This window comes from Mobula hypostoma, chromosome 6, assembly GCF_963921235.1.
Source record: "Mobula hypostoma chromosome 6, sMobHyp1.1, whole genome shotgun sequence".
Lineage (NCBI taxonomy): Eukaryota > Metazoa > Chordata > Chondrichthyes > Myliobatiformes > Myliobatidae > Mobula > Mobula hypostoma.
In genome coordinates, this window is record NC_086102.1 from 70,522,185 (window position 1) to 70,644,080 (window position 121,896).

General features: G+C 42.8%; 3 protein-coding genes across 6 annotated transcripts; 2 read left to right on the plus strand and 1 right to left on the minus strand.

Moving 5' to 3' along the window:
• The first annotated feature begins 6,001 nt into the window (after window positions 1-6,001).
• cct8 (chaperonin containing TCP1, subunit 8 (theta)) lies at window positions 6,002-26,325 on the plus strand. Its single transcript, XM_063050963.1, has 15 exons — window positions 6,002-6,177; window positions 10,175-10,265; window positions 10,356-10,435; window positions 11,869-12,018; window positions 12,692-12,872; window positions 15,248-15,309; window positions 16,677-16,814; window positions 17,591-17,769; window positions 20,106-20,172; window positions 20,248-20,335; window positions 22,766-22,881; window positions 23,264-23,335; window positions 23,415-23,579; window positions 24,820-24,939; window positions 26,173-26,325. The coding sequence occupies exons 1-15, from the start codon at window positions 6,118-6,120 to the stop codon at window positions 26,248-26,250; spliced, it is 1,647 nt and encodes a 548-aa protein (XP_062907033.1). The 5' UTR covers window positions 6,002-6,117; the 3' UTR covers window positions 26,251-26,325.
• Window positions 26,326-26,463: 138 nt separating this feature from the next.
• On the minus strand, window positions 26,464-112,402 carry usp16 (ubiquitin specific peptidase 16). 4 transcript variants are annotated; one of them, XM_063050961.1, is made up of 19 exons: window positions 112,316-112,402; window positions 111,343-111,463; window positions 86,670-86,759; window positions 71,621-71,796; window positions 61,421-61,524; window positions 55,344-55,447; window positions 54,900-55,060; window positions 53,355-53,450; window positions 50,703-50,833; window positions 47,029-47,116; window positions 41,408-41,489; window positions 40,314-40,405; window positions 38,263-38,319; window positions 37,016-37,192; window positions 35,802-36,543; window positions 34,824-34,915; window positions 32,046-32,132; window positions 31,274-31,427; window positions 26,464-30,447 (listed from the first exon to the last, which is right to left on the minus strand). In XM_063050961.1, the coding sequence occupies exons 3-19, from the start codon at window positions 86,728-86,730 to the stop codon at window positions 30,323-30,325; spliced, it is 2,529 nt and encodes an 842-aa protein (XP_062907031.1). In that variant the 5' UTR covers window positions 86,731-86,759; window positions 111,343-111,463; window positions 112,316-112,402; the 3' UTR covers window positions 26,464-30,322. The 4 variants fall into 4 exon arrangements, with proteins under 4 accessions (XP_062907031.1, XP_062907032.1, XP_062907029.1 ...); XM_063050962.1 differs by having other exon boundaries at window positions 112,243-112,349; XM_063050959.1 differs by lacking the exon at window positions 111,343-111,463 and having other exon boundaries at window positions 112,316-112,392.
• Window positions 112,403-121,690, plus strand: rwdd2b (RWD domain containing 2B). Its single transcript, XM_063050964.1, has 5 exons — window positions 112,403-112,501; window positions 114,686-114,909; window positions 115,016-115,083; window positions 116,919-117,281; window positions 120,975-121,690. The coding sequence occupies exons 2-5, from the start codon at window positions 114,718-114,720 to the stop codon at window positions 121,225-121,227; spliced, it is 876 nt and encodes a 291-aa protein (XP_062907034.1). The 5' UTR covers window positions 112,403-112,501; window positions 114,686-114,717; the 3' UTR covers window positions 121,228-121,690.
• The last annotated feature ends 206 nt before the right edge of the window (window positions 121,691-121,896 follow it).

The following is a 121,896-nucleotide window of genomic DNA, read 5'->3' on the forward strand; positions in this document are numbered from 1 at the left end:
TTGATGAAAGGGTTTCTTTTTGCCAGTTTCTTGAGATTCGTAGATGCAGTTTTTCTGTACCCAGTACCCAATCTCCCCATTTATCCCAAGCCAGCAGATATTTTCTCTTACTCTGTAGATGTACTCATTTCTAGATGTGAGAAGTGAATATTTTTTATCACGTTGTTTAGTTGTATCTGGGATTAATTAACTCTGAGAACAGTTGAGTGTCACAGACTTTTATTTAAAAAAAGTCATAGATGAGTGTGTCCCAACAGAATCATTCAGAGTTTTCTCCGGTCAGAAGCCATGGGTGAACCATGAGATCCACAATCTGCTGAGGGCCAGATCAGAGGCATTCAAGTCTGGTGACCAAGAAGGTTACAAGAGGTCCAGGTACGATCTCCGGAAAGCCATCTTATGGGTAAAATAGCAATTCCGGACTAAAGTTGAATCAACAAAGGATGCTCGACAGTTGTGGCAGGGCTCAAATACTATCACCTCTTATATAGTAAAATCAAGGGACATAGACGACAACAGGGCTTCGCTTTCAGATGAGCTCAATGCCTTCTATGGTTGCTTTGACTGTCAAAGTTTGGAGGAACCATCACAAACTCCCACAGCCCCCGATGATGCTGTGATTTCAGTCTCTGAGGCCAACATGTGAGCACCCTTCAGGAGGCTGAACCTACAAAAAGCATCCAGCCCAGAGGTGGTACTTGGCCAAGTACTAAAAACCTGTGCTGATCAACTGGATGTAGTGTTCACTGAGATCTTTAACCTCTCACTTCAGCAGTCTGAGGTATCCAACTGCTTCAAATAGGTTTCAATTACACCAATGGTATTCTGCCTCAGTGACTGTCGTCCAGCAGCACTTACATCCACAGTGATGAAGTGTTTTAAGAGGTCGGTGATGAAACGTATCAACTCCCATCTGAGAAACGACTTGGACCGCTCCAATTTGCCTACCAACGCAACAGGTCCACAGCAGATGCCATCTCATTGGCTCTTCACACAACCCTGGAACATCTGGACAGCATACATCAGGATGCTCTTTATCAATTACAGTTCGGTGTACAATACCATCTTCCCCTCTAAACTAATCAATAAGCTTCAAGACCTTGGCCTCGATATCTCCTTCTTCAATTGTATCCTCGATTTTTCACTGGCAGACAGACCCCAGTCAGTTCGTATTGGCAGCATCTCCTCCACAATCTCCATCAGCACAGGTGCACCACAAAGCTGTATGATTAGTCCCCTGCTCTACTCACTTTACACGTACGACTGTGTGACTAAGCACAGCTCCAATGCCATATTCAAGTTTGCTGTGTGAGGGGATCCAGGAGTGCCCCTATTAACTGTTTGGAGAGAGACATTTATCATTGATGGTTTGTTTGGAAAGCAGAGAGAGATGAAGATTAACGGTTGGACTGTCACTTTAAGGCATTGGAAGTAACTTTGGGTTTCTACTGAGTTTGGAGTTGGAGACAGCACCGAGCAGCTGGAAGGTTGCTATGGTGACCAAAGGCAGGTTGTTGATGTTACTTCCAAGGACTTGTTGCCTGCTTGTACTCCTTTACAGACAAAGGAGGGAGGGACTCTTTGAATGACAGGTGATGCTCAGCCTGGGGAAATAAATAGGAGGTCAGATGATACAGACCTCAGGACACATGATCTGGGCACCGAAGGAGCGTTGTTGTGCCCGCAGAAAAAGTGGGTTTTGGAGGATCGATCAGGTGGATCGATCCAAATTGCTATTCCATTGGTGAAGAAGGGGTTGACTGGTGGGGAGTTGTCTCTGTGTCCACCCTCGCCTGGGTGATAGCTCCACCACAGAAGACCGGTCCCCCTGGTTAAAGTCACAGTCGGTGACTTGTAAAGGATTTCGGAGGATGACGAGAAGATCGACAGTATCAACTCACCTGAAGACTCAACTCACTCTCTCTCTCTCTCTCTCTCTCTCTCTCTCCATCACTACTCAACTAAATACCACGAACTGAACTGAACTGAACTTTACTCAACATCGTAAGACTGTATCTTTACCCCTAGACTTAAAGAAGCTTGGTTTTCATACATATATATTCCACACTTACTTTTATATATAATTATTGCTAACCTGTGTGATTTATTTACTTTGATATTACTGTATTGCATAGTTACTAATAAATATTATTAGTTGTTAGCAATACGAGACTCCAAAGTGGTTTCTATTTCTTCTGGTTCTTTATCCCCGTCACAGGGTACGTGACAGCTGATGACACCATTGTTGTTGGCCAAATCAAAGGTAGTGTATGTAGGAGGGAGATTGAAAATCTGGCTGAATTGTGCTACAACAATCTCTTACTCAACATCAGCAAGACCGAGGAGCTGATTATTGATTGCACGGAAACCTGGGGTCCGTGAGCTGATCCTCATCAGAGGATCAGAGGTGGAGAGGGTCAGCAACTTTAAATTCCTCAGTGTTATCATTTCGCAGAACCTGTCCTGGAGCCTCTCCACCTCTGCAACGATGAAGAAGGCACATTCCTTAGACATGACATCTAAAACTTTGACAAACTTCCAGTGATGTGTGGGGAGAGTCTGTTGACTGGCCTGCATGACAGCCTGGTATGGAAGCACCAATGCCCTTGAGCAGAATACCCTACAAAAAGTAGTGGATGTGGCCGAGTCCATTATGGGTGACGCTCTCCCCACCATTAAGCACATCTGCATGGAGCGTTGTTGCTGGAAAGCAGCATCCGTCATCAGAGAACCCCACCACCCAGGTCACGCTCTCTTCCCGCTGCTGCCATCAGGAAGAAGGTACAGGAGCCTCAGGACTCACACTGCCAGGTTCAGGAACAGTTATTATCCCTCAACCATCAGGCTCTTGAATCAAAAGTGATAATTTCATTCAACTTCACTTGCCCCATCACTGAAATGCTTCCACAATCTATGGACTCACTTTCAAGGATTCTTTATCTCAAGTTCACACTATTCATTGCTTAGTTATTTGTTATTATCATTTCTTTCTTTTTGTACTTGAAGAGCTTGTTGTTTTTTTTAAATTTTATTTTTATTTGGATAAGGAGTTCACAATTATCATGTACTTTTTTCACACATATAACCTTTTCCATTTTTTTATATGTATAAAACTACAATTATTTATACATTCTTAAGTACACATTGAGATGATATAAAAGGAAAATAAACATTTAAATAGATAATTATGTACTGTGGTAAATCTAACCTATTAGGCTAAGTAATGAAATTAGTTGTTAAGAAAAATGGTAATAATAGTTTCCATACAACCCTTCTGGACCATTTCCACTGGTCCAAAATGTTGCATACAAGCCTATATACCAACCATTGTAGGTGTTTATATCCCAATTTGTTCGTGCTTGTTCCTGCCCGCAGACATAATTATCCAATCCCTATGTACTTATTTACTTAATTTTTTCTTTTTTTTTAAGTCTATTTTGTCTATTTTGGGAAGGTATTCATAGAACATTAGTTAAGGTACTTAGGTCCCAGATACCTCTGAACTTTGAGACGCTCTATTTGGGGCATGTATTGTTCCTTGAACAGAAGGAAGATATAAAGTTGCTGCAGGCCCTCTTAGCGGCAAGTAAGAAATCAATCACTAGAAAATGGCTAAATCCAATCCCACCTACATTAGAAGATTGGTACGAAATTATCTTGGAAATATTTAAAATGGAAAAGTTGACCTACTCCCTGAGAACTCAAAAAGAAACATTTTATCAAATCTGGAATAAATGGATTGAATATATAACCCCAATGCGAGCAGACTTTAGATGACTCTCCTAATGATTTATATTGCTCTTCTCATCAACACAGTAATATTGCTAATGTAAGCACCCCTAGTCTAAATGTTTGTTGTTTTTTTTTGGAAAATAGAGAATTAACACAAGTAAAGGGAAAGATTTGGGAAAGGCAGAGCTTGTTGTACTTTGCACACTGGTTCAATGCCTGAGATGGTGCGGACTTTCATATTATGGTGGTTATTCTATTATGGATTTATTGAGTATGCCCGCAAACAGTGAATCTCAGCATTGTACATGGTGACGTATATGTACTTTGATAATAAATTTACTTTGAACTTAGAGCACTGGTACATTTCCTCAGTATTGTCCAAGAATATGCCCAGACTCATTCCATCTTGTCTGAATCACTTGCTCAGATGTTGTATCTTACCTTGTCTGATCAGCTCTGCTTCAAAGGTTGATTGAATGGACTGAGTCTCATCATGTTGAATGCCCAAACTTAGGATTCCAAGTATTTCTTGTTTCCCTGGGATACGCTCAGTTAAGCATGTCTTTGGCTGGACAACAGCTAATGTCTGTGTTGTGTGCCTGCATCATTACCGCTTCTTAAACACAAGAAATTCTGCAGGAGCTGGAAATCCACAGCAGCACACACAAATTGCTGGAGGAACTCAGCAGATCAGGCAGCATGTATGGAGAGAAATAAACAGTCAGTGCTTTGAACCGAGACCCTTCTTCATCAGGACTGGAAAGGAAGGGAGCAGAAGCCAGAATAAGAATGAAAGGGGGAGGGGAAGGAATACAAACTAGCACGTGACAGGCGAGACCAGGTGTGGGGGAAGGTAGGTGGGTGGGTGGAATGAAGTAGGAAGCTGGGAGGATATAGGTGGAGGAGGTAAATGGCTGAACAAGGAGGAGTCTAATAGGGGAGGTAAGTGGACCATGGAAAGGGAAGGAAGAGGGAACCAGAGTGAGCTGATTGGCAAGTACTGGTCGCTGTTGTTCATCACTCACTAGTGCACTGCATTGCATAGAAAGCACACATTGTACATCTTGCCTGCTTATGACCAATAGTCTGAAAATAAACAAGAAGCAATTAAAGTGTGATTAAGAAAAGGATTTCTGGAGGCAAGACAGCTGTTAACCCCTTATTAGCTTTTCCTTGTTGTACACAAATGTTAAAATGAATCTAATTAAAATCAAATTTGTTGCAGGAAGATGTACCATCTTCAAAGTGTGTATTAAAAATATTTGTGGCTATTTCTTTCTCTAGAATGACTTGAAACAACTCTGTAAATTCCACTGATTGTTTGGATGGTTTCGTTCAGAAGGTCTGCCATTTATTTCCAGCTTTTGTGATAGAAATAGCATCCACATATGCATGATATCACTGCTCTGCATTCACAGAGCAATCACTACTGGGAAAAGTTGGTACTTAATGAGAGTTTCACATTAGTGTGAATGTTATCCTTCCTCCGATGTCACCCCACAAAACAATTTAATGTTTATTTTTAGAACCAAAGATGTTCGATTATTTTCTACACTTTGTACAAATTAATGGCAATGACGAAGTCGAGTATAAATGCTTACGTACAAATTGGAAAAAAAATCTGCACTTGGAAACGAATTTCAAAAAATATTTTTAGTATTCGGCCAATAAGATAGTTGCCGCAATTCTATCTTGCACCCAACGCGTAACCATGGCTTTTATTTTGAACTGATAATATTCCAATATTCCTAAACTATTGAGATAGAAATTCTGCAAATATCGTAAGAGGACCGAACCTGAATTTAACAGTGGTAACTTCTGTTAACAGCCTCATGATATACTGGACCCACAAGAAGGAAACTCAATTGTTTGGGATATCCTTTTGCTCCCAATAACATTTCCACGTAAACAACAATTTCGGAAAATAATACCAAAAAGCTAACAGGATGCTAACGTTTAGATATATTCTTCAGTTCTTGTGACACAGAGCACAAGAGGGCACAAATTGCACAAACTTCAGATTATTGAGACTTCTGGGAAGAAGGGTAACATAGAGCCGCGGTGGTTGCTGGGAAGAAGGATAGCATAGGACCGCAGTGTTTGCTGGGAGGAAGGGTAGTATTGGGCCCGATTATTGTTAGGAAGAAGGGGAGCATAGGGCCGCGGTGTTTGCTGGGAGGAAGGGTAGTATTGGGCCCGATTATTGTTGGGAAGAAGGGTAGTACAGTATAGGGCCGCGGTGGTTGCTGGGAGGAAGGGTAATAGGGCCGTGGTGCTTGCTGGGAAGAAGGTATTGTGTGTGTGTGCCGGGTGTAACTGTCGCACGCGATCTTTTCTCGTGTGGCGTGAACTGGCTTGGGTGAGAGCGGCGTTGTGTCACGGAAAATGGCCCTGCACGTCCCCAAAGCTCCGGGCTTTGCCCAGATGCTAAAAGATGGAGCGAAGGTGAGTACCGTGACGATGCGGTGAGAGGGAAGGAGGCGGTTCTCATTTAAGTGCCTTTGCAACGGCGCACGCTGCGAGAAGGTTCTAGAAATGCAGAGTAATGGGGGCCGGGGCGCGGGCTCCTCCGGCCGAAAATGGACTGGAGAAAGGATGGGGAAGCGGTTTGCGCCACACAGGCCTGCGGGCGGATGAATGGGGTAGGGTCGGGGAACGGTACCATGTGCGTAGGCCGACGGGTAGCCGGAGTCTCGGCATTTTTCAGAGCCGGTGAGATGATGCCGAGATCCAGCATCCTCGGGCGGAGGATAGCCCCCGGCACGTCGCCCGGACAGCTAGCCCAGCGGCTGTTGGAGAATTCTCCCTCGAACCCTAACCCAATCCTTTTCACGGTTCTCTTTTTGAATTTTCGCCTTTTATTCACTTTGCAGCTGAATCGCAACGTTTGACTTCAGGAACTCTGTATTTCTATGAGAAAACAACCCCGGCCGGATTCTGATTATGACCTTTTGTTTTAAATCATAATTCACTTTAATTTGGCTGATTGGAGGAACCGCTGACAGCTACCATCCACCCAGCCTACCAAGGGTTGGTAGGCTTTACTGGATTACTATCAAGCTGTGTACGATACATAAATTGTAATTCCGACCACTCTTAAGTAAGATTTCCCCTGGTCGTCAATGAAGTGAGTTAGGTTTAGAATGAATTCAATATGCCAAAGTCATAATTTATTAAAACAGCTGAGGTGTAACATCACCCTAACCCAGACATTCTTCAAACTGAAGTTCAGTGCCTCTTCCAATTTAGTATACATTCAGAGTCATCGAAAGAGGTACAGCTTGGAAACAAGCCCTTCATTTGATGCTTATTGTATAATTTCATGTATATTGGAGAGATGAAATACCATTTGGGTGTTTTTAATAACAGGCTCACTGGGTAATTCGAGTTTCCTGTCACCTTCATTTGCCATCCATTTATTACCATAAACTGGAACAATATCCTATTTTCTCACTTGACTGTTTGGATTGAATTCAATGACTTAAGGAAACAACCTTTCCTATTTGTACTAGGACTGGCCAATTCTGAAGAAAGGTCATAATTCTTAAAATTTAGTCTCCCTGGATGCTGTCAAATCTGCTGAGAAGCATTCTTTTTCTTCAATGAATACCTACACGTTTTCCTTCTCCTTCTCCTTCTGTTCTCATTCCCCCAGTTTTAAGGGCGGCACGGTTAGCATAACACTATTCCAGCACCATTGTAAGATTGGGATTCGAGTCCTGCTGTCTGTAAGGACTTTGCATGTTCTCCCTGAGACTCGGTGGGTTTCCTTCCATATTCAGAACAACATATGGGTTAGGGTTAGTAAGTTGCGGGCATGCTGTGTTGGGACCGGGAGTGTGGCAACACTTGGAGGCTGCCTAGCACGATGCTGGATGTTTTGATTTGATGCAGAACAGTACATTTCATTGTATGTTTTGTATATTTTTATTTGATTATTGTTTTTTTGTGATATAACATGAATAAGCACCTTTGGCAATATATATCTGTAATATTCTTGTATTTATAACAAAGTTAAATATTTCATGCTGGAAATCCTGAACAAGAAGATAGTAAAGAAACTCAACGGGCAAGATCTTTGGAAAGAGAATTGATCAATTTAAGAGTGGTTCTTATCATTGATTCTTTTGAAAGGTCAAGGATTGTACTTCCCATAGAAGTATGTGTGTGTGCACATGCACACCCCCACCCCCATGAAAACTGGGACCAGTACATTTTGGCCCAATGAGCCAACTTTCACAGATAGAAAGGTATAATAAAGACAAACTACTTGGTAACTGAGTAGCAAATGAAATGCACAATGAATTAAAACATTACCAGTTATCAATGGACGAATTTGTCCAGCTTGCCACGTTCTTTCAATTTCTGTAAATGAAGAAAATCACTGCACACACCTAGTGCAGATAATGAAATGCTTTCATATAATGCTTTTGTGACTGCATCCTCCAAATATTCATTTTCATTGTAACATTCAGGAGGATTGTCAATACTTTCAAATTCCTGATGTAGTTCCTAACTAGTTGAAGTAGTGCAATCCTTTCATTTTCACACTGGCAGTTTCTGGTATCTCCAAGCCTGAATGCTTGAAACTGCATTGAGCCAAACGGTTCTGAATTGTCTTGCTGCTTATTTCTTGCCATCTATCACAAACACACGAAACAAGTCCTATTTGGAAACCGTTGACACTAAGCACAGTGTAGTGTCCATAACGGCCACACAAGTACACGCAACAAACACTAGTTATAAACTGTTTGACAACAGTCTCCTGTCCCAATTGAGTGACTGCCCTGATTAACTGCTGGCCCAATTAGCTGAAATCCACTATGTATGTAGAATATATACAGTGTGCAGGAGTCTTTGACATGTGAAAAAAATTCTAGAAAGCGGTGCTTTCAAAAATAATGAAGAGAAGTTTCTAAATGAAGAGTTTCTAAATATCAATATCTAAATACTGTAAGGAGCAGTAACCTAAACTAAATCAAATCAATATTTGCCTTTCAAACTGCATCAATTCTCTTAGGCACGCTGTGATGTTTTGTAAGAAAATTGGCTGGTAGATTGTTCCAAGCATTTTGGAGAACTTGCAACAGTTCTTCTGCAGACTTTGGCTGTTTGCTTCTGTCTCTCCAGGTAATCCTAGATGGCCTCAATGATGTTGAGATCAGGGCTCTGTTGAGCCAAAAATTTCATTTCAAATTCTGACAGGTCAGTCCAGAGCACTTGCTGCCATTGTTCAGCACCCCAGTCCTTGTTTTTGTGCATAGGTGAGTCTCTTGACTTCATTTCCACTTTGGAGGAATAGCTTTTGGCAGCAACTCTTCCATGAAGACCACTTCTGACGAGACTTCTCGACTATAAAGGGGTGTACTTGGGTTCCAGTGGTTTGGGTCAGTTCAGAGCTGATAGCAGTGCTGGGCGACTTTTGATTCAGAAGAGACATTGGTTTGATGCATCTCTTGTCTGCTGTGGCTGACCACTATCTATCTTGTCCTCAACCATAAACAACAGGAATTCTGCAGATGCTGGAAATTCAAGCAACACACATCAAAGTTGCTGGTGAACGCAGCAGGCCAGGCAGCATCTGTAGGAAGAGGTGCTGACGAAGGGTCTCGGCCTGAAACGTCGACTACACCTCTTCCTACAGATGCTGCCTGGCCTGCTGTGTTCACCAGCAACTTTGATGTGTGTTGCTTGAATTTCCAGCATCTGCAGAATGTGTGTTGCTCGTCCTCAACCATGCCCATTTCTGTGTGCTTCTTCAGAAGAGCTTGGACAGCATGTCTTGAAACTCCTATCTCCAAAAAAAAGTCTGCTTGAAAGAGACCTTGCTGATGCAGGATGGCCACCTTGTGACTTGTTACTATGCTCATTCATGCTGTGGCGTAAGGATTGATTATTTCAAGGTTAAACTCTCACATCTGCCATACCCTCACCTTCGCCCAGTTTGATAACTTTTATGGGTAATATTAAAGGCATAATACATTTAAATATGCCATCATATTAAACTCTGTGTCCATTCGTTTTCTCAGTCAAGTGACAAGTCATTTGAGATGTCACTTGCTTCAGATGAGAAGCAAGGTAAGCTAGTGCTTTGAATGTTGAATATTGCTTCAATACACGTTCGATGAGGGAAAATAGCAAAGATTCATGGTGAAAATTATTGAACTCTGAGAAGTGAAAGAGCTACTTTGGAAAACTGACACAATTTTCTTGAGGAAAACACATTGCGTTACATGTTGAACTTTGTTCTCATTGTGAATTTGTTCCAGTGGTATTCTCAGACATGTATAGTGGAGGTACACTTTCTACTTAATTTCATACAGTTTTACAAACATTGCTTCACCATTTGTGCACTTTTAACACTTGAACTTCAACCTAGCAATTATTTCATCAGAATGCTCGACAATCTTTCTTTATAATGATATACTTGTGTACTTTTCAGCATTACTCTGGCTTGGAAGAGGCAGTTTATAGGAACATTCAAGCTTGTAAGGAGCTGGCTCAAACTACTCGAACAGCTTATGGTCCAAATGGTATGATTATGTATCTTAAAGTAGTTCATAAATAAAATCATTATCATCTTGTTGTTTTGTTGGGTAATTAATAATATAATGCTTTTATAGGGATGAATAAAATGGTCATTAATCATCTGGAGAAGCTTTTTGTTACCAATGATGCAGCGACTATTTTGCAACAGTTAGAGGTAGGTGGTTTTTTTAATATATAAAGGAGTGGGTGGCTGTTAAGATTCAGATTTCCACTGTCTATTCCAGTATTGGCTTGGCTCGGTTATGCATAGTTTTCAGCAATGAAGGTTAAGACACTAGAAATGGTGGCAGTTCTTCAGTAGGCTAATTTTGAACCAATTTTGTAAGTCAGCTTACTTAAGTAATGTGTTATTTAGTACTTAATAAGCACTTCTTGTTTTGCAGTATGTTTGAGAGAATTAGGAGTTGGGGAAGTCAAAATTATTAGTCAAAAGTTACTCTACCATAAAATATTCTAAAGTCTTCAATTCAGATGTAACAGGATATTAATTATTTTTTTGCTTGCCTGTTACGTCATACTTAAATACTAACAACCGCTTATCTGTGAAAACTAATTTTGTGCATCATAACTTGTATGAATGTTTCAAAATTTAAGGGCTTTAAAAGAAAAACAAATTTATTTTGGATATAATCGCCTTTGTTGCAGTTGTAATGCAGTATTCTGCATAATGTTTTATAAGATTTTTGAACATTGCCTCTGTACATTAATCTAAATTTTTCTGAATTGAGTATATAGTATTTGAAGAATGGCAGAAGTTCCTTGGCAACAAAACCTGATAGTATGTTATGTAAAAAAAAAGAATCAAAGCTAATTAAATTTTGGGCCATGCATTATCTTCTGCAATAAGCAGATATTTTAATCTGGAGTTGTATTTATTACTCCTATAGGTCCTTGGATTGTAGATTCATCACCTGTAACAAATTTGTTTAAAATTATCATAATTTGTTAACAAATCCTTCCATTCCTTTGCATCTCATTTTCCCTACAACATCGTGCACCCCACAATCACTTTCACAATTTTTGAGGTGTTTGTTTTCTCAAATTATGTACCTTTGCACATCTTTGAATTTTCAGTTGATCTACAGCTATGTAGACAAGCTAACTGTCTTCCCTGAAGTTTTGTTTCTTTCTATTTCCTTATAAAATGCTGCTGAAGCCAAATTGACTAAGCTGCAATGTTCCTTGTTACGTTTGCAGAATTAATTAGCATTGGCTCTGGCTGTGCATTTAAGTCTTTTCAGATATATGACATTATATTTGCTAGATGCTAGGAGTTCCTTGGGAACCTTGTGGCCTAATATCAGATTTTCTTTGATTATTGTATTTGGTATAGTCATAAAGCATAGAAGTGAGCCATTGGTCTTAAAGTGAAGTGCTTTTTACAGTTTAAGTATGTTATGTGCATTGTTAACAGACGGATTTTAAGAATTGCACAACCTGCCTTATTTTTCTTCTAGAGATGATATCTGTAATCAGTTTGAACCAGTTTTCATAATTTAGAAGATGTGAAGACTGCTAAACAGTTTTGAATATAAGCAAGTAGCATTTTCTCCTGGTGGCTTAATGTTTTACATTTCTTTAATACAGGTTCAGCACCCTGCAGCTAAGATGTTGGTTTTAGCTTCGCAAATGCAGGAACAAGAGGTTGGAGATGGAACAAATTTTGTGCTAGTTTTTGCAGGTGCTCTGCTGGAATTAGCTGAGGAGCTTCTACGAATGGGTCTTTCAGTCTCAGAGGTGTGCATTTTTTAAAAAAATGAATATATATTTTCTTGGTGTAACTGAAACGTGATTAATGTATATGCATGCAGGCAATTGAATGGATTTCTGATGTCTTTGGAAATCAGGGCTGTTAAAGTAAATTCATGTAAATCTCAGTTACTTCAGCTAGCTTATATATTATGTTTAAAATTTCTCGACAGTGAGATGGTTGGTTTGGTAGGGAGCAGTCGGGTCATCTGGTTGCTGCTTGATTTGTGTCACATTTCAACTAAACGTCAGATGTTAAATGTCAGGACTTGGTATGAAGTCCAGCATTGAGTACTGATAAGCTGTAGAAAGGAGCTGAATGATCATTACATCTGGCCCTCCATGCCAAGGTTAGCCAATGATAAGCACAGTTTGGTTTCTGAATGTGATATTCTGAATTAGTGGCTAATGACTGAGGAATTGTATGAGTTATACTTAATCTTTTATATTTTATATAATACATTTATTTGTTTTTTAAAAAAAAGTGAGAAAAATTCCAAAAATTTTGACTGGTGAGCAATGAAAGTTGTGCTCTCAGGTATACTCACTGAGATCTATTTGCAGCTTTCAGCACACTCTACCCCACTGGAAGATTCGTGGGTGCAATGATCAGCATCTGATGAGTCTGACCAAATATTTTGTGCTTCTTATTTACTTACAGGTGATAGAAGGCTATGAGGCAGCCTCTAAAAAGGCTCTAGAAATTCTTCCGGATCTGGTATGCTGCTCTGTTAAAAGCCTACAGGATTCAGCAGACGTATTGCCTGTCATTCGAACTTCAGTTATGAGCAAACAGTATGGCAACGAGGATTTCCTGTCCAAGCTGATTACGCAAGCATGTTGTATGTATAAAAATATAATGAATTGAGTTCTAAATTTGCATCTTTTATTATATTAAGTTAGTCTTCAGAACGATGTGCAGATAAATATTTGGAAATAATCTTAACCAAACCATGACATTCAGGGAAATTGAAGCTTTGGAGTTGAAAACTTAGCTGCTAAACTGGATTATGCAGTGGACTACAAGGGTGTTTGAAGGGGAACACTAATCCCCTATGTTCCTGTTGCAGTGTTGATTTTGGTTACTTGGATTATATTTTTAGTACATATTTGTGTCCTGGGCAGAATGGAAGAGTAGATAGTGATTTCAATCTGAACTGATATTTGGAAGTTGTCACGTGCAAGATTAGTTAATGGTTATAGTGATGCATTGTAAAACACTGAAATGGGCCCTTCTACCTACCATATTCATAATGACTTTTTGTTCATTTGCCCTTACTGTGGGGAAAATGATGCTTTTATGTCTTGCGCTTACAAGCTGCTTGTTATGATGGGAATAAATACTTCAAGGCCTAGATTAAGATATTGGAATACATGTGATAAGATTTGGTTATCATGTCTATAATCAGGAATGAAGTTGTAAGAACTATCCAGAGCACTTAATTCCATTGGACAAGAACAAAAAAAATGGAGGTGGACAGGTCCTGGAAACAAGATTTAATTACTCACCAAACCCTGGAATAGTAGGGAAACCTAGGGCCAATACTAGGAAGGAGGAGCCCTGCATCTTCAACTGAAAATGAAGCCAGAACTCCCCACTAGAAGACTGATTTGTGTTCATTTTATTGGTCTTGTACATTTTCTTGTATGGTGAGGATTGATTATAGTGGGCCAAAAGTAGTGAATTTTGTACAGTTTATTGAATGGTCATTGGCAGAATTATCGGCCATATTTGGCACTTAAGAGTGAGTATTGGAAGTTCTAAATTAACTTGAAACCCATGGTGGTTATGAGCCATTTAACTAAACACATTATAAGATATTCATTGTATCTTTGAGCCTTTTTCCTAATGTTTCTTATGACTGTTTTGAGCTTGAAAAATTTAGATACATTATTTTAAAAAATGGATTCACTGTAAATTGTTATTTTGGAAGGCAGTTGAAGCTTCTTTGCATATCATTATTGTTTTGTGTGCATTGCCTAGCGGTTTTGGAGTGTTTGAAATCAACATTAGGTATCGAAAGGAGAAGAGCTTGAGAAATAAAATGCTTGATGGGGTGAATGCTGTTCTGAGAGGAAGCTAAAGTTATGAACAGGAATGCGAAATCGACTCATTTGAAGACTTTAGCTTTTCTGGTGGTATAGAATTCTGAGTTGAGGAAAAGGGCAACAAATGGGAAACAATTAGAAAATTTACAGAACAGATGCAACAGACAAGATTGAAAGTGCATTTATTATCAAAGAATGTGTAAATTATAGAACCTTAAGATTTGTTTGCTTACAAGCGGTCACAAAGCAAGGAAACTGAAAGAGCCCAATTAAAAAAAAAGATTATGACCAACTCCCAGTGCCCACAGAGAAACTGGGTGGTGGGGGGGAGAGACACAAAACAAATTCTGCGAACAACAGTATTCCAAACCAAATTGAGTCCTTAGATCCAAATCCCTGGAGCAGCCTCAAAGCCTCAGTATTCAGTTCATATGAGCAGGGCAAATGGCCGCAAAGTTTCGCAGACACAGAGCACAGCAACTGGGGGGAGTCTCGCAGCCACAGTGTCGCAGAAAGGAGTCCCAAGACTATCTGGGACTGCTTTTAAATTGTCGGGGCCTAGATTTCACTGCCAGATAAGCCATCCTCGACCTCTCCAATATTGGCTTGGTGACCAAAGTGATCCAACCTCACCTGATACCCAGTCTATCTGGGCCAGCATTTAGATTGTACAAACAGCGCATTGTACCTCACGTCAGTCCAGGACCTTGGCACGGGGAATCACTCCAGGCCTAGAAATGCCGCTCAACGATTCACTGTGGACCTAGATTTCACTGCTGAAGAAGCCATTCTTGACCTCTCCAAATTGGCCGGGGCCTTAGAATAATCCACCCTCGCACCCAGGACAGCTAGATGGGCATCAGAACTCTGTCTCATCTTCCTCCAAGTCGTTCACTCCAGCTGGCAGGTCTCCAACTTCCAAGTGTGTGGATTTTGCAGCACACCGGCAGGGCACGAATCTTGAGTTTGCTTTGCCCCCTCTCTCATCTGCATTGTTGCAGAGATAGTTTACCACAGTTTACTTCAAAAAGAGTTCGTAATAATGTTTTTAATCAAATTCCTTTGCTTTCAGGCTACCAGTAGGCTGTTGCACGTCTTTGGTAGCACCATCTTAAACCGAAAGACAAATATCTTTTGTGCTAGTAATTGCTTTATTTACTTTTTCTAGTGTCCATTTATTCTGAAACTGGTCATTTTAATGTGGACAATATTCAAGTCTGCAAAATTCTGGTGAGTTTTGGGGGAAGCAATTTTTGTTTTGTGAATTAGGTTACTAACATTAGGTTGCGCTGATCAGCATATCATTAATGTTATCAGTATTGAGATATGTTACAAAAGAATCCATACAAATACAAAAATCTATTTTGTATTTGTATGGATTTTGCAGTATATTACTAATTTTAAATTTGGGTTAGAATTTCTAAATGTCTTTGTGGTTGTTTGCAGAAATATTAGGTTAATTCAAAGCATCATACTGCATGAGGGAAAATAGCCTTGGCAAGTAGATTAAGGAAGATCCCAAAGCATTTTACCTGTGCATTTAAAAACGGGGTAGCTAGGTAAGAGAGAGGACCACTGGAGGACAAATGGAGGAAGTATTTCCATCGGTATTCACCGAGGAGGAGAATATTGAGGCTACTGAGATCATTCTGATATTCTAAGGCATACTGATACCAGGAAGAATGAGGACATGTTGGGTTTTTTAAAGAACATTAAACTGGATAAGTTCCCAGGTCCTGATGGAATATACCTCCAAGTTATTGGGAGAGACAAGAAAGGAGCTTGCTGAGGTCTTGAGAGAGGTATATGGTGGACGTGGACATCGAGGAAGATTTTCAAAGGATTCAACAGTATATGGATCACTTGTAAAAATGGGCAGAGAAATGGCATATGAAATTTAATCTGGTCAGATTTGAAGTGTTGCACTTTGGGAGGCCAAATGTAAGAGGAAACTACACAGTACATGGCAAGGCCTTTATGAGCATTGAAGGGCAGAGTGATTTGTGGTGTAAATCTATAGCTTTGTGAAATGGCACCACTAGTAGGTAGAGTAGCCAAAAAAAAAAGTCCAGCATATTTGCGTTGTGTATAAAACTTACAAAATCTTGTTGTAGCTACATAAAACTTTTGAACTTTATTTGAAGTATGGTTAGCAGCTCTGATTGCCATTTTATGGGAGCTTTTGGAGAGGGCACAAAGAAGATCCACCAGGTTGTTGCTGTATTTGAGAGTATCAGCTATAAAGAGAGTTTGGAAACTTGGACTGTTTTCTCTGGAGTGTTGGAGGTTGAAGGATGACCTGATAGAATAATACATAATCTGAGAGGAGGAGATAATAGTCTTTTTCCAAGGATGAGGTAAGATTAAAGGAGATTTGAGAGGCAAATGTCATATATGGCTAGAATGTGGTCTGAGGGAGGATAGTTGAAGCTGATAAGATAGTAACATTTAAGGATTTAGACAGACCCCAGGAACAAGCAGGAAATACATTGTATGCCGCCAAATGATATTAGTTAATTGTCATTGTGGGCTCATAAGTCTGATCCTATACTGTTTTAAATTCTGTGTGATATTGATACCTGGATTTTGTGTTTCAGGGATCTGGTGTGACTTCTTCATCAGTCCTGCATGGCATGGTTTTCAAACGAGAGACTGAAGGGGATGTTTCCTCTGTGAAAGATGCCAAAATTGCAGTATATTCTTGTCCTTTTGACTGTATGGTAACAGAGACAAAGGTACCTTACTGCAATCAAATTATGTTTATAACCATTTTCACAAACTATTTTTCAAAATTATTGGAAATTTTTTTGAAAGATGGTTCCTGTGATATATTAATCTATGGATTAAGGTTTTTAATACCTAATTTATAATATGTTCTCTGGAGGTTGAGGTATGTTTATTCTGACCTGTTCAATAACAGCCTGTTCTGACCTGATCAATAATTGTAAATAAATCTGAAGTCAATTAATTATCATTGAAGTATTTTTAGTTTTTGGCTAAAAGTAAATTCATCTTGAAATTATTGTTGTAACTGCCTTCAAAAGATGACGTCTGGCTCTCAAAATTTTGCATCGCAGACTATTAAATCTGATCTGTATTTGTATAAGAACCTTCCACGTTCAAAGCTATCCCCAGGCGTTGTACTTTCTTCATTCCCTTTTTCTCCAATAGCCAGCTCCTCATTGTGCATGTCATCGAGCTATATAAATGTATTCAGTTCCTCTTGATTTTGCCATGATTCATCTTTTATTTTCTGCAACTGAGTTTAGTGTTACATACATACTTTCTAAAGTTTTTTCATAATTGCATCTGCTGAGTCAGCTAGATTTCTGATCATTTAGATAGTGCATTATCAGAATTTTACTGTAATTTTGTAAATTTATGAGGAATTTTATAAATATTTTATAACATTATTTTAAACCTTCCTCTTCCCATCTGAAACATCTTTAGCAATAAACTTGAATTTAGTTTTTGAGAGGTGAATAATTTTTTAATATTGTGTTTTTTTAAGGGAACGGTTTTGTTGAAGAATGCAGCTGAATTGATGACTTTCAGCAAAGGAGAGGAGGATCTCATGGAGGTTCAAGTAAAGGCTATAGCAGATGCTGGTGCTAATGTAATTGTAACTGGAGGAAAAGTGGCAGACATGGCCCTGCATTATGCTAATAAGTACCAGCTGTTGGTAGTTAGGTAAATTATTCTATAAATTATTTTCTAGGACTAGATTTAGATTGCCTGATGTGCAAAGTGTTTGATCACAAGTTTACACTTTATTACTTTAAAATAGAGTTTGGCTCCATGTATATTGATGCTTATTTAAGACCATAAGATATAGGAGCAGAAGTAGGCCATTTGGCCCATCGAGTCTGCTCCGCCATTCAACCATGGGCTGATCCAATTCTTCCAGTCATCCCCACTCCCCTGCCTTCACCCCATACCGTTTGATGTCCTGGCTAATCAAGAACCTATCTATCTCTGCCTTAAATACACCCAATGACTTGGCCTCCACAGCTGCACGTGGCAACATATTTGTGTATGTTAAAAACAATTGCAGTTGATTTAAAAACATTAGAGATCTAGTAAGCTGTATGCGTTATAAGATTATATTAGAAGATATTGGGCAAGCAGTGCTCAATCAAACACTATAAAGGCAATAAGTACATTGTCAAATGAATAGTCATTTGGCATAGATTCCAGAGGATGCAGACTCATGTGGAACGTTCAAGTGCTAAGCCTCTGGCTTTATAGGATAAAGCAGAAATGTACTTTGAGGTTTAAATTTTTGATAAGCAAACCGTTTTAAGATAAGTTTGCACAAGGATCACCTATTTAATGAAAACTTGGAAGGGGTTAGGACTGTATGAATTTGGTATTAATTTGCGATCTCCATTGGTTGTTTTTGATTGCAATTTACACATTCTATTTACCTTTGCTACTAAAATTAAAATTTCTATTTATACAGTACTGTGCAAAAGTCTAAGGCTCCCTAGATTTTTTATATAAATTTTATTTCAGATGTTTGTTTTTAGTTCTCTGTGTTAGTGTGTCAGTAGGAAGAACAAATTTTAGATTTTCAAATATTCAAAAAATGTAATGCTGAGTATTTTGTATTTTATATTAAGTAATAGACCACTTTTCAATTAAAAACTTGATTACTTTGTAGGAATCTAGCCCAGTGCGTGATTTTTTTTAAAAAAGTGCTAATGATCAGTGACATAATGAGTTGAATGAACTAAACTAATTAAATGAAACAGAAATGAGTGTAGAAGGAATCAAAGTAGGCAAAGGACAGCCAAACTAAAAGGTGAGGATGTGACAGTTTAACCTTCAAATTGTTACTTCTTACACTGTGGCAAGAATGAGCATAGCACACGAGGTGGTCATCCTGCATCAGCAAGGACTCTCCCAAGCAAAAATTTTATGGCAGACATGAGTTTCAAGATGTGTTGTCCAAGTTCTTCTGAAGAAGCACAATGAAACGGGCAAGGATTAAGGACCAGAAACACAGTGGGCAGCCATGGAAACAGCGCAGTAAACGAGAGATATAACAAACTGGCATCACTTCTGCTATCAGCGCTGAACTCAAAACCACTGGGATCCAAGTACACCCTTCTATAGTCCAGAGAAGTCTTGTCAGAAATGCTCTTCATGGAAGAGTTGTTGTGAAAAGCCATTCCTCCAAAGTTAAAACAAAACTAAGAGACAGACTCGCCTACACACAAAAGCACAAGGGTGCTGAACAATGCCAGCAAGTGCTTTGGACTGACGAGCCAAAATTTAAAATTTTTTTGTCAAGCAGGAGGCAGTTTGTCAGCAGAAAAGCTGAAGAACGCTACACAAGTGAGTGTCTTCAGCCAACAGTGAAGAACTGCAGAGGCTTCCTGCAGGCTTGGGGCTGCATTTCTGCAAGTTGAGTTGGTGATCTGGTCAGAATAATGGACTCCTCAATGATAAGAAGTACAAACAGATTCTCATCTGCTACGCAGTACCATCAGGGAGGTGTCTGATTGGTCCCAACTTAATTCTTCAGCAGGGTAACGACCCCAAACACACAGCCAAGGTCATAAAGAACTATCTTCAGCGAAAAGAAGAACAAGGCGTTCTGTAACATAAGGTATGGTCTCCACAGAGTCCTGATCCCAACATCATTGAGGCAGTCTGGGATTACCTGGAGAGACAGAAGCAAGCAAGACAGCATTATTCTGCAGAAGAACTGCAGCAAGTTCTCCAAGGCACTTGGAACAACCTTCCAGTTTATTTTCTTAGGAAACTGCCCGACAATGTGCCTGAGAGAATTGATGCAATTTTAAAGGCAAAGGATGGTTGCACCAAATGTTGATTCAGTTTAGTTTTTTTAAAACTTAATTGGTCTTTATAGTTTTTTTTATATTTAGAAACTTCATTGTTTTTGAAAATGTCTTCACTTTCTAGAATTTTTTCACATATGCCTAAGATCTTTGTTCAATACTGCATGTTTGACCTAAAATATAAAGTGCATAGCTTCATACAATGTTTTTATTTTCCAGGTTAAATTCAAAGTGGGACTTAAGAAGATTATGCAAAACAATTGGAGCTACAGCACTTCCACGATTGGTAGGTAGCACTGTAAATTAAATCTTACAATAAAGTTTAACGGCTTAATTTTTAAATATAGTCTAAATTTTACAGGCACCGCCAACACCAGAGGAAATGGGATCTTGTAGTAATGTTTACTTGTCAGAGGTTGGAGACACACAGGTGATAATATTTAAGCATGGTGAGTTTATTTTAATATGCATTGAATTTTGTAGATAATAAATTGGAGGAACAGGAGGAAAACATTGGAATACAACAAGATCATTTGGGCAGTAAGGTGGAAAATTGTATTTAGTATAGAGGAAGTTGCTGCATTTGGGGATCTGTGACAAAACAAAGCAATGTAAAATGCGTGTAAGGGTGACGAATGCTGCGGAGGACCAAAGGGACTTTGGAATGCTTGTCCACAGTTGTATAAATTTAGCAAGACAGAGCAAAAAGATGGTTGACTTAACAGACATGGACTGAGAGTGTAGAACCAAAGAGGGAGCTAACTATAATCCAATTTAGACTGTAGCTTTGAGTTTTCTAAACTGTTTTTATTGAGTTTAGGGGTCAGGAAAATATTTGTCAAAGCAGGTGTTTATGTTCTTGAGCTGGATGTGAAGAGCCGCCTTTTTGAATCACTGCACTTCTCTTGGTGAAGCAACCCCACAACATTGTTGGGTAGCAAATTTGAGGAATTTGACCCATTTTAAAATTGTAATGTATGGTGTTGGGAGGTACTGCAGGCAGTGATGTTTTCGTGTACTTGTTCCCGTTGTCTTTATAAAGGCAGGTTAAATGTTTGCAATAGGTTGTGTGAGCATCTGCAGTGATGGTGAACAGTGAAGCCAGAGTGTACCATTGATGAAGAGACTGTAAGGATGGATTAAGATCAAGTGGATTGTTTTCTCCTGGATGGTGTCAAGCTGCTTGAGTTATTGACATTATAAATCCCTGAAGAGTATTCTAACATTTGTGACTGTGCCTTAGGTCTTGGAATGAGGTGCTCACTGTAGTATACTCAGTCTCTGATTTGCTTTTAGAACCATATTATTTATTTGGAAAGTACTGTTGACTTCTTGTTCACTGATGACACATAATTTTGTTGTGACATTTGTTGATAGTAATGCTTTGTGGTATAGTGTCCATGGTTGGAATCACTCTTGTTGGATGTGGCTATTGTCTGGCACTTTTGTGATGCAAATGTTGCTAGCCACTCAGCAGCCAATAACTTAGTACTATAATTGTCTTTCTACACTCAGGCATGGGAAGTTGCAAGTAGTTTTGAACTTTTTTTTGATATCTTACTTCTGACCTTCATTACGAAAGCTATTATTTAAAGTGTTTCATATATCATATCAAATTACAAATGACAAATGATATGCTGTACACCCCAGGGTTCTGAAAGAGGTGCTGAAGAGATTGTGGAGGCATTAGTAATTATCGATCAAAAATCACTAGATTTTGGAATGGTTCCAGAAGATTGAAAAATTGCAAATGTCACTCCAAGAAGGGGAGAGGCCAAAGAGAGGAAGTTTATAGGCCAGTTAGCCTGAACCTCAGTGCTTGGGAAGATGTTGGAGTCAGTTGTTAAGGATGTGGTTTCACATCCTTAGAGGCACATGATAAAAAAGGCTATGGTCAGCATGGTTTCCTGGAGGGTAAAATCTTGTCTGATAAATCTGTTGGAAGTCTGTGAAGAAATAACAAGCAGTACAGACAAAGGAGAATCAGTTGATGTTGTGTTCTTGGAACATCAGAAGGCCTTTGACAAAGTGCCACACATGAGGCTGCTTAACAAGCTACAAGCCCATGGAATTACAGGAAAGATTCTAGCTTGGATAAGGCAGTGGCTGATTGACAGGAGGCAAAGAGTGGAAATAAAAGGATCCTTTTCTGGTTGGCTGCTGCTGACTAGTACTGTTATACAGGGGTCTGTGTTGAGACCGATTCCTTTTATATGTCAGTGATTTGGATGATGGAATTGATAGCTTTGTTGCAATTTTTTACAGACGATACAAAGATAGTTGGAGGGGCAAGTAATTTTGAGGAAATAGGGAGGCTTCAGAGGGACGGATGAGAAATTGGCAAATAAGTGTCAGATGGAATGTAGTGTTTGGAAGTGTATGGTCATCTGCTTTGGTAGAAGAAATTAAAGGATTGACTATTTTCGAAAAGGAGAGAAAATACAAAATTCTGATGCACAAAGCGATTTGGGAGTCCTTGTGCAGGATTCACTGAAGGTTAATTTGCAGGTTGAATCTGTGGTGATATAGTTCAGGAATTGAGGTTTTTCATCAATAGTAATACTTCAGGGTTTAAGTTGGAATCTTAGCTTGTTACTTTCATAATTCTGATGAAGTGGAACTTGTTCAATTCTATATAACTGCAGTCTTAGAATATCTGAACTGTTTTGTGTTCAGTGATATAGAGCTGGCTCAATACAAGGTTTTTTTTGCTGAAACTTTGCAATTCATTTGAAAAATGTCAGGACTTTCAATTGTAAGCATACAATTTCTTAGGACTGGTGTAAACAATGACAAAGTTTCTGTAACCTTAAATAGATAGGGATGAATCCTTTCTATACTATTACATGAACCCTCATTACTGAATTGTCATTTTGCAGAGAAAGAAGATGGTACCATTTCCACAGTTGTAATCCGTGGTTCAACGGACAACATAATGGATGACATTGAGAGGGCAGTTGATGATGGTGTCAACACCTTCAAAGTTCTCACAAGGGTATAGTATTGAATGTCTTCAGAATTACTGATTAAATTTGTTTCTAATAGTCCATGAATTTCTGGTTTTAGAACTGATACTTTATTTTAAGCATTATCCAAAATCACATAGAGTGTCAAAACTTAAAAATATTAATCTCTGGAATGATATTTGACATGAACATGCAAACAATTTATTTTATTTTGATATTCACATGTCTAGCATGAATTTTTGTTAAGCCAAATCAGTTTTTATGATCTGATACAGAAATGGTGCGGCAAATCAAGTCTACCTTGGGTACCGCTTTTAGTATTAATTGCAATAATTGATACATAGTGGCTACATTTTGAAAAGCTACTTCTGACTTGTTCAGATGTATTGTAACAAAATGTATTATTGGCAGGATAAGCGCTGTTTGCCAGGTGCAGGAGCCACTGAGATTGAACTGGCTAAACGAATCACTACTTACGGAGAGGTATGGAAGAAAACTATTTCTTTATTCACATTTAAAATTCCAGTGATGAATGAGTAACATAATCTTGGTTTCTTTTCAGTCGTGTCCTGGTCTTGAGCAATATGGAATCAAGAAATTTGCAGAAGCTTTTGAAAGTATTCCACGTGCATTGGCTGAGAATTCTGGCATTCGGGCTAATGAAATAATTTCAAAATTGTATGCAGTGCATCAGGAAGGAAACAAAAACATTGGTTTTGACATTGAGGTACTTAAGTAATTCTTAATGTGTTTAAGCAAGAGTATTAGTGTTTTTACTTTGATTAAGTAGCCCTAGTGTTGAGTTTTTACTCATCCTGACCAGGGAACAGACATTTTGTAGCCTTAACTTTGTCCAAAATATGCCATGTCCCCAGACAGTCCTTCCAGGTGAGGCGACACTTCACTGTGAGTCGGCTGGGGTGATATACTGTGTCCGGTGCTCCCGATGTGGCCTTCTATATATTGGCGAGATCCGACGCAGACTGGGAGACCGTTTTGCTGAACACCTACCCTCTGTCCGCCACAGAAAGCAGGATCTCCCAGTGGCCACACATTTTAATTCCACATCCCATTCCCATTCTGACATGTCTATCCACGGCCTCCTCTACTGTAAAGATGAAGCCACACTCAGGTTGGAGGAACAACACCTTATATTCCGTCTGGGTAGCCTCCAACCTGATGGCACGAACATTGACTTCTCTAACTTCCGCTAATGCCCCACCTCCCCCTCGTACCCCATCCGTTATTTATTTTTATACACACATTCTTTCTCTCACTCTCCTTTTCCTCCCTCTGTCCCTCTGACTATACCCCTTGCCCATCCTCTGGGTCCCCCCCCCCCCGCCTTGTCTTTCTCCCCGGACCTCCTGTCCTATGATCCTCTCATATCCCTTTTGCCAATCACCTGTCCAGCTCTTGGCTCCATCTTTCCCCCTCCCACTTTCAGATCTCTTACTAACTCTTCCTTCAGTTAGTCCTGACGAAGGGTCTCGGCCTGAAACATCGACTGTACCTCTCCCTAGAGATGCTGCCTGGCCTGCTGCGTTCACCAGCAACTTTGATGTGTGTATGCCATGTCTTGATAGCTTTGAAGTTTTGCCCATCTTTTGATGTAAAAACTTTGAACTTATTTTAAATCCAATTTAGCTAATGTTTTGCTAGGTGGGAATTTGCAACTCAAAGTTGACCATGATTTTGAGGACAAGCTGTAGTTTCTTGGGTGATACAGATACAGTGCTTGATTGTAAGGAAGTTCCTATTGATGCGTCAGTGCATGTTTAGTATGAGTTTGTTTTTCAGGTGGCTACCATCTAAGATTACAGAAATATATAATAATATTTCTTACATTTAAAATGTTCTGTACTTTTTAATTCCCCTTTCACTTTACACTCCAATGAGCCAGTCCACTATTTTCTTTAATCGTTTTTAAATTGATTTTCTGTATCCCAATATTTTCATGTTTTTAGGGTGAAGGTTTGGGTCTAAAGGACATGCTTGAGGCTGGAATACTTGATCCATACTTGGTTAAATACTGGGGAATTAAGCTTGCCACAAATACTGCTGTCACTGTTTTAAGGGTAGACCAGGTAAGTAGTGAACAAGAATGGCTCTGAGATCTGATGTAATGATTTTGTTGTATGAAAAATTATTTCAGGTTTTACTTTGCATGGTAGGGTTGGCATTGTTAGAAAATCTGGACAATGAAATCTAGGTACCAGGCATTTGTTCTGTAAGTCTTGTAATCTCTAATTGGATAAGCTAATTCTAGCCATAGAATTGTATTTCTGGCAAGAGACAATAGCTTTTGCTTCGAATGTTATTAGATTTTTTGTTTCAACCATGGGTCCCAGAGTCATTACACCCTCCTATTACAGATCATAAAATTCTGGTCATTTCTTCATTACACTTTGGTTTTACAAAACTGAATTATTGGGATTGCCTCCCATTATTGAAATAAGGCAGAAATACCAATTATTCTCTTTTTCAGCTGTGCATGGGAATGCCTGTGGTAGTGGAATTCAGTTCCCTAACTGTAATTTGTGTTCATATCTTTAAGCATTTCCACAGCCATAATGGCACAAAGGGCAATGTATATATTACTGATTGGTAATTGTTATTGCACATCATTGAGTACACCTGCATGAAATCAGGCTTATTCATGCACAAATCTTCATTATTAATTTAAGATTACACTGAGTGGAGTCTGTACCAGAGGGAAGAACATATGGAATCGTTATTTCAATAGAACACCTGAGGCAAATTTTCTGTAATCTGCGGGGGGTACATGAAGATGAAGGATGACTAGTCTTGGTTGGATAAGGAACTTGGCATGTTGAGAATTGTGGTACAATCTTTTTTTCCATTGCAACATGCTGTTCTTAGCTTTTTGGTCACATGAAACGTATTTCCACATAGCTTAGGAACACCTACTTTGTATTTAGAAAATTTAGAATGGTGCAAGTAGCTGAATAATTAGATACCAAATTTATTAGATGATGCAATGCAAATCAAAATGCATTCTGACTTTCTAGGCTAAAACTGATAGAGCAGACCCAATGGGCCAAATGGCCTAATTCTGCTCCTCTATCTTGTGGTCTTAAATTGCAAATGCTGATTTTTTTTTTTTGCCTTTAAAATTGTACACTGACAAACAGGAGTGCTAAAACAGGATGTCGGTTGGTACATTAGGGTTGAAGTTTATTGGATTGCTTTTTTACTGTATAATACTGAAATAATGCCTGTAGTTTTTTTTAAATTCTAAAAATGTTTTAGATCTTGGAGGATAACTCCCTAACTAGCTTTTGTGGTATGTTTTTCAGATAATCATGGCAAAACCAGCAGGTGGACCTAAACCACCACCACAGAAAAAGGATTGGGATGATGATCAAAATGAGTGAAGTTCCATCACTTTAAAGTACTAGGCAATGCCCATTAGAAATTAAGTTCTATTGTGCACTGATCACATTCTAATATTCTAGTAAAGAAACTGAACAAAACGTGCAAGTCTTTGGTCTACTGATTTTGTACTTGTAAATACTGTAACTCGCTTTCCCTAGCATGTGTATAGCCGTATCTGGGTTAATCTCAATGCCTTTGACCTTGATTCCACTCAGACCCCTAACAATGGAGTAAGATGTAGTACACTCAGGCCCCACATAGTGCTGATTCATTACAATGCAGTTATTCAATTCTTCATTGAATTTTTTTAATTACAAAAAATATTTTCTAAACATCACTAAACTTCAATAGTGGCCATTACAGCAAACAATCAGCCAATGAGAGTGCTTTACATAACTCTTGCTCCCCTGCTAATTTAGTCCTTTATTTTAAAACTCATCATGGCTGGAGAATGGCCTGCAGCTTCCAGTGGGGGTAGTACTGTTCATCTAAGATATCTAGGAAAAGCATTAGCCTGGTTATGAAGCTGCAAGTGATGCAGTGTTTGGAAGCTGGTGAGTGACAGGTTGATGTTGGCGCTTTAAAATTGGCTATATCAACGATCAGAACAATTAATAAAATGCAGACACGATAAAAGCTTATGAAACAACCTCAAAGTTATCATCAACGAAGCTGACTTGTTTGGGGAGCCATTTGCTTGAAAAAAAAGGAAGATAGACTAAATATATTGGTGGATGACCAAACACAATGAAACATGCCCCAAAACTGGCTGATAATAATGGAAAAGGCGCAAGGCTGCAAAGAACCGGTTAACACTATGCTAACTAAAGGTGACTTTTAAGTTAAGCCTTTGATTGTGTATCACTCTGAACCACCATGAGCATTTTAAAATCAAGTCTACCAGTGATTTGGAAATCAAACAAGAATTCGTCGGTGACTATTAGTATTTTCCAAAATAGGTTTGTTACGCTTTTTTTGTCCAGAAGCCTGACCTTGATCCGAAAGCATTGTTAGTGCTTGATGTCCCAGGCCATCCTGAGAATCTTGACAACTCTAGGCCTGCGCTCCTGTAGAAGTGGTTTACCTTCCACCCACCACCACTTCATTCCAAACGATGGATCAAGGCAATATTGAATTTTAAAGCCTACTAGCTTTAAAAAGCACATTCAAGCAACTGTAGAGGAAACAAAATGTCAAGAGAAACAATCCATCAGGCAATTTTGGAAAACTACGAATGTCATGAAAGCTGTAGACAACCGTTTCAGAGCAACCTACACTGAAATAACTTCAAACTGCATGAATGGAATGTAATAGAAGCTATGGCCAGAAGCATTGAATGGCATTCTAGGATTTCAGGCAGAACCAGTCATCCACACTTGGTTAAACTGACCAGTGAAGTGGGATTAGAGAATGTTAATGATGGCAAAGTTGAAGAGTTACTGCATTCTTGTTGTGAGATACTTAATAACGAGGAGCTTTGAGAATCAGCAGAGCTATTCTTCATGAGAGGAAACTTAAAAGGCAGTCAAATCTTGACACCTACTTGAAGAAGCCAAAGTTAGAGGAGGATCAACAGCCTGGTCCCTTCCTCTAAGATGTAACCCACCACCCATTTCCCTGCGCTGCTGCTCCACTGATATACAGGTTAGGCCTATTTGCATGGTTGTTACTTCACAAATTACTGTGTACACATAAAATATCATTATCTTCAGTTTGATTTTTTTTTAAATCGGGCACGTGTCCATTTATGTATTATAATGACCGCATAGTGCTGATTTACATAGAAACAGAAAACTGACAGCACAATACAGGCCCTTCAGCCCATGAAGTTGTGCCGAACATGTCCCTACCTTAGAAATTATTAGGGTTACCCATAGCACTCTGTTTTTCTAAGCTCCATGTACCTATCCAAAAGTCTCTTAAAAGACCCTATCGCATCCACCTTCACCACCATTGCCAGCAGCCCATTCCATGCACTCACCACCCTCTGCATAAAAAACCGACCCGACATCTCCTCTGTACCTACTCCCAAGCACCTTAAACCTGTGCCCTCTTGTGGCAGCCATTTCAGCCCTGGGAAAAGCCTCTGACTATCCACACGATCAATGCCTCTCATCATCTTATACGCCTCTTATCAGGTCACCTCTCATCCTCTGTCACTCCAAGGAGAAAAGGCTGACTTCACTCAACCTATTCTCATAAGGCATGCTCCCCAATCCAGGCAACATCCTTGTAAATCTCCTCTGCATCCTTTCTATGGTTTTCACATCCTTCCTGTAGTGAGGCAACCAGAACTGAGCACAGTACTCCAAGTGGGGGTCTGACCAGGGTCCAAAATAGCTGCAACATTACCTCTCTGCTCCTAAATTCAATTCCATGATTGAAGGCGGCCAATACACTGTATGCCACCTCAACCACAAAGTCAACCTGCGCAGCAGCTTTGAGTGTCCTATGGATTTGTACCCCAAGATCCCTCTGATCCTCCACACTGCCAAGAGTCCTACCATTAATGCTATATTCTGCCATTATAGTTGACCGACCAAAATGAACCACCTCACACTTATCTGGGTTGAACTCCATCTGCCACTTCTCAGCCCAGTTTTGCATCCTATCAATGTCCCGCTGCAACTTCTAACAGCCCTCCACACTATCCACAACATCCCCAACCTTTGTGTCATCAGTAAACTTACTAACCCATCCCTCCACTTCCTCATCCAGGTCATTTATAAAAATCATGAAGAGCAAGGGTCCCAGAACAGATCCCTGAGGCACACCACTCCATGCAGAATATGACCTGTCTACAACCAATCTTTGCCTTCTGTGGGCAAGCTAGTTCTGGATCCACAAAACAATGTCCCTTGGATCCTATGCCTCCTTACTTTCGCAATAAGCCTTGCATGGGGTACCTTATCAAATGCCTTGCTGAAATCTATATACACTACATCTACCACTCTTTCTTCATCCATGTGTTTAGTCACATCCTCAAAAAATTCAATCAGGCTCATAAGGCACAATCTGCCTTTGACAAAGCCATGCTGACTATTCCTAATCATATTATGCCTCTCCAAATGTTCAAAAATCCTGCCTCTCAGGCTCTTCATTAACTTACCAACCACTGAAGTAAGACTCACTGGTCTATAATTTCCTAGGCTATCTCTACTCCCTTTCTTGAATAAGGGAGCAACATCTGCAACCCTCCAATCTGGAACCTCTCCTGTCCCCATTGATGATGCAAATATCATTGCCAGAGGCTCAGCAATCTCCTCAGCAATAGCGCTCCACCTCCAAGGAACATATCCTCAATGTTAAGTAATATGAGTGTATTGTAAAGATGTTGATGTTAAAAAGCTTGAAACAAAGACAGTGGGATATGGACCACTCATGTCAGTTAAGGCTAAGTATTGAATACAATTCAGAGGGGAGGCTTGATTAATTAAGTCTGTGGGTGTGAAGCAATGTTTATGAAAAAAACAATGTACGACAAGAATTAAATTTTATTGATTGCAATTTCCTGAGACAAAGCTTACAACATTGAAATTCAGCACGTCATACATATGAAACAAATCACTTAATAAAGGTATCTCAAAGTTGTTGATCCTCAGTGAATGGAAAAAGCTAACAGATCTGATCAATACCCATCTTCATTTTACATGTAAATGAGTGGAACTGCGAAGCATTCTCCATTAAAATTGAACCTAATTAAAACCTGCATATTCTCCCAACTCATTTTACATGTAAAAGGATACATCAATGAATGTTTCAAAGTTACTCAGATTAAAGGATGCTGAAATTTATTTTGCTATTAAAAGGAATCAATTTTATTCTCCCAAAGTATCACTGCTTACTTTTTTAAAAAAATCAATGTTTAATATGTAGGAAAATACATGGTAATCTTAGTGGTTTAGAAAGACTAATTTACAGATCATACAGATAACATTTTTGGTGCTCGTCACAGTCAATGTTTTCATTTGATAAATGTTGCATAGATTCCATTTTTTCTTCCCTCAGAAACAAAAGTAGACCATTCTGGTACAGATGAAAGTGATCAATAACTCATTTAATCAGCAAAAATTAAAAGATCCTCTCATAGAACAGGAGGTAGGCCTGCGCATTCATTACTTCAGACTCTGGCACTGCTTTCACATGGGTGTCACTTACGTGGAACCACCTTCCCCTTGGTGCCTCTGCATTGATAACTATTTAAAAAACAAGTTAGTAAAATATTAATACTAATTGCATAATACTACAGTATTTATTATTGCTGTCCACAGCTCCAGATACCTGGGTTTGATCCTGACCTAAAATCTGTCTAGGTGGAGTTTATATTTTCTTCCTGTAACTGAATGGGTTTTTAAGAGGACCCTGTGTTTTCTTTCCACATAAAGGCATGTTCCTAAATTATGAATGGCAAAGTAATCTAAGGACACGAGAGAAATTGTACAAGGAACCATAAGGGGAATGGAACTGGTTAACACAAGGTAGACAGACTGAATGGCCTGTATTGTGATGCAAGTTCTAAATTACTCAGTTGAATTATGTGTTCTCACCCCAGCACCAAAGTCATGTTAGTTGCAAATAGGATTTATCATGGAGCAAAAAATGAGTAACTGGGGAAACTGCTGGTCAGGCAGCGTCTGTAGAGGGCAACAGTTAACAGTTACAAGATACAGGGGAGGCTAAATTCAAAACAGAGGAACAGCATCTCAGTATGTCTGGGTAGTTTAAGAATTGAAAGCATAAACATCAAGTTCTCCACTTTCAGATAAGCATTTGCCACTTGTAAGTAGTCTCAATTCCAAAATTTCCTCAAAGAGCTTGTAAAGTCAAATGACAATGGATTAATTCCAAGCTTATGAAAATATATACTAATTGTTTCCATACATTAATACACAATCATGCATAAATTTCAAATGATAATAAGCATATGTTACTTTGGTAAGTAATAGCCCTTCTACACTTACTTTATTAACCCAATTTTAATCATTGCTCTATTACCATGGATTTGGAGGTAACATCACTTACTTGGCGCTTTATGTCGACTGAGCGCATATTCAGAAAGGTGTTTTCTGGGAGCTCGCACCTTGACATAAGCCGTATAATGCCCAGATCTCATTGTGCCACTGTGTTCCACAACTCCATAGAGACTGTATGATATATTTGTATAGCCTTCAACATTCTGTAATGAAATAGTTAACTCAAGTGTTAATGTGCAACAATTGCTAACGTCTGCACTACAACTATCAGCCTTATTGCTAGGAATTACTAAACAGGTATGCAGTTTTAATCATGACTAACAGAATATTGAGAATTTATATGTAATGAGTTAAGGACTAGCTATCAATCAAGCTAAGTCTATGGTATCACAGTAGGCAGTTTAGAAGGGAGAAAATTTGTTACTGGAAATTGTGGGGAGCCAAGAAAGCTTTCAAAACAAAAAAAATGGTCTATGATAAATAGCAACTTTAAGTTAGCCTCATTTGAAATTTCAATAATTCTAAATCTGTCACCCCTCGAAGCTGAAAATTATTTTTTAATACTTAAATTCTCTTGTATTGAAACTAGTGATTTATATTAAAAATAAACAGAACATCACTAATATGACAATGCAAAAGTACCATATGATATTAATGTTCTCAGCCTTGGCATCAGTTACCTTTAGGAAAAGTGGAGAAAAACTGATCAAGTATAAAAGGTTCTGATTTGGATTAATAAAACTTGTGACATCAGTGCTGTTGAATGATTGGTGAAAGCGTGAACACCAGTTGAGTGTTCAATTTTTTTTTGTTTAACATACCTTGCAGCTCACTGCACAGAATGGAGTAAGGTCAAGAACTTGTGGAAAATGGATATGCTTGTTTATTTTACGAAGATTGAACCCCAGCTGAAAAACAAGAATGGTTGCAGACCTCAGTTATTAAAAGCATATTGGTTTGTCAGTGATTGGTTAAGCAACAATCTACATTAAGCCCCAGGAGGGTTGAAAGAAGGCATAGGTTGCTCTGGTAGACAAGGTTATGGAGAATCTATGCAAATGTTAAGAGCAAAGGATAGCAAGGGACAAAATTGGTTCACTTGAAGATCAGCACGGTTACTTATGCATGGAGCTGAAAGAGATGGGGAAGATCTTAAATGGATTTGTTGCATTTGTATTTACTCAGAAGATGGACAGTCTATAGAAGTGAGGCAAAACAGTAAGGTCATTGACCGTATCCAGATTACAGAAGAGGAGGTGCTTGATGTCTAGAGGCAAATTAGGGCGGATAAGTCCTCAGAACCTGATACGGTGTGCCCTCGCATCTTGCAGGAGGCTACTGTAGAGATTGCAGGGGCCCTGGCAGAGGTATTTGAAACATCCTTAGCTGTGGGTGAAATGTTCAAGGACTAGAGGAAAGCTAATGTTCTGTTGTTCAAAAAGGCTCCAAGAATAAACAGGTAAATTATAGGGTGATGAGCCTGATTTCAGTAGTAGGTAAAGTATTCAAAAGTATTCCAGGAACAGAATAAATAAGATTTGGATATATAGGGCCTGATTAGAGATAGTCAACATATCTTTGTGTGTGTTGGGTCATATCTAACCACTGAGGTTACCAAGAAAGTCTATGAAGGAAGGGCAAGGCATGTTGTGTATATGGAGTTTAAGAACGCCTTTGAGCAAACTCTGTATGGGAGTCTGGATTCAACATTAGCTTAAGCAGGAGAAGCCAGAGAGTGGTAGTAGATGGTTGCCTCTCTGACCAGAGGCCTGTGACTACTGATATGCCAGAGGGATCAGTGCTGGGTCAGTTGTCATTTGTTAACTATATTAATGATTTGGATGACTGGGTAGACTGGATCAGCAAATTTGATTATTGGTGTAGTGGACAGCAAGGAAAGGTATCAAAGCTGGCAGTGGGATCTGAACCAGCATAACTTACACAGTGAACTGTAGGGTACTGAGGAGTGAAGTAGAACGGGGGATCTAGGAATACAGGTACATAATTCCTTGAAAGTGACATCAGAGGTAGATCAGCAGAAAAACAGTTTGGCATAGGCTAGATTTGCTAAAGAGCTTATTTCTGTACTGTACTGCTCTATGGCTAAGTTATTCAATATCTAGGTGAGGTGTGAAAAATTCTATCAGGCAATTGCATCTAAAAAGGTTTGTTCAAAACTGGTTAAAACATAAAACACTTGCATTTACACAGCATCTTTTATACCCTTAAGTCTCTAATTTCTGGACTGTTAGGCAATACTATTAACATGGGAGTCACTAATGTCACAAATGCAAATTAATTGTAGGAAAATTCAGGATTGTGGATGAATCGGTTCCACTCCATTTGGAGGTGGCTAATGCAGGAACTGCAACTCTTCCACAGATCTCATCACAAGGTGCAACTCAGACTAAGTATCTGATTCTAAATAATGTGGTGCTATAATGTAGCTGTGGAAGCAAGCCTTCATTGGTTCCCTTACCTTCCCAGGAACTTGGGAGGATTTTATGAAGGCAATGCTGATGTTTTTTTAAATTGTTCTGAAGTCCCTTTTGTAGGGAGATCAGGTGCAAAGAGCATGCAGGAGGGCAGGGATTACTGCTGTCAAGCCAAGGCTGCATTTAAGCGTTTTCATTACTGATGTCTGCCTTCACGAGGGCATGACTCCCGAGGTATGGGAAATGGCCTACATTTTCACTATAAACATTTATTGTTTGAATGCAGTGAGGTGCAGGTTTGCAGATGTTTAGTGCAAGGACCATTCAGTTGTATACCTTAGTGAACTAGTTGGTGAGGTTTCAGAGTTCTCTCTCTGAATGTGTGCAAACTGAACTGTTGTCCTTATACTGCAGTTCAACCACTGAGATTTGACTGACCTTAGCTCTGATGATGCAGACTGCAGATTATACAATTTCCTGTTAATTTTGAAGATTCGCTCTATTTGCAAAGCAGATATGTTGGAGCTGAAAGTATCACATGTTGGGATAGGACAAAATGTTGACGTTGGTCTTCACTAGATTGGTTTGGATGTAGACTTGTTAGTTCGTATTGCAGTTTGCCTGCCATATGCAGCAAACACAAGTTAAGAGAGGAATTTCTGTAGTCAGCCTAATTTGAGGTGGTTTCATAGTTCCAGGTTGATAAAATCAAAGGTTTTGGGAAGAATGAAGGTAGTCATGTGAAATGGTTGGACTATTGTTTGCACTTCTCATGATCTTGTTACCCCACAAAAATATTGTCCAATCTGCCTGGAGATGGTTGGAAGCCATGCTATGATATAATGAGCAGCTCCTTGGCCATGGGGAGAAAGTGGGCGATGGTCTTTCCTGCGGCAGACAGCAGGGAGATTTCCCTGCGATTATCACAGTTCCACTTCTCACCTTTCTTAAAGATGGTCACAATTACAGCATCGAGGTCAGTACTTCCCAGATGTGGACAATGATATCCCGTGAAAATGTACACAAAACAAGATCCCAGTGGTCAGAAGGTATTTTCTAAAATAATTTTTCACTGTTGTAATAGACATTATCCACAAGTCACTTGACTTTTAAATAAAATACAATGATGAAACACAGAAACAGGAATACCCCAAAAAAAATTACCTGATGAAACCTTTTCAAATGAAGTATAAGAATTGGGGGAAATGACGAAATAAGTATTTGTTTCTTGGCATTCCTGTACACACACTTGTCATCTGCCAACATGTTTTGAAAAAAAATAGAAACAAGATTCAATATGCATTGCTACATTCCAATGCAAAGCAAGCAGTCTGCTAATGGATGACTACTTCAACATACAACAAGAGTTTTCTGTCGATAGTGAAGCAAAAGATCAAAATACATCATCACAAAACTCAATTAGCCCCAATCTGGGTAAATAGTGTGCAAAAATATTATGACCTTTTGATTTAGCAACAGAAGCATTTTTACTAACTTGCACTTGGAATTGTAAGTTTGCATATACGATTTAATAACCATGCTGTTCAAGAAGTCCTGTTAAGTGTAGGCTTTTGTGTTTCTACTGACAGAAAGTAAATCACATCCACTATCCAAGCTTTTTGTTAAAACCCCATACTGACTATTCTAATGTCACCAGACTCAGCTTCCAACACCATGACCTCTTCTCCCCTATACGCAACTCTTTACACACCCATTCAAACTAATTTATACCGAATCACTGTTCACCAATACAGTACCCACAATCTGGATCCAATCCAAGTTAAGCTCATCCAACTCAACCCTCCAGGAAATTCTCCGTTCTTTTCCTCACCACTTTGATCTCCAACACATTCTATACTCCTGTCACTGGCAGGTATACCTTCAGCCATGTCTTGACACTGCTTAAAAACTTCCTTTTGACTAAGCACTTGGACACCTATTGCAAATACATCATCGTTTCTCCTGTAAGCATTATTGCTGCACCCAACTTTAAAGACTTGATACAACTAAGAATTAAATTTGAGTTCTGGAATTAGCCGAAGTGATGCAATGCTAACTAATATCATACTTTTCAACAAGTTAACACCAGATACATGATAGACAACTGTAATGAAAGGCACAGATTTGAAATTGCTTTACTACCATTTGCCTTGCTCTTTATTCCACTTTTGTACTGTCTTCGGGTACATTCTTCACAAAGTAGTTTATTTGCTCCAGTGAGATTTTCTATCTGAGTGAACTGCTGTAAACAAGCCTCAACAGAGCAGTCTTTTCCACTGAGCAGCTTTCTGTTTGTAGGTGTGCAAAATGCTTTCTCCTGATCCAAGAACAATGTCCGACCATTTTTAATGGAAGAGAGTTGATCATTTGGAGTTCCAGAATCACTCTCACACTCCACTTGATTTGAAGTTATTTCATCATGATTTGTCGCGGACTCATCGAGATTCAGTTTATTCATATTATTGATAACCGTTTCTTCATCTTCACTGGATGCACTAACTAGGTCCTCTGAAATTCTGTTTGACTCTAATGTATCTGAAGTGTCAGAGTCCTTGGAATTATGGGAATCAGAGTACCTTTCTTTTTGTTCAGTTTCAGCAGATTTGCTGTCCTCTTCAACATCTAGATTTTCTTGGCTCACTTCTTGACCATTAACTGCCATAGTTTCTTTTGCTGTGGTCCCAAGACAATGGTCAGTTGATAAGCTGTTACATTTATCTGGTTCTGCAGAGGCCTCTGCTTCAATGCCATTTGAGTCTAGGTCCTCACTGCCTTCTGCAGAGGCATCATGTTTTCCTCTCTGATCTTCATCCAAAGAACATTTGACAGCGGAATCCTCTAAACTAAGTGTTTTCGCTTGGGATTTCTGCTGTCGGCGATGGTGCTAAAACAAAGCAAAACATAACATTTGCAGATATATTATAATGCAATTAACAAAAGAGCACATAGTAATCAAGAGGAAGGATGGAATCAACAGACAGGGAATTGAGCATATGACAATGACCGAAGGAAATATCTTAGACCATTTCTTTAATTAGATAAATTTTAAGACTATAGGTTGGTCAGGCACTGTGATGAGTTAAAGCCAAGATGAAAAAACTGAGCTAGATGTAAACATGGACGTGGGAACCAGCTTTGTTTTTGTATGGAGCTACTGAACGTCAGCATGTAGACAAGAAACTGAAATAGGCCATAGAGTAAAAATTGGGAGGAGTGGAGGTGTTCAGTAGAGAGTGCCACTGGAATTAGCTTGGATTGTTACGCAGAAACCCAGAACAGACTGAGGCACCAAATGAACTCTAAACTTCTACGACACAAAGTGACAAATAGTTTGATTACAGAAGAGGGATCTTTACTTTGGCTTGCTTTTTAGCTTGTTTCTTTGCCTTCTTCTGTTCATATTTGCTTGGGACAGTTGAAATTTCATTTCTGTCCTTAGAGATAAAATTTCCATTACAATGACCAAGATTTTCATCTTCATCATTCTCAGTAGTGTTTCTTCCACCCTTTCTCTGGGATTTCTTCTTGTCACCCTGCAACAGAGCACCACAATTAAGTGTACTAATTAATTGTGCATTCACTGCTCTGCAGATGGAGGTCAAACAAACATGGGAAACAAACAAATAACCATTAAACAATACCAAACACTTGTAAGTTTTGCACAACTTTGCTATAAGAGATTTAATGACTCAGCCTCATACAATGATACCTTACAAGGACAAAAATATTAGTACCAAATATTTCAAAATAATCATAATAATTACTAACTCCTTCCCAGTGCCAAAATCTTTAGATTCCTTCAGATAAAGTTGTAAACTGGCAGTAAAAATATTCAATATTCTGATTGGCAATGACCTAATGTGAATGATGGAGTTGACTGGGTCAAGCGAACACACTTGAAGTGCGTAATAGAATCTGGAAATGGAATTTTAAAAATATAAGGTGTTAGACCATTCATTAGCAATGCCAAGAAGTTTTTTCTTCATCCAGTACACGAAAGAAAACAGGTGCAGGTTGTTTTTGTTAAGGAAGTCATATAGAACCAAGATCAGAAACTGATTATAATGCAAATAAACTAATTTGAATGAATGGCTCAAGAGAGATTTAAGTAGCCACTCTTGTTCTCATTTACTGTAGACATTTCCACAGCCAAGTCCAATGATTGTCATGCCCACTTGAACAAGTTATTATACAAATGAATAATTGTCCAACTGAAGAAAATGATACACACAAAAGAACATTTACACAGACAGTTCAGAGAGACAATTAGGGTATCTGTCCACTGACTATCTGACCATGGCTTTTAGTTTGAGGGAAAATAAGCTCAAACTCTCAGTGTTTGTTATCCACCAACCTATGGTGAAAATTAAGATACAAATGAAACAAAAAGTGAGGCCAATCTCACCCTATCCTCTACTACATCGTCTCTAATTATGTCATTAAAAGACATTGATAAGAAAATAAATAGCAATTATCTTTAAAATTCAGAACAAAGTAAATCAAGCAATAATGCCCACGTATAAGTAAGATATGCCTCTAATTATTAAACTTATACACATTTCCCTCACAATCAAATCAAATTTTAAAAAAGGCAATATTTTACCTGATCATCCAAAACAGGTAGTGACAAGTCTAAAAAGGTTTCTTTCACTAATGTAACCTGTGGGGTAAGTCACAAAATATTCATATTTTAAGTAATTTATTATTGATGTAAGTAAAATATTTTTACCTCTTCAACTGTTGCAATGACATTCCTTGAACAGTTGCAGTTTCTGTACATACTACTATAATTTGCACATTGTACATTCAGACAGAGATGTAACATAAGGATTTTCACTCCACATGTATGTGAAGAATATAAGAAATAAAAGCAATTCAATTCAGCTTCTGACTGTTCTTTTATTCCTAATACAATGCAAGGGTGTTTAATCACGGGGAAGACACAGCTAAACCAACGATGCTCTTCACCCATCTATACAATGCACTCGTAACAGAGGCCACTGCAGCAAAATCAGAGGCCAAAGATTTTTCTCATCTGAAACAGCAGGACATTTAGTAACAGAGTATAGAACATTACATCATAGTGCAGACTCTTCAACCTATGATGTTGTGCTGACTTTTTAAACTTACTCCAAGATCAATCTAACCATTTTCTCCCACAGCACCCTCCATTTCATTTTCATTCATGTGCCAATATAAAAGTTTCTTAAATGTCCCTAATGTATCTACCTCTACCACCACCTCTGGCAGTTTGTTCCATGCACTTACCACTGTATTCAAAAATCCAACCTCTAAAATTTCCCCTATACTTTTCTCCAGTCAGCTTAAAATCATGCCCTCTCATATGTTATTTCTGCCCTGTGGAAGAGGAGCGAGCTGTCCTCTCTATCTATGCCTCTTTAAACCTTGTACACCTCTATCAAGTCACCTCTCATCTTCCTTCACTCCAAAGAGAAAAGCCTAGCTCACTCAACCTTTCTTTATAAAACATACTCTCTAATCCAGGCAGCATCCTGCTAAATCTTCTCTGTATCGTCTAAAGCTTCTACATCCTTGCTATTGTGAAGTGACCACAGAAGGGAAGCCATTACTCCAAGTGTGATCTAACCATTTTAATAGAGCTGCAACATTACCTCAGTCCCCTGACTAATAAAGGTCACCAATGTACCATAAGCCTTCTTAATCACCCCATCAATTGGACATGGATCTATTCCTCCACACTGCTAAAGAATCATGTCATTAACCTCGTACTAACTAGCTCAAACTCTTAAGTAATTTGTATATAATACTACCAATTTCTTTGATTTTAATTAATCATAATAATTACATCTTGGTACACAAAACATTTTGTATGTGCATATCCTCAAGAACACTTAACCCCATATCTTTAAAAACAGTACACATTCTCAATTGTTCTTCAAAACAAAGCATCTTGGGTTTCAGAAATGGGATTATAAATAGTTTCATTTTATAAAAGCCCCATGGAGAATACTGATATGGTGGCATTAAGTATATCAAACTTTTTTTTTACTTAATAAAAAAATAGTGATGTTATGGGCACACCCTATATACCGTCTAAACCAAAGGACCTTGTAGTATTACTTCTAATAAAATAATGTCACACGAGGACAAAAATGTTCATTACTGTTAAATTACCAGTTACATGCTCGATGCAGATCACAACCTCTGTTAATTTGTTATTCAGTTTACATACTGCAGTAGTTTTGCAAGATCTATCATCAAGACTAGACAAGCATTGGTTTAAAATTTCTCGCTCTGTTTAACAGGGACTTGGTCACTGCATGACTAGTACTGCTGCAACTCCCACAAAGAATGCAAGTTTAGAGAAAAAGAAACCCATTCAAATTCTAGGGATCCACGAGGGAAGTCAGGATATGACCCTGTTGCAACAGTCCCAATATCTCATAACTTGCTCAGTATCAAGGCTCAATGCAGATGGTACTGTGGATACAAGGCACTATCAAGTTGCTTCTCATTACGTGATCACCTTCAGGAGGGAAGGAAAAAAAAAATCAGCCATGCAAACTTATGGCAAACAAAAATTATGAAGGACATCAATGTACAGAAAGCATGTTTTTAAGTTCACACAATATCTGTAAAAGTTTATCTTATCTATCATGTAATCAACCTTACCACTTTACACTCCTCACACATGATTGTATTTGTCAAAGTCCCACCAAAAACCTGGTCAACAAAATTCAGCATGGAAGCCTCATTTTCATATACTGAAAAGGGGAAAAATGATTTTTTATATGAGAAAGCATGAATTATTACCTTATGACTAACATTATTATAGAGTTTCCTTCTTACTCAGTTTTACAAAAAATGTCTTTGACACAATGACGCTCTGAATTATAAACATAACATGCAAAGCTAGTACAACATGTTATTTGTCGTTACAGTGCTAAACCAGAGAGATTAAAGGATATCAAATGGTACTGGCTATGATTACCAAATATTCAGATACAACAGTCCTTTATAAGTTCCTGATAGTTTTTGCATATTTGCTTAAATTTGAACAAATGGCTGCTTCTGGGTACTGCAGCAAGTCACAAGCAGGAAATGTACTCCTTTAAAAGGGTTACTATAATACTTTTGCTTTTAGGTCTTCAAATCTGTGCATCCAATTAGATTCATTTAATGCCTCAGTATCCATTCTTCTTGTGTGGAACAAAACGGAGTCATAATCTACTACATCAAGTTCAGCCCATCTTTGCTCCTAATCGGAGTCATACAGGCCTTTTGGCACACCAAATCCATGCCAACTATCTAGCATCCATTTATACTAATCCCATTTCATTTCCACCAAATTCTTATCAACTTTCTTCAAATTTACCAACCAATATCTGTGGAACTTATACTTAGTGGTTAATTAACCCATATATCTTTGGGATGTGAGCAGAAACTGCAATACTTGGGGAAACTATGCGATAACAGAGAGCACATGCATACTATGTGGACAGCTTCCAACATCAGGATTGAACACAGGTCACTAGCACTATGAGGCAGCCACTTTACTCTGATGACATCTGAAACACAGGTTGATTCACCTCCTCCTCCACTTCCCATCATTGGGCATTAAGGCAAACACAGCATCTCTACCACAAATTCAAACACATCAGTAATCCTTTGATTTATGTAGTTCAATGGCACATCAGCCAGCACATGTAGACAATGAGCCACTAGGAAAGTTCCAATAATAGTTACATGTAATAATATGGTATTACCTTTCCTGATTTTCCTGGATTCTTCATCTTCCCTCTTCTCTGAAGGATAATTTAAGGCTTTTAAAATGGCAGCACCAAATCGCTGAGATACGAAATGAAATTAAAAGATAATTTCAAAAAATAATTTCTTTAGCACTAGAATATAAATATGGTGGCTTCAATTATACAAGCAAAAATAAAAAGCAAGCAATTCCATCCAATGCTCCAATCTCCTTAATCTCAACTATTTAACAACCTCCATACAGATACAAAAATCTGGATTATACTTGCAAAACACGGAACTCTAAATTCCACAATGTACTTACTGCTTAGTTGCACTTAATAAATAAAATACAAGGCGATGAATAAAGAATGAATGCCAATAACTAAATTCTATGTGGCAAAACTTCAAAGCATTTCACATTTATTTAATTCTAAAATATCAATCGAGTCAGCTAAAATCTTAGTTTACATTTTTTCTAATCCATCAAGCGCTCTGTAAAAACAACAAAGCTTGATTAATGACCCACATAAATATAACTGTTTTCACTGTCAAATCTAAGAATAAAAGAAACTGAGTATTCATTTCAACAAGATCATTAATAAATCAATAATCTGGGTTTGCTGCCAGAATCGAAGGGGAGAAATATTATTTTCAACTCAGCTTCTTTACCATGGAAAGCTTCTGACTTTGGGCAACAAGATTTATTGAAGCCTATTGTGAAAGCAGGTGAATGCAGCAATACAACCACAGTCAGTATTTGGATTTAAATTCTAGGTTACTCAACAGATTACAGCTGCAGCTAAGAACAAGCTTAGAACAAAAGAAAAAGCGAAAAGTACAAGATAGCTAGGATCAAGCATTTTGCTTTACAGTTGCAGATCATTGACAGTGGGGGAGTTTTATAATGTTGTTACTTCAAGTTAAGGGTACTCTCCTCGAAGTCTACGGAACAGTGCTGTTAGTTTTAATAAAGCACCGCTGGACTAAAAGTTATATTTCTACATCATACTTTTCCTGAATTAGTGACATTCTTAGTTAAAGTTAAATCAATGCTTATCTGCATTATTCATAATACCCTCCACTCTGTTACTCGATCTTGTTTATTGAAATTTATATCTTTTGCCTCAATATCAGATGTCTTCACCGAACATCAGACCATCCTTAAATGCCTATAATTGATGTGTATTCAGTTAAGTGAATGCATTTTGAATTATCTAAATCAATTTTAACTAAATAAGATCTGACCATCCACAAATGAAAGTGGAAAGTTCATATTAAATTTACTTAGGTGGACGATGACAAAAAGGTTTAATCTTTGTAAACAACCTTGCCGTGATCTACAAATTCAATTTCATCCACAATTAAATTGGTGCACTCAATCATGGACTAACTTCAATGACCTCAGCATCGGAAGCTATGCAACATGTACATTTTTAGAAAGTTTTTCTTTAAATTACAGCCACATATCAGTTTTAATGTTGCCAGATCCCAGATTTATCTTTCATGAACTACACCAGCGTACTCCGTAACAGGGGTTCGCAAACTTGGATCCATTGACCCCTTAGTTAATGGTAGGGGTCCATGGCATAAAGAAGGTTGGGAACTCCTACTCTATAGTGTGCTTGTATGTTGCAAGTAATTATACAGATTTCCGAAGGTATTGAAATGAAATGATTCTGATATTGAGACAGTAAAGCAAATGAATTCCTTTTTCTGAAATCACAGCCCACAAAATTTACAAAAGTGTATGTACATGGAAGTGGATTGCCTGCAATACAAAGGTGGGATTGGTAGAGCTTAGAAACTGCACAAAACCAGATCTGCACGTTGGACTGCTCCAAGGGAACTCGTAAATTAAGTCTATATACATATACAACTCTGCTTATAAAATAGTTACTTTGTGAAACTACAGGAAATCGTGTTTGATATTTGAGAACGGATGCATCAGGGAGGAAGAGAGTTACCTGGATACTGTTTCAGGAGACAGTCACACCCATTATATTAACTACTTCAAATTCGGTCTATGGCTGGGGACAAGAAGGCGCAACTGCGAGTGAGGCAGGTAGGAAGATTCGATAGTTAGTGCTGGAGGAACCTCAGCCCAACATGCCTGAGTTTGCTGCTCCCTGTGAGGATGAGCATGGGGGTTACAGGAAGGATGAGAAACTGAACCATGGCACCATGGATCAGTGAGCCATTCAAGGGGGTGGGGGAAAGAGAAGAGAAATGTAGTTATAGTTAGGGATAGTATAGTCAGTAGAATAGACACAATTCTCTGTTGTAAGAATAGAGAGTCCCAAGGGCTGTGCTGTCCGCATGGTGCCAGAGACTGGAACATCTTGTCAGATCTGCACAGGAATTCAGAGAGGGAGGAGAAAGAATCATTGTTGGAGTCCATGTGGGTACCAACCATAAAGGAAGAAAATAGGATCTGCTGAGGAAATCTGAGCTGCGAGGGACTAAATTACAACATAGAACCAAAAAGGTAGTCATCACTGGATAGTTGCAGGCTCCATGTGCAAATTGGCAAAGGGTTAATGAGATCCGAAAGTTAAATGCATGGCTCAAAGACTAGTGTGAAAGGAGTTGATCTGAATTTGTGGACATTGGTATCAGCATTGGGGAAGGAGGGAACTGCTACAATGGGACAGACTCCACTTGAACCATGATGGAACCAAGATTCCGGTGAATCGCATAACTAGGGCTGCGGATAGGGCTTTAAGATAAATTGAATTGCTTGGATTCAACACCTAGGAAAAATATGGGTAAAGTGAAAGGGAAGGAGCATGCAGAAGAGGTTGAGAATAAAGTAACAAAGTTTAGAAGGGGTTAAGAATTGAACTTCAGGCAACATAGAGACAATAGAAAAGAAACATGGGGAATACAGGACTGAAAACAGGTAGTGTATGAAATAAGGCAGATGATCTTGAAGTGTAGTTAGAAATTGGCAGGTATGACATTGTGGGAATCACTGAGTTAAGGTTACAAGATCTAGGAGCTTAACATCCAATGATACACATCCTATCAAAAAGACAGGAAGGTGGTGAAAGGGGGTGTGGTAGATTTGTTGCTTAAAAAGAAAGAATTAAATCCTCAGAAAGAAGCGACATAGGACCAGAAGAAGCAGAATCCTTGTGGGTAGTTAAGAAATTGCAAAGATAAAAAGGCCCTGACAGAAGTTTGCTTACTTACAGTGCCGGACTGACCCTTCTGGCCCTTTGAGCTGCACCACTCAGCAAGTTAACCCTAGCCTAGTCACTGGACAATTTACAGTGACCAACTAATCGGTACATCTTTGGACCGTGAGCGGAAACCCACTCGCACACAGGAAGGAACGTACAAACTTGCTTCCAGAAGACACCAGATTTGAACTCCAAACTCCAACATCCCAAGCTGTAATAGCATTACACTAATCACTATACTACCATGGTGTCCCATGTAATCCGAACAGTAGCTAGGATGTGGGGTACAAATTATAACAGGAGATAAAAAAGGACTGTAGTAATGTTATGGTCATTAGGGACTGCAATATTGCAGGTAGATTGGAAAAATCAGGTTTGTACTGGATCCCAAGAGAAGAAATTTGAAGAATGCTTATGAAATGGCTTTTTAGAGCAGCTTATGGTAGAGCTCACTAGGGAAAAGGCAATTTGTGATTGTGTTGTGTAATGAACCAGATTTGATTAGGCAGCTTAAGGTAAAGGAACCCTTAGGAGGCAGTAATCATAATATGATAATATTATGATAGTACACCCCGCAGTTTGAGAGGGAGAAAAGGCATAAGAGAGGAGCTGGCCAAAGTTGATTGGAAGGGGAGATGAGCAGCATTGGTTGGAGTTTCTGGGATTAATTCAGATGATACATGGTCATTTCAAAGCAGCAGCATTCTAATGGCATGATGAGGTAACCATAGATGGCAACAGAAGTCAAAGACAGCATAAAAACAAAAGAAGTGCATACAATAAAGCAAAAATTAGTAGGAAGCTTGAGGATTGGGATGAAATAAGATAAGCTAGGCAGTAATATAAAAGGGGATACTAAAAGATTGTTGATGTATAAGGAGTAAAAGAAAGGCAAGAGTGGACATTAAACTGCTGGGAAAGAAGCAGAAATGGGAGACAACGAAATGGCATACAAATTCAAGAAGCATTTTGCACCAGTCTTCACTGTAGAGGACACCAACAGAAATTAGGAGATGTCAGAGGGCAGAAGTGAGTGTAGTTGCTATTAGCACGGAGAAAGTGCCTGAGAAGCTGCAAGGTGTGAAGGTAGTCAAATCACTGGGATCAGATGAACTGCATCTTAGGGCTCTGAAAGAGATTGTGGAGGGATGAGTAGATTCCGGATTGGTTACAGACGACTGGAAAAATCACAAACGTCACTCCACTCTTTAAGGGAGAGAGGCAAATAACAGGAAATCATAAGCCAATTAACCTGACTTAAGTGGTTGGGAAGATGTGAGAGTCTATTATTAAGGATGAGGTTTCGGGGAACTTGGAGGCGCATGATAAAGTTGGCCAAAATCAACTTGGCTTCCTTATGGGGAAATCTTGCCTGACAAATCTGACGGAATTCTTTGAGGAAAAAGCAGGCAGGATAGACAAAGGAGTCAGTGGGTATCGTGTACTTGGATTTCCAGAAGGTCTTTGACAAGCTACCGCACATGAGGCAACTAAGCAATACAAGAACCCATGATATTACAGAAAAGATACTAGCATGGATAGAAAGATTGGCTAACTGGCAGAAGGCAAAGTGTGGGAATAAAGGAAGCCTTTTCTGGTTACTTGCCTGTAACTTGTGGTGCTCCGCAGAGGTAGGAGTTTAAGTGTGCTACTTTTCATGTTATAGGTCAATAATCTGGAAGATGCATTTGATGGCTTTGTGGCAAAATTTGCAGATGTTACAAAGGTAGGTGGAGGGGCAAGGAGTCTGCAGAAAGGCTTGGGACAGATTAGAAGAATGTGCAAGGAAGTGGCAGATGGAATGGTAGGTCATAGACTATTTTCTAAACAGGGAGAGAATACAGAAATCAGATTTGAAAAGTGATTTGGGAGTCATAGTGCATCATGATTCTTTGAAGATTAACCTGTAGTGAGGAACGCAAATGCAATGTTAATTCATTTCCAGAGGACTAGAATATAAAAGCAAGGATGTAATGCTGAGGCTTATTAAAGCATTGGTCAGCCCGCATATAAAGTTTTGGGCTCCATATCTAAGAAAAGATATGTTGGCATTGCAGAGATTCCAGTGGAAGTTCACGAGAATGATCCCAGGAATGAAAGAGTTAATGTATAATGGCAAAACCTCAAAATAGAAGGATATCCCTTTAGAACAGAGATGAGGAGGAATTTCTTCAGCCAGACAGTGGTGAGTCTGTGGAATTCATTGCCAGAGATGGCTGGGAAGGTCAGGTCATTCAGTATATTTAAAGCTAAAGCTGATAGGTTCTTGATTAGTAAGGATGTCAAAGGAGAAGGTAAAAAAAAAAATGGGATTGAGAAGGAAAGTAAGTCAGCAATGAATGGCAAAGGAGACTTAATGGCTTAATTCTGCTCCCTTGTCTTATGATATGGTCTTATATATTTCAGTACTACACTTTATCTACCTACATTCATACAAATCCACAGGATTTACTTACTTTGATCTCCTCGGTTCTCATTCCATCTAATAAATAATGAAGTAACTCCTGGCTATCTTGCTGTTGAAACCCTTTAAAGCGCACGGCCCTGAGTAAAAACAAGATTTGAAGAGGCAACATATAAAGACACAAATCTATAACAGAGAACTTATTTAACAATACAGCTCCTTGTACTTAGCCTTGAGTCATTCTATGCCTCAAAGTTCAATACTTGCCAGTTCATATCCGAAGCCTCTTAATATGACAAGGCCCTTCCTGTTCCCATAGGAAATTCCACTGCATTTTAAAAAAAAGACATTCTTTCTTTGATCTAAGAAATACAAGCCATTTGACCTCTTCCACCTCCTCTGACAGTGCACTCCAAATTTCAATCATCCTGAGTGAAAATAAAAATACTCAAATCCTCTCCAGTTTTCTTCCTTCTTACTAAACCTGTTCTGTCTGGATGCAGACACCTCTGCTTAGAGGATTTTCTTTTGCTTGGAAAAAATGTTTCCTAATATCTGCACCCCTCATAATTTTGTATAACTCAGTAAGGTTCCCCCTCAATTTTCTCTACTTCAAAAAGAACAAACTCAGCCTATCCAGTGTCCCCTCACAACAGAAATGATTCTGTCGTTCAAGTTTAATCGTCATTCAACCATACATGAATATGAATACCCATGGAAACAGCCAAGTAAAGCGGTACTCTAGGGCCAAGGTGCAAAACACAGTACCAACAGTCACACACAGCACAAGGCACATATAGCGCATAATACAATACAATCATACAAAAAAATATTTAGTCCAAGACGGAGTAAGCACACCAACTCTGACACTTCAATTCTGGGCAAGTGTAAACAGGCAACATTGCCTTGAGGCCTAGCCCTCGCTACAACCAAGGCCATGCAAATCTCTTGCTATCCGCCAATAAACCAGTGAACTGGCTTGCAGGATTCCACCTTAACAATGTCCAACAGGGTCTTGTGATCACAAGAAAAGCAACTGAGATGACCACTTGCTGTTAGACTGCCCATCACCTTTGCACGTAGACTCCTCTCTGACACAGGCAGCAGCACAATGCACAGCAAGACCAGCTCCTTCAGTTTCTCTGCCAATGACAACTCACCTAGAGGGTAGACCTGCAGTACCCTAAGCTCTTAATGTCCAGCAGAGTCTTATGATCATTAAAAATACGATTAAAAAAGATATTAACACCTTTGGTTGACCCCACAGAAGCCACTACCATTGAATGCACTGGAAAGAAACATTTTGGTGAATCTCGTCTGTACGTGGTATTCATGATGTTCACTCCTAGGAATCTGAGGCTTTCAACCCTTGCAACCTTAGCACCTTTGATGCAAACAGAAGCATGTGCACCACTTCCCTTCTTGAAGTTAATGACCAGCTCTTCTGTTTTGCTGACCATTTTCCTGGTATTTTATCCTTTAAATAGTGTTGTATATCATGTTTTATTTCTTTAAATCCCAGCCAATGGCTTCCACTGTCAAATCCTTCAACAGTTATCCATCTACCACAGCCAGTCTACACCTTCCACATTCATAGCTTGTTTCAAATCTAACTACATCACTTTTTCGCTCATATAAATTTCTATCAAATCGTTGTCACTCTTTCCCAGGAGCCCCTTTATGAATTAATCCTTTCACAATCCACTGTTCTATATCTAATATAGTTAGTTTCCTCACTGGCTCCCCAATACACCAATCTGGACACCCACTCAGCATATAATTCTATAACATTGTTGGTATTTAATTGATTTGCCCTGTCCAAGTAGATTAAATAACTTCAGAATTACAATGTTATTTCTTTTACATGCAGTTATAACGGGAATAAAGAAATGGCAGAAGAATAAAACCATCCTCATTTCTACTATGCTCCATGTGATATCTGCTTGACGAGGCACATAAACAATTCCACCAATGCTTCTGCTCTGACCTCAATTTCTTAGTTCCAAGGATAATTTTCATCACCATCTACTGCGCAAAGATCCCATCTAACAGTTATCATCATTTACAGATACCTCAGCTTCTTTTTCACCTTCCTATTTACCTGACCTTCCTATTTGTCAAACATTGTAGAATATTTGTTTCCCAGCTTTGGCCACCCTACACCCATATTTCTGCAAGGGCAAGTGGCACATGATATGAAACTTAGACTATTTATACTGTTAATTTATAAAGCTTGCTGCAGCCAGTATGAGGTTAGACATAGTACTTTTAAATTTGGCCTTAACAATTTTGTATACTTTAACCCTATGTGCTCCTTCCTTCTGTTTTCACTGCAGTTACTTTTATTAACTACATTCCTAATTTTCAGCTTTATTTTTCCCCAACCTGACACTTCTCAGTTATCTATCACCATGCCTAGTTTAAACGCTCCCCAAAAGCACTGGAAAACCTCTCCAGGGAGACATTGGTCCACTTGACTTGTACATGTCCCACCTATCCCAGAAAATATTCCATCATCTCAGAAATCCAAATTCCTCCTTCCCATACCATCTCTTCAGTCATGCATTCTATTTTCCTATATCAGTATGTTAGCACATGACACCGAGTAATTCAGAGATGAATTATATCTTTAAGGTATTGCTTTTTAAAAACACTTTACGAGTTGCACAAGATTTACTTTAATTTCCATCTGCTGTTGGTACAATGCAGACATCACCTTTGTTTTTTCCAACCTTGCCATTCACATTGCTCCATAGTTTTCCAGTGACATCCTTGACAATGGCACCAGAGACAACATGCCATCCTGGAATTACATCTATGGCAAGGATACGACCACCCTTCACTACTGCCCTGTCACATTTCATCCCTTTTTGTGCCTTTGAGCTATTCATAATACCATGGCTCTGGCTTCAGCTGCACTTCTTTAAGAAACTAACATTCTTAAGAGTATCCAAAACAAAAAGTTACTAAGTTAGCAAGATTGACTCAAGGGACCACCTGACTGCTCACCAATTGCTGATGGTCACCAATTCTCTTCGCCAGCATACTCTTAAACTGTGTGCGACTATCTCCGTAACAACGCTAATATCAATAAACTCAGCCTTGTAGCTGTGCCAGTGACGCAAGTCGCCTTTCCAGCTGACATTTTCATGTCAGAGGACCAGACTCGATGGGCCGAATGGCCTACTTCTGCTCCTAAATCTTATGGTCTTATAGACAGTTTCAGAGATTCAAATTACTGCAGGTGGAGGCAGTTCTCACACCTGTAATCCTCCAGGTCACTAAGAGCATCTACAACTTCCTACAGTTTCTACTTGATTGGCTGTTTTGCTATACCTCACCTTTCCTGATATCATAAAGTACAAATTAACTATAAAAGAAGTCAATTATTTCATTGTTGCTTATTGAATATAGCACTGCCTCTATTTTCGTACCAAATGCACAAAATAATCAATTTCTATAATGCTTTGGATTTCTTGAAGTTGTGTAAAACACTATATGAATGAAAGTCTTTCTGTTCTCATTACTCATCATCATTTTGTTGCAAAAAAGATCAATTTTAAAAAAGAAACTGAACACTACCATTATGAAGAATTAGCACTACCATGGGAAAACCAGGCAATGTTTCTATTCATTATTAAGTTTTGAGAGATCAAACGCTAAAGAATGCATTGTCACAATATAACATGCTTCATCTTGCCATAACACTGACAAACACGTACTCACTTTTTACAGACTTGAGTGAACAGCTCCTTTGGAGTAACAACACTCTCTCTGGTGTGTTGAATAGCAAGAAGAAATTGATGCATTGCAGATGACAGTGGACCTAGTTGATCAGTGTGTATCTTTAGAGGTTCCTGATAATTTAAATTAAACCAAAACATCTTTAAAGTTCAAAAAATAATTGATAAGCAAAACAAACGAAGTCTGTCAAAAAACCTCTATCCTTTTTGTTCCTTCTGTGCTGTTCAATTCAATGTTTTGAAAGAGCTATGTAACTATTTTGGCTCTCTTGAAAACATTTTCTGGTTTCACAATTTCAACATACATGTTTGAAAACTCACTATGAATAAATTACAAAGAAAAGCTAAGAAATAAAGAAATAAAGAAAAATGGAAAACTGATCATTTGTATTTCAGTACACTCAGACCCCGCTTAATGCTAAGGATACGTTCCTTGGATTTGGAGCGCTATGCGGGGTCATTATAACATTAAGCAAATGACATGTGTGCCTGATAAAGAAATCAAACCCGAGGTATATATTATTTTATGTATACATAGTAATCCGTGGAGTAACAAACACGCAAACAGGCCTAACCTGTACATCAGTGGAGCAGCAACAGTGGCGGGAAGCGGGTGGTGGTTACATCTCAGAGGAGGGACTAGGCTGTGGGTCCACTTCTAACTTTGGTTTCTTCTTCAAATAGGCATCGAGATTTGACTGCCTTAAGTTTCCTCTCATGAAGCAGCTCTCGGTAGCAGTAAATCATGTCAAGAACACCTCTCTTTGCCTTATTGCTTCACTCCCAATTAGGGTCGTTATCAATGAACTGGTCCATGATTTGTGTGACCGTGGTGATACTAACGCCGAGGAATTTTGTGGTGAGGTTTCTTGCTGGTGTTTCCTCTTCTCCAACCGTGTCGTCAGATTCACCCAGGATGCGTTGTACTAACTGTTCAACATTGCCATCGTTAACTGCCTTGCTGTCTGAACTAGCCACTTCACCAGAGATATGTATGCTATGGAGGTTACTGTGCTGTCTAAATCTATCAAACCAACCTCTGCTGGCTGTGAATGTTACCAACGTATCATTATCTTCTTGAATATGATTGAAGATGCTTCTGTCTTTTTCCATTATTATCAGTTGGCTTAGGGACATGTTCTGATGTGTTTGGTCATCCAACCATATATTTAGTCTATTTTCCATTTTTCAAGCAAATGGCTCCTTTAATGAGTCACCTTCGTCATTGATAACTTTGAGGTAGTCATTGCAGAAGCTTTCATCTTGTCTGCATTTTCTGATCGTTGATATAGCCAATTTCAAAGAGGCACCAACATCAGCCTGACGCTCACCAGCTTCCAAACACCATATCACTTGCAGTCACATCCATGTTAATGCTTTTCTAGACACCTTACATGTACTACCCTGACTGGAAGTTGCAGGCCATTTTCCAGACATGGGTGTAAAAACCAGAATTGTCGAGAGAGCAAGAGCATTTACCCACGTGGGGGAGACAGAGCGTGAACAAATATATGATTGGCTGTGAGTGGCTCAGAGCCTATGTAAAGCGCTTTCATTGGCTGATGGAATGTTTACTGTGGCCACTCGAGAAGTTTTAAGTGTTTAGAATGAACTTTTGTCATTTTAAAGCTTCAATAAAGAATTGAATAGATGCTTTGTAACGAATCAGCATTATGCAGGTTAGTGTTACGCGTGGTCAGAATGTACAATAAACTAAGATGTTTCTATTAGATGCAGAGCATTGCACAGTAGCTGTTCCTAGCTAGGCAAATGCAGTAGTTATTTCAACAAGCAGGATTCAAAACAATCACAAAACATTGCCAAAATTTTGGGAGTATTTACTCTCCCACCTGGGATACAATGCATCCCTTTTTTTAAAAACCATAAAACAAGAGTACTTTTCAGGCAAGAAGCAGGAACCTCCTTCCACCCCTCCAAGTTCAAGATACCAATACTTATAAATTATATCAGGCCATATCCAGCTGTGATATTAATATGACTACATTAGTAAGAGCATCAAAGGTTACAGGGAAAAGGCAAGAGAATGGGTTTGAGGGATAATATATCAGCCATGATGCAGTGGCAGAGCAGACTCAATGGGCTGAATAACCTAATTCTGTTCCAATGTCTTATCTTCTATGTTCCGGATATTCTCCAACATAAAAATATGAAATCCAAAATGAAATATTTAAACATGTGACTGAAATGCTAATATTTTGGAACATTACTAAGATGCAATATCAAACATAACTCGATGATACCAATTTTAAAAAGGAATTTGGAGGACAGGTACAAAGCTATTTTTCAAAATTGTAATATCAATAACTGAAAATTATACTGGAATCAGCTCAGATAATTCATGTTTCATGATTTCATTCTATTAGTTACACAAAGAGAACTAATGAGTTTTCACCCTAATGAAATCTTTGACCTACAAGTTAAATTGTGGACAGAAACGCATAAAATTTAACAATCTGGAAATCTGTGGTCAAATTGCTACTGCATGTTATAACCTGGATATTAACCTGAATATGACAAAAATCTACAGTTAGACATTTTTTTTTATCATGTTTAAAGTAGTGGTCATTATCTATAATGCAAATGAATGAACATAAGTTTTCCAAACTACACCCACCAGGTCTGAAGAATCACGAGTTATAATTGTCAATGTAGTTCCATTGATTTTTGTTCCACGAATCATCTCATCCAGCACATAGGTCTGTGACAAGATCTAGGTTTAAAAAATAAAGGATGGCATTTGTCAAATGTTAGAAGTTATAAAAAAAATACTTTTCTATATAAAATGGCCACAGAAGTCTTAAACTACAGGGATGAGGAAACAAAAAATGTGCTCTGACTTTTGAGGCAATGTCATTAAATGTTGGGAACAAAAATAATCCTTTCACTTTACAAAATCAGGTTAACCAAGTTGCTGGAGACTGTATTGCAATTATATCATTGTTCAAGCTAGTTTCATTTTTTAATCCATTTTTGGGATCTGGGCATCCCTAGCAAGGCCAGCATTTTTTGCTGATTCCTACCTGCTCTTTAGAAGGTAGTGACGACCCAGTTACCCCGTACACACTGCAATGGATATTAGGCGTTTTCACATTTATTCACTCTGGAGACCGTTTCTCAAAATCTCTGTTTTCGGGGGCTGAAAACACCGTTTCAGTGTGGACGAAAAGTCAAAACGAAGAGAAAAGGCTTCGTTTTCAAAATTAACTGGCGTAGTTTGGACATAGCCTTATTCTAGGTGGCATCAAAATTCTTAAGTGCACATCAGGGCAAGTGGAAAGTGCTCCATTAGGACCCTGATTTGTGCCTTGTAGATGCTGAAAGGCAGGGTCTGCCAAGAGATGAATTTGGGCTCCTTATTTTAGAAACAATATACTGACACTGGAGAGGGTTCAGAGAAGATTCACGAGAATGATTCTAGCAATGAGAGGGTTACCGTATGCAGAACGTCTGGCAGTTCTTGGGCTATATTCCCTGGGAGTTCAGGAGAATGAGGGAGGACCTCATACAAACATTTCAAATGTTAAAACACCTGATGGCAAAGTTATTTCCCATGGTAGGGGATTCTAGGACAAGAGGGTACAACTTCAGGATTGAAGAACATCCTCTTAGAACTGAGATGCAGAGAAATTGCTTTCGTAAGAGGGTGGTAAATTTGTGGAATTTGTTGCCACGAGCAACTGTGGAGGGCAAGTCAGGTTCTTGATTAGCCAGGGCATCAAACGGTATGGGGTGAAAGCAGGGGAGTGGGGGTAACTAGATGAAGTGGATCAGCCCACGATTGAATGGTGCAGACTTGATGGGCCAAATGGCCTACTTCTGCTCCTAAATCTTATGGTCTTATGCTCTGACTTGCTGTAGTAATCATGGTACGTATGTGGCCAATCCAGGACATTGGTGGTGCGGAACTCAGCAATGATAATGCCATTGGTTATCAAGGGTAGGTAGCACCTTTGTGAAGCAATTGTTGTTTGCCATTTATCAGCATTCGCAAGGATATTGTCCAAGTCCTGCTGCATGCAGTTCCTTCTGAGTGAAATTAGCTTGTAATTTACCCGTTAAACGCAATTTTTGAAATATGGTAAAAATGTCACCTAAACAATATCAGAACTAACCATCTAATGTTTTTAAGATAGCATGGTTGGTGTTTCATGTTAGTCACCTGTATGACAGCATTGAAAAAACATGTATTCCCAAGATTGCTAAGTCCTTTCACTGATATTTGCTGTTTCTTCTCTTCCCAACTGCTTTCTTTCTCAGCATCTGTTTCATTGTCTTGTCTTCCCTTATCATTATCATTTTCATGTGACAGAGGGGATGTAGCTGTAACAAGAAGTACGGAGCAAATTAAACTCAATATATTTTCAGATTGCATTAATCTGTCCCATCAGCTATTGCCATCAAAACAACTACAACACCCATAATTCAGTAGCAATGCAGATTGTAGACACAAGCATTTAATTGCTTTACCAGAAAGGCAATCAACTAATATTCTGCCGTCCTTAAATGGATTGTAATGCTAGCAAAAGCAATTTTCAGCAGAAAAATTTGCAGGTTTTGCAGATTACAAATGGCAATTATTTCAAAGACCTTCTGCACAACTCACCTTCTTTAGTGGATTTACCAGCAACCATTTTTTTGACAAGGCTCACAAGTTGTCCTAACTGGTCCATGGCTTCGTAATGTACTGCATTATCACACAAATAGCACCTGTGATGCAGTAACTAGAAGTTAATGAAATCAACCGCATAAAATGTGAACATTCCATTGTACTTTAATCAATCTTTCTATCCCCGATTTGATTTTTCTTTGTTCTTTTTTTTAGTACACTACTAAAAGATTGCCTTCACCCTTTGCCATATGAGAAAAGGAGAAGGTATATGATATAGCAAAAATTAGAGGGAAACTAAAGGATTAGAAAGCTTTTAAAAAACAACTGAATGCAATTAAAAAGACAGTAAGGAGAAAAAAGGTGAAATATGAAGGTAAGCTCATCAATAACAAAAGAAGATACCAGAAATATTTACAGATACATGCAGAGTAAAAGAGAGGCAAGAGTGGACATCAGACCATTGGAAAATGATACTGGAAAGGTAGTAATGGGAATCAAAAGTAGCAGACAAACTGAATAAGTACTTTGTGTCATCTTTACTGTGGACAACACCAGCTAAAAATTTGAGTGGGTCAGGGAACAGAAGTGAGTATAGTTGCTATTACTAAGGAGAAGGTGCTTGGGAGGCTGAGAGGTCTGAAGGTAGGTAAGCTACCTGGTCCAGATGGACTACGCCATAGGGTTCTGAAAGAGATTGCTGAAGAGATAGTAGAGGCAATAGTAGTGACCTTTCAAGAATCACTGGATTCTGGAAAGGTTCCAGACGACTGAAAAATCACAAATATTGCTCCACTATTTAAGGGATGTGGCGGGAGGCAAAGGACTGGAAATTTTAGGCTAATTAGATTGACTTCAGTAGTTGGTAAAACATCAGTACCCATCATTAAGGATAAAATTTCAGAGTACTTTTCAGGCACACAATAAAATAAGCCGAAGTCAGTATGATTTCCTGAGGGACAAACTTTGCCTGTCATATCTAATAAAATTCTTGAGGAAATGTGGAAAAAATTGCCTTTATAAATCAATGTATTGAGTACAGGAATCGGGATGTTATGCTGAAGCTGTACAAAACATTAGTGAAGCCTAATTTGAAGTATTGTGTACAGTTCTGATCACCTACCTACAGAAAAGATATCAATAAGATTCAAAGAGTGCAGAGAAAATTTAGAGATGCTTTTAGAATTTGAGGAGCTGAGTTATGGGGAAAATTTGAATAGATTAGGACTTTGTTCCTTAGACTGTAGAAAATTGAGAGGAGATTATATGAGGTAAACAAAATTATGAGGGGTATATATAGGACAAGCAGCCTTCTTCCACTTAGGCTGGGTGAAACTAGAACTAGAGGTCAAGGGTCAAGATGAATAGTGAAATATTTGTAACTCTGCCGTGAATGGTCCCAAGCCCAGCTGTGAAAAGAGGAAGGTTGGACATGTGGTTAGCAACCCTATCCTGTAAAAATTCAGTGCTACTGAAATGCCAACAGAAGCTCCAAACACCTCATCCCTGGAAGAGGAAGGATCTTCGTGTAAAAGACAAAAAGGGCTACACCTGGGCACAATTTGACAGAGGACTCTGACAAGCTACAGTCGGCAGCCCATGCCTTAGTAGGGTGATGGGCTTCAGTAATTTAGGAAGTGAGTTATTTATGAGAGATTCCCAAGGTTGTCATAGCCGGGGGGTGACAGTGGGGATAAGGTCCCATTAGCTATTAAGTGCTCCTAATGGTGTGCGTCTCTAACAGCTTCTGACAACATAGTCCAACTCTTGGCCTTCACGTGTAGTTTAGCTACTAGGCCCAGCGGAACTGTTTCCACTGACAAGGGGCAAAGGCGGACCACTGGCGCCTCAAAACCAGATGCTTCAGGCAGGTGGTACTCGTCAGCCTTGGACGGCAGTCCGTCTAGGAGAAGGAAGTCTCCAATTTTAAACCTCCACTGCCTTGTGGCCATACCCACCTATGGGAAAGGCTTTAGGAGTAAACCCCGAGGAAGAAATCCAGAGCCGGGGTCCCTAAGGCAGTTTGATGTTGTTTACAACTTCACTCTGGCAATCTCTGTGACAACACTGGTGCCAAGCTGTATTGGCGCTTGTCCTTCCCTTGGACTACATCAGTGATGTGGACAGGGGGAAACTGCTGCATGGGCAATAGCACCACCCGGGCTTGCGCCCTGAAGAGGACACAGTCCACCAGAAGCGCAAACCCATGATCCCCTGGGATCGACAGCTGCCTACTACTTATTTGGAAAAATATGAGGTGGTGAGAGTGTGGTATGAGCTGCCAGCAGTAGTGGATGCAGGTTCAATTTCATATACAAGAGTAATTCGGCTAAGTACGTGAATGAGAGGGGTATGAAGGGCTTCAGTTCATATGGAGGTCAATGGGACTAGGTAGAATAATAATTCAGCAAGGACTAGATGGACCAAAGGGCCTGGTTCTGCACTGCATTACTCTCTAACTAAATAATAGGCAGGATAGACAAAAGATTCTGTGGACGTAAATTACTTGGATTTCAGAGAGCATTAAACAAGGTGCCACACGTGAGGTTGAAAACAAAATGAGTGTCCATGGTATTACAGGAAAGATATTAGCATGGACAGAAGATTAACTGGCAGAAGGCAAAGAGTGAGAATAAAGGTAGAGGCTTTCTGGTTGGCTGCCACTAGTTGTGTTATGCAGGGATTGGTACTGGGTTTATTATTTTTCATGTTATATGTCATGATCTGGATGACAGAATTAATGGCATTGTGACCAAGTTTGAAGATGATAAAAAAATTAGGTGGAGGGACACGTAATTTGCAGAAGGATTTGACAGATTAGGAGAACGGGCAAAGAGGTAGCAGACAAAATACATCATAGGGAAGTGTATGGTCATGCACTTTGGTGAAAGTAATAAGGCGGAGTTGCAAAGGGACTTCGCAGTTATATTGCTTGATTTCCTCAGGGTTAACTTACAGATTGAGTCACTAGCAAGGAAGATAAATGCAATATTACATTCACTTTGAGAAGACTAGTATACAAAAGCAAGGATGTAACGCTGAGGCTTTATACGGTGTTGGTCAGACCATATTTGTAATATTGTGAGCAGTTTGGGCCCTCCATCTACGGGAAGATGTGCTGGACAGATTGGAGGGCTTGTCTACTGAGGCTACATGGGTGGAACTGAAATATCAGAAATATAGCAGACATTTGCAAGAGAAACAAGATGGTGATAATAGATGACTTTAACTTACCACAGACTGGGACTCCCATACTGCAAAAGATCTGGATGGGATAGAGTTTGTCAGATGGGTCCATGGAAGTTTATTTAATCAATATGTAAAAGCCCCAGAGAATGTGATACTGGATCTTCCTTTAGGAAATGAGACAGAGCAGGTGACAGAAGAATGTGTGTGAAATACTTCGTACCTAGTGATCATAATTCCATTAGATTCGGGATAATTATGGAGAAGATAAGCTGTATCCTCGGGTTGAAAATCTAACTTGGAGAAAGGCCAATTTTGATGATATCGGAAAGGATCTGACAAGTGTGGATTGGAAAAGGTTGGTTCTGGAAAAGGGATATCTGGTAAGTGAAATTCTGAGGGTAGATTTTGTATGTTCCTGTCAGAATAAAAGGAAAAAAATCTAACACTTTTACGGCACCATAGTTTTCAACAGATATTGAAGCTCTGGTTAAGAAGAAGGAGGTACATAGCAGGTGCAGGCAGCACAACAAATTAGGTGCAGAGGAGTATAACAAATCAATAGGTAGATCGATAGATAGATGTGACGGCCATAGGTGTGGGGAACACACACAAGAAGGAAATCAGGAAAAAAGAATGATGTTGCTCCAGCAGACAAGGCGAAGGAGAATCTGCATGATCTCTGCAGATATAGTAAGAGCATGGGACAAAATTACTCCTGTTGAAGCACTGAGTCGCCATTTATGCATGGAGCTGAAAGAAATGTGGAAGATCTTAAATGGTTTTTCTGCATCTGTATTTACTTGGGAGATGGTCACAGTGCCTATAAAACTGAGGTAAAGCAGCAGAGAGGTTATTGACTTTATACGGCTTGAAGAGGAGGTGTGCTTGCTGTCCCGAGGCAAATTAGGGTGGATAAATCCCCAGGGCCCGACAAGGTGTTCCTTTGGACCTTGTGGGAGACTAGTGCAGAAATCGGAGGGGCCCCAGCAGAAGTATTAAAAATGTCCTTAGCCACACAGGTAAGGTGCCGGAGAAATGGAGGTAGCTAATTCTGTTCCATTGTTCAAGAATAAGACGGGAAATTATAGTCCGGTGAGTCTGACGTCAGTAGTTGGTAAATTATTGGAAGGTATTCTAAGCAACCGGATATAAAATATTGGGATAGATATGACTTGATTAGGTGGGTCAACTTGGCTTTGTGCATGGCAAGTCATGTCTATCATATCTTAAAAGTTTTTCGAGGAGGTTATCAGGAATGAAAAGCAGTGGATGTTGACTACATGGACTTTAGCAAGGCCCTTGACAAGGTCCCACATGGAAGATTGGTCAAGAAAATTCAGTCCCTTGGTATTCAGGATGAACTGGTAAATTGGATTAGACATTGGTTTTGTTGGAGAAGCCAGAGGGTGGCAGTAGATGGTTGCCTCTCTGACTGAAGGTTTGTGACCAGTGGTGTGCCACAGGCAATGGTGCTTGGTCTGTTCTTGCTAATCACCTACTTTATATCTGGATGATAATGTGATAAACTGAATCATCAAGTTTGCAGAAGACACCAAGATTGGGGGGTGTAGGCAGTGAGAAAGCTTGCAGTAGGATCTGTTACAGCTGGTAAAATAGCAGATAGAATTTAATGTAGACAATTGTGAGGTAGGGTAGGACTTACATAGTGAATTGTAGGACACCAAGGAGTGAGGCAGAGCAGAGGAATCTGGGTATACAGATCCATAATTCCTTGAAATTGGCATCACAGGTAGACAAGGTTGTTTAAAAAAAAAGTGCCTTTTGGCCGATCAGTCTTCATAAATGAGAGTTCTGGGTACAGGAATTGGGATGTTATGTTGAAGTTGTATGAGACATTGGTGAGGCTGTTTAAGGCTGGAGTTAATAAGAATGGGGGGGGGGGGGATTTCACTGAAACCTATTAACTATTGGAAGGCCCGGATGGAGTGGACACGAGAAGGTGTTTTCAATGGTAGGAAAGTATAGCACAAGAGGGTACAGCCTCAGAATAGATGGATGTCCCTTTATGAACAGACTTTCTTTAGCCAGATGATGGTAAATCTGTGGAATTCATTGCCACTGACATGGCTGTGGAGGCCAAGTCATTGGATATATTTAAAGCAGAGGTTGAAAGGTTCTGGACTAGTCTGGGCATCAAATGGTACAGGGAGAAGGTGAGACTATGGGGTCGGGAGGAAAAATAATGAATCAAAATAGTGGAGCAGACTTAACGAGCCCAATGGCCTAATTCTGATTCTGTATCTTATGGGCTCTCTCGCTTGCAGTAATTATCCAACTTTCCCTCCCCCACACTCCTTTAGTAAAGAGAGCAATTTATTGGAAATGCGAATTTTTTCAAAATCTCTAGTTTTAGACACCTCTAAACATGGGAAGCAGACACAGGCAATCTATCCAGCCTTTGCTTCTCAATTTTATACAGCAAGTCACTTCTTGGAAAAATAGATCTAATCTATCCCAGCACTCCTTGAAATTCAAGCTCTCCAATCTAAGCAATTCATACAAATGTTTTCTGCACTCACTCTAGCTTAATCACATCTTTCCTAAAGAGATCAGAAGGTGATATGGTGAACTTTTCTACAGCCTCTAGGGTACACTTGCTAGTGGAAAATAATTCTATGACAGGTAATTCAGAAACTCAATTTACAACTCCAGTGGATCCCCTCTGGTACCCAGTCCCATGCAGTCACTAACTGGTAGGAACGCATTAAAACTGTATCAAAATGTTTGGTAGTTATTTGTGATCATTCTGGAATCTATTTGTGTATTCATCTTAATTGGTTAATCAGGATCCCACAACGATTCCACTATCAAAATAGCAGTCAATTATATATTCATGAATATCTGCCCTACACGAGTTAGCATACCATACGCTCCAGTTGTCCAAACAAAGAGCCACATAATGTGCATCTGAATGTGGCCCCTTGTAGTGCTTAACAGCATGTTGTCCTTCTGAATACCTCCCACAACCCTGAAAAATATAAAGTAAGCCATGACATAATTACAAAATGCTGAGAAAACATTTTTATTACACAAAATGGCCACCAGAAGCATGCATTTGCCCAGAGAGAGGTGGTGGCGCCAGGTCCTTTGACAAACCTTAAACCGGATAGGTACCCATGGCCTGATGAGATCGCTCTCAGGTTATTGAGGGAGGCAAGAGAGGAGGAGATTGCTGGGGCCTTTAAGTCCTGGAGATTCAAGAACAACCAATATTGTTCCTTCATTTAAGGGCAGTAGGGATAATCCAACAAATTATAGGTCAGTGAGTTTCACAACAGTGGTAGGGAAATTATTTTAGTTGATTCTTTGGGCTTAGATGTAGAAAAGCTTCGAATTATTAGACAGCATGGCTTTGTGTAGAGGACGGCATTTCTTATGAAGCTGACTGGGTTATGTTGCGAGCAGGGCCACGTGGGTGGCAGCAGTGGCAGGGCCATTACTAAAGGACCCTCATGGTAGGCTGATCCAAAAGATTTAGTCACGTGGGTCCATGGAGATTTGGCAGAATAGATTCAAATTGGTTCAGCTGTAGAAAACAAAGAGTGGTAGTGGAGGGGCATTATTCTTATTGTTGGTAAGATCTGTGATACTCTGTGGAGATCAGCTCCGGAACCTTTTGTTTGAGGATATTTATGATTTAGACAAAATGTAAGATAGCTGATTAGCAATTCTGGAAATGGCACAAAAAATTGCAGCGTCGTGGCTATTTAGGAAGGTTGTCAAAGGATCTAGCAGTATATAGATCACTTGGAAATACGGGCAGAGCAATGGCAGAGTCGAATGTGAAGTATTGCACTTTGCAAAGTCAAATGTATAAAGAAACTATGCAAGAAATGGCAGGACCCTTCGGAGTACAGGTCCACAATCCCTTATCCGAAATCCTTGGGGCCAGTTGCATTTCGGAATTCAGAACCCCCCACCCCCCCAACCGATACCAAAAAATACCTACGCTCAAGTCCCTTATTTAACCTGTCTCAATGCGATGGAGTTTAGGACCCAGCGGTGCACCAAACCTACGCACATCCTCCCGTATACTTTAAATCATCTCTAGATTACTTATAATACCTAATACAATGTAAATGTTATGTAAATAATTGTTATACTGTATTGTTTAGGGAATAATGACAAGAAATTTGATTTCCAACAAAAACATTCAATAAAACATAAAAATATACAACTTCAAACGAACCGAATTAAACACATGGTAAATGACTTATTGGAATAAATGTAGAACGTCACTGTCACTATAAAACTTCAGTAACTTGTCTTTCTGTTTATTTAAATCATATACAGTGGTAGTTCCGACATCATTTTCTTCAGTAAGACGCCGCACAGACACACTACGATCAAGTTTCTGCAATAACTCCACTTTCTGCATTATTGATAGAGAAGATTCCTTCTCTTTTTCTCATTGTTACCCATAGGGGTATCTGCAGCTCTTTTTGACATTCTCACAGTGAAATTAAACACAAAGTCAACAGTGAACACAAAATATCAGCGAACAGCAAATGCACATGTAACCAGTACGAGCGCTGAGCCACAACGGCCTCTGCTAGTGCTGTCACGTCACACCTGAGTGATGTCAGCTGTTGGCGAAAAAAACTTGGTTTTCAGAGCTTTTTGGATTTCAGAATTTTGGATAAAGGAATGTGCACCTGTATTATGTACAAAGGGATCTTGGGGCACAAGTTCATACCTCCTCAAAAGTAGTAACACAAGTAGATAGCATGTTAAAAGCAGCATAGGGCATGCTTGCTTTCATTGGTCCCAGTAGAAAAATCAGCAAAGTCATGTTGCAGATATAGCAGGAACTGATTCAGCCACATTTGGAGTTTTGCATGGAGTTCTTGTTGCTGCATTACTGGAAAGATATAGAGGCTTTGGGGAGGGTGCAGAAGAGGTTCACTGGGTTGTTCCTAGATTAAAGTGTTGTAAGCTATAAGGTGAAGTTGGACAAACCTGGACCTTTTTTTTCTGGAGCACCAGAGGCTGAGGGGTGACCTGAGGAAAGTGTATAAAATTATGAAAAGCACAAAAAGGGAAGCGAGTCCATGTCTTTCTCCCAGAGTGGAAATGTCAAACATCAGAGGGCATAGCTTTAAAGTGAGAAAGGGAAAGTTTAAACATAATTTACAAAGCAAGTTTTATTTTGTTTGTATAAAGAGTTGTGCCTGTAACACATGTCGGGGAGATGATGAAAGTAGCTATGACAACAATGTTTAAAAAGGCATTTAGGTAGGCACACAAACAGGCAGGAAATGGAGGGGTGGTTATTGTAGTTTGTTATCATGGTCAGCGCACACACCGTGGGCTAGTCCTCAGCTGCTTGCTCAATGTTTTATGTTCAAACTTTAACTGACAATTTCCACCAACCAATACAAGGGTAATAATGGGGAGAATAAATAAAACTAAGGTGATTTTGATTTTGCTCTGTAAACATCAGAACTAGTCCTAATACCAATTTAATACTCAAAATTATATTACTCCATTGAAATATTTATTACACTTTTTCAACAAGACATTAACAAGACTGTCTAAGTCTTTGCACAAAGCATGCTGTAATATTTCAATATTTAAATAATCCTCTGATCTAATTTTCATAAATCGATGACCAAACAAGCACCAACCCCCTACAGCACCCCACACACCACTGACAGCTATCCATAGGCACACTCATTTATCCCAACTCTCTGCCTTCTATTGATTAACAAATCCTCTATCCATAATAATAGATTACTCCCATCTCAATGCATCCTTATCTTTTGGATAGTCTTTTATGTGGTACTTAGTCGAATGCCTTCTGGAAAACCAAGTACAGTGGATTCCAGTTAATTGCGCCATTGGTTAATTAGGGCAGCTGCTTATTTGGGACAACTCAAAGAATAAAAACTAATCAAGAAAATAGCTGTTTTCCTTCATTTAAGTGGGACACTGCCACTTAATTGGGACAGGAGACTGTTGATGAACATCTTCTAACGAACTTCAGTCGCGTGTACCTGGTGGCCATTAGACACTACACTGTGTTTAGAGCGAAGTTTTTAAAATAGCATCAGTTCCATGCAAAGAGCAGTAATTTCTGTCGCTGATAGTTGGCAAGAAATAAGCAGTAAGACAATTCGGAATTGTTTTGCTCTCTGTGGTTGTAAGCGTTCAGGCTTGGAGATGCCAGAAACTGCCAGGAGTGAAAATGAAATGATTTCACAACTTCAACAGGTTGGGAACTATGAAGAATTTGAAGGTATCTACAATCATCTTGAATGTTACAATGAAAATCAAAATTTGAAGAATGCAATCTGTGAAAGCATTGTATGAAGGCAGTCCATTCTCTGCAGTGATTTTGTTCATTTACAATCAATGTACACTGGATGAATTTCTCTGTCGTTAATCATTATGAACTTCTGCAGTTCCATGGATGAATTTCTCTGTCGTTAATCATTATGAACTTCTGCAGTTTCATAGTACTGTAATGGTATAGGTAGTGTTCCAATTTGTTCTGTATTTCATTTGAATACATAATTTGTTACTCAGTTAAACAGTAGTTTGTCTTTTTCATGCATTTTAACTACTTCAATGAAACCAGCTAACTGGACTGAGATATATTGATCCTGTTGTGACCCAATGAATCAGAATCCATTGCATTGTAAAATCCACCTGTTCCCCTTTATCCACTGCATTCATAACATCCTTAAAAGAACTCCACTAAATCAGTCAAACAGAACCTGCCCTTCCTGAATCCATGTTATATCTGCCTGATGTAACCATTTCTATCTGGATATCGCACTATTTCATCCTTAGTGATAGCATCAAGCATTTTCCTGACTACAGACATTTAGGAACTGGTCTATAGTTACCTGCATTTTGCTTACATAGCTTTTTTTAAAAGAAGTGTCATGACATTCGTTGCCTTCTAATCCACCAGGACCTGCCCAGAATCCAGGAAATTTTGGTGAATTATTACAAAACCATCTTCTGAATACTCTGACATTTCTTTCGGTACCCTGGGATGCATTCCATCAGGGCCAGGAAACATATCCATCCTTAAGCCCACTAGTTTGCTTGGCACAATTTTTTTTAGCAACAGCAATTGTATCGAGGACTTCAACTTGCATCATATTTTGGGACGTTAGAAGTGTCCTCCACTGTGAAGACTTACATGATAGTTGTTCAAAGCCTCGCCCATTTCTGCATCATGAAATTTTATTTCCACCTTCCAAGGAACAAATGTTCACTTTAACTGCCCTTTTCTACTTTATACACAACTATAAAAGCTTTTACTATCCATTTTTACATTTTGTGCTAGTTTAATTTCACAATCTATCTTCCCTTTCTTTCTTGATTGTTCAGTGGGTCTTTGTTGTTTTTTTTTAATTTTCCCAATCTTTGGGCTTCCTACTCTTCTTGGTGATTTTGTATGCATGAGGTTTTAGTTTGATGCCTTCCTTTTTATTTCCCAAGTTATCCAAGGCTGGCTCTCCCTTCCCTTACCATCATTGCTTTTAACTGGAATATAATTTTGCACCATAAAAAATCTGTTCAACTGTTCCACCATATAGCCTGTGTTTGCAGTCTACACTAACCAATTCCTCCCTCATCCTGTGTTGTCTTCTGTATTTAGTCACAATACACTGGTTTAGATGAAACTACTTCCTTCTCCATTTGTATGAGAAGTTCAATTATGCTGTAGTTACTCTTTCCAAGAGGATCCCTAACTACAACAACATTAATTTTACCCATCTCATTGCACAGGACCAGATACAAGATAGCATGTTCCCTTATAGGTTCAGTAATATGCTGTTCAAGAGAGCTACTAACAAAGGATGCATTCTATGAAATCTTCCTGAAGCTGCTGGACCAACTTGATTCACACAATCTATATTCAAGTTAAATACCCCATGACCACAGCCTCTCCATTCTTATATGCATCAGATATTTGCTTAATGTATTTCTTGTGCCACTGCAATGTCATTATTTGGTGGCCTATAGACAGTTCCCACCAATGACTGCTTCCTTTTAATATTCCTAATTTCTACCCAAATAGATTCAACATTTAGCTCCATAGATCTTATATAGTCTCTCAGTATGCCCTGATCTCATCTTAATTAAAAGCACCATCCCGCCTCTTTTGCCTTTCTGCCTATCCTTCAATAGTGTCTGATATCTTTGCATATTTAATTCCCAAACATCTTCACCCTGCAACCATGTTTCTGGAAACACCGTAAAATCATATCCTACTGTACTGATTCGTGCCACAATTTTACTGGCCTTGCTTTGAGTACTGCAGCATTTAGATAAAATGCCCTCACACTAATTGTCCTTTAAGAATCTAGTAATCTTTGTGTTTTTTGCACTCGGCTCTTTTGTACTCCACTACAATCTTTTCCCTTTTCTAACTTCTGCTTTGGTGTCTGCATTGACTACGAATATCAGAGTCAAGCACATTATTTCACTCTTTTTATGCAAATAAAAATGTTCACTCAATGCAGGTTTGTTAAAGGTAAAATTTAAAAAACTTGTAGGGAAAATATATAGCAGTTACAGCAGAGATAAACATAGAAACATAGAAAACATAGAAAATAGGTGCAGGAGTAGGCCATTCGGCCCTTCAAGCCTGCACTGCCATTCAGTACGATCATGGCTGATCATCCAACTCAGAACCCTGTACCTTGCTTCTCTCCATACCCCCTGACCCCTTTAGCCACAAATCTAACTCCCTCTTAAATATAGCCAATGAACTGGCCTCAACTGTTTACTGTGGCAGAGAATTCCACAGATTCACCACTCTCTGTGTGAAGAAGTTTTTCCTCATCTCGGTTCTAAAAGACTTCCCCTTTATCCTTAAACTGTGACCCCTCATTCTGGACTTCCCTAACATAGGGAACAATCTTCCTGCATCTAGCCTGTCCAATCCCTTTAGAATTTTATACGTGTCATTAAGATCCCCCCTCAATCTTCTAAATTCCAGTGAGTATAAGCCTAGTCAATCCAGTCTTTCATCATATGAAAGTCCTGCCATCCCAGGAATCAATCTGGTGAACTTTCTTTGTACTCCCTCTATGGCAAGAATGTCTTTCCTCAGATTAGGGGACCAAAACTGCAGACAATACTCCAGGTGCGGTCTCACCAAGGCCTTGTACAACTGCAGTAGAACCTCCCTGCTCCTGTATTCGAATCCTCTTGCTATGAATGCCAGCATACCATTCGCCTTTTTCACTGCCTGCTGTACCTGCATGCCCACTTTCAATGACTGGTGTACAACGACACCCAGGTCTTGTTGCATCTCCCCTTTTCCTAATTGGCCACCATTCAGATAATAATCTGTTTTCCTGTTCTTGCCACCAAAGTGGATAACCTCACATTTATCCACATTAAATTGCATCTGCCATGAATTTGCCCACTCACCTAACCTATCCAAGTCACCCTGCATCCTCTCAGCATCCTCCTCACAGCTAACACTGCCGCCCAGCTTCGTGTCATCCACAAACTTGGAGATGCTGCATTTAATTCCCTCGTCTAAGTCATTAATATATATCGTAAACAACTGGGGTCCCAGCACTGAGCCTTGCGGTACCCCACTAGTCACTGCCTGCCATTCTGAAAAGGTCCCGTTTATTCGCACACTCTTTGCTTCCTGTCTGCCCACCAATTCTCTATCCACATCAATACCATACCCCCAATACAGTGTGCTTTAAGTTTGCACACTAATCTCCTGTGTGAGACCTTGTCAAAAGCCTTTTGGAAATCCAAATATACCACATCCACTGGTTCTCCCCTATCCACTCTACTAGTTACATCCTCAAAAAATTCTATAAGATTCGTCAGACATGATTTTCCTTTCACAAATCCATGCTGACTTTGTCCGATGATTTCACCGCTTTCCAAATGTGCTGTTATCACATCTTTGATAACTGACTCCAGCAGTTTCCCCACCACCGACGTTAGGCTAACCGGTCTATAATTCCCCGGTTTCTCTCTCCCTCCTTTTTTAAGAAGTGGGGTTATATTAGCCACCCTCCAATCCTCAGGAACTAATCCAGAATCTAAAGAGTTTTGAAAAATTATCACTAATGCATCCACTATTTCTTGGGCTACTTCCTTAAGCACTCTGGGATGCAGACCATCTGGCCCTGGGGATTTATCTGCTTTTAGTCCCTTCAATTTACCTAACACCACTTCCCTACTAACATGTATTTCCCTCAGTTCCTCCATCTCACTAGACTCTCGGTCCCCTACTATTTCCTGAAGATTATTTATGTCCTCCTCAGTGAAGACAGAACCAAAGTAATTATTCAATTGGTCTGCCATGTCCTTGCTCCCCATGATCAAGTCACCTGTTTCTGACTGTAAGGGACCGAAATTTGTCTTAACCAATCTTTATCTTTTCACATATCTATAAAAACTAACTGTAAAAGCTTTTATGTTCCCAGCCAGCTTTCTCTCATAATCTTTTTTCCCTTTCCTAATTAAGCCCTTTGTCCTCCTCTGCTGGACTCTGAATTTCTCCCAGTCCTCAGGTGTGCTGCTTTTTCCGGCTAATTTGTATGTTTCTTCTTTGCAGTTGATACTATCCCTAACTTCCCTTGTCAGCCACGGGTGCACTACCTTCCCTCGTTTATTCTTTTGCCAAACTGGGATGAACAATTGTTGTAGTTCAGCCATGCGATCTTTAAATGCTTGTCATTGCATATCCACCGTTAACCCTTTAAGTACCATTTGCTAGTCTATCTTAGCTAATTCACGTCTCATACCTTCAGTTACCCTTCTTTAAGTTCAGAACTTTTGTTTCTGAATTAACTATGTCACTCTCCATTTTAATGAAGAATTCCACCATTTTATGGTCACTCTTACCCAAGGGGCCTCGCACGACAAGATTGCTAACTAACCCTTCCTCATTGCTCAATACCCAGTCTAGAATGGCCTGCTCTCTAGTTGGTTCCTCAACATGTTGGTTCAGAAAACCATCTCGCATACATTCCAAGAAATCGTCTTCCTCAGCACCCTTACCAATTCACCCAATCTTTATGTAGATTGAAGTCACCCATTATAACTGCTGTTCCTTTGTTGCACGCATTTCTAATTTCTTGTTTAATGCCATCCCCAACCTCTCCACTACTGTTAGGTGGCCTGTACACAGCTCTCACCAGCGTTTTCTGCCCCTTAGTGTTATGCAGTTCTACCCATATCGATTCCACATCCTCCAGGCTAATGTCCTTCCTTTCTATTGCGTTAATCTCCTCTCTAACCAGCAATGCTATCCCACCTCCCTTCCTTTCATGTCTATCCCTCCTGCATATTGAATATCCCTGAATGTTGAGCTCCCATCCCTGGAGCCATGTCTCTGTGATTCCAACTATATCATATTCATTAATAACTATCTGCACATTCAATTCATCCACCGTGTTAAGAATGCTCCTTGCATTGACACACAAAGCCTTCAGACTTGTTTTTACAACACTCTTAGCCCTTATACAATTATGCTGAAAAGTGGCCCTTTTTGATTTTTGCTCTGGATTTACCTGCCTGCCACTTTTACTTTTCACCTTACTACTTTTTGCTTCTACCCTCATTTTACACCCCTCTGACTCTCTGCACTTGTTCCCATCCCCCAGCCACATTAGTTTAAATCCTCCTGAACAACAGTAGCAAATGCTTCCCCTGGGACATTGGTTCTAGTCCAGCCCAGGTGCAGACCATCCTGTTTGTACCGGTTCCACCTCCTCCAGAACTGGTTCCAATGCCCCAGAAATTTGAAGCCCTCCCCCTTGCACCATTTTTCAAGCCACGTATTCATCTGACATATCCTCCTATTCCTACTCTGACTAGCACATGGCACTGGTAGTAATCCAGAGATTATTACCTTTGTGGTCCTACTTTTTAGTTTATCTCCTAACTCCCTAAATTCACCTTGCTGGACTTCATCCCGTTTCTTTACCTCTATTGTTGGTACCTATGTGCACCACGACCACTGGCTGTTCACCCTCCCACTCCAGAATGTCCTGCAGCTGCTCAGAGTCATCCTTGACTCTTGCACCAGGGAGGCAACATACCCTCCTGGAGTCTCGTTTGTGGCCGCAGAAAAGCCTATCTATTCCCCATACAATCGAATCCCCTATCACTATAGCTCTCCCACTCCTTTTCCTTCCCTCCTGTGCTGCAGAGCCACCCATGGTGCCATGAACTCGGCTGCTGCTGCCTTCCCCTGATGAGTCATCTCCCCCAACACTATATCTGTTTAGGAGGGAGATGACCCCAGGGGACTCCTGCACTACCTGCCTACTGCTACGCTGTCTAGTGGCCACCCATTCCCTTTCTGCCTGTGTAGCCTTTACCTGTGGTGTGGCCAACTCACTGAACGTTCTCTTCACGACTTTCTCAGCATCGCGGATGCTCCAGTATGATCCAATCACAGCTCCAGCCACTTAATGCGGTCTGCCAGAAGCTGCAGCTGGACACATTTCCTGCACACATAGTCGTCAGGGACACTGGAAGTATCCCTGATTTGCCACATGCTGCAGGATGAACAAACCACGGGGACGATCTCAGCTGTCATGACCTACCCAATACGCTACAGCCTTGCCTTAATAAAAAGTTAGGAAACAACAAAATCTGGCATATATGGATGGTTTGTCTAGCAACCATGGGACAACGTAATTCAAAACTGACCAATTTCCATTTCACAATGTAGAAAGAAAGAAAAACGTTCTGAAGCTACTGATCTGAATGAAACAGTGCACTGATCTATGACAAAATAAATGTGAATGTGGGCGTATAAATTTAGTAATCTCTGAGCTCACATATATTCACTGAATGGTGGGGAAGCCATTTCCGTACAGATCCTCAACTTGATCTTGTGGTCTGACATCAGTTATTGACCAAAAGATCAAGAAATATTTTAATGAAGATATCCTCCTCAGACATTCAAACCATCGTAATATGCTAAATCATTTGCTAGTCATGGGACGCATTTCAGCTCCTTTAACCAAGTAACACACATTGAGTTTCAATACTTAAAGCCAAACTTTACTAGAGGTTGCAAGCAAATTACTGTGGTTCTTACAGCGATTTACCTTATGCCCACATTTTAAGCATAACCAGATGGTTAGCGTTTCATCAGTTTCCTCACATTTGCTCTCGGTTTTGTCCTCAGCTTTGCAGACATCACAAGCATTGCACCAATCCCGGTCAAAAACTTTCTTAACCATGCGTTGGTTCAATCCCTTAGGAAAGTGAGTACATTGAGGCACTGAAATAATGGAAAATTCAAAATTTAGTTAGGCATACAAATTTTGCCTAATAACTGTAAGTGGTTTCATTAGTTACATATTTTTACTCTAAAGTTGTGCAAATTTTGAAATGAATTGGTCTACTGTTAGTATTCAATATAGGCACATAACAGTTTATTTCGACCCATCGAGCCCATGCCATCTCAATTACACCCATGTGACCAATTAACCTACTAACTCATCTGTATGTCTTTGTAATGTGGGAGGAAACCCCCACAGTCATGGGGAACATACAAACTCATTACAGAAAACAGTCACGGGGAACATACAAACTCCTTACAGAAAACAGACACGGGGAACATACAAGCTCCTTACAGAAAACAGACACGGGGAACATACAAACTCCTTACAGAAAACAGTCACGGGGAACATACAAACTCCTTACAGAAAACTGTCACAGGGAACATACAAACTCCTTACAGAAAACTGTCACGGGGAACATACAGACTCCTTACAGAAAACAGCAGGAATTGAACCCAGGCCGCTGGCACTGTAACAGCATTGTGCTAACCACTATGCCTCTGTGCCGCCCCACAATCTGAATGATAAAGAAGTGAAAATACTCAGTGGAAGTCCTTGCAACTATCACAGAAAAAGACACAAACACAATTGAGACTCCCAATGAGTATTTTTACTTTTTTAACTGTTCAAATTGTGTGAGTACAGAAACTGTTGGATACATTTTATGGACCTGTTTCTAAATAAAACCGATTGGGGAATATAGTTCCATGTGTGATGTGACGTAGTACGTGGAAATTCCGAGATGCTGTTTGCTTTCTAGGAGACCACATATGCAGAAAATGCCTGCAGCTTGGCCAACTTAAGTGCAAGGTTTTGAGGCTTGTGGACCAGATGGAAGCACCACAGTTCATCCAGAACACTGACAGTTACTTAAACAGCACATTTCAAGATGTAGTGACCTCAAACCTGAAGCAAGGCTGGCCAGAGAAGGAATCAGTGACCATTAGGTAGAAACAGGTAGTTGCATAAATTTCACAGGGCACCATAGTAGCATAATGGTTAGTGTAACACCACTACAGCGTCAGCAGTCCGGGCTGAAGTCCTGCTGCCATCTGAAACGAGTTTGTACGCTCTCTCTGTAACTGTGCGGCTTTACTCCAGGTGCTCCTGTTTCCTCCCACACTCCAAAGACTACAGTTAGGGTTAGTAAGTTGTCGTCATGCTAGGTTGGTGCCAGAAGGATGGCAACATTTGCGGGCAGCCCCCAGCAAATACATGTACTATGTTGGTCTTTGAACTATATGATGCATTTCACTGCATATTTCACTACACATGTGACTAATAAAGCTAATCTTCATCTTTGCACATCAATACTCAAGATTTTCTACAGATGTGAGGTGGAAAGCATCCTAATATGCTGTATCATTGCATGGTACAGAAACTACACAGCTCTACAACAGGTAGTCAAAACTGCCAAACACGTCACCAGCACTAGGCTATCCAACATGAAAGACTAATATACAGAAAGATCCTGGAAAAAGGCCAGCAATGTCATGAAGGATACCACCCACCCTGATCGTAGACTGTTTGTCCCACTCCCATCAGGGAGGCCGCAGCATCCACATCAGGACCAACAATCTCAAAAGCAGTCACTAAGCAGTAATGCTGATAAACACCACCACCCACCAGCCCACCACATCACATCCCCACCAACTTATTTTATCATTTCCTGTCAGTCACCGTGTATACAAACACTCCTGTACCTAGCATCACTTTATGTAGTGCCTATAAAAAGTATTCACCTCCCTTGGAAGTTTTCATGTTGTATTGTTTACAACATTGAATCACAGTGGATTTAATTTGGCTTTTTCTGACACTGATCAACAGAAAAAGACCCTTTCATGTCAAAGTGAAAACAAATCTCTACAAAGTGATCTAATTACAAATATAAAACACAAAATATTTGGTTCAACAAATATTCATCCCCCTTTAAAATGACGCACCAAATCATCACGAGTGCAGTCAATTGGTTTTAGAAGTCACATAATTAGTTAAATGGAGATCACTGTGTACAATCAAGGTGTTTCAATTGATTGGAGTAAAAATACACCTGTATCTGGAAGGTCCAACTGCTGGCTAGGGACTGTCGTGGAAGCTGGCTGTGTTCTGCTTGATGCGTGAGTGTGTTTTGGAACCTGTTGAGGGAAAGAGAGTGGGGAAGGAACAGAAATTGCTGGGAGGGGGTCGTGTGGGTCCGGCAATGGCGGACAAGATAAGAGGCGGGGTTGAGGGAAAGAAAGTGGAGAAGGAGAGGGATAGAGACTTGGGACCAGAGGTAGGCAGCTGGGGAGAGGTGGATTATTGTCAAGGGAGAAATAAAGGGAATGAGGAGGTAGTGAGGGGTCGGATGAATAAAAACCAAGACAAAGGGAATAAAAGAATAAGAAATGATAGTGGAGAAAGCTCTGAAAGTGAGGAAGATGAACAAGCTCAGAGAGGAGGTGTTGTCATAATTAGGTTTAATGAGAAGGCTCAGGGACATATGAAGAAAATTAACCCGTTTGTGCTAACAACAACTCTGACAAATAAGATAGGGGAAATAATATTTGCAAAAGTCCTTAATGATGGCAACTTATTGGTAAGATGTGCGAATGAGGAACAACTTGAGAAAGCACTCAAGCTAAAAGAGATAGGAAAATGCAAGGTGGAATACACTGGGAGGGTGGGAGCACTTAACAGTGGTTGTAAAGGAGTGATCACGGGGATACCAATGAGTATAAATATGGAGGAGATAAAGAGGAATATCAAAGGAGGGAAAGTAATGAATGTTCAAAGACTGAAAACAACAAAGGAGGGAGTGAAAAAGGAAAGTGAATCAGTATTGATTGAATTTGAAGAAGAAAGAGTGCCAAGGAAGGTGTTCCTGGGTTTCATGAGTTACCCAGTAAGGGTGTATGTGCCAAAGCCATTGAGGTGCTATAATTGTCAAAGGTTTGGACACGTGGCTAAAAACTGTAAAAGGCAGAGGAGATGTGCTAGATGTGGGGGTGATCATGAATATGGAAAGTGCGGAACAGGAGTTCAACCAAAATGCTGCAATTGTGGAGGAGCTCATAATATTGCATATAGTGGGTGTGAGGTTGTCAGACGGGAGACTAAAATTCAAGAAATAAGAGTGAAAAGAAAGATCACTTATGCAGAAGCTGTAAGAATGTCAAGAGAACAGAATAATGCTCCTAATGAACAGGGAGCAATAGGGATACGAGAGATGCAACAAAGAACAAATGACAGGATTTATGTAGACAAAAAGGCTCTAGTAACATTCATTGCAGGAGTGATTAATAGTACTGCTGAGGTAAAGTCAAAAAGTGACAAAATTCAGCTGGTGGTAAAAGCAGCAGTAAACCATTTAGGGTTAGTAGGACTGACATGGGAGGGAGAACCTCAGTAATCAGTCAAGCCAGGAAGTGTCATGTGTTGGTTAATACTAATTATGGTGATTCTTTTACAATGGAATGCAAGGAGCTTACTGGCCAATAGCCAGGAATTCAAGCACTTTATTAAAGAAATGGTTGTAAAACCGGATGTAGTGTGTATTCAGGAAACTTGGTTGAAACCAACTTTAGACTTTGTGGTATATGGGTATACAATGATAAGGAAAGATAGAAATCTAGGGGGAGGAGGGGGTTGTGCTATGTTAATCAAGCAAGGTATACCATATAGGGTACTGGAGAAAGGAGATGATCAGGAATACATAGTGGTGGAAGTGTGGGAGAGAGGGGAGGGAGTGGTTATAATTAACTACTACAATCCATGTAAAAGGTTGGATTTGGACAGCCTATTAAAGATACAAGGACAAAACAGACATAAAGTAGTGTGGTGTGCAGATTTCAATGCTCATAGCACAATATGGGGGGATCAGATTACAGATCCAAATGGAAAGGTAATTGAAGATTTGATGGAAGAAAGGGATTTGGTGTGTATGAATGATGGTAGCGGCACAAGGATAGATATAACAACAGGAACTGAGTCAGTGTTAGATATTACGTTAGTGTCTAATACCTTGGCTGGCATTAGTAACTGGGGAGTTTGGACTGCTTCAACAGTAGGCAGTGATCACTAGCCAGTTTTGTGTTCAGTGGGTGAAAGAGTTGAAGTTAGACCAGGTGGCGGAACCCCAAAGTGGGTGTTTGGAAAAGCAGATTGGGGTAAGTTCCAGAAGTTGAGTGAAGAAGGGTTGACAAAGATTGATATTTCTGGAAATGTAGATGAATTAAACAGTCAGGTGACTTCAGCAATTATCATGGCAGCAGAAGGGTCTATACCTAGGAGTAAAAATAGGATGAATAGAAAACTGGTACCATGGTGGACAGAGGAATGTTGTCAGGCTGTAAAAAACAGAAATAGAGCATTCAGGCTAGTTAAAAGAACCCATAATATGCAGCATTTGGTTCAATATAAGAAAGCACAGGCAGTGGTGAGAAGAACTATACGTCAAGCTAAAAGGGCAAGTTGGAGGAGTTTTTGCGACAAGGTAGGAAGAACAACACCTGTGGGAGAGATATGGGGAATGATTAAGAGGATGGGAGGAGATAGAAGGGAATGGGAATATCCAGTAATGATATCTGAGGAGGAAACTGCAGTCTCCAGTAGGGATAAGGCTGAGGTCATGGCCAAGTCATTTGTACTGATACACAGTTCAGAAAACTTGTCTGAAGAAGGGAGAAGAAGGAGGGAAAGAATAATGAGCCAACACCCAGGTGTGTTAAGCAGGAGGGAAGGAACAGATGATATAATTGATGATCCATTTACATTAGCAGAAATGGTGAGAGCAATAAAGAGATCGAGACCAACCTCCCCAGGGAAAGATCTGATATGCTCTGTGATGCTAAAAAATCTAGGAGAAGGAGCGCTCTTGAAGTTGCTGCATTTTTATAACAGAGTGTGGGAGGAGGGAAGATTACCAAGTGCATGGAAAGAAGCAGTAGTAATTCCAATAAGGAAGCCTGGCAAGGATCTGTCAAAACCCACTAGCTACAGACCAATTGCATTAACATCAAGTATATGTAAGATAATGGAAAGGATGATAACAGAAAGGTTATCATATGAGCTTGAGAAAAGGGGAATGCTGGCAAGTTATCAGAGTGGTTTTAGAAAGGGAAGGAATTCCATGGACTCAGTGATTATGTGAGAGACTGAAATAAGGAAGGCCCAGGCAAATAGAGAGTCAGTAGTGGCAGTGTTCTTTGACATTGAAAAAGCCTATGATATGATGTGGAAGGAAGGATTATTAATTAAACTGCACAAGATGGGGGTTGGTGGGAGAGTTTTTAATTGGATTAAAGATTTTTTGTTTGGTAGAAAAATTCAAGTTCGGATTGGATCAGAATTATCAAAACAGTACATAGTGGAAAATGGCACACCTCAAGGTAGTGTGATTAGCCCATTACTTTTCATGATTATGATCAATGATGTCTTCACAAAGGTACCAGTGGATATAGGTAGGTCACTGTTTGCGGATGATGGGGCCTTGTGGAAAAGAGGCAGGAACATGGACTATATAATCAGGAAACTACAAGAAGCAATTGATGAAGTGATGGAGTGGGGTTATGATTGGGGATGTAGATTTTCAGTAGATAAAACTCAAACTGTATTTTTTACCAGGAAAACGGTTGAGGTAGAGAAGTTGTTAAGGATGTATGGGGTTGAATTAGAAAGGGTTGCATCATTTAAATTTCTGGGAGTTATATTTGATTCACGATTAACATGGGCAGACCATATCAGGAAAGTTGAGGAGAAATGTAAAAAAGTAATAAATGTGATGAGATGTTTGACTGGTAGGGAATGGGGAGCAAGTTGTTCAGCTTTGAAGAGAATGTATGTGGCTTTAGTAAGATCTGTATTGGATTATGGAAATATAGTATATGGATCAGCAGCTAGGTCTCTTATAAGGAAACTGGATGTGATTCAGGCTCAGGCCTTGAGAGTGTGCAGTGGGGCTTTTAAAACGTCACCAGTGTCAGCCCTACAGGTAGAAATGGGAATAATGCCTTTGGAACTAAGAAGGATGCAACTGATGGCAAACTACTGGGCTAACTTGCAGGGGCACAATGATTCTCACCCTACTAAAGGAGTGTTGCAGGAGTGCTGGGAAAATGGGAGGTTTCAGAGGGATACCTTTAGTCGGGTAGGGAATGATATCGCGAAAGAATGTGGAGTGTTTGATCTGAGGATAAGTCCTTCAGTAGTTTATCCGGTTGTAGCTCCATGGAAGCTTGTATGGCCTGACATAGACTGGCATTTGTTAGAGGTAAAAAGGAAAGAAAGATATAAAACAGATTTGGTAAATGCATTTAACTGTCATGTGATGGAAAAGTATAGTGATTATACTCACATTTATACAGATGGTGCGAAGGAACCTGAAACAGGAGTGACAGGGTTTGGGGTGGTAATACCAGCGAAAGAAATTGGAATCAGCAGAAGAACATCTAATAAGTTAGGGGTGTTTACAGTGGAGATGCTGGCAGTGTTGGTTGCATTGCAATGGGTGCAGAAAGCCAGACCATCCAAAGCATTGATATGTTCAGATTCATCCTCAGTTCTAGCAAGTTTAAAGTCTTTTCACACAAACAGTCAGCAAGATGTACTTTATGAAGTCCTTCAGTTAGTTACAAGAATTGCAAATCAGGGAGGTCAGGTAAAATTTCTATGGGTTCCAGCACATGTAGGGGTGAAGGGGAATGAGAGGGTGGATGAGTTGGCAAAGAGGGCGTTAAAGAAAGAAAATGTGGAAATGCACATTAGTATCAGTAAAGCAGAGGTTAAGTGTGTAATCTGGGAAAAAGTCAACCGAATGTGGCAAGAAAGATGGGACAGGGAGGGGAAAGGGAGGCATTTATATCAAATACAAAAGAGTATTGCAGTTACTAGGGTAGGTAATGGAAACAGAAGAGAGGAAATTGTGTGGACTAGGTTAAGGCTGGGGCACTGTGCATTAAACAAAACATTGAAAATGATAGGGAAACACCAGACAGGATTGTGTGAGGAATGTCAGGAAGAGGAGTCAGTAGAACATGTAGTTCTGAGTTGCAGGAAGTATGGGATACAGAGAGAGATGATGAGAAATAAATTAAGGGAGTTGGGGATGCAGGAATTTACATTAAAAAGGTTGCTGGGCATGGGTGAGAGAGCACAAGTCCGGGTATTTTTAGCGTTTTTAAGGGGTACAGGGGTTTTTTATAGAATATGACGAATAAACAGGAATAGGATACTAGGATGGTCAAAGATGGGAGGGTGAAGTGTAGGTTTGTGTGTGTGTGTGTGTGCGCAATTGGGTGAAGGGATTTAGAATGTATGTCTAGTGCACATTCTGGGGCAGAGGGTGGCGGTAATGCACCATTAAGCTGGATGCCAACCGCCGTAAAACAAGATACAGACAGACAGACAGACAGGTCCAACTGCTGGTGAGTCAGTACCTTGGCAAAAACTACACCAAGAAGACAAGGAACACTCCAAGCAACTCCAAGAAAAGGTTATTGAAAAGCACATTTCAGGAGATGGATACAAGAAAATTTTCAAGTCACTGAATATTCCTTGGAGTACAGTTAAGTCAATCGCAAAGAAATAGAAAGAATATGGTACAGCTGTAAATCTGCCTAGAGCAGGCTGTCCTCAAAAACTGAGTAACTATGCAAGAAGGGAACGAATGAGGGAGGCCACCAAGAGACCTATGATAACTCTGGAGGAGCTGCAAGCTTCAATGACTGAGATGGGAGAGACTGCACATACAACAACTGTTGCCCAAGTGCTTCACCAGTCACAGTTTTATGGAAGACTGGCAAAGCAAAAGCCACTGTTGCAAGAACACTCACATGAAATCTTGGCTGGAGTTTGCCAGAAGGCATATAGGAGATCCTGAAGTCAGCTGGAAGAAGGTTCTACAGTCTGATGAAACCAAAATTGAGCTTTTTGGACATCAGATTAAAAGCTATGTTTGGTGTAAGCCAAACACTGCACATCATCAAAAGCACACCATCCCTACTGTGAAGCACGCTGGTGGTTGCATCAAGCTGTGGGGATGCTTCACAGCAGCAAGTCCTGGAAGGCTTGTGAAGGTAGGGGGTAAAATGAATGCGGCAAAATACAGGGAAATCCTGGTGCAGTCTGCAAAGAATTGGGACCCAGGAGAAGATTTGTCTTCCTGCAGGACAATGACCCCCATGTAGAAAGCCAAAGCTCCATAGGAATGGCTTAAAAACAACAAAGTTAATGTCCAGAAATGGCTAATTCAGAGTCCAGACCTCAATCTAATTAAGAATTTGTGGCTAAACTTGAAAGGGTTGTTCACTTACAATTCCCATGCAATCTGACAGAGCTTGAGCAGTTTTGTAAAGAAGAATGGGGAAAAATTACAGTGTCCAAATGTGCTAAGTTGATAAGAGACCTTTCCACACAGACTCAAGGCTGTAATTGTTGCCAAAGGTGCATCTACTAAACACTGACTTGAAGGAGGTGACAATTATCTATTCTCCTTTATGCTTGTGTACTGGAAATAACATGAAACAATCTTGAATCTAAATCTTTATCTTATTCCAAAACCATTTCTCTATTTTGGAATTGTATCTGGGGAGTCGAGCCAGAACTAAGATCAAGGCACTGTGGACCACTCAGATGCATAAAAGGAGCAGGAGGTGTTCTAAAGCGATTAATGGTCAGAAACTCAATTGTGAGGAGAACAGACAGGCACTTGTGCTGACATACATGCAAATCCCAATGGAGCTGACACTGTCATAAATTGGTTGCCTGGTATTCTAAAGGTGTTGGGAAAACATCATCAATGAAATGTTCTTACATCAATATCAATAACAGACACAGAGGTCTTGTACCATTTAAGGACCTAATTAGCAGATTAAATGAAAGGGCCTCAAGTTGCAATCCCTGAATTACACAGTTCTAAGTGGCAGCAAGTATGAGAGGACAAACAAGGTGATCATGCAGCTAAAAGAGGGTGCAGGAGGGTTTAAGATTTCTGGGTCATTGGGACCATTCTACGCAAAACCAAACAGGTTAAATAAGCTAAGTAAGTTGAACCTGTATTGGAGGTGGAGGTTTGCTAGCTATTGTTGGAGAGGATTTAAACTAATTTGGCAGGAAAATGGAAAAGACTGATGAACAGTTGGTGGAGGGGAAGCTACAGTTAAATAAGAAACAAAATTCAGTCAATAGAGTGGACAGAACATGCACAGATGTGATAAGGCAAATAGAATACATTAGAATCCACTGCTTCTATTCTAATGCAAGAGACCAAGACAGGTTGAATAACTTAGTTGTTGGGAATATGATATTATTCCTGTCAGAGACTATCAACATTCCAGGGTGTAGAATTTTTAGACATGATGGGGTGAATATAAAACAGGATGTAACATTACAATATTAATTAAGCATTCCATTATTGCAGTAATGAGGGAGGATATTCTCAAAAAGTTCTTCAAATGAAATCATTTGCACTGAGATTCCTATTGACCTGACAGTCAACAGCTGACAGAGCTAAATCACAGAAGTGAGTTAAAATCAGAACTAGGTTCATTACCACTGACATATGTTGTAAAATTTGTGGTTTTGTGACAGTGCAAGAACATAAGCTGGTTCTGGTAAGATAGCAGCACACTCGTACGCAGCAGCTGCTACGATGCCAACCAAAGGTGTTATTGTTTTTTTTTTAAAAAATGCATTTTTCTTTACGATTGAAAGACCCTGCCGGACATTAAGAACTTAAGTACTGTAGGTCTATTTGCCTAATGGTGGAGAAACTGAAGCAGCTGGACTTGGTGCGAACCCTGCAGCTGCCTGCAGCAGAGAAGAGTCAGTGTGCAGTTTATCAGCAAGTGATCATCTTATTTGCTTTTCTTGTGATTGTAAGTTATTGGTAATGAAGAATGCTGCAAGTCCAATTCACTTTTATTGGTGAATGGCGGGCACAGACGACAGGGGATTTGCGTGGCTTCGGTCAGTGAGGACTAGACCTCAAACCGCGATATCGCCTGTTTACAGCCAACCAGGAGAGGGGCGGAGTGGGTGTGGCACGGTGTACGTGCTGGAGTCAGTGCAGCCCTCCAGTATTTGCTTGGCAGAAGACAAAATGTAGAGTGTTTGACTGCAGACTGCTGCAACATTCATGGGCTCAGGAACTTGGACTATACTTTGGGTGACTGTATTTTACTGTTGTCTTATATGTGCTGTGTATGACTGTTGGTACTGCGTTTTGCACCTTGGCCCTACAGTAACCGTGTTTGTCTCTATTCATGAGTATTCATGTATGGTTGTATGACAAGTAAACTTGAACTTCAACTTCAACTTAAAAATTACCGTAAGTTATAACAAGTAAATAAATAGTACAAAAGAAGAATTCTGAGCTGATGTTCATGGACTGTTCAGAAACTTGATGACTAAGGGGAAGACCATGTTACTAAAATGCTGACTGTGGGTCTTCATGCTCCTGTCCAGCGTCCTTGATGGTACTAATGAGAAGAGAGCATGACTTAAAGTATACAATGTAAGAAAAAGGTTATTGTAACAAGGTTTTCAACTTCCCCAATATTAACTGGGATCACATTAGCGTGAGAGGATTCAGAGAGGATGGAATTATTCAAGTGGACTGAGGCGAGATTTTTGGAGTCAGCATACATATTGTTCAACAAAAGGGCAGTGCTAGACCTAATCTTTGGGAATATAAGGTGAGGTAGTGACAATAGAAGAGTATTTTGGTCATAGTGACTATAACTGTAAAGCTTCAATGCAGTTATGAGAAAAGGATACGGATGACTGAGATTTAGATCCTGAATTAGGGGAAAACCAAACTAAATATGACAAAATCTGGCAAAAGCAGATCAGGAGCAGCAACTCTGAAGTGGAAGTCAATCAGAAGTGAAGGTAGAAAGACTTCAAGGCCAATAAATTCCCCCGAGGACAGCAAGTCTAAGGAACCTTTGATGTTAAGGGATATCAAGAGCTGGAAAGGAGAATGGTGCTGGTAATAGAGAACTACAAATGGGAAAGGCCGAATAGGAGCATAGAAAGCTTAGGAGAACATTTAAAAACATACAAGAACAACAGAAGGAAAAAGTAAATTTTTTAAAAATTGCAAAATATAATGTAAATAGATTAAGTGTAAAAAAAGTAACCAAGGAAAGAGTAGGGCCCTTGAAAATAAAATGGAGTCACAGAACAGAGGTGAGTTCCTAAATAAATATTTCACATCTATGTTTACTGAGGAGAAATACATTGAACCTGGAAAAAAATTATTCAAAACCTGGAAAATCTGGAACAAGTTACCATTAGAAAGGAGGTGGTATCAGAGCAAGCTGACAGGACCCGATGAGGTATAATCTAGGCTCCTGTGGTAAGAAATTTGAGTGGTATGAAGTCTCCCAAGTACCAGGGTCTCACATCAGGTCCTCAGCATTTTTAATAGGGAGGGATAGCAGCCAGAAGTTATGGAACATATTGACACCAACAACATAGGGAGGAAAAGGGATGAGGTCCTGTAGAGTGAATATAGGGAGCTAGGTAGGAAGTTAAAAGGCAGGACCTCAAATGTAGCCATCTCTGTACCATGAGCCATTGAGGGTAAGAAAAGGATGATTTGGCAGATGAATGAGTCGCTGAAGAATTGCTAAGGGGGCACGGTTTCAGATTTGTGGATCATTAGGATCTCTTCTAGGGAAGGTACATATTGTACGAAAATGCTGGGTTATACCTGACCAATGTCCTTGTGGGCAGGTTGGCTAGAGCTTTTGGAGGGTTTAAAATCAGGCTGGCAGGGGAGTGGGAATCAGTAATAGGAATAGTTGGTGTAAAGGCAGACATAATGGGTAGAGATACTATAAGAAAGGATAGGCAGTGAATAGGGCATAAATGCAATCAGTTGGATTAGTTGAAATGTGTTTAGTTTAACATGAGCAGTAGCTGGAACAAAGCTGATGAACTTAGAGCATGGATCAGTTGTGGCCATTTCAGAAATCTGGCTGTCACAAAGGCAGGAATGGCTGCTGGATGTTCCAGGATTTAGATGTTTCAAAAGTGACAGGGAGGGAAGTGAAAGAGGTGGAGGAGTGATGACATTGCTAATCAGGGATAGTATTGCAGCTGCAGAAAGGGAGCTCATTGTGGAGGGATTGTCTCCTGATTCAGTGTGGGTGGAAGTCAGAAACAGGAAGTGAGCAATCACTGTCGGAGTATTCTATAGAATCACCCTCTCCACCCATGGCAATAGACACTGAGGTGCAGATCAAGAGGCAAATGTGCAAAAATAACAGGGTTGTTGTCACGATTGCATCTTTTGCACCTGTTTTGGAAAGTTGCAACAATAACAGGTTGTTGTCACTGGTGACTTCAACTTGCCTAAAATCGGTTGGCACCTCCTTAGTGCAAAAGGTTAACGTGGAGCAGAATTCATTTGGCGAGTCTAGGAAGGATTCCTGACACAACATGTGAACTGACCAACTAGAGGAGGGGCCATACTAGATCTAGTACTAGCCAATGAACCTGGTCAGGTGACAGATCTCTTGGTAGGTGAGCATTTCAGAGACAATGACAACTCCCTCACCTTTACCATAGCCTTGAACAAGGATAGGAGCAGACAACATGGTGAAGTATTTAATTGGGAGAGGACTAATTATGATGCTATTCCGCAGGAACTTGAGAGTATAAATTGAGAACAGATGTAACTCAGAAATAAACAACAGAAATGTGAGGTTGCTTAGGGAGCACTAGAATGGGGCTCTGGATTGGCTTGTCCCTAAGAGGTAGGTAAAGAGTGGTCGGGTGAAGGAACCATGGTTGACAAGAGAAGTGGAACTTATAGTCAAGAAAAAGGAAGCATCCTTAAGGTTTAGGAAGAAAAGATCAGACTGGATTCGAAAGCTATAAGGTAATCAAGAAGGAGCTTAAGGGGACATAAGCAGGCCTGCAAGTAGGATAAAGGAAAACCCCAAGGCCTTCTACATGTAAGTGAAGAACAGAGTGAGCTTAGGACTGATCAGGAATAAAAGAGGAAACATGCGTCTGGTGCAAGCCAAGGTAGGGGAGGTCCTTATTGAATATGTTGCTTCAGTATTCACCAGTGAGAGGGACCTTTACGAATATGAAATCAGCGTATGACCGGATACTACAGGAAGCAAGGGAAAACGATTGCTGAACCTTTAGAAATTATCCTTGCATCCTCACTGCCCATGAGAGTAGTACCAGAAGATTGGGGAGCAGGGGGAAGGGGGGTGTTATTCCTTGTGGTTAGCATAATGCTATTACAATGCCATAAACACGGTCCAATCCCACCACTTTCTGTAAGTTTGTACATTGTCCCCGTGACGTGTGTTTCCTCCAGGTGCTCTGGTTTCCTCCCACATTCCAAAGATGAATGGATCAGTAGGTTAATTTGTCATTGGGTGTAATTGGGTGGCACGTGCTTGTTGGGCCAGAAGGCCCCGCTACCATGCTGTATCTCTAAATCTAAAGTCTTTGTTCAGAAAGGTATTAGGAATAACCCTGGGAATTACAGACCAGTGACTCTTACATCAGTGGTGGGCAAACTATTTGGGAGGATTCTTAGAGACAGGATTTACGAGCATTTGGGGAAGCATAATCTGATTAGGGATAGACAGTATGGCTTTGTGAGGGGCAAGCCGTGCCTCACGAGCCTAGCTGAATTCTTTGAGGATGTGACCAAACGAATTGCTGAAGGAGGAACAGTAGATGTGGTATATAAAGATTTTAGTACGATGTTCAATAAGGTTCCCCATGGTAGGCTTATTTAGAAAATGAGAAGGCATGGGATCCATGGAAACTTGGCTGTGTGGATTCAGAACTGGCTTGCCCACAAAAGGCAGAGATGTATAGTAAATGGAATGTATTCTGTCTGAAGGTCAGTGACTAGCGGTTCCCACAAAGTTCTGTTAGGGACCCCTGCTCTTTGTGAGTTTTATAAATGACTTAGATGAAGAAGTGGAAGGGTGGGTTAGTAAGTTTGCAGATAACACAAAGGCTGGTGGTGTTGTGGATAATGTAGAAGGTTATCGTGGGTTACAACAAGACATTAATAGGATGCTGAGCTGGGCCGAAAGGTGGCAGATGAAGTTCAATGCCTATAAGTGTGAAGTGATTCATTTTGGAAGGTAAAATACAAGGCTAATGGCAGATTCTTAGCAGTGTGGAGAAGCAGAAGGATCTTGTGGTCCATGTCCGTAGATCCCTCAAAGTTGCCGCATAAGTTGATAGGATGGTTAAGGCGGCGTATGAAGGTGTGTTGACCTTCATTAGTCGGGAGACTGAGTTCAGAAGCCACGAGGTAAAACTGCGGCCCTATAAAACTCTGTTTAGACCACACCTGGGGTATTGTGTTCAGTTCTGGTCACCTCATATAGGAAGGATGTGGAAGTTTGAGAGGGGGCGCAGAGGAGCTATACCAGGATGCTGCCCGGATTAGACAGCATGTCTTGAGTAAAGGTTCAGCAAGGTAGGGCTTTTCTCTTTGCAGAGGAAGAAGAGAGGTGAATTGATTAGAGGTCATTAAGATGATAAGAAGCAAAGAGAGTGGATGGCCAGCACCTTTTTTCCCAGAGCAGCAATGCCTAATACGAGAGGGCATAATTGTATGGTGAGTGGAGGAAAGTATAGGGGAGTGGTAAGTGGATTGAATACATTACCAGGCATGTTGGTAGAGCAGATGCGCTAGGGACTTTTGAGACTATCAGATAGCTACATAGATGAAAGCAAAATGGTGGGAGGGAAGTGTCTGATTTTGAGTAGATTAAAAGGTTGGCACAACATTGTGAGCCAAAGTACCTGTACTGTTCTATGAAACAAAGCATTTTATTACCATGATTATCAGATGCCTCATCATCCTGAGTAGAACTCAGTCTTTCCTTCTTCTTTCCCATTCCAATGCTGTTTACTAGGTTTCAATAACCTTAAAAAAAAAGAAAAACTTGTAAGATGAAGCATCTGAAAAAATGCACAACTGAAGATAATCGGCTGAATTAAGCTATCTGTCACCAGGTTGCAAAGGGGACTGATGACATTCAACGCTTACACTTCTGATCCTGCTAGAATCTCAAAATAAACAACTCAAGATGTTGTTATGTCTATCACTTGTCTCCGTCCAGCGAAGGAACCAGAATCTTCACTTATAAATGGGAGATGATGGAAAAGTAAGGTTTTTTAAACATACTTTAATGTTTTCAGCTATTTATTTTAATAATTTTTAAATTAATGTTTTTTCTAACCAAAACAATTTTCATTGTATCAGAACAATAAAACTCTTACAAAGACTCTGTTGTATGACTGTTTCATTCTTAGATTAAACTGTTTAATTGTTATTTTCTTTGCAGTTTACCAATTAATTATCTGCTTGTATTTTAAGTAGCTCTTATACATACATACGTAGATAGGTCCTTCATTGCTGCCCTAAGTGCCCGTGGTGTAACGGGCAGCAAGTTATATGCACACAAGTTTAATACGCCTCTAGTGGCTATAGAAAGTATAATACTGGAAAGCTCTTGAAGTTTCTTTATTCTGCATTACTTGAATAAGTGGTTTTTCATTAGTTAACTTGGTATGGCAGTGTTCAAATGAGTACTTTCTAATTGTCTGTCTCTTATCCACAGATTTGAATGGAATTTTTCTTATCCCTGCGGTATAAACATGGCTGTTGTATGCTAGGTGCTAGGTACCATCTTTGTTCCTTTGTCTCTGTCACCGAGTAGACCCCCCTCCCCACTGTCTGTTTCTCTGTTCTACCAACTCTCAATAAAACAATTGCGTAGCAATAATTTCCCCCGGGATCAATAAAGTATGACTATGACTACGACAAGGCTTGTGCCTCTTTCCTGACTTCTAAAACAACCCTGGATATAAATACCAGAATCCATCAAGTGTAGTCAGCAGGATATTTTAGATATTTAGAACTTCTATCAACTTGAAGACAAAGGGGTGAATTTTTGGCATACTCCTCTTTTGTCTGAGGGAAAAAAAGAGTTCTGGCTTTGAATACTGGGTGGAATTCAGGGAACAAGAACTGCTGTGTTGCTATTTAAAAACAGCTGTGAAAATATTGGTTGCAGTCTATTTGGTCATAATTATTCGGTTACGAACTATTTTGGTACCTGGGGAAAATATTGGTTGTACAACTTATTTGATTGTAGCCAAATAGATCACAATCTATTTGCTTGCTGGACCAACCTATGTGGTTGTGATCCATTTGGTACTTTGTTACAATCCCACCAAAGAATAAGTGTAGAGTTAACAAAATAGTCACAGCAGAGAAAGCAGATCAAGTCAATTTTGACTCGTGAAGTTATCCTTGCAGTCCAACTTCACTGTTACACTGAATTTATTTTCCCTCAAGCACCTATATAATTTCCTTTTGAGAAGTCTCAGTGATCCTGCTTCTGCAGGCAGCCAAAATCCACCTACAAAAAGGATTTGCCTCACTTTCCTTCCGGCAATACCTGTGGAAAGGGAAGCAGAGGTAACATTTCAGGCCAACGAACTTTCATCAGAAGCTTGACTCGAAGCCTTAACTATCTCCTTCCCCAGATGATATCTGACTTGGTTTTCCAAAATTTTCTGTTTTATTTCACATTTCCAACAACCGTACTACTTTGCTCCCCCGCCATATTGCAGGAGCCCTGGTAGAGATATCCTTAGCCACAAGATGAGCTGCCAGAATGTTGTTCCGTTGTTCAAGAAAACCTCAAGGAATACACCAAGAAATTGTAGGCTGGTGAGCCTGACACCAATAATGGGTAAATTATTCAAAATCATTCTAAGGGGCAGGATAAGTATTTGGATAGGCAGGACGCGATTAGAAACAGTCAACATGGCTTTGTGAATGGTAGATCATATCTAACCAATCTTTAAGAATTTTTTTTGAGGAAGTTTCCAAGGAGGTTAACAAGAAGGTTGTTGAAGGAAAGGTGGTGGATGTGGTCTCCATGGATTTTAGCAAGGCCTTTAAAAAAAAATCCCGCGTGGGAGGCTAACCCATAAAGTTCAATGGGATTTGGGATGAAGAAGCCAACTGTATCCAACATTGGCCTACTGGCAGAAGCCAGAGAGTAGTAGTAGATGGTGGTCTCTCTGTTTGGAGGCCTGTGACCAGTGGAGTGCCAGAGGTATCAGTGCTGGGTCTGTTGTTGTTTATCATCTGCAGGATTCAGATGATAACATGATAAACTCAACTAGCAAATTTGTGGATGACACAAATACTGGGGGCATAGTGGACAGCAAAAAAGGCTGTTAAAGCTTGTAGTTTTCTCACTGTCCACTATACTCCCAACCTTTGTGCTATCCAGCTGGGAAAATGGACTTAAATTTTAAAAAAAGGCTGATGGAATTTAATGCAGACAATTGTGAGGAGTTGCATTTTGGGAGGATAAAACAGGGTGAATCTTAAACAGTGAATGCATAGGCACTGAGGTGTACAGCAGAACAAAGGGACCTGGGATTACAGATTCAAAATTTGAAAGTGGCATCACAAGTAAATAGGGTTATGAAGAGGTTTTAGTATACTGCTTTGACAAATCAAGGTACTGAGTACAGGAGTGGGATGTTACGCTGACAATGTACTGGATGTTGGTGAGACAGAATTTAAGAGTATTATGTGCAGCTCTGGTCACCTACCTACACAATTACTTACATGGATGTCGTCGGGACTCGGAGACCCGAGTTAAAGGAAAATGTTGAATAGGCGAGAACTTTATTCCCTGGAGAGATTTTACAGATGTATACAAAATTATGAAAGGTGTAGATCAGGAGAATGCATGCAGACTCCCCCCGCACCGCCCCGTCAGGTTGGGTGAGACTAGAACTAGACGTCATAGGACGTCACAGGTTTAGGGTAAAAGATGAGACATTTAAGGGGAATCTGAGGGGAAACTTCTTCACTCAGAGGGTAATGCGAATGAGGCATGAGCTGCCAGAAGAAGTGATAGATGTGGGTTCAATAGTAACATTTAAGAGAAACTTCGATAGATACATGGAGCAGTTCATATCTGCTCATGTCAATTATTCAACTAATTAACAAACAACATATCTAAGCTCTTCTCGGAGCTCTTCAATGTTTGTGATCTTGACTCTACAGAACCAATGATCATCGGAGAAAGTGGCAGTGGGGAGAGTAAACATGGTTGAGAGCCCGAAAGAAACACAGCACAGAAACTGATTCTCTGATATACGCACCCTGCGACCTCCACTCCTACCAACTATTAAACTCATCCTACCTTTTACTTTCAGTTTTCCACCATATTCTCGCGCTCGTCACCGCCAGACCCTTTTCGGTCGTGAGAAAACGGAACAGGTTCTGGGGACATTCAAGACCAAATTGGCAAAATAATGCCAATCATTTGTCTTTTGCAGAAGGATGAAATGAAAAACAAAAGCCACAGTCTACACGAGCTTACAGTAAAGCTTGCACTTGTCCGTCACATTGGAGAAAAATGATACAGAGAAATGTTTAACACCACAGAACTCATTCATAATTGTGCAAATTTTTATGGAAACCTCCGATGCCTACTCTGCTTCAAGGAAAACAATGTTATCTCACTTCCTGATTTCTAATAAATTTCCATCCAATCAAAATAAAAAGATACATGGATGGGAGGAGTACGCAGGGTTATGGTCTGGGTGCAGGTAGGTAGTACAAGACAGAAGCTCCAGTAAGCATGCACTAATAAGCAAAGGCCTATTTCTGTATTCTAGTACGCTATGACTCTATATTACCAACATACATATACTTAGGTACTCATCTGCTCTCCTCCTCCTTAAAACATCTAATGGAAACAGCTCCTCCTCACCCCTTCTGAACCCATCCTGCACATCTCAATCAAATCTCAACTTTCTTTCAGACAAAAAGATCAGCCCCATCACCCCCTTTCCCAAACTAACCTGATAGCTGAAACCCTTACTATTACAATGATTCTGTTTCCTCTGCGATCTCGGGAGCAGAGAGCAGGAGCGAGCAGCTTTTTAAAAAGTTGCTTTTCCCACTTTTGGGTGCTTTGGATGTTTGTCTTCAGCTGCAACAGCCAGAGCAGCAGAGGGCAAGAGCTAGCAGGCTTTTTTTAAAATAAAATGCGTGATTGGCTAAGCGTGGAGCAATCCACTCTCCTCAGGTGCAATGTACCAGTGGTCCCCAGCCACGGGGCCACAACCTCCTCAGGTGCAATATACCAGTGGTCCCCAGCCACGGGGCCACAACCTCCTCAGGTGCAATATACCAGTTGTCCCCAGCCACCGGGCCCCAATCTCCTCAGGTGCAATATACCAGTGGTCCCCAGCCACCGGGCCGCAGTCTCCTCAGGTGCAATATACCAGTGGTCCCCAGCCACTGGGTCGCAGTCTCCTCAGGTGCAATATACCAGTAGTCCCCAGCCACCGGGCCACAATCTCCTCAGGTGCAATATACCAGTGGTCCCCAGCCACGGGGCCACAACCTCCTCAGGTGCAATGTACCAGTGGTCCCCAGCCACAGGGCCCAAATCTCCTCAGGTGCAATATACCAGTGGTCCCCAGCCACCGGGCCCCAATCCGCTCAGGTGCAATATACCAGCGGTCCCCAGCCACTGGGCCTCATTCTCCTCAGGTGCAATATACCAGCGGTCCCCAGCCACCGGGCCCCAATCCGCTCAGGTGCAATATACCAGCGGTCCCCAGCCACTGGGCCCCATTCTCCTCAGGTGCAATATACCAGCGGTCCCCAGCCACCAGGCCCCAATCTCCTCAGGTGCAATATACCAGCGGTCCCCAGCCACCGGGCCCCATTCTCCTCAGGTGCAATATACCAGTGGTCCCCAGCCACTGGGTCGCAGTCTCCTCAGGTGCAATATACCAGCAGTCCCCAGCCACCGGGCCCCAATCTCCTCAGGTGCAATATACCAGTGGTCCCCAGCCACAGGGCCACAACCTCCTCAGGTGCAATATACCAGTGGTCCCCAGCCACCGGGCCACAGTCTCCTCAGGTGCAATATACCAGTGGTCCCCAGCCACCGGGCCCCATTCTCCTCAGGTGCAATATACCAGTGGTCCCCAGCCACTGGGTCGCAGTCTCCTCAGGTGCAATATACCAGTGGTCCCCAGCCACCGGGCCGCAATCTCCTCAGGTGCAATATACCAGTGGTCCCCAGCCACAGGGCCACAACCTCCTCAGGTGCAATATACCAGTGGTCCCCAGCCACCAGGCCACAGTCTCCTCAGGTGCAATATACCAGTGGTCCCCAGCCACCGGGCCCCAATCTCCTCAGGTGCAATATACCAGTGGTCCCCAGCCACCGGGCCGCAATCTCCTCAGGTGCAATATACCAGTGGTCCCCAGCCACCGGGCCACAGTCTCCTCAGGTGCAATATACCAGTGGTCCCCAGCCACCAGTCCGCAACCTACTCAGGTGCAATATACCAGCGGTCCCCAGCCACCGGGCCACAATCTGCTCAGGTACAATATACCAGTGGTCCCCACCCACCGGGTCGCAGTCTCCTCAGGTGCAATATACCAGCGGTCCCAGCCACCGGGTCGCAATCTCCTCAGGTGCGATATACCAGTGGTCCCCAGCCACCGGGTCGCAATCTCCTCAGGTGCGATATACCAGTGGTCCCCAGCCACCGGGTCGCAATCTCCTCAGGTGCAATATACCAGCGGTCCCCAGCCACTGGGCCCCAATCTCCTCAGGTGCAAAATAGCAGTGGTCCCCAGCCACCGGGCCCCAATCTCCTCAGGTGCAAAATAGCAGTGGTCCCCAGCCACTGGGCCCCAATCTCCTCAGCTGCAATATACCAGCGGTCCCCAGCCACCGGGCCCCATTCTCCTCAGGTGCAATATACCAGCGGTCCCCAGCCACCGGGCCCCATTCTCCTCAGGTGCAATATACCAGTGGTCCCCAGCCACCGGGCCGCAATCTCCTCAGGTGCAATATACCAGCGGTCCCCAGCCACCGGGCCCCAATCTCCTCAGGTGCAATATACCAGCGGTCCCCAGCCACCGGGCCCCATTCTCCTCAGGTGCAATATACCAGTGGTCCCCAGCCACCGGGCCGCAACCTCCTCAGGTGCAATATACCAGCGGTCCCCAGCCACCGGGCCGCAGTCTCCTCAGGTGCAATATACCAGTGGTCCCCAGCCACCGGGCCCCAATCTCCTCAGGTGCAATATACCAGTGGTCCCCAGCCACTGGGCCCCAATCTCCTCAGGTGCAATATACCAGTGGTCCCCAGCCACCGGGCCACAGTCTCCTCAGGTGCAATATACCAGTGGTCCCCAGCCACCGGGCCGCAATCTCCTCAGGTGCAATATACCAGTGGTCCCCAGCCACCGGGCCGCAATCTCCTCAGGTGCAATATACCAGTGGTCCCCAGCCACCGGGCCGCAATCTCCTCAGGTGCAATATACCAGTGGTCCCCAGCCACCAGTCCGCAACCTACTCAGGTGCAATATACCAGCGGTCCCCAGCCACCGGGCCCAAATCTCCTCAGGTGCAATATACCAGTGGTCCCCAGCCACCGGGCCCCAATCCGCTCAGGTGCAATATACCAGCGGTCCCCAGCCACTGGGCCCCATTCTCCTCAGGTGCAATATACCAGCGGTCCCCAGCCACCAGGCCCCAATCTCCTCAGGTGCAATATACCAGCGGTCCCCAGCCACCGGGCCCCATTCTCCTCAGGTGCAATATACCAGTGGTCCCCAGCCACTGGGTCGCAGTCTCCTCAGGTGCAATCTACCAGCAGTCCCCAGCCACCGGGCCCCAATCTCCTCAGGTGCAATATACCAGTGGTCCCCAGCCACAGGGCCACAACCTCCTCAGGTGCAATATACCAGTGGTCCCCAGCCACCGGGCCACAGTCTCCTCAGGTGCAATATACCAGTGGTCCCCAGCCACCGGGCCACAGTCTCCTCAGGTGCAATATACCAGTGGTCCCCAGCCACCGGGCCGCAATCTCCTCAGGTGCAATATACCAGTGGTCCCCAGCCACAGGGCCACAACCTCCTCAGGTGCAATATACCAGTGGTCCCCAGCCACCAGGCCACAGTCTCCTCAGGTGCAATATACCAGTGGTCCCCAGCCACCGGGCCCCAATCTCCTCAGGTGCAATATACCAGTGGCCCCAGCCACTGGGTCGCAGTCTCCTCAGGTGCAATATACCAGTGGTCCCCAGCCACCGGGCCGCAATCTCCTCAGGTGCAATATACCAGTGGTCCCCAGCCACCGGGCCACAGTCTCCTCAGGTGCAATATACCAGTGGTCCCCAGCCACCGGGCCCCAATCTCCTCAGGTGCAATATACCAGCGGTCCCCAGCCACCGGGCCACAATCTGCTCAGGTACAATATACCAGCGGTCCCCAGCCACCGGGTCGCAGTCTCCTCAGGTGCAATATACCAGCGGTCCCAGCCACCGGGTCGCAATCTCCTCAGGTGCAATATACCAGCGGTCCCCAGCCACCGGGCCCCAATCTCCTCAGGTGCAAAATAGCAGTGGTCCCCAGCCACTGGGCCCCATTCTCCTCAGGTGCAATATACCAGTGGTCCCCAGCCACCGGGCCCCATTCTCCTCAGGTGCAATATACCAGCGGTCCCCAGCCACCGGGCCCCAATCTCCTCAGGTGCAAAATAGCAGTGGTCCCCAGCCACCGGGCCCCAATCTCTTCAGGTGCAATATACCAGCGGTCCCCAACCACGGGGCCACAACCTCCTCAGGTGCAATATACCAGCGGTCCCCAGCCACCAGGCCCCATTCTCCTCAGGTGCAATATACCAGCGGTCCCCAGCTACCGGGCCCCATTCTCCTCAGGTGCAATATACCAGTGGTCCCCAGCCACCGGGCCGCAATCTCCTCAGGTGCAATATACCAGCGGTCCCCAGCCACCGGGCCCCAATCTCCTCAGGTGCAATATACCAGCGGTCCCCAGCCACCGGGCCCCATTCTCCTCAGGTGCAATATACCAGTGGTCCCCAGCCACCGGGCCGCAACCTCCTCAGGTGCAATATACCAGCGGTCCCCAGCCACCGGGCCGCAGTCTCCTCAGGTGCAATATACCAGTGGTCCCCAGCCACCGGGCCCCAATCTCCTCAGGTGCAATATACCAGTGGTCCCCAGCCACTGGGCCCCAATCTCCTCAGGTGCAATATACCAGTGGTCCCCAGCCACCAGGCCGCAGTCTCCTCAGGTGCAATATACCAGTGGTCCACAGCCACCAGGCCGCAGTCTCCTCAGGTGCAATATACCAGTGGTCCCCAGCCACCGGGCCCCAATCTCCTCAGGTGCAATATACCAGTGGTCCCCAGCCACCGGGTCGCAATCTCCTCAGGTGCAATATACCAGTGGTCCCCAGCCACCGGGTCGCAATCTCCTCAGGTGCGATATACCAGTGGTCCCCAGCCACCGGGTCGCAATCTCCTCAGGTGCAATATACCAGCGGTCCCCAGCCACCGGGCCCCAATCTCCTCAGGTGCAAAATAGCAGTGGTCCCCAGCCACCGGGCCCCATTCTCCTCAGGTGCAATATACCAGTGGTCCCCAGCCACCGGGCCCCAATCTCCTCAGGTGCAATATACCAGCGGTCCCCAGCCACCGGGCCCCATTCTCCTCAGGTGCAATATACCAGTGGTCCCCAGCCACTGGGTCGCAGTCTCCTCAGGTGCAATATACCAGCAGTCCCCAGCCACCGGGCCCCAATCTCCTCAGGTGCAATATACCAGTGGTCCCCAGCCACAGGGCCACAACCTCCTCAGGTGCAATATACCAGTGGTCCCCAGCCACCGGGCCACAGTCTCCTCAGGTGCAATATACCAGTGGTCCCCAGCCACCGGGCCCCATTCTCCTCAGGTGCAATATACCAGTGGTCCCCAGCCACCGGGCCGCAGTCTCCTCAGGTGCAATATACCAGTGGTCCCCAGCCACTGGGTCGCAGTCTCCTCAGGTGCAATCTACCAGCAGTCCCCAGCCACCGGGCCCCAATCTCCTCAGGTGCAATATACCAGTGGTCCCCAGCCACAGGGCCACAACCTCCTCAGGTGCAATATACCAGTGGTCCCCAGCCACCGGGCCACAGTCTCCTCAGGTGCAATATACCAGTGGTCCCCAGCCACCGGGCCACAGTCTCCTCAGGTGCAATATACCAGTGGTCCCCAGCCACCGGGCCGCAATCTCCTCAGGTGCAATATACCAGTGGTCCCCAGCCACAGGGCCACAACCTCCTCAGGTGCAATATACCAGTGGTCCCCAGCCACCAGGCCACAGTCTCCTCAGGTGCAATATACCAGTGGTCCCCAGCCACCGGGCCCCAATCTCCTCAGGTGCAATATACCAGTGGTCCCCAGCCACCGGGCCCCAATCTCCTCAGGTGCAATATACCAGTGGTCCCCAGCCACCAGGCCGCAGTCTCCTCAGGTGCAATATACCAGTGGTCCACAGCCACCAGGCCGCAGTCTCCTCAGGTGCAATATACCAGTGGTCCCCAGCCACCGGGCCCCAATCTCCTCAGGTGCAATATACCAGTGGTCCCCAGCCACCGGGCCCCAATCTCCTCAGGTGTAATATACCAGTGGTCCCCAGCCACCGGGCCGCAATCTCCTCAGGTGCAATATACCAGTGGTCCCCAGCCACCGGGCCGCAATCTCCTCAGGTGCAATATACCAGTGGTCCCCAGCCACCGGGCCGCAATCTCCTCAGGTGCAATATACCAGTGGTCCCCAGCCACCAGTCCGCAACCTCCTCAGGTGCAATATACCAGCGGTCCCCAGCCACCGGGCCCAAATCTCCTCAGGTGCAATATACCAGTGGTCCCCAGCCACCGGGCCCCAATCCGCTCAGGTGCAATATACCAGCGGTCCCAGCCATCGGGTCGCAATCTCCTCAGGTGCAATATACCAGTGGTCCCCAGCCACCGGGTCGCAATCTCCTCAGGTGCGATATACCAGTGGTCCCCAGCCACCGGGTCGCAATCTCCTCAGGTGCAATATACCAGCGGTCCCCAGCCACCGGACCCCAATCTCCTCAGGTGCAAAATAGCAGTGGTCCCCAGCCACCGGGCCCCATTCTCCTCAGGTGCAATATACCAGTGGTCCCCAGCCACCGGGCCCCAATCTCCTCAGGTGCAATATACCAGTGGTCCCCAGCCACCGGGCCACAGTCTCCTCAGGTGCAATATACCAGTGGTCCCCAGCCACCGGGCCGCAATCTCCTCAGGTGCAATATACCAGTGGTCCCCAGCCACCGGGCCCCAATCTCCTCAGGTGCAATATACCAGTGGTCCACAGGCACCGGGCCGCAATCTCCTCAGGTGCAATATACCAATGGTCCCCAGCCACCAGTCCGCAACCTCCTCAGGTGCAATATACCAGCGGTCCCCAGCCACCGGGCCCAAATCTCCTCAGGTGCAATATACCAGTGGTCCCCAGCCACCGGGCCGCAACCTCCTCAGGTGCAATATACCAGCAGTCCCCAGCCACCGGGCCGCAGTCTCCTCAGGTGCAATATACCAGTGGTCCCCAGCCACCAGGCCCCAATCTCCTCAGGTGCAATATACCAGTGGTCCCCAGCCACAGGGCCACAACCTCCTCAGGTGCAATATACCAGTGGTCCCCAGCCACCGGGCCACAGTCTCCTCAGGTGCAATATACCAGTGGTCCCCAGCCACCGGGCCACAGTCTCCTCAGGTGCAATATACCAGTGGTCCCCAGCCACCAGGCCGCAATCTCCTCAGGTGCAATATACCAGTGGTCCCCAGCCACAGGGCCACAACCTCCTCAGGTGCAATATACCAGCAGTCCCCAGCCACCGGGCCCCAATCTCCTCAGGTGCAATATACCAGTGGTCCCCAGCCACAGGGCCACAACCTCCCCAGGTGCAATATACCAGTGGTCCCCAACAACAGGGCCACAACCTCCCCAGGTGCAATATACCAGTGGTCCCCAGCCACCAGGCCACAGTCTCCTCAGGTGCAATATACCAGTGGTCCCCAGCCACCGGGCCCCAATCTCCTCAGGTGCAATATACCAGTGGTCCCCAGCCACTGGGTCGCAGTCTCCTCAGGTGCAATATACCAGTGGTCCCCAGCCACCGGGCCGCAATCTCCTCAGGTGCAATATACCAGTGGTCCCCAGCCACCGGGCCCCAATCTCCTCAGGTGCAATATACCAGTGGTCCCCAGCCACCGGGCCCCAATCTCCTCAGGTGCAATATACCAGTGGTCCCCAGCCACCGGGTCGCAGTCTCCTCAGGTGCAATATACCAGTGGTCCCCAGCCACCGGGCCGCAATCTCCTCAGGTGCAATATACCAGTGGTCCCCAGCCACCGGGCCGCAATCTCCTCAGGTGCAATATACCAGTGGTCCCCAGCCACCGGGCCACAGTCTCCTCAGGTGCCAGCACCAGGGTCCCCAGCCACCGGGCCCCAATCTCCTCAGGTGCAATATACCAGCGGTCCCCAGCCACCGGGCCACAATCTGCTCAGGTACAATATACCAGTGGTCCCCAGCCACCGGGTCGCAGTCTCCTCAGGTGCAATATACCAGCGGTCCCCAGCCACCGGGCCCCAATCTCCTCAGGTGCAATATACCAGTGGTCCCCAGCCACCGGGCCCCAATCTCCTCAGGTGCAATATACCAGCGGTCCCCAGCCACCGGGCCACAATCTCCTCAGGTGCAATATACCAGCGGTCCCCAGCCACCGGGCCGCAATCTCCTCAGGTGCAATATACCAGCGGTCCCCAGCCACCGGGCCGCATTCTCCTCAGGTGCAATATACCAGTGGTCCCCAGCCACCGGGCCGCAACCTCCTCAGGTGCAATATACCAGCGGTCCCCAGCCACCGGGCCCCAATCTCCTCAGGTGCAATATACCAGTGGTCCCCAGCCACCGGGCCCCAATCTCCTCAGGTGCAATATACCAGTGGTCCCCAGCCACCGGGCCCCAATCTCCTCAGGTGCAATATACCAGTGGTCCCCAGCCACCGGGCCGCAACCTCCTCAGGTGCAATATACCAGCGGTCCCCAGCCACCGGGCCCCATTCTCCTCAGGTGCAATATACCAGCGGTCCCCAGCCACCGGGCCCCATTCTCCTCAGGTGCAATATACCAGTGGTCCCCAGCCACCGGGCCGCAATCTCCTCAGGTGCAATATACCAGCGGTCCCCAGCCACCGGGCCCCAATCTCCTCAGGTGCAATATACCAGCGGTCCCCAGCCACCGGGCCCCATTCTCCTCAGGTGCAATATACCAGTGGTCCCCAGCCACCGGGCCGCAACCTCCTCAGGTGCAATATACCAGCGGTCCCCAGCCACCGGGCCGCAGTCTCCTCAGGTGCAATATACCAGTGGTCCCCAGCCACCGGGCCCCAATCTCCTCAGGTGCAATATACCAGTGGTCCCCAGCCACAGGGCCACAACCTCCTCAGGTGCAATATACCAGTGGTCCCCAGCCACCGGGCCACAGTCTCCTCAGGTGCAATATACCAGTGGTCCCCAGCCACCGGGCCACAGTCTCCTCAGGTGCAATATACCAGTGGTCCCCAGCCACCGGGCCGCAATCTCCTCAGGTGCAATATACCAGTGGTCCCCAGCCACAGGGCCACAACCTCCTCAGGTGCAATATACCAGTGGTCCCCAGCCACCAGGCCACAGTCTCCTCAGGTGCAATATACCAGTGGTCCCCAGCCACCGGGCCCCAATCTCCTCAGGTGCAATATACCAGTGGTCCCCAGCCACCGGGCCCCAATCTCCTCAGGTGCAATATACCAGTGGTCCCCAGCCACCGGGCCGCAATCTCCTCAGGTGCAATATACCAGTGGTCCCCAGCCACCGGGCCGCAATCTCCTCAGGTGCAATATACCAGTGGTCCCCAGCCACCGGGCCGCAATCTCCTCAGGTGCAATATACCAGTGGTCCCCAGCCACCAGTCCGCAACCTCCTCAGGTGCAATATACCAGCGGTCCCCAGCCACCGGGCCCAAATCTCCTCAGGTGCAATATACCAGTGGTCCCCAGCCACCGGGCCCCAATCCGCTCAGGTGCAATATACCAGCGGTCCCAGCCATCGGGTCGCAATCTCCTCAGGTGCAATATACCAGTGGTCCCCAGCCACCGGGTCGCAATCTCCTCAGGTGCGATATACCAGTGGTCCCCAGCCACCGGGTCGCAATCTCCTCAGGTGCAATATACCAGCGGTCCCCAGCCACCGGGCCCCAATCTCCTCAGGTGCAAAATAGCAGTGGTCCCCAGCCACCGGGCCCCATTCTCCTCAGGTGCAATATACCAGTGGTCCCCAGCCACCGGGCCCCAATCTCCTCAGGTGCAATATACCAGCGGTCCCCAGCCACCGGGCCCCATTCTCCTCAGGTGCAATATACCAGTGGTCCCCAGCCACTGGGCCGCAGTCTCCTCAGGTGCAATATACCAGCAGTCCCCAGCCACCGGGCCCCAATCTCCTCAGGTGCAATATACCAGTGGTCCCCAGCCACAGGGCCACAACCTCCTCAGGTGCAATATACCAGTGGTCCCCAGCCACCGGGCCACATCTCCTCAGGTGCAATATACCAGTGGTCCCCAGCCACCGGGCCACAGTCTCCTCAGGTGCAATATACCAGTGGTCCCCAGCCACCGGGCCCCAATCTCCTCAGGTGCAATATACCAGTGGTCCCCAGCCACCGGGTCGCAGTCTCCTCAGGTGCAATATACCAGTGGTCCCCAGCCACCAGGCCGCAGTCTCCTCAGGTGCAATATACCAGTGGTCCCCAGCCACCGGGCCCCATCTCCTCAATCTCCTCAGGTGCAATATACCAGTGGCCCCAGGGGCCCCCTCAGGTGCATATACCAGTGGTCCCCAGCCACGGGCCCATCCTCAGGTGCAATATACCAGTGGTCCCCAGCCACCGGGCCACAGTCTCCTCAGGTGCAATATACCAGTGGTCCCCAGCCACCGGGCCACAGTCTCCTCAGGTGCAATATACCAGTGGTCCCCAGCCACCGGGCCGCAATCTCCTCAGGTGCAATATACCAGTGGTCCCCAGCCACAGGGCCACAACCTCCTCAGGTGCAATATACCAGTGGTCCCCAGCCACCAGGCCACAGTCTCCTCAGGTGCAATATACCAGTGGTCCCCAGCCACCGGGCCCCAATCTCCTCAGGTGCAATATACCAGTGGTCCCCAGCCACCGGGCCCCAATCTCCTCAGGTGCAATATACCAGTGGTCCCCAGCCACCGGGCCGCAATCTCCTCAGGTGCAATATACCAGTGGTCCCCAGCCACCGGGCCGCAATCTCCTCAGGTGCAATATACCAGTGGTCCCCAGCCACCAGGCCGCAACCTCCTCAGGTGCAATATACCAGCGGTCCCCAGCCACCGGGCCCAAATCTCCTCAGGTGCAATATACCAGTGGTCCCCAGCCACCGGGCCCCAATCCGCTCAGGTGCAATATACCAGCGGTCCCCAGCCACTGGGCCCCATTCTCCTCAGGTGCAATATACCAGCGGTCCCCAGCCACCGGGCCCCAATCTCCTCAGGTGCAATATACCAGCGGTCCCCAGCCACCGGGCCCCATTCTCCTCAGGTGCAATATACCAGTGGTCCCCAGCCACTGGGTCGCAGTCTCCTCAGGTGCAATATACCAGCAGTCCCTAGCCACCGGGCCGCAATCTCCTCAGGTGCAATATACCAGTGGTCCCCAGCCACAGGGCCACAACCTCCTCAGGTGCAATATACCAGTGGTCCCCAGCCACCGGGCCACAGTCTCCTCAGGTGCAATATACCAGTGGTCCCCAGCCACCGGGCCACAGTCTCCTCAGGTGCAATATACCAGTGGTCCCCAGCCACCGGGCCGCAATCTCCTCAGGTGCAATATACCAGTGGTCCCCAGCCACAGGGCCACAACCTCCTCAGGTGCAATATACCAGTGGTCCCCAGCCACCAGGCCACAGTCTCCTCAGGTGCAATATACCAGTGGTCCCCAGCCACCGGGCCCCAATCTCCTCAGGTGCAATATACCAGTGGTCCCCAGCCACTGGGTCGCAGTCTCCTCAGGTGCAATATACCAGTGGTCCCCAGCCACCGGGCCGCAATCTCCTCAGGTGCAATATACCAGCGGTCCCCAGCCACCGGGCCCCATTCTCCTCAGGTGCAATATACCAGTGGTCCCCAGCCACCGGGTCGCAGTCTCCTCAGGTGCAATATACCAGCAGTCCCCAGCCACCGGGCCCCAATCTCCTCAGGTGCAATATACCAGTGGTCCCCAGCCACAGGGCCACAACCTCCTCAGGTGCAATATACCAGTGGTCCCCAGCCACCGGGCCACAGTCTCCTCAGGTGCAATATACCAGTGGTCCCCAGCCACCGGGCCACAGTCTCCTCAGGTGCAATATACCAGTGGTCCCCAGCCACCGGGCCGCAATCTCCTCAGGTGCAATATACCAGTGGTCCCCAGCCACAGGGCCACAACCTCCTCAGGTGCAATATACCAGTGGTCCCCAGCCACCAGGCCACAGTCTCCTCAGGTGCAATATACCAGTGGTCCCCAGCCACCGGGCCCCAATCTCCTCAGGTGCAATATACCAGTGGTCCCCAGCCACCGGGCCGCAGTCTCCTCAGGTGCAATATACCAGTGGTCCCCAGCCACCGGGCCGCAATCTCCTCAGGTGCAATATACCAGTGGTCCCCAGCCACCGGGCCCCAATCTCCTCAGGTGCAATATACCAGTGGTCCCCAGCCACCGGGCCGCAACCTCCTCAGGTGCAATATACCAGCGGTCCCCAGCCACCGGGCCGCAGTCTCCTCAGGTGCAATATACCAGTGGTCCCCAGCCACCGGGCCCCAATCTCCTCAGGTGCAATATACCAGTGGTCCCCAGCCACAGGGCCACAACCTCCTCAGGTGCAATATACCAGTGGTCCCCAGCCACCGGGCCCAGTCTCCTCAGGTGCAATATACCAGTGGTCCCCAGCCACCGGGCCCACAGTCTCCTCAGGTGCAATATACCAGTGGTCCCCAGCCACCAGGCCGCAACCTCCTCAGGTGCAATATACCCCAGCGGTCCCCAGCCACCGGGCCCCAAACTCCTCAGGTGCAATATACCAGTGGTCCCCAGCCACCGGGCCCCAATCTCCTCAGGTGCAATATACCAGTGGTCCCCAGCCACCGGGCCCCAACTCTCCTCCAGGTGCAATATACCAGTGGTCCCCAGCCACTGGTGCAGTCTCCTCAGGTGCAATATACCAGGTCCCAGCCACCGGGCCAATCTCCTCAGGTGCAATATACCAGTGGTCCCCAGCCACAGGGCCACAACCTCCTCAGGTGCAATATACCAGTGGTCCCCAGCCACCGGGCCACAGTCTCCTCAGGTGCAATATACCAGTGGTCCCCAGCCACCGGGCCACAATCTCCTCAGGTGCAATATACCAGTGGTCCCCAGCCACTGGGTCGCAGTCTCCTCAGGTGCAATATACCAGTGGTCCCCAGCCACCGGGCCACAGTCTCCTCAGGTGCAATATACCAGTGGTCCCCAGCCACCGGGCCACAGTCTCCTCAGGTGCAATATACCAGTGGTCCCCAGCCACCGGGCCCCAATCTCCTCAGGTGCAATATACCAGTGGTCCCCAGCCACCGGGCCGCAATCTCCTCAGGTGCAATATACCAGTGGTCCCCAGCCACCGGGCCGCAATCTCCTCAGGTGCAATATACCAGCGGTCCCCAGCCACCGGGCCGCAATCTCCTCAGGTGCAATATACCAGTGGTCCCCAGCCACCGGGCCGCAATCTCCTCAGGTGCAATATACCAGCGGTCCCCAGCCACCGGGCCCCAATCTCCTCAGGTGCAATATACCAGTGGTCCCCAGCCACCGGGCCCCATTCTCCTCAGGTGCAATATACCAGTGGTCCCCAGCCACCGGGCCCCAATCTCCTCAGGTGCAATATACCAGTGGTCCCCAGCCACCGGGCCACAATCTCCTCAGGTGCAATATACCAGTGGTCCCCAGCCACCGGGCCACAGTCTCCTCAGGTGCAATATACCAGTGGTCCCCAGCCACCGGGCCACAGTCTCCTCAGGTGCAATATACCAGTGGTCCCCAGCCACCGGGCCGCAATCTCCTCAGGTGCAATATACCAGTGGTCCCCAGCCACAGGGCCACAACCTCCTCAGGTGCAATATACCAGTGGTCCCCAGCCACCGGGCCACAGTCTCCTCAGGTGCAATATACCAGTGGTCCCCAGCCACCGGGCCCCAATCTCCTCAGGTGCAATATACCAGTGGTCCCCAGCCACTGGGTCGCAGTCTCCTCAGGTGCAATATACCAGTGGTCCCCAGCCACCGGGCCGCAATCTCCTCAGGTGCAATATACCAGTGGTCCCCAGCCACCGGGCCACAGTCTCCTCAAGTGCAATATAACAGTGGTCCCCAGCCACGGGGCCCCAATCTCCTCAGGTGCAATATACCAGCGGTCCCCAGCCACCGGGCCACAATCTGCTCAGGTACAATATACCAGTGGTCCCCAGCCACCGGGTCGCAGTCTCCTCAGGTGCAATATACCAGCGGTCCCAGCCATCGGGTCGCAATCTCCTCAGGTGCAATATACCAGTGGTCCCCAGCCACCGGGTCGCAATCTCCTCAGGTGCGATATACCAGTGGTCCCCAGCCACCGGGCCCCAATCTCCTCAGGTGCAAAATAGCAGTGGTCCCCAGCCACCGGGCCCCATTCTCCTCAGGTGCAATATACCAGTGGTCCCCAGCCACCGGGCCCCATTCTCCTCAGGTGCAATATACCAGCGGTCCCCAGCCACCGGGCCCCAATCTCCTCAGGTGCAATATACCAGTGGTCCCCAGCCACCGGGCCCCAATCTCCTCAGGTGCAATATACCAGTGGTCCCCAGCCACCGGGCCACAACCTCCTCAGGTGCAATATACCAGTGGTCCCCAGCCACCGGGCCCCATTCTCCTCAGGTGCAATATACCAGTGGTCCCCAGCCACCGGGCCCCATTCTCCTCAGGTGCAATATACCAGTGGTCCCCAGCCACCGGGTCGCAATCTCCTCAGGTGCAATATACCAGTGGTCCCCAGCCACCGGGCCCCAATCTCCTCAGGTGCAATATACCAGTGGTCCCCAGCCACCGGGCCCCATTCTCCTCAGGTGCAATATACCAGTGGTCCCCAGCCACCGGGCCGCAATCTCCTCAGGTGCAATATACCAGCGGTCCCCAGCCACCGGGCCGCAGTCTCCTCAGGTGCAATATACCAGTGGTCCCCAGCCACTGGGCCGCAACCTCCTCAGGTGCAATATACCAGCGGTCCCCAGCCACCGGGCCCCAATCTCCTCAGGTGCAATATACCAGTGGTCCCCAGCCACCGGGCCCCAATCTCCTCAGGTGCAATATACCAGTGGTCCCCAGCCACCGGGCCGCAGTCTCCTCAGGTGCAATATACCAGTGGTCCCCAGCCACCGGGCCGCAATCTCCTCAGGTGCAATATACCAGTGGTCCCCAGCCACCGGGCCGCAATCTCCTCAGGTGCAATATACCAGTGGTCCCCAGCCACCAGTCCGCAACCTCCTCAGGTGCAATATACCAGCGGTCCCCAGCCACCAGGCCGCAGTCTCCTCAGGTGCAATATACCAGTGGTCCCCAGCCACCGGGCCCCATTCTCCTCAGGTGCAATATACCAGCGGTCCCCAGCCACCGGGCCGCAATCTCCTCAGGTGCAATATACCAGTGGTCCCCAGCCACCGGGCCGCAATCTCCTCAGGTGCAATATACCAGTGGTCCCCAGCCACCGGGCCCCATTCTCCTCAGGTGCAATATACCAGTGGTCCCCAGCCACCGGGCCGCAACCTCCTCAGGTGCAATATACCAGCGGTCCCCAGCCACCGGGCCGCAGTCTCCTCAGGTGCAATATACCAGTGGTCCCCAGCCACCGGGCCCCAATCTCCTCAGGTGCAATATACCAGTGGTCCCCAGCCACAGGGCCACAACCTCCTCAGGTGCAATATACCAGTGGTCCCCAGCCACCGGGCCACAGTCTCCTCAGGTGCAATATACCAGTGGTCCCCAGCCACCGGGCCACAGTCTCCTCAGGTGCAATATACCAGTGGTCCCCAGCCACCGGGTCGCAGTCTCCTCAGGTGCAATATACCAGTGGTCCCCAGCCACCGGGCCCCAATCTCCTCAGGTGCAATATACCAGTGGTCCCCAGCCACAGGGCCACAACCTCCTCAGGTGCAATATACCAGTGGTCCCCAGCCACCGGGCCACAGTCTCCTCAGGTGCAATATACCAGTGGTCCCCAGCCACCGGGCCACAGTCTCCTCAGGTGCAATATACCAGTGGTCCCCAGCCACCGGGCCGCAATCTCCTCAGGTGCAATATACCAGTGGTCCCCAGCCACAGGGCCACAACCTCCTCAGGTGCAATATACCAGTGGTCCCCAGCCACCAGGCCACAGTCTCCTCAGGTGCAATATACCAGTGGTCCCCAGCCACCGGGCCCCAATCTCCTCAGGTGCAATATACCAGTGGTCCCCAGCCACTGGGTCGCAGTCTCCTCAGGTGCAATATACCAGTGGTCCCCAGCCACCGGGCCGCAATCTCCTCAGGTGCAATATACCTGTGGTCCCCAGCCACCGGGCCACAGTCTCCTCAGGTGCAATATACCAGTGGTCCCCAGCCACCGGGCCCCAATCTCCTCAGGTGCAATATACCAGCGGTCCCCAGCCACCGGGCCACAATCTGCTCAGGTACAATATACCAGTGGTCCCCAGCCACCGGGTCGCAGTCTCCTCAGGTGCAATATACCAGCGGTCCCAGCCATCGGGTCGCAATCTCCTCAGGTGCAATATACCAGTGGTCCCCAGCCACCGGGTCGCAATCTCCTCAGGTGCGATATACCAGTGGTCCCCAGCCACCGGGCCCCAATCTGCTCAGGTGCAAAATAGCAGTGGTCCCCAGCCACCGGGCCCCATTCTCCTCAGGTGCAATATACCAGTGGTCCCCAGCCACCGGGCCCCATTCTCCTCAGGTGCAATATACCAGCGGTCCCCAGCCACCGGGCCCCAATCTCCTCAGGTGCAAAATAGCAGTGGTCCCCAGCCACCGGGCCCCAATCTCCTCAGGTGCAATATACCAGCGGTCCCCAACCACGGGGCCACAACCTCCTCAGGTGCAATATACCAGCGGTCCCCAGCCACCGGGCCCCATTCTCCTCAGGTGCAATATACCAGCGGTCCCCAGCCACCGGGCCCCATTCTCCTCAGGTGCAATATACCAGTGGTCCCCAGCCACCGGGTCGCAATCTCCTCAGGTGCAATATACCAGCGGTCCCCAGCCACCGGGCCCCAATCTCCTCAGGTGCAATATACCAGCGGTCCCCAGCCACCGGGCCCCATTCTCCTCAGGTGCAATATACCAGTGGTCCCCAGCCACTGGGCCGCAACCTCCTCAGGTGCAATATACCAGCGGTCCCCAGCCACCGGGCCGCAGTCTCCTCAGGTGCAATATACCAGTGGTCCCCAGCCACTGGGCCGCAACCTCCTCAGGTGCAATATACCAGCGGTCCCCAGCCACTGGGCCCCAATCTCCTCAGGTGCAATATACCAGTGGTCCCCAGCCACCGGGCCCCAATCTCCTCAGGTGCAATATACCAGTGGTCCCCAGCCACCGGGCCGCAGTCTCCTCAGGTGCAATATACCAGTGGTCCCCAGCCACCAGGCCGCAATCTCCTCAGGTGCAATATACCAGTGGTCCCCAGCCACCGGGCCGCAATCTCCTCAGGTGCAATATACCAGTGGTCCCCAGCCACCAGTCCGCAACCTCCTCAGGTGCAATATACCAGCGGTCCCCAGCCACCAGGCCGCAGTCTCCTCTGGTGCAATATGCCAGTGGTCCCCAGCCACCGGGCCCCATTCTCCTCAGGTGCAATACACCAGCGGTCCCCAGCCACCGGGCCGCAATCTCCTCAGGTGCAATATACCAGTGGTCCCCAGCCACCAGTCCGCAACCTCCTCAGGTGCAATATACCAGCGGTCCCCAGCCACCAGGCCGCAGTCTCCTCTGGTGCAATATGCCAGTGGTCCCCAGCCACCGGGCCCCATTCTCCTCAGGTGCAATATACCAGTGGTCCCCAGCCACCGGGCCGCAATCTCCTCAGGTGCAATATACCAGCGGTCCCCAGCCACCGGGCCCCAATCTCCTCAGGTGCAATATACCAGTGGTCCCCAGCCACCAGTCCGCAACCTCCTCAGGTGCAATATACCAGCGGTCCCCAGCCACCAGGCCGCAGTCTCCTCTGGTGCAATATGCCAGTGGTCCCCAGCCACCGGGCCCCATTCTCCTCAGGTGCAATACACCAGCGGTCCCCAGCCACCGGGCCGCAATCTCCTCAGGTGCAATATACCAGTGGTCCCCAGCCACCGGGCCGCAAAGCATATGCTACTGCGCCACGAAGAAACGATATGAGTCAGCTGCACCTTTCCTCATTCTCTGTCAAGCACTGTTGAATTTGAAATAACCTACCAAATCATATCAACTAAGACATAAAACCTAAAATAACACTAACATACAGTAAAAGCAGGAATGATATGATAAATACACAGCCTATATAAAGTAGAAATAATGTATGCACAGCTTAGTTTCACAGAATCAGGAAGATTAAGGGAAAACCAATTTGTAGAAAAAAAATCGGCAGGTATACGCATGCGCACACAGGTGCCTGCGCAAGGCTTCATGGTCATGGTAGTCTTTCTCAGGGTAAACACAAGTGTCCCATATTTGACTGCTACTTTTGTCCCTTATTTGGGAGTGAGAAAGTTGGCAACCCTACTTGAACACCCCCCACCCCTGTCGGCTGGTCCGCAAGAATATTGTCAATATTAAACCAGTCCGCGGTGCAAAAAAGGTTGGGGACCCCTGCAATATACTATTACCTTACCAACTCACCCAATTTGTTGATGTAGAAAATTGGAGCATCATCTGAATAAATACCCCCTCTCTCTGTCAGGCCCAACAGGATCCTGCAGAGAGTGGTGCGGACAGCCCAGTGCTTCTGTAGACGTGAACTTCCTACTATTCAGGACATTTACAAAGACAGGTGTGTAAAAAGGGCCCGAAGGATCACTGGGCACCTGAGTCACCCCAACCACAAACTGTTCCAGCTGCTACCATCTGGGAAATGGTACCGTAGCATAAAAGCCAGGATCAACAGGCTCTGCGACAGCTTCTTCCACCAGGCCATCAGACTGATTAACTCATGCTGACACAACTGTTATTTAATATGCGGCAACAAAGGGCAACAAATACACTTCGCTTCCTGTAATGCATTTGGACCCTTTTGATATCTGCCATTGCACAGCGGCTCCACTTCATTAGGAGTCTGAGGAGTTTTGGTGCATCACCAAAGACTTCTGCAAATTTATAGATGTCCAGTGGATAGCAGACTGACTGGTTTGAAAGCTCCAATGCACAGGATTGCAAGAGGCTGCAGAGGGTTGTAGACTCAGCCAATACCAGCTCTGGCAAAACCCTCTCCACTCTTGAGGACATCTGCAAGAGGCAGTGCCTCAAGGAGGAGGCATCTATCACTAAAGATCCTATTGGGGCAAGTCCTCTTCTCAGGAAGAAGGTACATGAGGCTGAAGACTCAGATTTTACATTCAGAAACTGCTCCTTCCTCTTGGCCATCAGATTCTGACTGGTCTATGAACATCATATCCCTCTTTTTTTGCTCTATTTATGCGCCGTGTCAGAATAGGACAAATCAGGAGTGAGAATGGAAACGTGTATGGAGCCAGAGGAGGTAGCAGAGGTACTTAATTAATACTTTAATCGAGTATCTGCCACTGAAAAGGACCTTGGCAATTATGCAGATGACTTACAGCAGACTGAAAAGCTTGAGTGTACAGAACTTTTGAAAGAGATTCTGCTGGAGCTTTTGAAAGGTACAAGTTAGATAAATCACTGGGACCGGATGAAATATACCCCAGGATACTGTGAGAAGCAAGGGAGGAGATTGATGAGCCTCTGGCGATGATCTTTACATCAATAGGAACGGGAGAAGTACCAGAGGATTGTAAGGTTGCAAATGTCGTCCCCTTGTTCAAAAAAAGGAAGTAGAGGTAGCCCAGGAAATTAGAGACCAGTGAGTCTTACTTCAGTGGTGGGCAAGTTGTTGGAGAAGATCCTGAGAGGCAGGATTTATGAGCATTTGGAGAGACATAATCTGATTAGGGATAGTCAGCATGGCTTTGTCAAAGGCAGGTCATGCCTTGCAAGCCTGATTGAATTCTTCGAGGATATACCAAAACAGATGAAGGTCGAACAGTGGACGTAGTCTAGGATCCCCACGTGAGGCTCATTCAGAAAGTAAGGAGGCACAGGATCCAAGGAGACCTTGCTTTGTGGATCCAGAATTGGCCTGACCACAGAAAGCAAAGGTTGGTCGTGGATGGTTCATATTCTGCATGGAGGACGGTGACTAGTGGTGTTCTGCAGGGATCTGTTCTGGGACCCCTCCTCTTTGTGATTTTTTATAAATGACCTGGATGAGGAAATAGAAGGGTGGGTTAGTAAGTTTGCTGGCGATCCAAAATTTGGGGGTGTTGTGGATAGTCTGGAAGATTAGCAGAGGTTACAGCAGGACATCAGTAGGATGCAGAACTGACTGAGAAGTGGCAGATGGAGTTCAATCCAGATAAGTGTGAAGTGCTTCATTTCAGTAGGTCAAATTTGAAGACAGAACATTAATGGAAAAACTCTTGGCAGCGTGGAGGACCAGTGAGATCCACTCAAAGCTGCTGCACAGGTTGACAGTGTTGTTAAGAAGGTGCATGGTATGTTGGTCTTCATCAACTGTGGGATTGAGTTCAAGAGCCATGAGGCAATGTTATAGCTATACAAGACCTTAGTTAGACCCCACTGGGAATACTGTGTTCAGTTCTGGTCACCCCATTACAGGAAGGATGTGGATACATTAGAGTGCAGAGATTTACAAAGATGTTGCCTGGATTGGAGAGCATGCCTTATGAGAATAGGTTGAGTGAAATGGGCCTTTTCTCCTTAGAGCAAGAGAGGATGAGAGGTGACCTGATAGAGGTGTATAAGATGATGAGAGGAATTGATCGTGTGGATAGCCAGAGGCTTTTTCCCATGGCTGAAATAGCTAACCTGCGGGGGCATAGTTTTAAGGTGCTTGGAAGTAGGTGCAAGGGGGATGTCAGAGGTAAGTTGTTCACACAGAGAGTGGTGGGTGTGTGGAATGCACTGCTAGCGATGGTGGTAGAGACGGATACAATAGAACCGTTTAAGAGCCTCTCCGATAGGTACATGGAGCTTAGAAAAATAGAGGGCGATGTGGTAGGGAAATTCTAGGCAGTTTCTAGAGTAGGTTACATGGTTGGCACAACATTGTGGCCCAAAGGGCCTGTAATATGCTGTAGATTTTCAATGTTTCTATCTTGTAATTTATAGTAATTTTGTCTTATAAATTCATATCATAAAAGATAGTGATAACAAACTGATTCTGATAGAAACTCAATACATACCCCATCATCACCACACAAGCCCATCCTTGAGAACAACGGGCATAAAGTCAAAGTCAATACACATTTATTATCAAAGTATGTGTATTTTATACAACTTTGAGATTCGTCTTCTTACAGGCAGCTACAAAACAAAGTAAATATCATCACATCAGGCAGTGAGCAACCCCAATGTAATAACGTTGTTGTACAGGGAGTAATTCCAGTCATCTAGGGTGCAGGTTACCATTCTGACTAATTGGAATCAACCGTCAATTACGAGTCAATGAAATGGATTCATCTAAACCCAATCAGCAATCACAAGTGAACGAAATGGATCCTTTAAAATCTACCAGGGAGCGCAGGCGGGTGAACCAGCTGCATCTTCCCTCGCTTTAGCACTAAGTAGGAACTGAATATTTCAGAGTCAGAGTACAGTACAGAAACAGGCCCTTCGGCTCATTTAGTCCATGCCGAGCCATTTATAAACTGCCTACACCCATCGATCACTTTCAGCAGAAATAATAGGACTAACGCTCGTATAATGAATTTTTAAATAATTAAGATTTCTTAAGAATTGAACCACTTCGTTAAGAGACCTGCAATATATTCTAGCATTTTCCTTATCACTGACGTAAAACTCACTAGGGGCCTGTATTCCTTGATTTCCTACCTGTTCATTTTTTAATTTCAGATTTCCAGCGTCTGCGGTTCACTTTTAATACTAATACCATAACTTGTATGCAACTAAGCAATCGGAATGAGACTGTTTTTAAAAAAAAAGGTTGTAAGACTTGGTCAAATCAGACACTCAACAGCGTTCACGGCCACTCCTGCTGCTTCAAACGTGTACACATGTGCAGTGCGCACAGTATCACTGAACCTCATCTGGAGGAACATCTGACCGCGGCCAGGCCCCGTTACCTGTATCTCACAGACCGAACAGCGCAGAACACATCCCGAGCCGAGGCTCCCTCGCACCCCCGCACCACCTCACCCGGTCCTTTCGGGGTCGCTGACCAGCTTCCGCGCCACACCGGACGGGGGACACTTCAGCGCTTGTTTGATTACCACGCATGCGCGAACGAACAGCGGCAGGTGACGGTGGTCGAGAGAAGTCATAAAGGGCTGCCCGATGTGTGCGAGCGGCAGTGGCGGATCAGCTGGAACCCGGACCCGGCAGGTATACCTTCGTGCTTTTGGTGAAACATATGTCACTAACTGACTCTTGAGTCCACATCAAGTAAAGACATTTCCTCTATTTAATATTTAACAACCGCCTCCACCCAGTATTTTAAAACCAGTTTCCAATCTAGTTGAAACATTCAACTCTTGCATCCTTAAATGACGACAAACCGTTCTTATTTTGATCTGTTTCTGTGTTCGGGACATTTCAACAAAGGCCCAACCTCTTTGTAAATCACAATTGTAAATCTGAGTAGCTAGTGATTTGTTCATTACTGAAGTTCGGAGATAGCCTGAACAGCAATGGCCAATAGCTCGATCACAAAAGATTGATCAAGTACCAAAACAATTAACTGAATTTTTTTGGCTGTAAGGGAGTGGATGATTATGGGGAACAAGCGGGGAAAGTGAAATTGAAATCAAAGTAAAAATCCACTTTGCCTCATGACATAGGAGAGGGCTGTTCCACCCCTTTATGACAGTGCATGATCGCCTGTAATGTAACAAGTAGACGCTCCAGTAAAGCTGCCACCTCACAATTCCAGTTACCTAGGTTCAATCCTGATTTCCAGTGCTATCTAAGTGGAATTTGCAGCTAATATTTTTGGCCATGTAGGTTTCAGCTAAGTGTACCGATTTCTTCCTGCCTCCCAAAGACATTTGGGTAAGAGGGAGTTGATATAAAGTGGGGGGAATAGTGTACAATTATACTGGATGTTTAATAATTATCGAGGACTCATTGGGCCAAATGGCCTTTTTCTGCAACTCCATGAATTAACTTATTGAATGGCGAAACAGCTTCAATAATCTATTGGCTAGTTATTCATTGTGGCCTTACAGGTTTATATTACGAAGCTTGTAAATCTGTCCACCAGTGAAGATACTGTTGTTAGAAGATGTAAAACATTATTTAATTAAAATTAAGTAGAATGGTACACTTTAAAAACAACAGTAGAAAGAACAACGAGCACTTTGATCGTGAAAGCTTGTGGTCTCAAAGCATTATACGGTATTTCACATCTCAAGAAACCTCTCAAAGTTGCTGGAACATGAATTCACCAAGTCAATGACGCTGCCTGGCCTGCTGCGTTCACCAGCAACTTTGATGTGTGTTGCTTGAATTTCCAGCATCTGAAGAATTCCTGTTGTTTGAAGTCAATGAATTTGTCGTCTTGCATAAATAGCTTCTCGGTAGCTGAATTACCAAATATTTTCAAAGTTAAATTTAAACCATCCCTTGAATTTATAATTGCATTCTAAAAATGTAATCTTTCAACCCAGTGGGTTGTGTTGTCTTCAGGTTTGAGCTTCAGTGAAATGGTCCAACTGTTTAGATCAAGTCTTATATACACTTGATGTGCCGTCTCCCAGTTTTTAAAACTGCATACATTTTAAGAACAAAATGAGTTTGTTTGTGTTAATGTTCTGACTCCTGCACTAGATTTTAATCTTTGGTTATGGATTCCCTTGAGTTTTGTAACTTTATATAGATAGAAAATTACAGGAAAGGAAATTACAGTGTCACAGTAGCATTACAAGTTCACAGATATAAATATTAGAAGAGAAGTAGAAAGAATAAAAGATAGGTTACCACAAACCGTCTAAGAGGAGGGGTCATCACTTCCCAGCTATAGGTTGACTCATTATAGAGCCTAATGGCCAAGGATAAGAATGACCTCATATAGTGCTCTTTGGAGCAGCGCAGTTGTCTTAGTCTACTACTAAAAGTTCTCCTCTGTTCAGCCACAGTGGCATGCCAAGGGTGAGAAACAATTGCCAGGATTTGCCATAGGGTCCTTTGTTCTACCACGGCCTCCAGTGTGTCCAGTTTGACTCCTATAACAGAGCCAGTCAATGGGTTTGAATTAAAAGGAGTTGTAACTGAGCTGAAGAAACTTTAGAACTGTGGAGGCCAAATGTAGGTTTAGAAATTTTATTTTAGTTGAACCTAAAACTGTGCTTATTTTAATGAATGAAGGTCTAGAGCTTTAAAGTTTTGATAAATTGCCAATAGAAGATTGGTGAGAGAGTTGTCAGGTAAAAAGCACACAACACAACTTCTAAATTGTAATATCTAATTTGTTGTAATTCTGACAGCAATTACTTATGTACATTCATATTGGGATTGTTGCAATTACATAATTATTTTTTGACATGCAACATGTTCACTTCTTATGTGCAGCTTTCATATACTGTGAAGACATTTCTTTCAAAATGTCCAGTCCTGCTAATGCTGAGGCACAGATGTCTGAACTGGAACTTCTTTTCAGCATGTTTCCTAATGAAGTTACAGTGGATGATCAGCTGGCTTTAGCCGATCTCAGGGACTATATACAAGGAAAGATGCAGAGCTCACCAACATCAAGACTACAGTACACTGTATCCCTTCGTCTGGATGCTGTTAATGTCGGTATTGCTTCAGAAACGTTAATGAAACAAGATGATTTCTGATTGTTTGAGATTATTGTCCATAAAACATTTTCTTCCAATGAATGCCTTCTTTTGTTTTCAGGTATTGTGTGCATTATGCTGTGTTTTCCCCCCAAATTATCCATCTGTACTACCAGAAATTTCAATAAGGTACAGTAGAGTCAGTTTTGCTGGAGGCTACTTTGTTAACTGTAGAGACAGTTTAATGATTTAATTTATTTCTTTGTTCTACCCATGTCTCTTTCATATCCCTTTCTAACTATATTTGAGTCAAATAGAAAACTGTTTTATTGGTGAAGCTATCATTGAAATGTAAACTCAACTGCTCGCTCACTGTATATAAGAAATAATACTTAGTCTCCATATCCTGCTCCCTTTTGTGGAGAAGTGCATGACCTTTGGTATTTTCATTAAAAGGCACATTTGAAATCATGAACTCTGAGAATGATCAGTAAAAGATACAATTCCATGGCTCTACATATTGTCCAGGTAGTTATCGTACCAAGAATTAACGAATTAGATTACAGTTGCAGCATCATTTTGATTGTTGCACTGTCCTGCAATCTAACTTATTCATTCCACCTCTTTCCCTTAATTATTTAAAATATAGAAACATAGAAAACCTACAGCACAATACAGGCCCTTCGGCCCACAAAGTTGTGCCAAACATGTCCCTACCTTAGAAATTACTAGGCTTACCTATAGCCCACTTTTATAAGCTAAGCAAAATGCAGAAGCAGTTTAACAAATATGCAGGCTGATATGTTAGTTGAAAAATTCCAGTGTAATGTGATGTGTAAATTGTTTTGAAAGACATTAAGCATTTTAAACTCTCTGATTTAGTGAAGACGTTGAAATCAGATGAGAGTGAGGGATACTAAATTTCAAGTAATTTGCGTAACTCGTAGTGGATGTGGATGTTGTCACTTTCCCAGAGTCAAAGTTTTGATGCTTAACTATCTCCTTCTTAAAGGATTGACCTTGGCAGAACATTCATTGTATGAACAATCTTTATAGGGCCTGAAACCCTTCTTGAGGATGATTCATTGGGACCAATGTTAGAAAAATGTTGATTGCTGCCTGGGCAAGAATTTCTGTCTGGCATTTTGATTGCTGTAGAGAAACCATACTAACTCTACATTTAAAAATTGCTGGTGAAAGCAGCAGGCCAGGCAGCATCTATAGGAAGAGGTACAGTCGAAGTTTCAGGCCAAGACCCTTTTTTAAGACGAAGGGTCTCGGCCTGAAACTTCGACTGTACCTCTTCCTATAGATGCTTTATACGCTATTGTCGCCAGACAATTGATACTAGAATGTACAATCATCACAGCGATATTTGATTCTGCGCTTCCTGTTCCCTGGATTACAAATCGATAGTAAATATTAAAAATTTAAATTATAAATCATAAATAGAAAAATAGAAGGTAAGGTAGTGCAGAAAAAAACCAAGAGGCAGGTCCAGATATTTAGAGGGTACAGCCCAGATCAGATGCTGCCTGGCCTGCTGCGTTCACCAGCAACTTTTATGTGTGTTGCTTGAAATTCCAGCATCTGCAGATTTCCTCGTGTTAACTCTACATTTGCAGATTTCCATTGTACAGCTTTTATTACCAGAGAACCACAATTGGAAACATTTTTAAAAGAACTGATAGCTTTGAATTAAAAACACATTTGCTGAAAAATTGTGTCAAATCTCACAACCTGGAACAGGATTTTCAGAGTTATTCTAAATATAAACTCTGTTAAGGAATCAACATTCAAGTGTTCATTTCCTTTTAAAAAAAACTTTTGACAAATGCAGTACCTTAGCAGATCCTTCACCAATATGCGAAAAGCTCTGCAATATAAAACATGCATAAAAAGGCTGCTTTCTTCCTTTAGAAGCTGAACTGAGAAAATATGTTCAGCTAATTGTTCTATCTCTTGAAGTTTTTTAAATGTGGTAACTTTGATTTCAAGTAATTGACATTCCACCTATTTTCCAGGTCGGATGCCTTATACAGATCACAGCAGATGCAATTAAATTCAGACCTTCACAAGTATTTGAGAAAGAGCTGCTGTGGTGAGATATGTGTATTGGATGCAATCGAGTGGATCAAAGATCATGCTGCCACATACATGAACAAGGAAAGTATTCCAACTGAAAAGAGGCAACTTACTAACAGGACCAAAGATACAGTTTGTACCAGACTGTGGATCTATAGCCACCATATCTACAACAAAGAGAAGAGGAAAAATATTCTGGAGTGGGCAAAAGAGCTTTCTCTGACTGGGTTCTGTATGCCTGGCAAGCCTGGAGTGATTTGTGTAGAAGGGGCATACAGTGCGTGTGAAGAATACTGGACAAGGTTTGATTTTAGTACACACTATTTCTTCGGAATTAATCAAGTAGTTCATCAGGGCATATGATTGTCGATCAATATATTCCTCATAATAGGTTTTCGGAACAGATAAGTCATAATTAAAAAAGCATTAGGTATTAGCATTTCCTTAACTTTTCTCTCTTTCAGCATTTAAATATTGATATTTAGATTACAGTTAATCTAATCTAAATCTGAAGTTGAACTCTACTGTGACACTTTTTTATTGTGTACTGTATATAAAGGATAGTAATTGAAAAGTATATGTTTTCCGATCTCTAGGTACTTTTTACTGTTTCTAGAACTCCAGACCTTGAGTTTTAGCCCTTCTTCCCATTGGGTGTGGGATGGGAAGCCTTCAACAAAACACACAATTCCTATATTCAAATATATGTGCATACACTTAAGGCCAATCCTATAATTAGCTGTACTTAATGGCATCATTATTCTTCCATTAATCAACTTGTAAATCAGAATCAGGTTTAATATCACCGGCATATGTTGTGAAATTTGTTAACTTTGTGGCAGCAGTACAATGCAATACATGATAAATATAAAAAAAAACTTGCTGTAATTAAGTTATATATGTATATTACGTAAATTAAAATAAGTTGTTCAAAAACTGTAATTTTAAAAAGTAGTGAGGTAGTGTTCATGGGTTTAATGTCCATTCAGAAATTGGTTGGCAGAGGGGAAGAAGCTGTTCCTGATTGCTGAGTGTGTGCCTTCGGGCTCCTGTACCTCCTTCCTGTTGGTAACAATAAGAAGGGGGCACGTCTTGGGTGCTGAGGGTCCTTAATGATGGACGCTGACTTTCTGAGGCACTGCTCCTTGAAGATTAGATTAGATTCAACTTTCTTGTCATTGTGCCGAGTACAGATACAAAGCCAATGAAATACATTTAGCATCTGACCAGAAATGTAAAGAATAGTGTTATTTACAAAATATCTGCGAATAAAAAAGTGCTACAGCACACAAATATAAAAGTACTGAGACAATACAATATGGATGCAATACTGCTTAGCGCTGTGATAAGATGTCTTGGATACTATGGAGGCTAGTACCCATGATGGAGCTGACTAGTTTTACCACTCTATGCTGTTTACATCAATCCTGTGCAGTAGCCACCACCCCCACCCCCATACCAGACAGTGATGCAACCAGTCATAATGCTCTCCACAGAACATCTGCAGAAGAGTTCAAATGTTTTTGGATGTAAACCAAACCTCCTCAAACTTCTAATGAAAGATAGCCACTGCCTTGCCTTCTTTGTAGCCGCATCAATATGTTGGGACCAGATTCGACCAGTTTAGAGATATTGACACCCAGGAACTTGAAATTGCTGACTCTCTCTACTTCTGATCCCTCTGTGAGGATTGTAATGGATAACAAAGAAAAATAATCCTCTCTTGACTGTTTTACTCTCCATCATTCAAACCAGTATTCCTTATCACTCTTCTGCCATCCATAGGAATGGACTGATCAAGAGAGTTGATTCGCAGCCTTACAGACTGGGGACAAATGTCTTTCACACTAATATCAACATCTAAATAAGTTTCACTACCGTACTTCAGTATCTGTGACAATAATAAACAAATACCAATACCGGGATGAAATATTAGAAAAGCACATTGATGTAAATTTGAAATCAAATTATAGAAATTTAGATCAGCAGTCATATTAAAGTTCAAAGGGAGAGGAATTCTTGAAATTTGCCCCTGAGAATTTTTATGAAAACGTTTTCAGCTTCATGCGTTAGAAAGCAGTGGTAGATTAAGTTTTGGAGTCTGAAAAGAACAAGACCATTTGACTAAAGGAGAGATAATTTCAACGATTTAATGATTCTGCTGCAAGTGAACTAAAATCAGTTATTCAGGTTAAATACTAATTTGAAGTTGGGAAATTAAGATATAGACTTGACATATCTCCACAAGGAGGAAAGAAAGGGAATCCACATCGAGAATTTGAGAAACAAAAAAGTTGTGATGCAAATCTGAAACAAAAACAGATAATGCCACTAAATTCAGGTAGCACCTGGGGAGAGAGAAACAGAGTTAACATTACAGATCTGAAATATTTCAGAATGTTCACCATTTCTCAAGATTCTGATGCTAAGTAATTGACCTGAAAATTTTCCCTGTCTATGGATTTGACTAATCTGTTGAGTACTTTCATCATTGAGTATTTTTATTTCAAATTTGAGATCTTATAACAATCAAACAAGAAACATTTGTTTTATATCCAAGGAACATACCTTTTCAGAGCATCTGTAAACAGTGAAATAGTACAGGTAATCAAAAGAAGGAGTGAGTTAAGGTCCAATGTAAGTACGTACGTATGCATATTCTTCTGAGAAAAGGCGCCGTGATATAACATTAAAGAAATTGGTAACAACAATATTGGATAGGATAAAACAACAGTTAGTTAAAAGGTTGGCGATGTTCACAAAGAGGATACCTAACTCCAGACGGAAAGCTCCTGGTTGAAGTAAGGTGAACATTGTGCATGCTCTGACCATGCTCTCCAATTGTCAAACACGTGAGTTAGAAGCAGGAGTCGGCCACCCGCAGTGCTATGCAATTGTGACTGATCTGGTTGTAATCCTGACTCTAATTCTCATTTACCCCATGATAAGCTGTCACTCCCGTACAAATATTCATAGACTCTGTTTCCACTACCATTTAAGGAGAGGCATTCCAAAAACGTGTTCTTGCAGAGAAAAAATATCACCCCATTTTTGATTTAAATGTTTTATTTTAAACCAGTGACAATGAGTTTTGGATTCTACCACAAGAAGAAATACCATTTCCACATTGACCCCATCAAGAACTCCCAACACCTTGTGCTTCGATCAAGTCAACTCCCACTATACTAAATTCCACTGGATAGCAACCCAGCCTGTTCAACCTTTCCTCATAACACAATCCATGTTCCAATGTAGTAAATCTTCTAGGAACCACATCCAACACTTTCATACCCCTCTTTAAATAAGGAGAACAATATTGTACACATTAGTTCAGACGTGGTTTCACCAATGCTCTATATAAGTGAATAAAGACCTCCTACTTCTGTATTAATTTCACTTAGCAAAATTACTTTTTTCTCTATCCTGATTCTTTGCAGTATATCCTAGTGGATGACTTCTGCAATTCATACACTAGGATCCACAATGCATGATGTAATATTGCTTTAAGTGTTTGTGGCTATTATATCATTTTTACGTAGGATACCTCTGCTTCTTAGCTTAATGTGAAATGTTTGAAAAATTAAAGGCATTAATTTGGATTAAAATAAATTGAGACTCGTAAAATTAAAGGTTAATAGATGAAATCCTGTATTTATCAGAGGCAAATTGTGTTTAACTAACTTGATTTTTCGAATGAAACATCAGAGAGGATTTATGAAGATACTGCATTTGAAGTTGTAAATGAAACTTAAAAGATATTGTATCAATATTTAATATCTGCAACATGGGGCAGGGAATTTGTGTACTTTGGGCAAGTGGTGAGTGGAGGCTGCAGAGCTTCTGGTTGAACTTTGGTGCTTACTTGTTTCTACAACAAGGCAGGAAACATGTTGATTATCAGAGCCACAAATGCTTAAATTAATATTGCATAATGTTACCAGCATACCAGACCAATTGTTCAGTAGCCTGCTAATATATGTGTATCTCCATTACAGAGTAAAACGGTTGACCTGGAAGAGAATTTTACTCCGCCACAGAGAGGACACAACGATGGATATCACAAATGCCGATTTGACTTCTGCAATACAAAAGTTTCAGAAGTTCACAAATTTTGAAGAAAAGATATTTGATGCACATGGAAACAGGGGAAATCATATGGATCTTGGGCAGTTGTACCAATTCTTAAATGAAAGAAACTGTGGAGACATTTTTCAATTGTACTTCGGTGTAGAAGGAAAAGCTTCCTAAATCAATTGTGGATATATATTATTGTTTACTATACAAAGAGAAAAGAGACTTGTTTAAATATGCCCCGTTATTCTCTGATGGTCATAAATTTACAAAAGGGTTGTTTCTGAAAAACATTTTGTTAGGTGTTAATTTATAATTTGAAAAGGCTGAACAAAGTGTATTATGGGAATTTTGGTACACTTTTTCTGTGCAAAGAGACTGACATGCTATTCATTATAGTGAACAATAGTTGGTAAATCAACATGCAGCTAAAAAGTCTGTGGAGTTAAACTTTTGTAAGTCAAGGAATGCCTGTATTACAATCCAACATTTCTGGAAATCTAATTAATTTTTAAACAGTATTCGATCAACAGTTAGGGAAATCTAATTTTTCAAAATGGAATATTAACAGTACTCCTGCCAGTTTTATATTCCTGTTATTAAATTTGAATAAATTTGGAATTTTTTGTGGTAATTGTAACCCTTTTTTAATCAGACATTTCCGATACAGGTTATAATGTTACCATTGTTGAGCACCTTTTCGCTACGTCTCACAGCAAACAACAATTAACTCAGAGTGGATCAATCATAAGCACATCTATTTTACTTGCTGCAAGGGAAGACCATCACTGCACAAGAGCTGGTGATAGCTTTGAAGAAACAGACAGCATTGTCACTCCTTTATGC

Coding starts and splice junctions, on each gene's coding strand:
- cct8 (XM_063050963.1), top strand. CDS start 6,118: ATGGCCCTGCACGTCCCCAAAGCTCCGGGCTTTGCCCAGATGCTAAAA. Junction 17,770..20,105: donor TACCAGCTGTTGGTAGTTAG/GTAAATTATTCT, acceptor TTTATTTTCCAG/GTTAAATTCAAAGTGGGACT. Junction 24,940..26,172: donor CTGTTTTAAGGGTAGACCAG/GTAAGTAGTGAA, acceptor TATGTTTTTCAG/ATAATCATGGCAAAACCAGC.
- usp16 (XM_063050961.1), bottom strand. CDS start 86,730: ATGGGAAAGAAGAAGGAAAGACTGAGTTCTACTCAGGATGATGAGGCA. Junction 61,525..71,620: donor GCTTAAAATGTGGGCATAAG/GTAAATCGCTGT, acceptor TATATTTTTCAG/GGTTGTGGGAGGTATTCAGA. Junction 41,490..47,028: donor TGAGAACCGAGGAGATCAAA/GTAAGTAAATCC, acceptor TTCGTATCTCAG/CGATTTGGTGCTGCCATTTT.
- rwdd2b (XM_063050964.1), top strand. CDS start 114,718: ATGTCCAGTCCTGCTAATGCTGAGGCACAGATGTCTGAACTGGAACTT. Junction 114,910..115,015: donor TTCGTCTGGATGCTGTTAAT/GTCGGTATTGCT, acceptor TTTTGTTTTCAG/GTATTGTGTGCATTATGCTG. Junction 115,084..116,918: donor CTACCAGAAATTTCAATAAG/GTACAGTAGAGT, acceptor CCTATTTTCCAG/GTCGGATGCCTTATACAGAT.